Source organism: Oncorhynchus gorbuscha, linkage group LG15 (assembly GCF_021184085.1).
Source record: "Oncorhynchus gorbuscha isolate QuinsamMale2020 ecotype Even-year linkage group LG15, OgorEven_v1.0, whole genome shotgun sequence".
NCBI lineage: Eukaryota > Metazoa > Chordata > Actinopteri > Salmoniformes > Salmonidae > Oncorhynchus > Oncorhynchus gorbuscha.
Genome location: NC_060187.1, coordinates 11,213,871 through 11,358,049, shown reverse-complemented (window position 1 = coordinate 11,358,049; position 144,179 = coordinate 11,213,871). Strand labels below are relative to the sequence as shown.

The 144,179-nt window shown below is 44.4% G+C and overlaps 2 protein-coding genes across 2 annotated transcripts; both read right to left on the bottom strand.

Annotated features, from left to right (window-relative positions):
• Window positions 1-3,844: 3,844 nt before the first annotated feature.
• On the bottom strand, window positions 3,845-9,350 carry LOC123996462 (protein odr-4 homolog). Its single transcript, XM_046299831.1, has 14 exons — window positions 9,246-9,350; window positions 9,017-9,139; window positions 8,805-8,909; window positions 8,541-8,636; window positions 8,297-8,403; window positions 7,880-7,916; window positions 7,381-7,518; window positions 7,082-7,180; window positions 6,939-6,989; window positions 6,532-6,666; window positions 6,345-6,426; window positions 5,770-5,979; window positions 4,786-4,857; window positions 3,845-4,689 (listed from the first exon to the last, which is right to left on the bottom strand). The coding sequence occupies exons 2-14, from the start codon at window positions 9,122-9,124 to the stop codon at window positions 4,622-4,624; spliced, it is 1,308 nt and encodes a 435-aa protein (XP_046155787.1). The 5' UTR covers window positions 9,125-9,139; window positions 9,246-9,350; the 3' UTR covers window positions 3,845-4,621.
• A 35,712-nt stretch (window positions 9,351-45,062) lies between these two features.
• On the bottom strand, window positions 45,063-66,496 carry LOC123997529 (beta-1,3-galactosyltransferase 2-like). The gene is made up of 2 exons (XM_046301865.1): window positions 65,752-66,496; window positions 45,063-47,489 (listed from the first exon to the last, which is right to left on the bottom strand). Exon 2 carries the CDS (start codon window positions 47,090-47,092, stop codon window positions 45,791-45,793), a length of 1,302 nt encoding a protein of 433 aa, XP_046157821.1. The 5' UTR covers window positions 47,093-47,489; window positions 65,752-66,496; the 3' UTR covers window positions 45,063-45,790.
• Window positions 66,497-144,179: the final 77,683 nt, after the last annotated feature.

Below are 144,179 nucleotides of genomic sequence, written 5' to 3'. Positions count from 1 at the left end.
TGAAAAGTTCACTGCACAGAAATGACTCTGCTCTGACCCCAGCACAGATTGAAAAGTTCACGCATAGATATGAAAAAAAAAGAAAAACATAAAAGTTATTCATGCACCGACGTTCATTATTTACCCACAATTTGATATGTCATAAATTCAATTACGGTGCTTCCTACTCAGTGGAAACTGACAGAAGCACATGTGTGCACATGGAACTGCTGGAAGCGTGCTTCTGGTTGAACTGTGGTCTGAACTGTGGCTGAACCCAGAATTACGGGAACAAAAGAGGGGTTTACTATGATGAAGATAGAAGGTACTGGATTCTGATGTGCTGTGAGTGTAGAACAAGTTCATAACTAAGAAAGAAAACAAAAGCTCATTGGCCCTTTAATTGAGGTTGGCAGCAGTCTCCACATTCCAACCAGGGACTCAGATGTTCAACAGGTTTGCATGGTGCACCCTTTTCTGTTGAGGAGCCAATACTGTAGCATTTATTCTTATTCATGGAGGCCTAAGTTTTAACAGTCTGACCCCACTGTGTTAGGAAAACATATGCAGAAAATCTGTCACATCTGAATGCAGAAAATCTGTCACATCTGTCATGTAAAATCAACAATCAAAAACCTGACCTTGATCTTTTGATGTACCTCACACGAGGCTGCTGAGGGGAGGATGGCTCATAATAATGGTATCAAACACCTGGATACCATGGAAACCATGTGTTTGATGTATTTGATACCGTTCCACTGATACCGCTCCAGTCATTAGCACAAGCCTGTCCTCCCTAATGAAGGTGCCACCAACCTCCTGTGTGTCACAGCATGGTGACGAAACATACAGTCAGAACAATGCCAGACATTCCACATTCCAGAATATAATCCACAATGTTATGTTATGATGAGAGGGTCCGTGTGATCACAGTGATCTCTTCTAGCTGATCAGGCGTTCTAATCGTCTTATAGGATGAAGTCACAAGCCTCTGTGGCTGTTTGGCCTGGCTTCTCCTCTCTCTCTCTCTGGGCGCTGCTGCTAAAGGTGAGCTACAGGTACTCGAGACAATGATGATTGGTTGCGTCTAGCTAGCCTCCAATAAAAATAAAAATACATTTAGAGAGACGGGTCCAAATCAAGAGTATTTCCTTACAAACATGAAATTGCAAATACAGCGAACACAAATATAAACACAACATGTAAAATGTTGGTCCCATGTTTCATGAGCTGAAATAGTAGATCCCGGAAATGTTCCATATGCAAAAAAACAAGCTTATTTCTCTCAAATTCTGTGAACACATTTGTTTACATCCCTGTTAGTGAGCTTTTCTCCTTTACCAAGACAATCCATCCACCTGACAGGTGTGACATATCAAGAAGCTGATTAAATAGCATGATCATTACACAGGTGCACCTTGTGCTGGGAACAATAACTCTGAAACTCTGAAAATGGCCCGACAGAGATGGCCGCCTCGCTTGGCGTTCTCAGGAAACTATGCAGTATTTTGTTTTTCATGTATTATTTCTTACATTGTTACCCCAGGAAACCTTTAGTCTTATTACATACATCCCAGGCACCGGCCAGTGAGTGAGTGTTCGTCAGGCACCGGCCAGTGAGTGAGTGTTCGTCAGGCACCGGCCAGTGAGTGAGTGTTCGTCAGGCACCGGCCAGTGAGTGAGTGTTCGTCAGGCACCGGCCAGTGAGTGAGTGTTCGTCAGGCACCGGCCAGTGAGTGAGTGTTCGTCAGGCACCGGCCAGTGAGTGAGTGTTCGTCAGGCACCGGCCAGTGAGTGAGTGTTCGACAGGCACCGGCCAGTGAGTGAGTGTTCGTCAGGCACCGGCCAGTGAGTGAGTGTTCAACAGGCACCGGCCAGTGAGTGAGTGTTCGTCAGGCACCGGCCAGTGAGTGAGTGTTCGTCAGGCACCGGCCAGTGAGTGAGTGTTCAACAGGCACCGGCCAGTCAGGCAGTGCCAGTGAGTGAGTGTTCGTCAGGCACCGGCCAGTGAGTGAGTGTTCGTCAGGCACCGGCCAGTGAGTGAGTGTTCGTCAGGCACCGGCCAGTGAGTGAGTGTTCAACAGGCACCGGCCAGTGAGTGAGTGTTCGTCAGGCACCGGCCAGTGAGTGAGTGTTCAACAGGCACCGGCCAGTGAGTGAGTGTTCGTCAGGCACCGGCCAGTGAGTGAGTGTTCGTCAGGCACAGGCACCGGCCAGTGAGTGAGTGTTCGTCAGGCACCGGCCAGTGAGTGAGTGTTCGTCAGGCACCGGCCAGTGAGTGAGTGTTCGTCAGGCACCGGCCAGTGAGTGAGTGTTCGTCAGGCACCGGCCAGTGAGTGAGTGTTCGTCAGGCACCGGCCAGTGAGTGAGTGTTCCAGGCACCGGCCAGTGAGTGAGTGTTCGTCAGGCACCGGCCAGTGAGTGAGTGTTCGTCAGGCACCGGCACCAGCCAGTGAGTGTTCGTCAGGCACCGGCCAGTGAGTGAGTGTTCGTCAGGCACCGGCCAGTGAGTGAGTGTTCGTCAGGCACCGGCCAGTGAGTGAGTGTTCGTCAGGCACCGGCCAGTGAGTGAGTGTTCGTCAGGCACCGGCCAGTGAGTGAGTGTTCGTCAGGCACCGGCCAGTGAGTGAGTGTTCGTCAGGCACCGGCCATTGAGTGAGTGTTCGTCAGGCCAACAGCAGAATACTGTGAACTGTGACACACTGTCATATTTCCTCTTAGGTTTAAAATACAAGTGATCCTGTTACAGACTACACATGGCCCAGGGTAACCAGGGTAACATTTAAGGGAGACTGTCTTTCACGTCTCCACAACCAGTGGTGTGTCTAACCCCTATCACGCCTCACTGAAACCTCCCCCTGGAGCTTTCCTTTCATGCAACCTGGTGCTTCTCCTGCCCGTGGTTCCTTAAGCATGTAACAACACAGTCCCACCAGACTGACAACATCTTCTGCTCACTGCGGCGACCGTTGCATCGCATGGGTGGCGGCTGGGCCTAGTAGCAAAAATATCCTCTCTGTGTCTGTCTGGAGTCTGGACAGGCCTGTCACCACTTGCCCCATGCTCACAGTAACCACAGAGTTTCGGTATGTGATGTGGCCACAGACAGAATTTTACTGTAGCTGCAAGTCATATATACTGTATAATAGCCTACAGTAAGTGTTGTGTATCTGAGGTGGTTGTTGTTGATGTCAGGGTTCAGGAGTGCAGTGTAAGCCTGTGGCCTGTAGCAGTGTTGAGAGAAAACATCAAGTGCCTCATGGAAGGGCTAAGACAGATATTAGCCACAAACAAAATAAGATCTATAACGTCCATAAAGTCAACACAGTAGCGCTATACCAATTGCTACATTTTTGTTTAGACAGTGGGCAATGCATGAATTCCCATTATAGATCAGATCAAATCAAATGTATTGGTCACATACACATGGTTAGCAGATGTTATTGTGAGTATAATGAAATGCTTGTGCTTCTAGTTCTGACAGTGCAGCAATATCTAACAAGTAATATCTAACAATTCCACAGCATATACCTAATACACGCAAATCTAAGTAAAGGAATGGAATAAGAATATATAAATATATGGATGAGTAACGTCAGAGCGCATAGGCTATACAGTATATATATAGGAGATGAGTAATGCAACATATGTAAACATTATTAAAGTGACTAGTGTTCCATTTACGAAAGTGACCAATGATTTCAAGTCTGTATGTACTGGAGGCAGCAGCCTGTCTGTGATGGTGATGGCTGTTTAACAGTCTGATGGCCTTGAGATAGAAGCTGTTTTTCAGTCTCTCGGTCCCAGCTTTGACATACCTCTACTGACCTCGCCTTCTGTATGATAGCGTGGTTGTTCTCCTTGATGATCTTTTTGGCCTTCCTGTGACATTGGGTGCTGTAGGTGTCCTGGAGGGCAGGTAGTTTGCCCGTGGTGATGCGTTGTGCAAACCGCACCACCCTCAGAAGAGCCCTGCGTTTGTGGTCCGGTGCAATTGTCGTACCAGGCAGTGATATAGCCCAACAGGATGCTCTCAATTGTGCATCTGTAAAGGTTTGTGAGAGTTTTAGTTAACAAGCCAAATTTCTTCAGCCTCCTGAGTTTGAAGAGGCACTGTTGATTACCCGAGACTTCCGAGAATGAGATTAGTTAACACAAATATTTACCTACAGTAGTTATAATAAGCGCCCCCATCCCTCTCTCTCTGTTTATGGGGTAGGTTGTTTCTCAGTTGGCGCTGTGAGCTTTGATTCATGGCACCAGCTGCAACATTCTAGTTGACCCACACAAAACCCCACTAAGATGACGTCACATCATGAGGTATGGGGCATGACGCTCCCGTTAGAGTGTAAAACTATAGCAGCTGGTGGCTCTGATCTCACGTGAAAATAAATTGCTCCACGTGACTTTGCTGTCTCACACCGCAAATATGAATGGGCCCCTCTAACAATGAACCCAGGAAGTGTATTCCTAGACAAACTGTCATCTGTTACTGGAATGTGTTAATAGAAATGGAAAAAACACATCTTAACTTCCATGTCATTGCACAGGCCCCTTTAATTTATGGGAATCCCAGGGATGTTCTGATGCCCTTTGCATGCCAGATCCTGGGATTGAACCGCTCGACTCCGTGGGACACTCTTCACTCTTCTAGGAAGAGACTATAGATGAGACAGGCCACCAGGGAGACTCCTGAAGCCACTGCCACACCTACAACACAGAGGAGAGGAGTACTGACTAATATGGAGGTGAGGGGACAAGTAAACGGAAGGCGAGAGAGAGAGGGTATGCTGCATCACAACGTACCCATGGTGATTTTGCGCCTCTGCTGGATCTTGTACACCGGGACCCAGGTGCTGTCCATGCCTTCCTCTGAATCTCCAACCAGAATAAAAAGCCGTTAGACACCCAACTTACTCTGCTTCCTAACTTCTTCCTATCGGCTTCCTACCAGCTTCTTACTGGCTTCCTAACTGCTTCCTACCTGTGCCCTACCTGCAGCCTACCTGCTTCCTACCTGTTTCCTACCTGTGCCCTACCTGCAGCCTACCTGCTTCCTACCTGTGCCCTACCTGCTTCCTAAATGTGTCCTAAACTACAGGCAGAAAGGCTGCGAGGAACCACCTTCTCTATTGTAACACATATCTGATGCCTGGGGAGATCAATGACTTCAGCTATTTATTTTCTTCTGCTTGTCTTTTATATATGTATATATATAAAAAAAAAAAAAAATCCATACTGATGCTCAATCATCAGTAAACCACACAGATGAAACAGGTCACAACAAGATCGGAACAGACACTGTAACCATGTCACAAAGGGCACAGGTATCTTATTGAGAAGTATGCTATGGGTGGGACAGAAACTGAAACTCGGGAGGAACCTTATAACAGCAGGTAGACACGGGTAGTGGCAAAAGTAAAAAGAATAGAATAGAACAAGAATATAACTATTATCTATGAATATGAAGATTTGTTGATAGCCTGCCCTACGTGCATTTTAAAACATGACATCAAGAGGAATAAAGTTGATGACAGATTGACAGGCATGTAACGAGGAGGTAACAACATTTACTGCTGTGACATTATCTGACCTGTCTGTAGGCCTACTTAGAATAGTGATCAAGTCACATTTGACACTCACTTTCCAAAATGCAGCCAAGTATATCTTATCGCCCTCAAGGAACATCAAGACATCTATCTGACCAGCAGATTATCTTTTGGCAACTTTATGAGAATTTGGGTTCTATTTCAGACAGCATAGACGGAGCTGAACCAGTACCTAGCCTACCTTGGTGCCACTCCAACCTGCCCTGTACCAGCTGCTGGGTGATATGGAGCTGCCCATCAGGGATGGTGAAGCCTGCCCACTCCCTTACCCTCTCCTGGACAGCTGCCTCTGTCTCAGAGGAGAGTATGTAGTCACACAGAGAGATGCCAGTGTCGGGAACCAGGAAGAACACCCGCTTAGCCAAGGGCTGGGAGCCCATGAATGCCTTCGCTATAGAGACACACACACATAGACACATGCAAACACACACACATACACACACACACACACACATGCAACCATGCAAATATACACACACACAGAGACATATACATGGATATCTGCAGGGTCACACATGCACACAGATATATGCGTACCTGTTTTATATAAGAAGGTCAAAGATTGTTTTTACATATTTTACAATTACTCAAGAGCCTCTGTCATATCGTCATGAATGATGCTGGTTGAGTGTACAGTACAAGAAAAACTACAGTGCCTAACCATCGCCATCTAGTGGCATAGCTGCGGACTAATTATTGAATTTCAAGGCCATTTAAGACCTACTGCACTGGTAACTAACTATTCATGTATCCTACCTGAGTTTTCATCATTTATCAGATGTTCAAAGAAGTTTTTGGCACTGTTGTAGACGCTCCTGATGATGTCCCTCTTGATGTACTGTGAGTGACATGGACTCAAGGTCATCAAAAAGTCATCACAGAGATGCAGCTCAAGTGTTTGAAATACTGGTTGCCGGACCTATTGGTGCCCACAGTTGCCTACCATGGTGGTGGTCTTGGCAGTGGTCCTTGCAGGGTTCATGTACGCTCTGCACCCCAGACTCCCCTTCAGTCTCAGGATACAGCTGCATACCTGCACTGACGCAGTGGAAGGCCTCTCCCCCAGCTTGCCCCCTGCCTACAAGATAACCCAGAGAGAGAGAGAGAGAGAGAGAGAGAGAGAGAGAGAGAGAGAGAGAGAGAGAGAGAGAGAGAGAGAGAGAGAGAGAGAGAGAGAGAGAGAGAGAGAGAGAGAGAGAGAGAGAGAGGAGATTGCAACGTGGGTTCACCTGAACCTCTATATGGAGCAGATTTGAGCCCGTTACACTGATCCATTACAATGTAAGAAAAGTACAACAATCAGATTTTTGCAGTAATTTTTTTTTTCTCAATATTCATATTCTCACTTACCGTTGGGATGAAGATCTGACCTTGAATCTTTATCCTTTGTGAATTGTTCCTCTAAAGAACATACAGGACATAAACAGTTGTCATTCACAAGGATCGTCAGCAACGACATTGCAATATTCAGTTGCACACCACACCAAACTTGCCTTAGTTGGGGGGTTCAAATTTGTCTTAGCTGGTAGATTTTTGTTGTTGAGGAGACAAACACTGGCCTCAGTCTTCTTTGCCCACCTCATCATCCCATCCTAACACGGATAAGATGTATTGTCACTGTGTCAGTAGAAGTAGTGGTGGAAGACTGAATGTGTAATAAACATATAACAATAATAATGATTCAACTAGGCCTCTGTCCAAATGGCACCACATTCCCTATATAGTGCACTACTTTTGACTGGGGCCCTATTCCCTATATAGTGCACTACTTTTGACTGGGGCCCTAGGTTACCTTCATGGCCTGCATCAGACCGTGGCGGGTCTTGTCCTTGATAGGGAACATCAGGTCGATGTCCATGGGGCAGGCTGCAACAGGCCAGAACGCTGTCATCCACGGCTGGTAACTCCATGTCGCAGATTTAGAAGATTTCTGGAAGACATCACGCAGTAAGTTAACGTTTATCAACACTAACCAGGAACGAGAGTTCAGCCCTTTCTCTCCTTCTCTCCCGGTACCCCCCCCCCCCCATACAGCCTCGTTATTGTTATGTCATTTTATTGTGATACTGTTTAATTTTATTTTATACTTTAGTTAATTAAGTAAATATTTTCTTGAACTGCATTGTTGGTTAAGGGCTTGTAAGTAAGCATTTCCCTGTAATACCTGTTGTATTCGGCACATGTGACAAATACAATTTGATTTGATTTGCAGTGAATTGCGATGTTAGAAGATAATACACATGCAAATGAATGAATGATTAAAATGTTGAAAATCTCAACTTTGTACTCACACTAGGTTCTTTAATGTTCATAATCCAGCAAGTCACTCTGTGATGAAATTGCTAAGAAAGAGTGTGTTCTCTTTAGTCTTTGTGTTATGTGAATGTGTGTCAGTGTGTGTGTGTCTGCGTGTGTGTGTCTGCGTGTGTGTGTCTGCATATGTGGATGTGTGTGTGTGTGTCTGCGTGTGTGAATGTGTGTGTGTGTGTCTGCGTGTGTGTCTGCTTGTGTGTCTGTGTGTGTGGATGAGTGTGTGTGTCTGCGTGTGTGGATGAGTGTGCGGATGAGTGTGTGTGTCTGCGTGTGTGTCTGCGTGTGTGTCTGCGTGTGTGGATGAGTGTGTGTGTCTGCGTGTGTGGATGAGTGTGTGGATGAGTGTGTGGATGAGTGTGTGTGTCATCAGCAGTGGAGACTGAGTAAGAGGATACTTGTTGGTGTTGGAGCAGATATGAAGCATCACTCTGTCATTGGTGTCCTCCTCTGAGAAACCCCAAAGCCTGTCCTCGGATACACGATTCTCCACAGCAGCCATAGTCTAACAGAGAAAATGCAGACAGAATACAGACAAATGGATAAATCATCAGATAGACAATCAAACCAAAAACATCTAAAGAAAGAAAATTAAGAAAAACAAAAGCTTGAAATTTGACAAAGAAGAAATTCCTGCCTCACCCGCCTCATTTTCATATGGCTCTCTTTGGTCTGGTGGGACGGGGAGACCACAAACATGCCCATCACAGACAGTCCTCCAGGAACCATGCGGTTCAGCTTTAACAAAAGGAAAAATGCAGGAGTCATTAACCAAACCATAGACACTTGAATATCATAACACTATAACACCACAGTACAACAGAAGATCGTTTCTGAAAAAACAATCCTCCATATTTCCCAGGGATGTTCTCCAATAAATCTCACATGTTCTCCAATAAATCTCACATGTTCTGCGTGATCTAGGATGTAGTCTTTGTCATCCTCATTCATCAGGCCACCAGGATTGTCCTCCTTTAGTGGGGTCATCGCTGCATGCACCACAAACTCCCCCTGTAGCAAAACAAATGTTGATCAAATAAAATGATCTTGCATTGGATAGCCTAACATTAGAAAGACGGACCATGTCCCCTTACATACAGTAGGCCTAAATGTCTCACCTGTCCAACTAAAAGTCCAAGGATGTAAGATGTGCTTGCTTTCAGGTTAGCAAAGTATTTCTCCACTGCAGCATCAGCAATGATGCCTTTTCCCATTCCTTTCCCCATTTACACCAAGTTAATCTGCAATTACAAATGAAGATCAATGAGAACATTACAGTATAGGCCTATAGGCAGGCATTGTCAGTGTAATAGAAGAATGCAAGATTATATCATCAAAGAAACCTACGGGGATTTTGTTTCAATTTCAGACGTTTGGGATTCTGTTATCGTCCAGTAAACACCACTTGACGTCTCTTTTCACTTCGCTGACTTTCCACTACCTCATCTCCTGAACGGGTGATTCGAGAACATGTATGACGTCATAATGCAGCAATGCATTGTGACAGAAGGAAGTTCAAATGTCTTTTTTTTAGAACGTTATTCATCATAATTTATCAAAGCACAGTAGTCTATGCAGTGCATTTATAAACGCCTATTTACCATGTTCAATCAGACAAAACATGACCTTCATACAAAAAAAATCCCCACTTCGTCTCTTCCTCGCTTTTTCCCAAAAACATCGTTATTAACGTTGCACTTGAAAACGCTCGTAGTCTAATGCTTGCCTCAGACCACTCGTAGAATACATAATTGCGTCGTTAAATGCTATTTTGACCATCCGCTTCACGTTATATACAGGTTTCAGCTAAACATAGAATCAAATGGTTTATCCGTCTCTCTTTGGCCGCCGATAATTTCAGAACAAAGTTGACTCCAAATAGCCTACAAAGTCGCCAATGTCTTTGCATTTTATACAAACAAGTGATGTATAAACTTCTGCTTTATATTAAAACCTAGATGACTGCATTAAAATATAAACAGTAGGCTATAGGCCTAATTCAATCATATTGAAATACATTTCATGTTAATCAATTGAGTTCTATTTTGCTACTTGTAGGCTACTGTCTGTAATTTGTCTCAATATATTTCATGATGTGTAGACTGACATGTGCGCAATGATGTGCCAAATCTGTGATTTAGTGCATTTTTTTGTGGGTAAGCATTAGACTAAGATTCGTCAATATTTGCAGCCATATGTGGTAATAGGAGTTGATAAATCGTCAGTAGGCATTTGTGAAAGAATTCTAATGATTTTAATGGAGAAAGCTGATCCGAGAGCAGCACTCCCTTGCTTTCCAGCATATTAGTATCGACACATGCTCCGATGACCATTAATATCTGACTGGTGTTTTGGACACTGGAGAGGTTGAGCCAATTTTTACATTTTACATTCACTCCTTCAAGAGAAATATAGTATTATTCCTAACAAAGATATCTAGATATATTTCAGGATGATGTGTATCCCTGGAATTAATCCAAATTCATGTAAACACAACAGTTTTGAAAACATGTGGTCTCTTGAAAACAGGACAGGGTAAGTTGAGTCGCAGGGCAGGGTAGGTTGAGTCGCAGGGTAAGTTTAGTCGCAGGGCAGGGTAGGTTGAGTCGCAGGGTAAGTTGAGTTGCAGGACATGGTAAGTTGAGTCGCAGGACAGGGTAAGTTGAGTCGCAGGGTAAGTTGAGTTGCAGGGTAAGTTGAGTCGCAGGGCAGGGTAAGTTGAGTCGCAGGGTCAGTTGAGTCACAGGACAGGGTAGGTTGAGTCGCAGGGCAGGGTAGGTTGAGAAGCAGGACAGGGTAAGTTGAGTCGCAGGGTAAGTTGAGTCACAGGGTAAGTTGAGTCGCAGGGCAGGGTAAGTTGAGGGACAGGAAGTTGAGGCACAGGAAGTTGAGGCACAGGACAGGGTAAGTTGACTTGCAGGACAGGTTAAGTTGAGTTGCAGGACAGGGTAGGTTGAGGCACAGGAAGTTGAGGTGCAGGACAGGGTGGTTGAGTCGCAGGGCAGGGTAAGTTGAGGTGCAGGAAGTTGAGGTGCAGGACAGGGTAAGTTGTGTCGCAGGACAGGGTAAGTTCAGTCGCAGGAAGTTGAGGCACAGGACAGGGTAAGTTGAGTTGCAGGACAGGGTCGGTTGAGTTGCAGGACAGGGTAAGTTGAGGCACAGGAAGTTGAGGTGCAGGACAGGGTAAGTTGAGTCGCAGGACAGGGTAAGTTGAGTCGCAGGACAGGGTAAGTTGAGTCGCAGGACAGGGTAAGTTGTGTCGCAGGACAGGGTAAGTTGTGTCGCAGGATAGGGTAAGTTGAGTCGCAGGACAGGGTAAGTTCAGTCGCAGGAATTTGAGGCACAGGACAGGGTAAGTTCAGTTGCAGGACAGGGTAATTTGAGTTGCAGGAGTTTGAGGCGCAGGACAGGGTAAGTTGAGTCGCAGGACAGGGTAAGTTGAGTCGCAGGATAGGGTAAGTTGAGTAGCAGTAGGTTGAGGCACAGGACAGGGTAAGTTGAGTCGCAGGACAGGGTTAGTTGAGTCTCAGGAGGTTGAGGCACAGGACAGGGTAAGTTGAGTCGCAGGATAGGGTAAGTTGAGTCGCAGTAGGTTGAGGCACAGGACAGGGTAAGTTGAGCCGCAGGGCAGGGTAGGTTGAGTCGCAGGGTAAGTTGAGTTGCAGGACATGGTAAGTTGAGTCACAGGGTAAGTTGAGTCGCAGGACAGGGTAAGTTGAGTTGCAGGGTAAGTTGAGTTGCAGGGTAAGTTGAGTCGCAGGGTAAGTTGAGTCGCAGGGCAGGGTAAGTTGAGTCGCAGGGTCAGTTGAGTCACAGGTTAGGGTAGGTTGAGTCGCAGGGCAGGGTAAGTTGAGTCGCAGGGCAGGGTAAGTTGTGTCGCAGGACAGGGTAAGTTGTGTCGCAGGACAGGGTAAGTTGAGTCGCAGGACAGGGTAAGTTCAGTCGCAGGAATTTGAGGCACAGGACAGGGTAAGTTGAGGCACAGGACAGGGTAAGTTGAGTCGCAGGACAGGGCAGGGTAAGTTGAGTGCAGGACAGGGTAAGTTGAGTTGCAGGACATGGTAAGTTGAGTCACAGGGTAAGTTGAGTCGCAGGACAGGGTAAGTTGAGTCGCAGGGTAAGTTGAGTTGCAGGGTAAGTTGAGTCGCAGGGTAAGTTGAGTCGCAGGACAGGGTAAGTTGAGTCTCAGGAGGTTGAGGCGCAGGACAGGGTAGTTCAGTTGATTTGAAGCACATGACACAGTTGAGTTGCAGGACAGGGTAAGTTGAGGAGTCGCAGGAACAGGGTAAGTTGTGTCAGGCAGGACAGGGTAAGTTGAGTCGCAGGACAGGGTCGCAGGACAGGGGGTCAGGAGGTTGAGGCACAGGACAGGGTGTTGAGTCGCAGGACAGGGTAAGTTGAGTCGCAGGACAGGGTAAGTTGAGTCGCAGGGCAGGGTAAGTTGTGTCGCAGGAATTTGAGGCACAGGACAGGGTAAGTTGAGGCACAGGACAGGGTAAGTTGAGTCGCAGGGCAGGGTAGGTTGAGTCGCAGGGTAAGTTGAGTTGCAGGACATGGTAAGTTGAGTCACAGGGTAAGTTGAGTCGCAGGACAGGGTAAGTTGAGTCGCAGGGTAAGTTGAGTTGCAGGGTAAGTTGAGTCGCAGGGTAAGTTGAGTCGCAGGACAGGGTAAGTTGAGTCTCAGGAGGTTGAGGCGCAGGACAGGGTAAGTTGAGTCGCATGACAGGGTAAGTTGAGTCGCAGGACAGGGTAAGTTGAGTCGCAGGACAGGGTAAGTTGAGTCGCAGGACAGGGTAAGTTGAGTCGCAGGACAGGGTAAGTTGAGTCGCAGGACAGGGTAGGTTGTGTCGCAGGACAGGGTAAGTTGAGTCGCAGGACAGGGTAAGTTGAGTCGCAGTCGCAGGACAGGGTAAGTTGAGTCGCAGGGTAAGTTGAGTCGCAGGACAGGGTAAGTTGAGTCGCAGGACAGGGTAAGTTGAGTCGCAGGACAGGGTAAGTTGTGTCGCAGGGCAGGGTAAGTTGAGTCGCAGGACAGGGTAGGGTTGTGTCGCAGGACAGGGTAAGTTGAGTCGCAGGACAGGGTAAGTTGTGTCGCAGGACAGGGTAAGTTGAGTCGCAGGACAGGGTAAGTTGTGTCGCAGGACAGGGTACGTTGTGTCGCAGGACAGGGTAAGTTGTGTCGCAGGACAGGGTAAATTGTGTCGCAGGACAGGGTAAGTTGAGTCGCAGGACAGGGTAAATTGAGTCGCAGGAGGTTGAGGCGCAGGACAGGGTAAGTTGAGTCACAGGACAGGGTAAGTTGAGTCGCAGGAGGTTGAGGCGCAGGGCAGGGTGGGTTGAGTCGCAGGACAGGGTAAGTTGAGTCGCAGGAGGTTGAGGCGCAGGACAGGGTAAGTTGAGTCGCAGGACAGGGTAAGTTGAGTCGCAGGATAGGGTAAGTTGAGTCACAGTAGGTTGAGGCACAGGACAGGGTAAGTTGAGTCGCAGGACAGGGTAAGTTGAGTCTCAGGATGTTGAGGCGCAGGACAGGGTAAGTTGAGTCGCAGGACAGGGTAAGTTGAGTCGCAGGATAGGGTAAGTTGAGTCACAGTAGGTTGAGGCACAGGACAGGGTAAGTTGAGTCGCAGGACAGGTTAAGTTGAGTCGCAGGAAGTTGAGGCGCAGGACAGGGTAAGTTGAGCTAAATCAAATTTATTTGTCACATACACATGTTGAGTAGATGTTATTGAGGGTGTAGCTAAATGCATGTTTTTCTAGCTCCAACAGTGCAGAAACATCTAACAAGCAATATCTAAAAATTTCACAACAATACACACAAATCCAAAGTAAAAGAATGGAATTAGGAATATTTACACTACTGTTAAAAACTTTTTTTTATTTTTAAGAAAACCACATTTGTCCATTAAAAAAATATCAAATTGATCAGAAATACAGTGTAGACATTAATGTTGTAAATGACCATTGTAGCTGGAAACAGCTGATTTTTAATAGAATATCTACATAGGCAGACAGAGGCCCATTATCAGTAACCATCACTCCTGTGTTAGAATGGCACGTTGTGTTAGCAAATCCAAGTTTATAATTTTAAAAGGCTAAATGATCATTAGAAAACCCTTTTGCAATTATGTTAGCACAGCTGAAAACTGTTGTGCTTATTAAAGAAGCAATAAAACGGGCCTTATTTAGACTAGTTGAGTACCTGGTGTATCAGCATTTGCCTAGAAGGCATTTGCCTAGAACTCTGCCTAGAAGGACAGCACCCCGGAGTCGCCTCTTGACTGTTGACGTTGAGATTGGTGTATTTAGCAAAAAAAGATTGCTAAAAAATCTCCGGTGACTTTTCGAGAGCTTGGGACCCTAAGGTTCTATTTGCAAAAAGTGGATTCTGAGATAATTGACATTTAATGTTTCTGAACCATCATTGGTTTGAATGGTGTTAGTAATTCTTTGTTGTCTTGTATTCTTTTGAACTTAATAACATAAATGAGGGTATTTAGAGTATTATTTAGGTAGAGAACATTGAACAGATCAAGGTAATGTCAATAACTCAATAAATCAAAAACGCAGATAGAACGTTATAGCCCCAAGCTCTCTCTCCATTTGCTTGTTTCTTGAGATTTATGGTAGTGTGTGCATTTTTAATAGTCTCTTGTCAAATAGCAATTTTCCGAGGTCCCTCTTTGTGGCACCTGACCACACGACTGAACAGGTGCGACAAAACCAGGGCCTGTAGGACCTGCCTTGTTGATAGTGCTTTTAAGAAGGTAAAAACCAGGGCCTGTCGGACCTGCCTTGTTGATAGTGCTTTTAAGAAGGTAAAAACCAGGGCCTGTAGGACCTGCCTTGTTGATAGTGCTTTTAAGAAGGTAAAAATCAGGGCCTGTAGGACCTGCCTTGTTGATAGTGCTTTTAAGAAGGTAAAAAAACCAGGGCCTGTAGGACCTGCCTTGTTGATAGTGCTGTTAAGAAGGTAAAAACCAGGGCCTGTAGGACCTGCCTTGTTGATAGTTATAGTACTCATTATTATGGAAAGACTTCTTCCCATCTCATCTACTGTTGTATCAAAATGTGATGTTTCAGTTTTTTTTTCTATGTTTTTGTTCTGTCATTATGGGTTATTGTTTGTAGATTGATGAGGGAAAAAAACATTTAATCAGTTTTAGAATAAGGCTGTAACATAACAAAATGTGTAAAAAGTCAAGTGGTCTGAATACTTTCTGAATGCACTTTATGTGCATGTTCATGTCAAAAAGATTAAATGCATTTTTAATAGTCTCTTGTCCCTCCTCCCTCATCAAACATACATTTGGCAATCGTGTGTTGTATTTTCTCCTCTTTTTATTGCAGCTTTCCTGCACACTGGACCATGCAGGAGCTTTGCCTCTGATGCTGTAGCTGCATGTCTACCAGCGGGATGAAGAGAGGCAGCAGGGAACATGCTGTCAACTATATGAGGTGGGACTATAGGGCCACGTTGCTTAGCCAAACATTATCAAACGTCATCCCGGTTGCGTCTCCTTGGTTCCTAGTGAATGTACACCCCCAGGATATTACTCTGGGTCCTGTATTATTAGTTCAACTCTGATATTCAACCACATGAGGGCATACCATACCTGCCCATAACAATAAAAAAAACATCCGCACCACTGCCCTGTTCATTTAGTAGTTGCCCCCAGTCCAGAGATTGTCATAATGAGGAGTTATTGATCAATAGAGGTCATTGATCAAACTATTGATTAACATTGCATGTGCAGTGTTATGGCCATAAGTCTACAGAAATTATTATACGATAACATAAACCATGTTTTTTTTAAAACTGCTAAGTCAATTATTTATCAACTGAGAAAATGGCTTCGGTATTATTTGAGAATGGTATCATAGAGTATGATGTCACGTCAAGGTCACAGGTCATGAAAGGTGCATAATGAATCAAGTGTCCATAGTAATATTCATTGTAGCAATTTGAGAGTCCTTCTGGCTAAAATGACTTTGTAGAGAAAAAACAAACCACCAGGAAACTTAGGGGCATAACTTGCCAACCATAATGTACAAGGGCCAGGTTCTTTCCCAGCGTCCGAGTAACGGGAGAGAACATTTGATTATTTATTGATTACATATTTGAAAGATTAACGCACACAATTCATCCTCATTGATAACCTCAAAGAAAGAGACCAATAGGAAAGTCTCTTTCACTCTGTCTTGTTTATGAGGCATCTATCAACTTGGATGAACTTCTGTCCTTAAGCTGTTCGTGTCTATTAATGTTCTGTATTATGTCATGTTTTATGTTTTGTGTTGGACCCCAGGAAGAGTAGCTGCTGCTTTCGCAACAACTAATGGGGATCGTAATAAAATACCCCAAAAATACCAATACAACTTAGCTGCTCTATCTCTCTCTCTTCTTTGTCCCCCTTTCTCTCTTCCTCCATCCCCCTTCTCTCTCACTCTTGCGATCTCTCTCTCTTTCTTTCTCTCTATCTCCTGCTCGCAATCCCTCTCCCCACTCGTATGAGTGACTGTAATTGGCACTGTGTCTTTTTTAAATGGTGAGGTAACAACATACGTTGTCAATGGTCTTCACTGATCAAAACTATGCTCTCACTCCTCAATGTTGGTTTGGCTGCTGAGTGCTGGAGAGATTCTGTTATGTGGGCTGTTGGCGAAGTGCATAATCATTCATTATTAGCGATGTCTTCGATAAGCTAACACCTAAATCCATAGCTCTTACCACGCAGATAAGCCAAGCACGCATCACTGTGATCTACTTGGTCTTTTTTACCCATACTCCTTCAGTCATACATCAGGCTAGGCGTGGGTGTTGTACTTTTTTACCCATACTCCTTCAGTCATACGTCAGTCTAGGCGTGGGTGTTGTACTTTTTTACCCATACTCCTTCAGTCATACGTCAGTCTAGGCGTGGGTGTTGTACTTTTTTACCCATACTCCTTCAGTCACACGTCAGGCTAGGCGTGGGTGTTGTACTTTTTTACCCATACTCCTTCAGTCATACATCAGGCTAGGCGTGGGTGTTGTACTTTTTTACCCATACTCCTTCAGTCATACATCAGGCTAGGCGTGGGTGTTGTACTTTTTTACCCATACTCCTTCAGTCACACGTCAGGCTAGGCGTGGGTGTTGTACTTTTTTTTTTTTTTACTCTGCGGGACTGAGCCATTTGTTGACTGTTGTTTCCCAGAACAGACCTTAAGGCAGAGGAGGAACTTAGTGCAAATCAACAGATATTAGAGGGGCAATATATTTCTCTGCAGAATTTACGAGACCATCCAAATGAATCATTGCCACTGACAGCTAGATTGCCTAACTCATCCAGAAACCCCGGGAATGTTATCCCCACTGCCCCTCAAGTGTTTAGGTGTGAGCTGCAAACGTATTTTGCCCACGCCTGGGCCTCGCCGTTCGATGGCATGGCAATAAGCTATGTTGATTTAATATCCGTTTGCTGCATGCATTTGACTAGGCCGTGTAATCAGCCCACAAGGTGCTGCTGCACAGGATGCCCTCATTAATCACCCCCCCCCCCTGGTGGACAATCATGGTCCTCTCTCTCAGGAGTCACGGCGTGGCAGGCTCAGCACCTGGTCAAGGCCATGCTACTGCATGATTACTATAACTGCCGAGAGATAGTCGAGGCTACCTCATAAGGTGCACCTCTGCTCCAAGGGCTGGTTTCCCAGAGCCAAGCAAAGCCTATTCCTGGAAAGAATTTTTAATCCAGATTCTCCATTTTGCAAGCTTTTTAGTCCAAGAGTAGTCTCACTCTTGGTCTGGGAAACTGGTCTCTATGGTGAAGTTGTCACTGTGTTTTCCTGTTATTAATCTGGTTTGACCTAAGAAGGCAGCAAGGCAATGAAGTGGAAACAAGAAGGATTTGCTTTCGCCTCTCCTGTCCTTTCAGAGCAGTGCAGACGGAGAGAAGGAGACAAGGCGACACCAGCAATGAAATACAACCTTCAACATCCCCTATAAAATGCCTTCCCTCCTTTCTTCATCATGTTTGCTTGAGGGAGTAGGCTACATGTGATCATGGGACAGGGTGAGCAGTGTTGACATCCTAGGAATGAGGTTCCGGGGGGGGGGTTGGGGGGGGATTCGAAAAATACGTTTTAGGCATCTGAAATTAAACTGATAGATTCCCCTTCTCCTACTTTTTTGACATCTCTGTTAAAAGGTTGGACAGGACTCATTTTCACTGTGATGGGCGATGCTATCAATGGTGACATTTGTTTTAGAGGAAGGTTACTGCAATGTGCCACGTTAGTTTTCTCCTGACGGCTGTCAGTGCTTGTTGCTGTTTTTGGGAGTGAGTGGCGCAGTTGACACACACTGATAGGATTGGTACAATGTTGGGTCAGTGTTTAAAATCCTTAAGTTTACGCCTCTCAATCATTGGCAGTGTGGGGGTTCAGACTGAGAGGAGGGATGGGTTGTAATCTTGTCTGGTGTGGGTGTCTCCTTGTTATTCAAGATGGACGATGGGCGGTGTGTGCATGTGTTTGTGTGTTTTTGTGTGTGTGTGCGTCACTAGCAGAAAGGGCGGACAGACACCGGGTTGTTTGGGCGGTTTGAGGTCTCTGAAGATATTTCACAGCTCCTTGAGCAAAGTTATCGACGAGCCCTTGATACAAGTTGTCAAACAGAACGCTCTGTTGGAAGATGCTGAGGGGACTAGTTTACCGCCGCTGAGCTGTGTCATAGTTACATTTGGACATGCTCCGGCTTTTGTTCTGAAATGCTAGGTTATTTTCACAAGGTCAAAACAGGACATTTTAATTGATGGATGAATCGATCCCCACATCACTCTATTAGCTGTTCAGGTGTACGTCTTGTTTTTATTGATGATGCTTAGTATTGATGTGATAGGCTACATGTCCTCTTCTATTGGGCCAAACTGGTCCAATCAGTGATCAGCCACTAATGTTTGCATTATGTGTTGGACATAATGCCAACATTGTTCAGGGAAAAACAACACACTCCTCTGCCATTAACAGCTCATCAGTTCAGTTGCAACTAACCTACATGATTCATTTTTTATTCAATTCAGTGTCATACACCAATTTCTTGAAGTAGACTATATATACAAAATTATGTGGACACCCTTTGAAATGAGTGGATTGGCTGCCCCAGTCAACTGTAAGTGCTGTTTTTGTGAAGTGAAAACGTTTAGGAGCAACAACGGCTCAGCCACGAAGTGGTAGGCCACACAGGTTCACAGAACACTACCATTACATTACATTACATTTAAGTCATTTAGCAGACGCTCTTATCCAGAGCGACTTACTACCACCGAGTGCTGAAGTGCGTATCGCGTAAAAATGGTCTGTCCTCGGTTGCAACACCCACTACCGAGTTCCAAACTGCCTCTGGAAGCAACGTCATCGGGAGCTTCCATGACCATGATATTGGTTTCCATGGCCGAGCAGCTGCACTCAAGCCTAAGATCATCATGTGCAATGCCAAGTGTTGGCTGGAGTGGTATAAAGCTTGCCACCAATGGACTCTGGAGTAGTGGAAACGCATTTCACTCTGGAGTGATGAATCACGCTTCACCATCTGGGTTTGAATCTGGGTTTGGCGGATGCCAGGACAACGCTACCTGCCCGAATGCAAAGTGTCAAAGTAAAGTTTGGTGGAAGAGAAATAATAGTCTGGTGCTGTTTTTCTTAACGCTACAGCATACAATTACTTTCTAGACGATTCTGTGCTTCCAACTGTGGCAACAGTTTGGGGAAGGTCATTTCCTGTTTCAGCATAACAATGCCCCCTTGCACAAAGCGAGGTCCATACAGAAATAGTTTTTCGAGATCGGCGTGGAAGAACTTGACTGGCCTGCACAGAGCCCTGACCTCATTGAACACCTTTGGGATGAATTGGAACGCCAACTACAAGCCAGTCCTGATCGCCCAACATCAGTGCCCGAGATCTTACTAATGCTCTTTTGGCCAACTCAATATTAATGCCCATGATTTTGCAATGAAATGTTTGACGAGCAGGTGTCCTATAGTGTGTTGTGTGCACAAAACAAAATTCAATTTGACAGTTTACACGTATAATCAGGCCAAGTACAGCTACCATTTAGCCAGAATATACAAGCAATACATCTGTACAGTAGTTTAATCCTGTGTAATTTAGTTTCATATCTGAAGATGGCTGTCTGAAGAAACTGTACTTGTTACATTCTCAATTCAAGATGTGATTTTCTTTGCTACTATTAAATGACTCCCACATAGGTAGGATATCCCTCTCTCCCCATATGAATACCCCCCTCCCTCACCCCATGCAGTTTTATCAGTTGGTTTCAGAATGCCCAGGTGAGTGCCAGCAGGCCCATGTTCCTTTATCTCAAGCAGGAATTACGTTGACCTTGGAGCGATTTAAACTCTTTATCTGCACCTCAATAATCTGCTTCACAGGAAAGCACATCAGCTGAAAAATTACCAGCTGGTTCTCAGAGTGTCTCTGTGGGGTCTAGTTCAGATACAGAGGCTGCAGAGAGACAGGGCTGGAGCTGTAGGTCGCACACCAGGTAGCTATGCTCAGGCCAAGTGCACTGTTTTACCTGACAGACATGGATGGTAATGGAGCAATGCTGTTTGACATTAAGATACACTTCTTATTTCACCGAATTTATTCTAGTTGAATTACTTCTGCAGCTCTACAAAGCCATGCTAGTTCTCTTGTCATATTTACAGTCAATCTCATTCTCCCCACTACTGCCTTTCCCACTCACCCTCATCCCCACCGTCACTCTCCCTCACCACCACCCCCACCATCACTCTCCCTCACCCCCACCGTCACTCTCCCTCACCCCCACCGTCTCTCTCTCTCTCTCTCTCTTGTCCATACACAGCACAACTGTAGGCTTCAATGAGTGGTTGCCATGGAAATGAAATGGCCCAGTCACTCTTGTGCCTTGTGTGTATATGCTTGTGTGAGTGTCAGAGTCACTAGGCTGTACCTGCCTCTCCTCAGTCAAAGCAGTGAGACCTACATGTGTGATGCTGCCAGGCCATCCTACCTCACCATTCATCCTGTCAAACTGTTGTGACAGCTGGTCAGTCCTGATGCTCTCAAATGCCACACCTCTCTTCTCTCTGCTGTGGATGGAGAAATACAGCAAGGAATATGCAAACTATGTATTCATTCACTTATAACCCTTTCTCATTGAAATGGGTCTCTTATAAAATCCTCTATTTTCCACTTAATGTAGTATAAGGTTGAAAATACTGCATGTGCGTCATTTCTCATTCCTTTCGAAGTGAGCTTTTCACTGCAGAAATGCCATTCATTCATTTATTCATTAAAATTCTCTTTCTCTCCCTGTCATTCTCTCCCCCACCCCTCTCTTTTTCTACCCCCCTCCTCTCTTTCGCTCTCTCACGCCAGTGTTTTTCCCCAGAGTATTCATAAGGTTTATTTATGGGTTGATGACAGATGGGCTAATTATAATAAAGCAGGAATGATGGCGTGCATGGTGTTCTTCCTACTTCAAACAGTTTTTATTATACAAAGCATCTTTCAGGTAAATTAATAAACATTTGTAATTGCCATAGTGTTTCAGGAAGGTCTTGGTTATCCCGCGGTAATGGAGGGAGGGAGCCTGCCCTGAGGTAGAACAACATGATGCTCAGGTGAGAAGGATGAGGGAAGACAAAGCATTTCAGCGTGTTGAGAGGAAAGAAAACATTTGTCTGTCGAGGGGAATATGAAATCGTCAGTTTGGAATGACACCCTAATCATTTAAAATCTATTCATAACGTTTTAGTTTGGCAATGTTTTCTCTGTTCTTAAACCTTATCCTGATTCTGGTCCGACCACTAGTCAAATCCCTCCTGATTCTGGTCCGACCACTAGTCAAATCCCTCCTGATTCTGGTCCGACCACTAGTCAAATCCCTCCTGATTCTGGTCCGACCACTAGTCAAATCCCTCCTGATTCTGGTCCGAACTCTAGGCAAATCCCTCCTGATTCTGGTCCGACCACTTGTCAAATCCCTCCTGATTCTGGTCCGAACTCTAGGCAAATCCCTCCTGATTCTGGTCCGACCACTAGTCAAATCCCTCCTGATTCTGGTCCGACCACTAGTCAAATTCCTCCTGATTCTGGTCCGACCACTAGTCAAATCCCTCCTGATTCTGGTCCGAACTCTAGGCAAATCCCTCCTGATTCTGGTCCGACCACTTGTCAAATCCCTCCTGATTCTGGTCCGAACTCTAGGCAAATCCCTCCTGATTCTGGTCCGACCACTAGACAAATCCCTCCTGATTCTGGTCCGACCACTAGACAAATCCCTCCTGATTCTGGTCCGACCACTAGACAAATCCCTTCTGATTCTGGTCCGACCACTAGACAAATCCCTCCTGATTCTGGTCCGACCACTAGACAAATCCCTCCTGATTCTGATCCGACCACTAGACAAATCCCTCCTGATTCTGGTCCGACCACTAGACAAATCCCTCCTGATTCTGGTCCGACCACTAGACAAATCCCTCCTGATTCTGGCTCGACCACTAGACAAATCCCTCCTGATTCTGGTCTGATCACAAGGCAAATCCCTCCTGATTCTGTCTCGACCACTAGGCAAATCCCTCCTGATTCTGGCTCGACCACTAGACAAATCCCTCCTGAGTTCTTTCCTCCCCTCTCCTTGCTGAGGCCTTGAAAGAACTCCCTGACTACAGCAAGTCGGTGAGTCAGCGGGCAGACTTTACTTCTGCCAGACGGGAGAGAGAGATTGATACACCGGCTGTCCAGACTAGAGGGTATTATCGCTCAGGCCAGGAAGCAGCCAACCTTGAACCTCTGCATCAGCTCCCTCTGTGAAACGCACCAGTTCATAAACCGTTACGGTTACTGGGTCTCCACTGTTGAAGGAGAGAGCTGGCTGAATGAAAGTCTTGTGAGGTGCTACAGGATGCTTTATGATTCCTATTAAAACTCTCATCCACACATTGGATGAACACACTGGGTAGATGACGCTGGTTGAGCTGTCCGTCTCTCTGTCTGGGCTTTAGGCTACAGTTTGGGCTTTGGGAAGCAGTATTAGGCTACGTGTTGTTTGATGTTTTTCATTTAATCTTGCATACATCTTATGTGTAGTAATTCAGGGAATTTGTTTGGGAAGGATAGAAACAGTAGCACATCCAGTTGTTAGATGATAAAGACCGGCTGTATGTCGGCAGGTGGCCTAGTGGTTAGCATTGGGCCAGTAACCGAAAAGTTCAAATCCCTGAGCCGACAAGGTGAAAAACCTGTCATTGTGCCCTTTAGCAAGCTGGTTAACCCCACACAACAACTGCCAATGTGGCAGCCTCCCACATCAGTCCGATTCAGAGGGGTTGGGTTAATAAAAGCGGAAGGCAAGTTTCAGTTGGACCTTGTGTGCAAAAAATGTATGCAATCCTTTCATTTAATTTATGAATAGTAGCCAAAGTAGCCAACGCTCAGAAATAATACAATGAATATTCTGCATAGTGTGATCTACAGTATGCTCCCAACTTTGATTTACCATAGTGTGATCTACAGTATGCTCCCAACTTTGATTTACCATAGTGTGATCTACAGTATGCTCCCAACTTTGATTTACCATAGTGTGATCTACAGTATGCTCCCAACTTTGATTTACCATAGTGTGATCTACAGTATGCTCCCAACTTTGATTTACCATAGTGTGATCTACAGTATGCTCCCAACTTTGATTTACCATACTGTGATCTACAGTATGCTCCCAACTTTGATTTACCATAGTGTGATCTACAGTATGCTCCCAACTTTGATTTACCATAGTGTGATCTACAGTATGCTCCCAACTTTGATTTACCATAGTGTGATCTGCAGTATGCTCCCAACTTTGATTTACCATAGTGTGATTTACAGTATTTTGACGACACGTCAACCTTTAGCTCTTCATCATGTTTGAAATGTGTAAATTATTCCTTTCAGTTGGCAAGATGTGATTTACTTGTTAATCTAGTAGGATATTGGCTGTAAACACATTCAGAAGGTATTTACTCATTCTGTGGTTTACACAGCAGTGGTAAACAAAGCAGAATATTTAGATTTAATTGGGCCTATGAGTCAGCATTTGAGCAGTTGAGAATGCTTCATTACTGTGCTGTTGGTTTCCATGGAAAACACAGGCGGCTGCCTGGTCAATATCATTGTTTTTGTTCATCTTCAGCCCCATTATTCTGTTTCTTAGAAATGTCTATATAGACCCAGAATTCAAACATCAATTGTTGATAAATAACATGTTTGGATAAATAAGTAACACTTTGTCAGTGATCATACTCTGTCGTCAGTTGTCACGACATTTTAGGACATCATGTCATTATTACACTATCACTAAGAAGGTCTTATGAGACATATCTATTATGTCATTATTACACTGTTACTAAGTAGGTCTTATGAGACAAATCTGTTATGTCATTAATACACTGTCACTAAGTAGGTCTTATGAGACAAATTGGGTTCAAATAAAGTGTAACTGAATGGAGCACACCTTATAATGGCAGGCTGCACCAATCACATGACAAACAGCAGATGTTCACTGACTTTTAGAGGTCCGGTTGCAGTTACAATCCCAGTCCTTTTCTTCTATCTTCACTTTGTATGCAGAGATTAGATTACAAAGAACATATTCATTTCTGAGTGCACATGTACTGTAGCCATCAGGGTAAGCGTGTTAAGCACAGCCCAGTCTTGATAGCCCTAGCTACATGTGCATTCAGAGCATGCTGCTAGACACAGGTAACTGCCAAAATAAAGAAAACGTGAGTAAATGATGGATTACATTTTTATTGAAAGTATTTGCTTTCCTGAGTTAATTAAGCAATTAACATCCCATCATGCTTAAGGTCATGTATAAAAATACCCAGTTGCCCATTACATTGGCTACCATGGCTAGAGGAAGTCTTTGAAAGAGGGAATTTAGCATGAGGGGTTTTGTGTATGTGTGTGTGTGTTTGTCTCAGTCACCAGATCTCAACCCAACTGAATACTTATGGGAGATTCTGGAGTGGCTCCTGATACAACATTTTCCACCACCATCATTAAAACCCCAAATTATTGAATTTCTCTTGGAAGAATGGTGCTGCATCCATCATATAGAGTGACAGACACTTGTAGAATCTATGCCGAGGCGAATTGAAGTTGTTCTGACGGCTCGTGGGTGCCCAACTCCCTATTAAGACACTATGTTGGTGTTTCCTTTATTTTGGCAGTTACCTATATGTGCTATTCTAGAAGGCTCTGGTGACATGGAGAGCTGTGTTGAGTTGTCACGCCCTGGTCGTAATATATTGTGTTTGTCTTCATTTATTTGGTCAGGCCAGGGTGTGACATGGGTTTATTGTGGTGTGTTTTGTCTTGGGGTTTTGTGGGGTGTTGGGTGTGTGGCTTAGTGGGGTTATCTAGCAAAGTCTATGGCTGTCTGGAGTGGTTCTCAATCAGAGGCAGGTGTGTATCATTGTCTCTGATTGGGAACCATATTTAGGCAGCCATATTCTTTGAGTGTTTCGTGGGTGATTGTTCCTATCTCTGTGTTTGCACCAGATAGGACTGTTTCGGTTTTCGTTACGTTCATTTACATTCTTTGTTTTGTAGTGTTTGTATTGATTCGTGTTTTTACGTTTGTTTATTAAACATGGATCGCAATCTACACGCCGCATTTTGGTCCGACTCTCCTTCACCACAAGAGAACCGTTACAGAATCACCCACCACAACTGGACCAAGCGGCGTATCAACAGGCTGCGACAGCAGAAGCAGCGAAAGGAGGAACGGACATGGGAGGATGAATTGTTCGGAGAAGGACCCTGGGATCAGCCTGGAGAATATCGCCGCCCCAAAGAAGAACTGGAGGCGGGAAGAGCTGAGAGGCGCTGGTATGAGGAGAAGCAACAGCGGCAGCAGGAGCAACAATATCGGGACTACACTACTTGGGAGGAAATAGACAGGTGGGCGGTCGACCCAGAGAGAGTGCCCGAGCCCGCCTGGGATTCGCTGGAGCAGTGCGAAGCAGGTTATCGGAGAATGGAGTTGGCGAAGCAGGCATGGCAGCGCGGACGGAAGACAGAGAGTCAGCCCCAAAAATGTATTGGGGAGGGGGGGGGCTCAGGGAGAGTGTGGCAGAGTCAGGAGTCAGACCTGAGCCAACTCTCCCTGTTTATCGTGAGGAGCCAAGGAGGAGACCAGAACCAGAGCCGGTGTTAGAGGTGAGTGAAGCAGAGACTGTGAAGGAGTTAATGGGGAAATTGGAGGAGAGAGTAATGAGGGAGTTGCTAGGTTGGTGCTTTAGGTACGATATTCGCCCTACGTGTCGGGGATTTTATGGCACCTGGGTCAGCGCTCCATACTCGTCCTGAGGTGCGTGTTAGTCGGCTGGTGAAAATTGTGCCAGCCTCACGCACTAAACCTCCTGTGTACCTACCTAGCCTTGCACGTCCTTTGCCAGTCCTGCTCTCAGGCTCTCCAGTACGCCTTCATGGTCCGGTCCATCCTGTGCCACCTTCACACACCAGTCCTCAGGTGGCAGGTCCCCGCACCAGGCTTCCTGTGTGTGTCCTCGGTCCAGTACCACCAGTGCCAGCACCACGCACCATGCCTTCAGTGCGCCTCGCCTGTCTAGCGCTATCAGAGCCTTCCTCCTCTCCAGCGCTGTCGGAGTCTCCCGCCTGTTCAGCGCAGCCAGAGCCTTCCTCCTCTACAGCGCTGCTGGAGTCTCCCGCCTGTTTAGCGCAGCCAGAGCCTTCCTCCTCTCCAGCGCTGTCGGAGTCTCCCGCCTGTTTAGCACAGCCAGAGCCTTCCTCCTCTACAGCGCTGCCGGAGCCTCCCGCCTGTTCAGCGCAGCCAGAGCCTTCCTCCTCTCCTCTGCATGGAGCAGCCAGAGCTGCCAGTCTGCATGGAGCAGCCAGAGCTGCCAGTCTGCATGGAGCAGCCAGAGCTGCCAGTCTGCATGGAGCAGCCAGAGCTGCCAGTCTGCATGGAGCAGCCAGAGCTGCCAGTTTGCATGGAGCAGCCAGAGCTGCCAGTCTGCATAGAGCTGCCAGTCTGCATGGAGCAGCCAGAGCTGCCAGTCTGCATGGAGCTGCCAGTCTGCATGGAGCAGCCAGAGCTGCCAGTCTGCATGGAGCTGCCAGTCTGCATGGAGCAGCCAGAACTGCCAGTCTGCATGGAGCAGCTAGATCCGCCAGTCAGCCAGGATCCGCCAGTCAGCCATGATCTTCCAGATCCGCCAGTCAGCCATGATCTTCCAGATCCGCCAGGCAGCCAGGATCCGCCAGTCAACCAGACTCTTCCAGATCTGCCAGTCAACCAGACTCTTCCAGATCTGCCAGTCAACCAGACACTTCCAGATCCGCCAGTCAACCAGACACTTCCAGATCCGCCAGTCAACCAGACTCTTCCAGATCCGCCAGCCAGCCAGGATCTGCCGGAGCCAACTACCTGCCCGAGCTTCCTCTCAGTGCTGGGCTTCCTCTCAGTGCTGGGCTTCCTCTCAGTGCTGGGCTTCCTCTCAGTGCTGGGTTTCCTCTCAGTGCTGAGCTTCCCCTCAGTCCCGAGCTGCTTCAGTCCCGAGCTGCCCCTCAGTCCCGAGCTGCCCCTCAGTCCAGTGGGGTTCTGGGTGAGGACTACTAGGCCATGGTCGGCGGTGAGAGTGGACTATCCTAGGACGCGAGAGGGAGGGACTAAGACATTGATTGAGTGGAGTCCACGTCCCGCGCCGGAGCCGCCACCATGGACAGACGCCCACCCGGACCCTCCCCTATTGTCTTGCTGTGCGTCCGGGAGTCCGCACCTTAGGGGGGGGGGGGTTCTGTCACGCCCTGGTCGTAATATATTGTTTGTCTTCATTTATTTGGTCAGGCCAGGGTGTGACATGGGTTTATTGTGGTGTGTTTTGTCTTGGGGTTTTGTGGGGTGTTGGGTATGTGGCTTAGTGGGGTTATCTAGCAAAGTCTTTTACGTTTGTTTATTAAACATGGATCGCAATCTACACGCCACATTTTGGTCCGACTCTCCTTCACCACAAGAGAACCGTTACATGAGTGTGTAATGGACAGTTATCAGTATTTGTAATTATGTACACTGATGTGCTGACAGGCAGTTTCAAGAGAGAGGTTAGTATTGTAAAATGTAGGTATGACTCTTGCAGACTATTGCTCTCCTCCTTTCTCCATCTCTCTCTGTTTCTCTCTTTCTCCATCTCTCTCTGTTTCTCTCTTTCTCCATCTCTCTCTGTTTCTCTCTTTCTCCATCTCTCTCTGTTTCTCTCTTTCTCCATCTCTCTCTGTTTCTCTCTTTCTCCATCTCTCTCTGTTTCTCTCTTTCTCCATCTCTCTTTCTGTTTCTCTCTGTTTCTCTCTTTCTCCATCTCTCTGTTTCTCTCTTTCTCCATCTCTCTGTTTCTCTCTGTTTCTCTCTTTCTCCGTCTCTCTGTTTCTCTCTTTCTCCGTCTCTCTTTCTCCGTCTCTGTTTCTCTCTTTCTCTGTTTCTCTCTTTCTCCGTCTCTGTTTCTCTCTTTCTCCGTCTCTCTTTCTCTGTTTCTCTCTTTCTCCGTCTCTCTCTGTTTCTCTCTTTCTCTGTTTCTACATTTCTCTGTTTCTCTGTTTCTACATTTCTCTGTTTCTCTGTTTCTACATTTCTCTGTTTCTCTGTTTCTACATTTCTCCGTTTCTCTGTTTCTACATTTCTCCATTTCTACATTTCTCCATTTCTCTGTTTCTACATTTCTCTGTTTCTACATTTCTACATTTCTCTGTTTCTACATTTCTCTGTTTCTACATTTCTACATTTCTCTGTTTCTACATTTCTCTGTTTCTACATTTCTACATTTCTCTGTTTCTACATTTCTCTGTTTCTACATTTCTACATTTCTCTGTTTCTACATTTCTCTGTTTCTACATTTCTCCATTTCTCTGTTTCTACATTTCTCTGTTTCTACATTTCTCTGTTTCTACATTTCTCTGTTTCTACATTTCTCTGTTTCTACATTTCTACATTTCTCCATTTCTCTGTTTCTACATTTCTCTGTTTCTACATTTCTCTGTTTCTCATTTCTCTGTTTCTACATTTCTCCATTTCTCTGTTTCTACATTTCTCTGTTTCTACATTTCTCTGTTTCTCCATTTCTCTGTTTCTCCATTTCTCCATTTCTCTGTTTCTCCGTTTCTCTGTTTCTACATTTCTCCATCTCTCTCTCTCTGTTTCTACATTTCTCTCTCTCTCTCTCTCTCTCTCTGTTTCTACATTTCTCTCTCTCTCTCTCTCTCTGTTTCTACATTTCTCTCTCTCTCTCTCTCTCTGTTTCTACATTTCTCCATCTCTCTCTCTCTGTTTCTACATTTCTCCATCTCTCTCTCTCTGTTTCTACATTTCTCCATCTCTCTCTCTCTGTTTCTACATTTCTCCATCTCTCTCTCTCTCTCTGTTTCTACATTTCTCCATCTCTCTCTCTCTCTCTGTTTCTACATTTCTCCATCTCTCTCTCTCTCTCTGTTTCTACATTTCTCCATCTCTCTCTCTCTCTCTGTTTCTACATTTCTCCATCTCTCTCTCTCTCTCTGTTTCTACATTTCTCCATCTCTCTCTCTCTCTCTGTTTCTACATTTCTCCATCTCTCTCTCTCTCTCTGTTTCTACATTTCTCCATCTCTCTCTCTGTTTCTACATTTCTCCATCTCTCTCTTACTGTCACAAATATTACCGAAGGTGACTCCCCTTCTTGTTCGGGTGGCGGTCGTCGTCACCGGTCTACTAGCTATCATCAAGCCTTTGTTTTGTCTGATTGGTTTCACCTGTTTCTTGTTTGGTTGTTAGGGTGGGGTTATATACGTTTGTTCAGCCCGCTTCTGTTTCGTGCGGGCTTGTTCGTCTGTTTCGTGCGGGCTTGTTCGTCTGTTTCGTGCGGGCTTGTTCGTCTGTTTCGTGCGGGCTTGTTCGTCTGTTTCGTGCGGGCTTGTTCGTCTGTTTCTTGCGGGCTTGTTCGTCTGTTTCGTGCGGGCTTGTTCGTCTGTTTCTTGCGGGCTTGTTCGTCTGTTTTGTGTTAGAGTATTTTTGTTTGCATTTTCGGGTTTCGCGCTGTCCGTTATTATTTCTGATCATTTGTTTTCCTACTTTTGTTCATGTTATTTTTGCTGGACATTAAAGCGTGTTTTTCCCACATCCTTTTGCTCTCTGCGCCTGACTCCACACCTCTTCACTCATTAGTCGTAACACTTACTTTCTCTTGCTCTGTATCTCTCTTTCTCTCTGTATCTCTCTGCACTGTGTGACTTATCTCCTGGTGATGTAACCTGGGTAGCGAGAGGGACAGCAGGAAATGAGAGGAAGAGGTGGCTTCATATAGCACTGGAAACATATCTTCCAATTAGGCCATTAGAAAAGTAATTGAACTGCCTCTGCAGTAGTAAACATTGACAGTATATGCCCATTATGCTATGAAATACTAACTATATAGTGTGTTAATTTGAGTTGATTATCTACAGTTGGTTGGTCTTTTGACAACTAACAGAACTTTTAGGAAAATGTAGTTTAGTGCTTACCATTTAAACTCAGACGATGTAAAAGAGCCTTGGTTTTGGAATGCACTTCCCAAAGTACTACATGTACCAAGAAAAGGTAGCGTTTCAGATTGTGTGCATGAGAAATTACTATTTTGCCAAAAACTAAACTGATAAATCTTACAGATGCAAAAAGGGTGCCTGGTGGTGTCAGTTCAGAATATATTCGTTTTTTAGCTTTGAGCAACACAAATATGCTGATATCTGCACCAGCCCTTCCTTTCCTCCTTCCTTCCTTCATTGACTCATCATTCTCCTAGGACTTTCTGTTTTAATCAAAAAAATCCACCCCATAATTTATTCTATTTATATCTGGTGTATCTAATAGGCTTTGTGCCAGTGATGTTGTGTACATTTTTACATTACCGGAGATAGGCTGTCAATGATTGCTAATTGTGGCTAATCTGGCTCTGATGCTAATCATTGATGTGTTTGACTATGATAACGCTCCTTTCATGCTGATCAGTCATGCCTCTGTTGCTCTCTCTCACACTCTCTGTCTGTCTTTCTCTCCACAGTACAAACATGCTCACCAGTTTTCTGTATACAACTGAACACATTGTTGTAGGCCTTGGAGTTTATTTACATGCTGGATCTCCATTGGTGAGCTAAGACTGAGGGGACGGCCATGTTGTTATAGCTCTGCCCTCAGTAATCAGCTAAAGAATAATCAATCTACCATCTCACTGTCCCTGATTGGCCCTAATAGAATATGAGCTGTGGAACCATAGAATATAACTTTATTTGTACATGTGTATACTGGACATTCTGCTCCCAATTCTGCTGGTCCCAGAGAAACAGTGCCTTGCTATGGTGTCACATGCTGGAAAATGGAGATGATGAAAACAATAGCAAGTCTGTTCTGGGGGAGATTTCCTATTTTAGTTTTCCTATTTTGGGCAGCCAGAGAAAGTAAACAAACCCCATTCTGTTACAGCAGTCACTGACCTGTGGAGTGAGTGTAATTTTGGTTTTGGGCTTTCGAGTTTTGGGCTCCCGAAGTGGCGCAGCGGTCTGCATGTCAGAGGCACTGCATCTCAGGGCTAGAGGCGTCACTACAGAAACCTGGTTCGTTTCCAGGCTGTATCACAACCGACCGTGATTGGGTGTCCCATAGGGCAGTGCACAATTGACCCAGCGTCGTCTGGGGTAGGCCGTCTTTGTTAATAAGAATTTGTTTTTAACTGACTTACCTAGTTAAATGAAGGTTACATTAAAAAAATGTAACATTTGGTGCATCATGTACTAGTAACATTTGGTGCATCGTGTACTAGTAACATTTGGTGCATCGTGTACTAGTAACATTTGGTGCATCGTGTACTAGTAACATTTGGTGCATCGTGTACTAGTAACATTTGGTGCATCGTGTACTAGTAACATTTGGTGCATCGTGTACTAGTAACATTTGCCGCTAGAAGCGTGACACTGAATGCATTGTTTTACCCTGTATTTTGGCCACAAAGTTGATGCTGCGTTTCCCTTATGTATACTACAACTCCCTTTGTTTGGGAATTCTCTGAAGCCAAGGTTGGGTAACTTACTGATTTGTATTTTAATGTTTTATATGTCTGATAAGATGCCTAGCTGTAAAGAGTTGGTAAGACATTGTAGAAATGAGACATTTCAAGCACATTGCATTGGGCCTTGAAGCTCATAGATTGTTCAGCCGAGCACGTCCCCGTTCACATCGATGGGGCTGTAGTGGAGACCGTCAAGAGCTTCAAGTACCTCTGTGTCCACATCACTAAGGACATATCATGGTCCAAACACACCAACACAATTGTGAAGAGGACATGACAAAGCCTCTCACCCCCTCAGGAGGCTGAAAAGATTTGGCGTAGGCCCTCAGATCCTCAAAAAGTTCTGCAGCTGCACCATTGAGAGCATCTTGACTGGCTGCATCAATGCTTGGTATGGCAACTGCTCAGCAAGGCACTACAGAGGGAAGTGCGTACGGCCCCGTACATCACTGAGGCCGAACTCCCTGCCATCCAGGACCTATATACTAGGCGGTGTCAGAGGAAGGCACAAAAAATTGTCAAAGACTCCAGCCACCCACGTCACAGTCTGTTCTCTCTGCTGTGCACGGCAAGCGGTACCGGAGCTCCAAGTATCGGACCAAAAGGCTCCTGAACAACTATCCCAAAGCTATAAGACTCCTGAACAGTTAAACTGCTACCCAGACTTTCTGCTTTTCACCCCTGACCTTCAGTCAATCACCTAACCAAACATACATGTACATATTACCTCAATGAATCACCAACCCCAACTACCTCATACTCCAGTACACTGACTCGGTACCGGTACTCCATGTACATATTACCTCAGTACACTGACTCGGTACCGGTACTCCATGTACATATTACCTCAGTACACTGACTCGGTACCGGTACTCCATGTACATATTACCTCAGTACACTGACTCGGTACCGGTACTCCATGTACATATTACCTCATTACACTGACTCGGTACCGGTACTCCATGTACATATTACCTCAGTACACTGACTATACCGGTACTCCATGTACATATTACCTCAGTACACTGACTCGGTACCGGTACTCCATGTACATATTACCTCAGTACACTGACTCGGTACCGGTACTCCATGTACATATTACCTCAGTACACTGACTCGGTACCGGTACTCCATGTACATATTACCTCAGTACACTGACTCGGTACCGGTACTCCATGTACATATTACCTCAGTACACTGACTCGGTACCGGTACTCCATGTACATATTACCTCAGTACCGGTACTCCATGTACATATTACCTCAGTACCGGTACTCCATGTACATATTACCTCAGTACACTGACTCGGTACCGGTACTTCATGTACATATTACCTCATTACACTGACTCGGTACCGGTACTTCATGTACATATTACCTCATTACACTGACTCGGTACCGGTACTCCATGTACATATTACCTCATTACACTGACTCTGTACCGGTACTTCATGTACATATTACCTCATTACACTGACTCGGTACCGGTACTCCATGTACATATTACCTCATTACACTGACTCGGTACCGGTACTCCATGTACATATTACCTCAGTACACTGACTCGGTACCGGTACTCCATGTACATATTACCTCAGTACCGGTACTCCATGTACATATTACCTCAGTACTGGTACTCCATGTACATATTACCTCAGTACACTGACTCGGTACCGGTACTCCATGTACATATTACCTCATTACACTGACTCGGTACCGGTACTCCATGTACATATTACCTCAGTACACTGACTCGGTACCGGTACTCCATGTACATATTACCTCAGTACACTGACTCGGTACCGGTACTTCATGTACATATTACCTCATTACACTGACTCGGTACCGGTACTCCATGTACATATTACCTCATTACACTGACTCGGTACCGGTACTCCATGTACATATTACCTCATTACACTGACTGTACACTTCATGTACATATTACCTCATTACACTGACTCGGTACCGGTACTCCATGTACATATTACCTCATTACACTGACTCGGTACCGGTACTCCATGTACATATTACCTCATTACACTGACTCGGTACCGGTACTCCATGTACATATTACCTCATTACACACTCCATGTACATATTACCTCATTACACTGACTCGGTACCGGTACTCCATGTACATATTACCTCATTACACTGACTCGGTACCGGTACTCCATGTACATATTACCTCATTACACTGACTCGGTACCGGTACTCCATGTACATAGCCTCATTGTTGCTATTTTCTTTTGATCTATTTGTTGATGTTCATACTTTTTAACTGCATTGTTGGGAAAGGGCTCGTAAGTAAAGCATTTCTACACTAGTTGTATTCGGGGGATGTGACTAATAAAATGTAATTTTGATTTGATTGTGCTAATGGTCAGGATTCCTGTCCTTTCTCCTGACAATTGATAATACCAAAGTAATAATAATGGGAAACAATGGAGGTCACATAGGAATATGTGCATGTCTCAAAAGGTCTGTCAAAGGAACTAAGTGAAAACCAGGCTTTATATCTGTTCTAATTTCAGGCCTGTCACTTTGAGAACCAGGCTTGAAATCTGCTCTAATTTCAGGCCTGTCACTTTGAGAAGCAGGTTTACCTTCTGCTCTAATTTCAGTCCTGTCACTTTGAGAACCAGGCTTAACATCTGCTCTAATTTCAGGCCTGTCACTTTGAGAACCAGGCTGAACATCTGCTCTAATTTCAGGATTGTCACTTTGAGAACCAGGCTAAACATCTGCTCTAATTTCAGTCCTGTCTCTTTGAAAACCAGGCTTAACTTCTGCTCTAATTTCAGTCCTGTCACTTTGAGAACCAGGCTTAACATCTGCTCTAATTTCAGTCCTGTCACTTTGAGAACCAGGCTTAACATCGGCTCTAATTTCAGTCCTGTCACTTTGAGAACCAGGCTTAACATCTGCTCTAATTTCAGTCCTGTCACTTTGAGAACCAGGCTTAACATCTGCTCTAATTTCAGTCCTGTCACTTTGAGAACCAGGCTTAACATCGGCTCTAATTTCAGTCCTGTCACTTTGAGAACCAGGCTTAACATCTGCTCTAATTTCAGTCCTGTCACTTTGAGAACCAGGCTTAACATCGGCTCTAATTTCTCTCACTCCCTTTTTTGATTCCAGAATTTTGTTTTAATGAAACTTGGACATTACACGTTAGTCCACGACATCAATCGCTACTTTTAGACAAGGTGTGTGTGTGTGTGTGTGTGTGTGTAGGCACATTCAACATAACTTCAAAGCCCTGATGGTTAAGTGAAGACGCATACCAAACAAATTTATTATAATTGGAAGTCGACCCTCAATTTCCTTCGTGCGCGATGTTCAAAAACGCAGTTTTCGTGCGTTCCCCGACTTTTGATAATAATTACAATCCAAGTTATAATTGTTCTCTAGAGATTATATAATGTAATCCTGCCATTGATAAACATTTTCTCCTGTCTAGCGATATGGGAGAGTGGTGTAAGTTGATACCTTTTTTTACATTTATCATCACTCTGTCAAGGGAAATTATTATTTCTTTTGTTCTGAACAAAACAATTATTTTTTAAAGTCCGTTCCACTGTTCCCGACCGTCAAAATATGTATTTTTTTACATTTAACATTAAATGAAAATGACTGGTACTCAAATGTAATGTATAGAGCAGCTTCCTATTGAGTGGGCTAGCTATGGACATGCATTGGACAAATAAGTGTTGTGTATGGTGTGACATGTGACTGACATTTTGCGGGTGAGGAAAGTGCGAGGCATGAAGTGCTGTGTATCTTGTTGTTATGACATGGCATTATCTGAATTAGGTACACAGAATTATAACTACAGAGAAACGGCTTCTAGGAAGGAACTTTGAATCTCTTTGAACTTCAGAGAGTTGGCTTTACTAACGTTGGACCAGAGCTAGCCTTTGATCATGACTAGAGCTGTGCCGCTCATGAAATGTAGTTTATTGTCATGCAAAAGAAAGACTGCCTGTCTCACTGTAATTGACCATTAATTAACATAATTAAACACAGTGACATGCACAGAAGCCGCATACAAGCCACTGATGCACGCCTTTGGAACATCTATAATAAATCAATGTAATGTAAAGCATCACAATAAATACATGGTTTATTTTAGGCAGGTCTAAAGAAACATGATATGAAGAAAATGTATTTCGGAAGAACGGAATATGAGTTGACCTACTGTATGTCATCGGGCTATGCACCATGCCATAGGCTCTAGGATTATACATTTAGCTGACAAAATACAATATGCTTATAATCACCTTGCCATTTTTTTATATTATATAATTGTATAGTAAGAAGAACATAATTGAACTTAGCTGAATAAAATAGAAAGCGTGCCCATATGAAGTGGCTATGTTGAGCGTAAAAGTGAGGATTTGAAACAGGTCCTATGTGCTAGATTTAGAGTTATTTGGTAACTTTAGTAGTGTATGATACAAACCTTAGAATGCCTTAGAAATCAAAACATGTATGGGCTGCATGATGCGACTATAGGCTACTGATGATTTGAGAAAGTTGCTACAAAAGCTGGCGATGTGTTTCTGCACATGCTGTTCTCTCACCTAGTGATCATATGTTCACCCCTCAGACTATTCTCAATTTAACTTTGTCTTAACTAATATGTATACAAAAATCCAAAAGGCACTCGCACATCTGAGCAATCTAATTTGCAGGTGCATGGCAAGAATTGAACAGGATGAAGGAAAAAGGAAACCGCACACTACTCTTGATAGTATCACCGATCTTTAATAAGCTCATGGAGTACCGGTGGGCGATACGTAAGCTTATTAAAGATCGGTGATACTATCAGGAGCAGTGTGCGGTTTCCTTTTTTCTTCATCTTAACTAATATGTCAAATGAGTTTCCATTTAGAGTGCCCTGTTATCAAATGGGCAGGAACAGGGGCAAGACAAAACAGACATGTCATCTGTATGCACTGGAATAGAGGCTGGAGGATACTGGGGTTACTTCCTGTACGGTAGGCTACTGGGGTTACTTCCTGTCAGGTAGAATACTGGGCTTACTTCATGTTAGGTAGGATACTGGGGTTACTTCCTGTCAGGTAGAATACTGGGCTTACTTCATGTTAGGTAGGCTACTGGGGTTACTTCCTGTCAGGTAGAATACTGGGGTTACTTCATGTTAGGTAGGCTACTGGGGTTACTTCCTGTCAGGTAGAATACTGGGCTTACTTCATGTTAGGTAGGCTACTGGGGTTACTTCCTGTCAGGTAGAATACTGGGCTTACTTCATGTTAGGTAGGCTCATGTTAGGTAGGTAGGCTACTGGGGTTACTTCCTGTCAGGTAGAATACTGGGCTTACTTCATGTTAGGTAGGATACTGGGGTTACTTCCTGTCTACTGGGCACTTCATGTTAGGTAGGCTACTGGGGTTACTTCCTGTCAGGTAGAATACTGGGCTTACTTCAGGTTAGGTAGGCTACTGGGGTTACTACTTCCTTCATACTGGGCTTACTTCATGTTAGGTCCTACTTCATGTTAGGTCAGGTAGCATACTGGGCTTACTTCATATTAGGTAGGCTACTGGGGTTACTTCATGTTAGGTAGGCTACTGGGGTTACTTCCTGTACGGTAGGATACTGGGCTTACTTCATGTTAGGTAGGCTACTGGGGTTACTTCCTGTCAGGTAGAATACTGGGCTTACTTCCTGTACGGTAGGCTACTGGGCTTACTTCATGTTAGGTAGGCTACTGGGGTTACTTCCTGTCAGGTAGAATACTGGGCTTACTTCAGGTTAGGTAGGCTACTGGGGTTACTTCCTGTACGGTAGAATACTGGGCTTACTTCCTGTCAGGTAGGCTACTGGGCTTACTTCATGTTAGGTAGGCTACTGGGGTTACTTCCTGTACGGTAGAATACTGGGGTTACTTCCTGTCAGGTAGAATACTGGGGTTACTTCCTGTACGGTAGTCTACTGGGCTTACTTCATGTTAGGTAGGCTACTGGGGTTGCTTCCTGTCAGGTAGAATACAGGGGTTACTTCCTGTACGGTAGGCTACTGGGCTTACTTCATGTTAGGTAGGCTACTGGGGTTACTTCCTGTCAGGTAGAATACTGGGGTTACTTCATGTTAGGTAGGCTACTGGGGTTACTTCCTGTATGGTAGGCTACTGGGGGTTACTTCCTGTCCGGTAGACTACTGGGGTTACTTCCTGTCAGGTAGAATACTGGGGTTACTTCATGTTAGGTAGGCTACTGGGGTTACTCCCTGTCAGGTAGAATACTGGGCTTACTTCATGTTAGGTAGGCTACTGGGGTTACTTCCTGTCAGGTAGAATACTGGGCTTACTTCATGTTAGGTAGGCTACTGGGGTTACTTCATGTTAGGTAGGCTACTGGGGTTACTTCCTGTCAGGTAGAATACTGGGGTTACTTCCTGTACGGTAGGCTACTGGGCTTACTTCATGTTAGGTAGGCTACTGGGGTTACTTCCTGTCAGGTAGAATACTGGGGTTACTTCATGTTAGGTAGGCTACTGGGGTTACTTCCTGTCAGGTAGAATATTGGGCTTACTTCATGTACCGTAGGCTACTGGGCTTACTTCATGTTTTTATTTTATTTTATTTTTACAGGGACAGTGCACATTAATCAACGTTTCAGTAAAAGTGCCGGTTTTAGCCAGCCGGCTAATTTTCAACCGCAGTCCCTGGGCAGGTTATTAAAAACAATTACAATATAGACAATAGCACCATAGAACAAGCAAGACATAGCAACATAGGACAAGCAAGACATAGCATACAGACAGAGCAACATAGGACAAGCAAGACATAGCATACAGACAGAGCAACATAGAACAAAAAGCAGTAAAACAAAATTCATAAAAGCAACAAAGTGTTTCCACACCTCACAAGCTACAGACAACAGACAACATGGAAAGCAGCAACACACACCTAGGGACCATGTTCACAAATCTGTTAGGTAGGCTACTGGGGTTACTTCCTGTCAGGTAGAATACTGGGGTTACTTCCTGTCAGGTAGAATAGTGGGCTTACTTCATGTTAGGTAGGCTACTGGGGTTACTTCCTGTCAGGTAGAATACTGGGGTTACTTCATGTTAGGTAGGCTACTGGGGTTACTTCATGTTAGGTAGGCTACTGGGGTTACTTCATGTTAGGTAGGCTACTGGGGTTACTTCCTGTCAGGTAGAATACTGGGCTTACTTCATGTTAGGTAGGCTACTGGGGTTACTTCCTGTCAGGTAGAATACTGGGGTTACTTCATGTTAGGTAGGCTACTGGGGTTACTTCATGTTAGGTAGGCTACTGGGGTTACTTCCTGTCAGGTAGAATACTGGGGTTACTTCCTGTACGGTAGGCTACTGGGGTTACTTCCTGTCAGGTAGAATACTGGGGTTACTTCCTGTACGGTAGGCTACTGGGCTTACTTCATGTCAGGTAGGCTACTGGGGTTACTTCCTGTACGGTATGCTACTGGGCTTACTTCCTGTCAGGTAGAATACTGGGGTTACTTCCTGTACGGTAGGCTCCTGGGGTTACTTCCTGTCAGGTAGAATACTGGGGTTACTTCCTGTCAGGTAGGATACTGGGGTTACTTCCTGTCAGGTAGGATACTGGGGTTACTTCCTGTCAGGTAGGCTCCTGGGGTTACTTCCTGTCAGGTAGGCTCCTGGGGTTACTTCCTGTCAGGTAGGATACTGGGGTTACTTCCTGTCAGGTAGGCTCCTGGGGTTACTTCATATGAGGCATGAGATATGCTAGCACTTCACAGGGACTAGCAATACCTCATTGGGACTAGCACGTCACATAGACTAGCACCTCACAGGGACATGCACCACCTCATTGGGACTAGCACCTCACAGGGACTAGCACCTCACAGGGACTAGCACCTCACAGGGACCAGCACCTCACAGGGACCAGCACCTCACAGGTAATAGCACCTCACAGGGACTAGCACCTCACAGGGACTAGCACCTCACAGGGACTAGCATTTAATTGTCAGATTTCCAGACTTGCCTGCCATCTGCAAAGTGCTTTGTCACAATCCCTTGCCTTTGTCATATATCTGGATTGATGCAGATGGCTGCAACCCTCTCCATGGTGTTCCATACATCAATCAGTTTCCACCAGCAAGGCCTTGTAGGGCGTTTAGAGCCAATATTAAAGCTACAGGATGGGGTTGGAGAGAGAGAGGTGGAAAGAGAGAAAAAGTGTGAGGTACAGAGAGAGTGTGTATGTGTGTGAGAAATCAAATCAAATTATATTTACCGAATACTGGGGTTACTGGGGGACTTTAGAGTGAAATGCTTGCTTTTACGAACCTTTTCCAAAGATTCCGAGTTTAAAAATAACAATAGAAAATGTGTAGTAACTAACACAAGAGGAATAAAATAAAATACAAGAGAATGGAGCTATATACAGGGAGTACCGGTACAAGGATTTTGAGGTAGATACTGTATCTATTTTTATTTTTTTACCTTTATTTAACTAGGCAAGTCAGTTAAGAACAAATTCTTATTTTCAATGACGGCCTAGGAACAGTGGGTTAACTTCCTGTTCAGGGGTAGAACGTCAGATTTGTACCTTGTCAGCTCAGGGGTTTGAACTTGCAACCTTCCAGTTACTAGTCCAACACTCTAACCACTAGGCCACCCTGCCGCCCCAACATGAAGAAGAGTACATGAAGAGATAGAGAGATAAAGAGACTTGCTGTCAAAGAGATATACTGTTGATTTCCTTGCTGGGATGGAGGTCTTCAGAGGGAGGAAATAGCTATGAAATAACGTATGAGAGTCTTATATGTTGAGACGGAAGTGGTGTAACGGCGTTACGAACGTACTGTGAGATCACTCCACAGCTAGCCTAGGTGTCGTGGATGGAGCCATCCAACTGGTACCTTTTGGGGGGGCTCAACCGGTTGGAACGTTTGTCCAAGAGGGCGGTCACGTGTGTTAGTGAAGTAGAGATCCCGAGTTCCAGCCAGTTATGAGCTGAATCAGTGGGATGTGGTACCGGCTAAGCAAGCAATGTGGCGTCTGTAACAGTGGCATGGAAAATGCATTCATTATATTATTTTGACTGACCAAACTCACAGAAAGAGCATATTGCCTGGATAATCTCCCTTTGAACTGTCAATATTGAGAATAGTGCGATAGTGCGTTTAATCCCTGTGCTTTCTTTTACTTTAAATGGTAATCCCTGAGGTACCTTCCTCAGTGCTGTAAGAGACAGGGACATTGTTCCTTTTTCCAATTTGCGCAACATCTGTGACACCTCTGAGATTGTGCAGGATAAAGTGTTTTGTCAGGCTTGTATTTTACCAACATGTAATACAATCACTGTGCGCTAATGCACTCCTGGCCTGCAATTTGTCCTCGTTTGTCATGGCTGATGGTGGAACCGTAAACACCCCGCTGAAACGTGACTCTGGCGGAGAAGCTGTGTCGGTGTTGCACCCCACACTGCTCACCAAAGGAGGAAGTAGACAAACGTGGGAGAGGATAATTAGTACCCCAGGTATTGATTTTGAGAGGATTAATGTACTTTAAAAAAAGGTTTGCTGCTATTTCTGTTGACCCTGGATGGTGTAGCAGTACAATGGTCAAGATCTTTCAACCTATGTACTGCATGTGCACATGACTGTGGTCAAAGGCTATCTGGTCTATATATGATATACTATGGGGATGTTTTCTAACCCTCTTAGGCCTCACTCCCTCCTATCTGAGATATCTACTGCAGCCTTCATCCTCCACATACAGCACCCATTCTGCCAGTCACATTCTGTTAAAGGTCCCCAAAGCACACACATCTCTGGGTCGCTCCTCTTTTCAGTTCGCCTCAGTTAGCGACTTGAACGAGCTGCAACAAACACTCAAACTGGACAGTTTTATCTCAATCTCTTCATTCAAAAAAATGAAACTCTTACTGACAGTTGTGGCTGCTTTGTGTGATGTGTTGTTGTCTTTACCTTCTTGACGTTTGTGCTTTTGTCTGTGCCCAATAATGTTTGTACCATGTTTTGTGCTGCTATCATGTTGTTATGTTGTATTGTTACCATGCTGTGTTGTCATGTGTTGCTGCCTTGCTATGTTGTTGTCTTTAGGTCTCTCTTTAAGTTGTGTTGTTTCTCTTGTTGTGATGTGTGTTTTGTCCTATCTTTATATTGTATTTATTTATTTATTTTAATCCCAGGCCCCCGTCCCCGCAGGAGACCTTTTGGTAGGCCGTCATTGTAAATAAGAATTTGTTCTTAACTGACTTGCTTCGTTATATAAATAAAAATGTAAAATCAAATATCTGAAGAGCGTTATGTGCCTATTAATTAAACTGGTACAACTGCAGCCTACCAATGTTGAGTACCAGTGTTATAACAGTATTAGATGTTATATCATATACAGTAAATACAATATGATACGATACCTACAGCTCTTTGATTGGTTTTGTTTTCCACAAAATGGCTGACATCAACTCACCCTTGACTTATCTGGTACTCAACAACAAACCTCAGTTTGCCCCTACATGGCTGAAGAGAAGGGGAGTTGATAGTGTGGTAAAATGGGTTTATTTGAGAGCTGGCAGGTGGATGTCTAGCCGCTCCTCCTGTCCTGCATGGCCCATTCAGGATTTTTGTCACCCTCCAATTAGGTTTATAAATAGATTTTGTCTCGAAGCTGTCCCCTCCTCATCATTGAATACTTGAGGCTCGGTTGGAATCTACCATCTGTTAGAAGATGTTATTCAGCTCTGTGTCTCAGGACAGACAAGCTCAGGAAATTGACAACAAAAAAATGACAATTTATTAACAGACCGTTGCTGTCTTCTATATCATAAAAAAACCATGTTGCTGTTTAAAGACGTGGTATGCGTGTTACATGTAGATATATTCAATGAAATGATTACAACATAGGCCTAAATGACTGAGATGTAGCTATTGGCATGTTGATGTGAGAAACATTATCTGTTATAATGTCATGAGCTTCTAAAAACGAATTAAACTGTTGTTATAAAATGTACTGTGTTTTTATAGAGAACATACCATGAACAGGCTTAGTTGCAATTCATCTTAGTACATTTAGGCCTATCAGGGTGAGGTCTACTACAGCTCTGCCGGGTTAAGGTCAGGATATCTATCTCCTCCTCAAGTGTATTTTAGTTCTCTGGTTTGTGTGGTAGTGCTGAGCTGTGCTGGTAGATTCCAGGCTGAGTCCGTAGCCCCCACTTCATCATGGCCGACGTCTCAATCCGTTTCCCCGCTTCACTTTTACCACGTTTACAGCAGCACAGGTTTTCAATACCGATCAGTCACGGCCTCTTTCCTGTTCATTCATCACTAGCTCCTTCCTTCTATTCTTCTCTTTCCCCCTCTCTCCCTCTCCCTCCTCCTCTCCACCTCTCACCCTCCCCCTCTCTCCCTCTCCCTCCTCATCTCCCCCAACCGTTTCTGCCCTTTGTCCCTCCTCCTCTCCACCTCTCTCCCTCCTCCTCTCTCCCTCTCCCTCCTCATCTCCCCCAACCGTTTCTGCCCTCTCTCTTTCCCCCTCTCTCCCTCTCCCTCCTCATCTCCCCCAACCGTTTCTGCCCTCTCTCCTTCCTCCTCCCCCTCTCTCCCTCTCCCTCCTCATCTCCCCCAACCGTTTCTGCCCTTTGTCCCTCCTCGTCTCACCCTCTCCCTCCTCCTCTCACAGTCTCCCTCCTCATCTCCCCCAACCGTTTCTGCCCTCTCTCCTTCCTCCTCTCACCCTCCCCCTCTCTCCCTCTCCCTCCTCCTCTCCCCCAACCTTTTCTGCCCTCTCTCCTTCCTCCTCTAACCCTCTCCCTCCTCTCCACTTCTCTCCCTTCTCCTTTCCACCTCTATCCCACCTCCTCTCTCCCTCCTTCGCACCCCCAACGCCTTCTGCCCTTCCTCCCTCCTCCTCTCCCCATTTTCTCCTCTCATCCCTCTCTCCTCTCTCTACCCTTTTCTCTTCCCCTCCCCTCTTCTCTCTCTCCCTCTCTGCCTCTCATCATATTTTTCCGGAGGCACCGGATGCTGGTAATCTGGGCTGTGTGATTGCCAAGGCCACGGATGAATGGAAGCAGACCTGGGTCCCAATATCCTCTTGAGCCATGACTTTCATTCTCATTAATTGAGGCTGATGAATACTTTAGGCCAGTTGAGTGTTTAATGAATTGCACAGCGCTGGAATTACATTCTTTCTCAGACGAGGATGGTCTTTCTTGTCTCCTGTGCCGGCTTAAAGGACGGCTGCTTTAAATCGGTGGTACTTTCTTTACAACGGTATATCAGGTGATCAGAAGTCTGGTAGTATTAGTACATATAATTACAAATTATTGTTGTCCAAATGTGTGTTTTTTGTTTCAGTCAGTAAACATTGTCTGATTGATTGCATTTTATCAGCATAGATTTACGGATCAACTAATAAAAGGGGTTTAAAATATAATGTATCGTTATTACATTGCTTTGTGAACTTTGACCTTAGCACCATAAACAAAATTACTCAAAAATGTATGGCTGATTTAAAACCAGACAGACAGACAGATGTGCAATGAAGTCTGTCGATTAAATAGCTCCAGCTCGCTATGCATTCATTTAAGTAGATTATTGTGTTCGTATGGGAGCCATTCCAAGTCGTCAACCAATTCAACCAGTTATGTGTGCTCCTTTAACTGCTAACCCTGAGCAGTGGTGCATGTAGACATCTAATACATAGCCTAACTATTGCACGGTACAGAACATCTCTCAGTCCTGGCCCATCTGGAGTAAACACTATGAGTGTGTCTTCAGTACTAATAAAATGTAACTGTTTTGACTTGGACTTTTTCCTCCTTCTCTCGGGGTAAGAGAATGAGAGAATACAGTATGGCACTAATTTCTTTCTCCCTCATCAGTGTTTTCACACATCCCCCGTCAGATTCGGATCCTGGAGTGTTTTGACTCTGTCACAATGGATGGCGACTACGAAATGGTCAAATAAAGAGTTGTCGTATATTATTGAATGGAAGAGACAGCCTTAATTAACTACAGTGTTAGTTACCCAACAATAAACGCAAAAGAAACCTCAAGAATTGAATACATTTAATTGTTATTTAATTCATTGCACATTTACTGAAGTGCAGACTCCCCATATTTACTAATGTAAAGCTTTAGAAAATACAATCTCAGTCATTTCCGACAGTTCTGATTTTGAGTGCTTTCACCTTGGTTGTAAATACAAATATATGGCATATTGACAGGTAACCCCTTTTAATTCGTATTTGATGATCATTCTGTAAAGTAAACATTGACAAAAAGGGCAGCATCACATGTCCACATCATAAATATATTCATTATTCTTTTGTAGGTAGTGGTAGTAGTTATTAGTAATGTGATAGATTTCTGTCTTTCCCCCTTTCCCATCCCATGTAAATACTCTTTATGTCATTAATTAGGTCTTTGATAGATTTGGCCCAACAGTTAAAGTGAACTATCTGTTGCATAACAAAACCCCATCAACCACTAGCCTTCTCTCTTTCGCGTTGTGCATGCTTCATATTGCACATAAACACTTCACTGCCCTTTTTTAAAAAGAGTTTTCAACAGGTTTACAATACATAACATCTCTCTCAAATAAAAAAAAATAGTTTTAATCCACCGTACACAATACCAAAAACACAGTGCTCTTTCCCAGGTAGTGTATAGTGCTGAGCTCTCTTTTACATGCCCTTTCAAGACCCAGCCCTTCCTCTAGTCCACTTCCTTCCCATGTCCTCTTCCTGTCCATACCCTTTCCACATGAAGTAGAGGCATCCTCACTGAGGTCTCTCTGCGTGGTACTTCCTGTGTCTATACTTCCCATTCTTCTCCTTGGCCATGTTGATGCAGGCGTTGTGCTTGTTGCTCTGCAGGTGGTTCCAGTATTTCACCAGTTCGTTGGGCTGGAACTGGTGGGAGGTGATGAGGTGGCTGTACTTACAGCTGGAGTAGGACACCCTCCAGTGGTTGAAGAGGAACTCGTTGGGTGGCGGCGTGGGATCGATGCGCAGCTTGGCCAGGCAGATGCCAACGTAAACGTCCTCCAGGTGCAGCCTCCGTATGCTCAGAGATGCCTGGTAGATCCTCTCCGCCATGTCTCCGGAGAACACATACCCTGTCCCCGAGCAGAAGATGGGGTACCTCTCACTAGGGTACAGCTCAGGAGGCATGTACCACTTGCTGTCCTTGTTTCGGTTGGGCGCGTAGCCCCTCATCAGATAGCCAGTGAAGTAGCTCTGTCTGGGCGGGAGCTCTGGCTTCAGCAGCTTCTGGATGAGATACTCCGTGTTGACAAACATGTCACTGTCAGTCTTCATGACATAGCGCGCTTGGGGGCAGTGGCTGGCCACCCAGTTAATGCCCATCAGGGTTTTGATGGTGAGGTTGTAGTATGTGTCCTGGTAGTCCTGCTGAATGATGTCATTGTGGACCCGGTTCTCCTCCTCGATGGCTGTCTGGGTGTATGAGTCTGAGCTACGCCCCAAACCCAGCAGGAAGAGTCGGACGAAGGTCAGGCCCATGGCCACGCTCTCGTTGCCCCATGTCTGCCGGATGGCATTCCTGGCGTCTGCCTGGCCTGGCTCTGCAGCGATAAGCAGCACCAGGAATGGGGTTCTGTCTCTGCACTTGAAGGGCTGGTTGAGGATGTAGCGATAGGGCTGGGCATTGAGCCTCCCTCCCACGCCCATTTCCTGCTGTAAACTGTTGTTGGCACTCATTGAGTTCTCCAGTCCCGTCACGCCCATCATGGCTCCTCCACCACCTCCACCCTCAGACTGCTGGGAGCTGATGTTGAGATGGGGCTTGGGAGGCACGTAGCCTGTCTCCTTCCACAGACTCCGCAGACTCAGGCTCTGGTTTGCTTCGGCCCTGGCCGTGCGGAAGCCCCTGACGGTGTAGGCCAGGGGGTTGTCCCGGGGCCCGGTCCGGCCCGGCAGCCAGTCCTGGTGGCTGAAAAAAAGGAAGAGTGTGAAGAGGAGGGCCAGGGACAGGAGGCCCGCCACGTGGGTCCGGAAGAGTGAGCGCTTCACGGTCCAGGTCATCTTGATGGGGCAGTAGTGCCAACGTCTCCACTGCATGGTGAATCGGCAGGCGGAGGGAACAGGGGGCTGCTGCTGCTCTGGATGGCACGGCGGCGGTCACATTCGATCAAGTCAAACATGTGTTTGCCAATAGCCAGAGGGTTATCTGAGCTGGCAGACACGTGGGAGTGAACCTCCTGGCAGAGCTAGTACGGGATGTACTGTACAAGGCCTCCTGGCAGAGCTAGCAAGGGGATACTTGAGGCCCCTCGCGGAGCCAGTAGTGGGATGCTTGGGTCCCGTGGCAGAGCTAGGACAGTGCTGACTTTGTGGCCATGGAGGCAGGACCCAGGCTCTTCACTGACTCTGCAGACACACCCAGGATCATGCTCCAGGTCTGGGCTCCTTCAAATCAGAGATTGGAGTCACCTCCTCAGTGGATCACCTCTCTTATCTGGGAAGAAAGAACAGAGAAACAGGCTTGGCAAATGTTCAGAATTGTCAATTGTTTAAGTTGTAGAGATCTGACTATATTCCCATGAGGAAGAACAAAGCTCATTTAAAATCATTCAGCTTTGATGTTGTGTTGTATCTCTGCATTTTCCATCTATTCTTAGTGATGGATGATCAAAGTCATTCAGAATGACTTGTCTATTCAAATATAAAACACCTCTGCTGCACTGCATGAGTAATGTACAGTATAATGTTATGGCATTCACCATGGTAACTGCCTTGTGTGTTGTGTATTTCTGTAGATTCCTGAGCGCAACAAAACCTGACACTCACTTCCACATGGCTTGTCTGCATTCTAACCACCCTGCCTGGGGTAGTTTGTTAATGGATAGTGTGTTAAGACAGATTGAATAATGTGAGATCTTACGTACACAATAACTATGACGGAAGATACTTGTCAACATCCTATTTTTCTTGACTCAAACTATAACGATAACGTTAAATTTGAGGAGACGAGCATTTCAAGTGAAACTAATGGACATTTCATATGACGGTCCTTTTCATCTGTTTGGTCCAATCAGAAGCACGCAGAATCTCCCACACAGCTCCCAGGCGGTCACTTCAGTCACTCGTCAATCTTTTGAACTGATGCGAAGCCAGGAAACTTTACTTGTAGCTAACCTCAACTAGAAACAATGTTTACTCTTTCTCTTACTTTCATGTAGGAGATTTTTTCTTTGATCACATAAGAAGCTCTATATTCCTATGTGCGCTGTTATTCATTCATCTGTGTTGTTATTCATTCATCTGTGTTGTTATTCATTCATCTGTGTTGTTATTCATTCATCTGTGTTGTTATTCATTCATCTGTGTTGTTATTCATTCATCTGTGTTGTTATTCATTCATCTGTGTTGTTATTCATTCATCTGTGTTGTTATTCATTCATCTGTGTTGTTATTCATTCATCTGTGTTGTTATTCATTCATCTGTGTTGTTATTCATTCATCTGTGTTGTTATTCATTCATCTGTGTTGCCACTCTTGCCCTGCTGTCCACAAATGCGAGTTGGAGTTGCTTTTTTCCTCTGGGAAAAACGAATGCTATTTGTTAAATATTAGGAGTACAGTAATACTAATTCTCTCCTTTTCAAGGAAAACACTTATCTACCCCCTGGTTATGATAGGGAGAAAATCAGAGCTTGTATTTCCTGTAGCCAAGGCTTTACCTATATGGTTAATTATGTCTGGCATGGTTACAATCTGCCACTATATCAATGTTGTCAGCTAAGGTATATGAGGAGATAGTAGGCTTAGACGGACAAGGCTATCTGAATGTGTATGATGGAAGTTACAGGTAGCCTAAATATTATTTATTAATGCACTGTTATGTGACTAAAATGGCTATGACTAAAACTAGACCAAAATTGTCCACGAGTTTTAGTCGACTGATTTATTACTAAAATGTGACGAAGACTAAAAGGTATTTTAAGACAAAGTAAATCTAAAATAGATGCCAGGACGACTGCAATGGCCGATAGGGTGTAGATGCTAGTGGGGAAGACAGCCAGAGGGATGTGTGTGTGTGTGTGTGTGTGTGTGTGTGTGTGTGTGTGTGTGTGTGTGTGTGTGTGTGTGTGTGTGTGTGTGTGTGTGTGTGTGTGTGTGTGTGTGTGTGTGTGTGTGTGTGTGTGCGCGTACGTGTGAGTGTACGTGTGAGTGTGAGTGTACGCGTACGTGTGAGTGTGTGTGCCTGTGTGTTGTAACTGTTTATGGTACTGCATATGTGTAATAGGGAGTTGTATACAGTACGTGTTACTGTATACGTCTGGGTGCATGTCCGTGTGTAGGGTGTGGCTGTGTACTGGCAACCACCTTCTGATCATTTGAGTTGTGTTTTTCTTTACAGTCTCATACCCATAATTAAAATGGCAGTAAAACAGTAATTACTTAATAATGACCAGCTGTTTTCATTCTTTGTGAGTCATTTGAACAACCAGTGCCATGTTCCGTTCGACATCATTTGGTTCCCTATTTTGAGGAATTCTTTGAAGAACCAACTACATTGTTATTATGGTACATCATTTCTCAATATTTACCAACTAAACAACAGCTGGACTTTAAAATAAAGCCTAGCTATGTATGTATGAAAACTCCAGACAGCTAGACTGGTGAGGAGGGAAGGTGAATGCAGTCATAGGTGGTAGTGGGGCAAACATATCAACAGCCGAGTACCCATTGTCTCCGCGGACTGTTTCAGAGGCCTAAAAAGCAGGTAAACACTAGCTATAACAAGGCAGTAAAATGATCCATATGTCTGGTATGTAAACTCCTTAGGGCTTGTGGACTGGTGATGATGGAGGTTGAATGGGATGGTAGGATGGTAGGGGGGCCTCTTGCATCTCATCAGCCGGGTCTAATGCCAGAGGCGGAAGTATAAATTGCTGGTTTGCACAACATGATGCTGGCTAACACTACTCTGAGCCGCTCTGGTGAGCCTGTGCCATCAGCCCCCCACTGCTCTGCGCCTCGCCAGCCGGGGAGGAGACGCATCTGTCAAAATGAATTTTCAGGGTCCAGCAAGCAGTGCTGCTGGAGCCCCAGTCAGCCGCCGGCAATAACAGCCTTCACCCGCCATTCACCTTCCACCTCCAGCTTATCAATACCTCGCCTGCCTGCCTCTCTGCCTGCCTGGAGAGAGGCCTCCCTGCCAGCTCTCTCTCTCTCTTTGTGTACACACACATACAGTACACACACACACACACACGTTCTCCTGCACACACGTACACACTCAAATGTGCTGACAGATACTGGCAGGAGGCGGCATTTCTCTCCATACAATTGTGACACAAACAGATCCGTTTCTTTCTGTCTTCCATTCGGTTTGTTTATTAGTGGTTGTTGTGTTCCGCCACGTCGGGGAAACACTGTATTTTATTTTGTGTTATGATGTGTGATGCTGTGAGAGAGAGAAAGACAGAGAGAGACAGAGAGAGAAAACGCCAACCACACTCGTCCCAATTTTCATTTTCTTGGAGTGTTTGCCCATTCATCACGATGACTGGGTGGGATGGGTGCACGCTAACCTTTTCAGCAGAATGTGCTTACCCTGCGCAGGCAATTACAGCAGAATGAGTGGGGGCCATGGCTGGCTTTGCTTTAAAGGTTAACAGACTTTACATCAGAGCAAATCCAACGCTCCAAAGGTTTCTGTTGTCGCCTATGCATGGACCTAATTATCAGGAGGCTAATGCAGAGAGCACACACATGCTGGAACAAACACACCCAAATTCGGGAGTGTGCACGCACGCACGCACGCACGCACGCACGCACGCACGCACGCACGCACGCACGCACGCACGCACGCACACACACACACACACACACACACACACACACATATATGCGGGAGCGCACACACATGCACGCACACAGACTCTATCCATAGCAGAGATGTTGACTTGTTGTATGTGGTATGACTACACTGTTGTCTAATCCAGTGACAATTTCACATCACGGATCACACAGGCACACAGTGGCATCACACACATTTCACACACACTCCATTCACATTTATTTCCTTGCCTCCCATCCCAGTCATTCTGCTGGAGCGCACACACATGCATCCCAGTCACACAGACTCATTCATTCCATTAGGAGAGATGTTGATTTGTTGTATGTTTATGACATCCCAGTCACTGTTGTCTAATCCAGTGACAATTTCACATCTTCGGATCAGGCACCAGGCAGGCATCCCTTTGAGTGGCATCCCAGTCATTCTGCTGAATGTGCCACTCCATTCCATTCATTTCATTTATTTCCTTGCCACTCCATTCATTTCATTCATTTCATTTATTTCCTTGCCTCCCATCCCAGTCATTCTGCTGAACGTGCCACTCCATTCATTTCCTGCCTCATTTATTCTGCCTTGCATTTATTTCCTTGCCTCCCATCCCAGTCATTCTGCTGAACGTGCCACTCCATTCATTTCATTTATTTCCTTGCCTCCCATCCCAGTCATTCTGCTGAACGTGCCACTCCATTCATTTCATTTATTTCCTTGCCTCCCATCCCAGTCATTCTGCTGAACGTGCCACTCCATTCATTTCATTTATTTCCTTGCCTCCCATCCCAGTCATTCTGCTGAACGTGCCACTCCATTCATTTCATTTATTTCCTTGCCTCCCATCCCAGTCATTCTGCTGAACGTGCCACTCCATTCATTTCATTTATTTCCTTGCCTCCCATCCCAGTCACTTCCACGCTAGCCACTCCATTCATTTCATTTAGCCTCCCATACAGCTGGTGCCACTCCATTCATTTAATTGATTCTGCTGCCCATTCATTTGTTCCACTGCGTGCCACTCCATTCATTTCATTTATTTCCTTGCCTCCCATCCCAGTCAAAGACTGCATGAAAATATTAGAATCCAGCTAGTGACTGACGCACCTCAAATCTCACCGAGCCTAATGCTAATGCTAATGCTAGCCACCATTTAATGGTGATATGGAATTAAATACCACAGCCTACATGTCCAAATATTCTATATTTAGTTTTTATTTTCTTGGACAGCCAAACTGAGAGCAAAGATTAACATTGTACACAAGTCTTCCAACGTACCAAAGTTCATAGGTCAATATGTTGACCGTGACTTATTATCAGCAATCAGGCCCCTGAGGACTGGAGTTGGCCATCCCTGATGTATATACTGTATTCATAGCTCATCCTAATTTACCTACTACTGAACATACCATTTTCTGCCCAAATGATATGCAGTCTCAACACACCACGTATTTATATTGTGGATTCTGACACATGTTCACTGTCATGTATCTACTGAGGGTTGTTATTTCCTGATTTCTTGCCATGATCATTTTTTGTGTGTATTTCTACTGTATTTGCAAGACATTCTACTGTACTGTTGGAGCTAGTAACACAAGACATTCTACTGTACTGTTGGAGCTAGTAACACAATACATTATACTGTACTGTTGGAGCGAGTAACACAAGACATTCTACTGTACTGTTGGAGCTAGTAACACAAGACATTATACTGTACTGTTGGAGCTAGTAACACAAGACATTCTACTGTACTGTTGGAGCTAGTAACACAAGACATTCTACTGTACTGTTGGAGCTAGTAACACAAGACATTCTACTGTACTGTTGGAGCTAGTAACACAATACATTATACTGTACTGTTGGAGCTAGTAACACAAGACATTCTACTGTACTGTTGGAGCTAGTAACACAAGACATTCTACTGTACTGTTGGAGCTAGTAACACAAGACATTCTACTGTACTGTTGGAGCTAGTAACACAAGACATTCTACTGTACTGTTGGAGCTAGTAACACAAGACATTCTACTGTACTGTTGGAGCTAGTAACACAAGACATTCTACTGTACTGTTGGAGCTAGTAACACAAGACATTCTACTGTACTGTTGGAGCTAGTAACACAAGACATTCTACTGTACTGTTGGAGCTAGTAACACAAGACATTCTACTGTACTGTTGGAGCTAGTAACACAATACATTCTACTGTACTGTTGGAGCTAGTAACACAAGACATTCTACTGTACTGGTGGAGCTAGTAACACAAGACATTTTACTGTACTGGTGGAGCTAGTAACACAAGACATTCTACTGTACTGTTGGAGCTAGTAACACAAGACATTCTACTGTACTGGTGGAGCTAGTAACACAAGACATTCTACTGTACTGTTGGAGCTAGTAACACAAGACATTCTACTGTACTGTTGGAGCTAGTAACACAAGACATTCTACTGTACTGTTGGAGCTAGTAACACAAGACATTCTACTGTACTGTTGGAGCTGGTAACACAAGACATTCTACTGTTGGAGCGAGTAACACAAGACATTCTACTGTACTGTTGGAGCTAGTAACACAAGACATTATACTGTACTGTTGGAGTTAGTAACACAAGACATTATACTGTACTGTTGGAGCTAGTAACACAAAACATTATACTGTACTGTTGGAGCTAGTAACACAAGACATTCTACTGTACTGTTGGAGCTAGTAACACAAGACATTATACTGTACTGTTGGAGCTAGTAACACAAGACATTATACTGTACTGTTGGAGCTAGTAACACAAAACATTATACTGTACTGTTGGAGCTAGTAACACAAGACATTCTACTGTACTGTTGGAGCTAGTAACACAAGACATTCTACTGTACTGTTGGAGCTAGTAACACAAGACATTCTACTGTACTGTTGGAGCTATTAACACAATACATTCTACTGTACTGTTGGAGCTAGTAATATAATAATATAATAATAATAATAATAATAATATATGCCATTTAACACAAGACATTCTACTGTACTGTTACAGTCATGTAACACAATACATTCTACGTATGGGTGGTCCCCAGGATTGAACCCACTACCAAGGCGTTACAAGCACCATGCTCTACCAACTGAGCTACAGGACTACATTCTACTGTACTGTTGGTGCTATTAACACAATACATTCTACTGTACTGTTGGAGCTAGTAACACAATACATTCTACTGTACTGTTGGAGCTAGTAACACAAGACATTATACTGTACTGTTGGAGCTAGTAACACAAGACATTATACTATACTATTGGAGCTATTAACACAAGACATTATACTGTACTGTTGGAGCTAGTAACACAAGACATTATACTGTACTGTTGGAGCTAGTAACACAAGACATTCTACTGTACTGTTGGAGCTAGTAACACAAGACATTCTACTGTACTGTTGGAGCTAGTAACACAAGACATTCTACTGTACTGTTGGAGCTAGTAACACAAGACATTCTACTGTACTGTTGGAGTTAGTAACACACTACATTCTACTGTACTGTTGGAGCTAGTAACACACTACATTCTACTGTACTGCTGGAGCTAGTAACACAAGACATTCTACTGTACTGTTGGAGCTAGTAACACACTACATTCTACTGTACTGCTGGAGCTAGTAACACAATACATTCTACTGTACTGTTGGAGCTAGTAACACACTACATTCTACTGTACTGCTGGAGCTAGTAACACAAGACATTCTACTGTACTGTTGGAACTAGTAACACACTACATTCTACTGTACTGCTGGAGCTAGTAACACAATACATTATACTGTACTGTTGGAGCTAGTAACACAAGACATTCTACTGTACTGTTGGAGCTAGTAACACACTACATTCTACTGTACTGCTGGAGCTAGTAACACACTACATTCTACTGTACTGCTGGAGCTAGTAACACAATACATCATACTGTTTTTGTTTTATTATTTTATTTCACCTTTATTTAACCAGGTAGGCTAGTTGAGAACAAGTTCTCATTTGCAACTGCGACCTGGCCAAGATAAAGCATAGCAGTGTGAACAGACAACACAGAGTTACACATGGAGTAAACAATTAACAAGTCAATAACACAGTAGAAAAAAGGGGAGTCTATATACAATGTGTGCAAAAGGCATGAGGAGGTAGGTAAATAATTACAATTTTGCAGATTAACACTGGAGTGATAAATGATCAGATGGTCATGTACAGGTAGAGATATTGGTGTGGAAAAGAGCAGAAAAGTAAATAAATAAAAACAGTGTGGGGATGAGGTAGGTGAAAATGGGTGGGCTATTTACCAATAGACTATGTACAGCTGCAGCGATCGGTTAGCTGCTCAGATAGCTGATGTTTGAAGTTGGTGAGGGAGATAAAAGTCTCCAACTTCAGTGATTTTTTCAATTCATTCCAGTCACAGGCAGCAGAGTACAGGAACGAAAGGCGGCCAAATGAGGTGTTGGCTTCAGGGATGATCAGTGAGATACACCTGCTGGAGTGCGTGCTACGGATGGGTGTTGCCATCGTGACCAGTGAACTGAGATAAGGCGGAGCTTTACCTAGCATGGACTTGTAGATGACCTGGAGTCTGGCGACGAATATGTAGCGAGGGCCAGCCGACTAGAGCATAGTGACAAAACGGCTTTAGTGACAAAACGGATGGCACTGTGATAAACTGCATCCAGTTTGCTGAGTAGAGTGTTGGAAGCAATTTTGTAGATGACAATCGACGAAGTCGAGGATCGGTAGGATAGTCCGTTTTACTAGGTTAAGCTTGGCAGCGTGAGTGAAGGAGGCTTTGTTGCGGAATAGAAAGCCGACTCTTGATTTGATTTTCGATTGGAGATGTTTGATATGAGTCTGGAAGGAGAGTTTGCAGTCTAGCCAGACACCTAGGTACTTATAGATGTCCACATATTCAAGGTCGGAACCATCCAGGGTGGTAATGCTAGTCGGGCATGCGGGTGCAGGCAGCGATCGGTTGAAAAGCATGCATTTGGTTTTACTAGCGTTTAAGAGCAGTTGGAGGCCACGGAAGGAGTGTTGTATGGCATTGAAGCTTGTTTGGAGGTTAGATAGCACAGTGTCCAATGACGGGCCGAAAGTATATAGAATGGTGTCGTCTGCGTAGAGGTGGATCAGGGAATCACCCGCAGCAAGAGCAACATCATTGATATATACAGAGAAAAGAGTCGGCCCGAGAATTGAACCCTGTGGCACCCCCATAGAGACTGCCAGAGGACCGGACAGCATGCCCTCCGATTTGACATACTGAACTCTGTCTGCAAAGTAATTGGTGAACCAGGCAAGGCAGTCATCCGAAAAACCGAGGCTACTGAGTCTGCCGATAAGAATATGGTGATTGACAGAGTCGAAAGCCTTGGCAAGGTCGATGAAGACGGCTGCACAGTACTGTCTTTTATCGATGGCGGTTATGATATTGTTTAGTACCTTGAGTGTGGCTGAGGTGCACCCGTGACCGGCTCGGAAACCAGATTGCACAGCGGAGAAGGTACGGTGGGATTCGAGATGGTCAGTGACCTGTTTGTTGACTTGGCTTTCGAAGACCTTAGATAGGCAGGGCAGGATGGATATAGGTCTGTAACAGTTTGGGTCCAGGGTGTCTCCCCCTTTGAAAGGGGGATGACTGCGGCAGCTTTCCAATCCTTGGGGATCTCAGACGATATGAAGGAGAGGTTGAACAGGCTGGTAATAGGGGTTGCGACAATGGCGGCGGATGGTTTCAGAAATAGAGGGTCCAGATTGTCAAGCCCAGCTGATTTATACGGGTCCAGGTTTTGCAGCTCTTTCAGAACATCTGCTATCTGGATTTGGGTAAAGGAGAACCTGGAGAGGCTTGGGCGAGGAGCTGCGGGGAGGGGGGGGGGCTGTTGGCCGAGGTCGGAGTAGCCAGGCGGAAGGCATGGCCAGCCGTTGAGAAATGCTTGTTGAAGTTTTCAATAATCATGGATTTATCGGTGGTGACCGTGTTACCTAGCCTCAGTGCAGTGGGCAGCTGGGAGGAGGTGCTCTTGTTCTCCATGGACTTCACAGTGTCCCAGAACTTTTTGGAGTTGGAGCTACAGGATGCAAACTTCTGCCTGAAGAAGCTGGCCTTAGCTTTCCTGACTGACTGCGTGTATTGGTTCCTGACTTCCCTGAACAGTTGCATATCGCGGGGACTATTCGATGCTATTGCAGTCCGCCACAGGATGTTTTTGTGCTGGTCGAGGGCAGTCAGGTCTGGAGTGAACCAAGGGCTGTATCTGTTCTTAGTTCTGCATTTTTTGAACAGAGCATGCTTATCTAAAATGGTGAGGAAGTTACTTTTAAAGAATGACCAGGCATCCTCAACTGACGGGATGAGGTCAATGTCCTTCCAGGATACCCAGGCCAGGTCGATTAGAAAGGCCTGCTCACAGAAGTGTTTTAGGGAGCGTTTGACAGTGATGAGGGGTGGTCGTTTGACTGCGGCTCCGTAGCGGATACAGGCAATGAGGCAGTGATCGCTGAGATCCTGGTTGAAGACAGCGGAGGTGTATTTGGAGAGCCAGTTGGTCAGGATGACGTCTATGAGGGTACCCTTGCTTACAGAGTTAGGGTTGTACCTGGTGGGTTCCTTGATGATTTGTGTGAGATTGAGGGCATCTAGCTTAGATTGTAGGACTGCTGGGGTGTTAAGCATATCCCAGTTTAGGTCACCTAACAGAACAAACTCTGAAGCGAGATGGGGGGCGATCAATTCACAAATGGTGTCCAGGGCACAGCTGGGAGCTGAGGGGGTTTGGTAGCAGGCGGCAACAGTGAGAGACTTATTTCTGGAGAGAGTAATTTTCAAAATTAGTAGTTCGAACTGTTTGGGTATGGACCTGGAAAGTATGACATTACTTTGCAGGCTATCTCTGCAGTAGACTGCAACTCCTCCCCCTTTGGCAGTTCTATCTTGACGGAAGATGTTATAGTTGGGTATGGAAATCTCTGAATTTTTGGTGGCCTTCCTGAGCCAGGGTTCAGACACGGCAAGGACATCAGGGTTAGCAGAGTGTGCTAAAGCAGTGAGTAAAACAAACTTAGGGAGGAGGCTTCTGATGTTGACATGCATGAAACCAATGCTTTTTCGATCACAGAAGTTAACAAATGAGGGTGCCTGGGGACATGCAGGGCCTGGGTTTACCTCCACATCACCCGCGGAACAGAGAAGGAGTAGTATGAGGGTGCGGCTAAAGGCTATCAAAACTGGTCGCCTCGAGCGTTGGGGACAGAGAATAAGAGGAGCAGGTTTCTGGGCATGGTAGAATATATTCAGGGCATAATGCGCAGACAGGGGTATGGTGAGGTGCGGGTACAGCGGAGGTAAGCCCAGGCACTGGGTGATGATGAGAGAGGTTGTATCTCTGGATGCTGGTCATCTCTCATGCTGGTTGTAATGGGTGAGGTCACCGCATGTGTGGGAGTTGGGACAAAGGAGGTATCAGGGGTATGAAGAGTGGAACTAGGGGCTCCATTCTGAACTAAAACAATGATAACTAACCTGAGCAACAGTATACAAGGCATATTGACATTTGAGAGAGACATACAGCGAGGCATACAGTAATCACAGGTGTTGAATTGGGAAAGCTAGCTAAAACAGTAGGTGAGACAACAACAGCTAATCAGCTAGCACAACAACAGCAGGTAAAATGGCGTTGACTAGGCAACGGGGCCGACAGATAAAACAAACAAGTAGAATGGAGTACCGTGATTAATGGACAGTCCAGATTGCATCAGCTATGTAGCCAAGTGATCAGTGTCCAGGGGGCAGTGGTGGATGGGGCAGGGAAGCTGGACTGGCGAGTGTTATCCAGGTTAAAAAACTAACAATGACTAAATAGCTTGTAGCTAGTTAGCTGGTTAGCTTCTGGAGGTTCTTGAGGGTGATCTAAAAATTTAAAATAATAGCGATTCCGTATCACATTGGGTGAGGCAGGTTTCCGGAAGGTATAAACAAATTAAAAATCGGAAAGAGATAGAAAGTACATATGGGTCCAGTGAGTGTTTGGGACGCGGCGATGCAGACCGTTAGCAGGCCTGTGCTAACAAGCTAACAGTTAGCAGGCCGGGGTAAACAAGGTAGCAGTTAGCGGACCAGGGCTAAACAAGCTAGCAGTTAGCAGGCCGAATTAGCAAGCAAGGAGATAGCAAGGGCTAGAGAGTTAGCCTTTGGGGGACGTCGCGATGGGGTGAGTCTGTTTATTCCTCTTCATGCGGTGACATCGATAGACCGGTCGTGGGCCCGGGTATTGCAGCCCAGGAGTATGCTACGGTGGTAAGCACAGGTGCTCTGGCCGGGCTAGCTTCAAGCTAAGTGGGTGGAAACACTAGCCAGGAGTAATCATCCGGCGTTGCGGTTTAGCTAGATAGCTAGTTGTCAAGATCCAGCTGAAAAATGTTCCGTTTGCGGTGGGAATCCGGGGATAAAAAAATAAATAGGTCCGTTATGCTCTGGTTAGCGTCGCGTTGTTCGAACTGGCGAGAGCTTTCCGAGCTAAAGGTTAGCTGATGACCGGTTAGCTGAAGACCGCTAGCATAGCTGGTGGTTAACTGGCAAGCTTCAGTTGAGGGTTCCGGTTCCGAAGTAAATATAAATACTTTAGGAAAAAGTAGCTACATTGGGTGAGGCGGGTTGCAGGAGATTATTTGGAAGCTTAGGTTTAGCAAAATGTTGTTAAAGATATGCGAAGAAAAATATGTAAAAACGAAAAAGAAACGATATATACAAGGGACACGATACGACAGGACGACTTACTGCTACGCCATCTTGTTGGAGTTAGTAACACAAGACATTCTACTGTACTGTTGGAGCTAGTAACACAAGACATTCTACTGTACTGTTGGAGCTAGTAACACAAGACATTCTACTGTACTGTTGGAGCTAGTAACACAAGACATTCTACTGTACTGTTGGAGTTAGTAACACAAGACATTCTACTGTACTGTTGGAGTTAGTAACACAAGACATTATACTGTACTGTTGGAGCTAGTAACACAAGACATTCTACTGTACTGTTGGAGCTAGTAACACAAGACATTCTACTGTACTGTTGGAGTTAGTAACACAAGACATTATACTGTACTGTTGGAGCTAGTAACACAAGACATTCTACTGTACTGTTGGTAACACAATACATTCTACTGTACTGTTGGAGCTAGTAACACAATACATTATACTGTACTGTTGGCATTCTAGCTAGTAACACAAGACATTCTACTGTACTGGTGGAGCAAGTAACACAATACATTATAATGTACTGTTGGAGCTAGTAACACACTACATTCTACTGTACTGTTGGAGCTAGTAACATAATACATATTTCTTGTCTTGTTGGAGTTAATAACACAAGACATTCTACTGTACTGTTGGAGGTAACACAAGGCAATATACTGTACTGTTGGAGCTAGTAACACAAGACATTATACTGTACTGTTGGAGCTAGTAACACAAGGCAATATACTGTACTGTTGGAGCTAGTAACACAAGACATTCTACTGTACTGTTGGAGCTAGTAACACAATACATTATACTGTACTGTTGGAGCTAGTAACACAAGACATTCTACTGTACTGTTGGAGCTAGTAACACAATACATTCTACTGTACTGTTGGAGCTAGTAACACAATACATTCTACTGTACTGTTGGATTTACATTGTCTTGTTGGAGCTAGTAACACAAGACATTCTACTGTACTGTTGGAGCTGGTAACACAAGGCAATATACTGTACTGTTGGAGCTAGTAACACAATACATTATACTGTACTGTTGGAGCTAGTAACACAAGACATTCTACTGTACTGTTGGAGCTAGTAACACAAGACATTATACTGTACTGTTGGAGCTAGTAACACAAGACATTCTACTGTACTGTTGGAGCTAGTAACACAATACATTCTACTGTACTGTTGGAGCTAGTAACACAATACATTCTACTGTACTGTTGGAGCTAGTAACACAAGACATTATACTGTACTGTTGGAGCTAGTAACACAAGACATTATACTGTACTGTTGGAGCTAGTAACACAATACATTATACTGTACTGTTGGAGCTAGTAACACAAGCATTTCACTGCACCTGCTATAACACTTTCAAATCTGTATACGTGACCAATAAACATTGATTTGATAACTGCAAGCCTCGACAGAGTATCGATCGCTCTTTGTTTCATAGTTGTCATTGGCACTCTTTCAAAGGCCTTATGATATTTAATATGGAGCTCCGTGCTGTTTGTATATAGAGGCCAAAACAAAGATGTTGGCAAAACAAAGGTCTCTGGACGGTAATGTATTATTTGACTGTATACCAGACAGATACATACTGCTGACACCCGCCCAGCTGATCATTCAACTAGACTTGTTTTTAAGACACAAATCCTACTATTCGCAGGTACATAAACCATTACTGGGATATGTGTTTTGATAAAGCGTTCTCACGAATCTCCAATATGTGTACACGTTAAGGCCTAGATGAAATCAGATCAGAAGTTAACCGGCGATAGCCGACACCCGCATTGCTGATGTCTGGGCGGTGTTGGAGCTGTCAAATCCTGTGGGCTCCCGAGTGGTGTAGCGGTCTAAGGCACTGCATCTCAGTGCAAGAGGCATCACTACAGTCCCTGGTTTGAATCCAGGCTGTATCACATACGGCCGTGATTGGGAGTCTCATAGGGAGGCACACAATTGCCCCAGCGACGTCAGGGTTTGTCCGGGGGTAGACCGTCATTGTAAATAAGAATTTGTTCTCAACTGACTTGCCTAGTTAAATAAAAATAAAATCCAACAAGATCTAATAGTTTCCTTTTCAAAATCCTATCCTAGTCTATTTTTGATGCATTAATTCAGCGTTGTTACAGTGTTAAATGTTAACCATTTAGGTATTCATTCTGAGTAGTTAAGGTTAGGACTTTGGTTCGCCCAGTGCTGGCCAATCATTGTTCTTATTTTTTATATCTACGTTCTCAGGACCTTTTCAAACATCTGGAATTCAAAAGTCTCTTTCTAGTGATCAGGCTGGTCAAATCGGATTACATCTCACATTCCAGTGTTCCAACTTGTAAACGAGGCTGCGTGGAATTTCTGTTCATGCGACTCCGTGCAGCCAATCGCAATGTCCACTTTAGGTATAATGCCAGGAGCCTCTTCTGGATTTGACAGCTCTAACACAGTTCCACCTCCGACACCACCAAAACAACTGCTATGCGGATGTCGGCTAAAGCGGATCTGATTTAATAGAACCATAAGACTGTAACACAATGCTATGGCTGCATGCCCCAACTGTTACATCTAGACTCATTCAGAGTCAGTCTGAGGCAAAAGCATTGAGCAGTTAACAAAGTTAACACAGTTAACACTAAACTTTAACACACGCTTAGGAACATGCCGTTGTTCCTAAGAATAGCTTTAATGGTCTTTCCATCCGGTGCTGGCTTCTAACAGAAATAACTAAACTACCATCGAAAGTCTTCATCTCCCTCCTCCGTGTGTGTGTGTGTGTGTGTGTGTGTGTGTGTGTGTGTGTGTGTGTGTGTGTGTGTGTGTGTGTGTGTGTGTGTGTGTGTGTGTGTGTGTGTGTGTGTGTGTGTGTGTGTGTGTGTGTGTGTGTGTGTGTGTGTGTGTGTGTGTGTGTGTGTGTGTGTGTGTGTGTGTGTGGCTGCTCCAGAACGGGTCTAAAGGAATTAGTGAAATCTCATGCTGTACCCTCAGACTCCTTCGCTCTCACATATAATGGCTTTGATTTGAATCTGTTGTCATGGTTATAAATAACTTAGTGGCTTGTTATTACCATCATCCTTTTAGAGTGGAACTACCTTTACAGCCACGTTCAAGTATTGTAGGTCTATTGTAAGCACTGGGCACAGACGTCAATTTAATGTTTATTCCATGTCATTTCATTGAAATGACGTGGAAATTACGTTGATTCTACCAGTGTGCCCAGTGGGGTGTATTTGAGAATGATTGAATTTACTCTTCCTTTGTAGTTTTCCATTCTGTCCTCTGTCAGTTGAGTTCTCAGGTTCCTATTAAGATATTCAATTTTTTTTAAACATAAGGAATGTCCTGGGAATTGCAGACTATGCTTCCTTCAGAGTGAGGATTCTTTTAATATGAGGTGCTGGTAAATGTACACCTTCACTCTCTTTCACCACTCAATGGACCTGGAGGATCTGGTGAAGACCTCTCTCTCTCTCTCCGGTTAGACCGGGTTGTGAATGGGTTAATGTTACTGGGTAGACAGGGTTGTGAATGGGTTAATGTTACTGGATAGACAGGGTTGTGAATGGGTTAATGTTACTGGTTAGACCGGGTTGTGAATGGGTTAATGTTACTGGATAGACCGGGTTGTGAATGGGTTAATGTTACTGGATAGACAGGGTTGTGAATGGGTTAATGTTACTAAGATAGACAGGGTTGTGAATGGGTTAATGTTACTGGAAAGACAGGATTGTGAATAGGTTAATGTTACTGGATAGACAGGGTTGTGATTGGGTTAATGTTACTAAGATAGACAGGGTTGTGAATGGGTTAATGTTACTAAGATAGACAGGGTTGTGAATGGGTTAATGTTACTGGAAAGACAGGGTTGTGAATAGGTTAATGTTACTGGATAGACAGGGTTGTGATTGGGTTAATGTTACTAAGATAGACAGGGTTGTGAATGGGTTAATGTTACTGGGTAGACAGGGTTGTGAATGGGTTAGTGTTACTGTGTAGACAGGGTTGTGAATGGGTTAATGGTACTGGATAGACAGGGTTGTGAATGGGTTAATGTTACTGCATAGACAGGGTTGTGAATGGGTTAATGTTACTGGGTAGACAGGGTTGTGAATGGGTTAGTGTTACTGTGTAGACAGGGTTGTGAATGGGTTAATGGTACTGGATAGACAGGGTTGTGAATGGGTTAATGTTACTGCATAGACAGGGTTGTGAATGGGTTAATGTTACTGGGTAGACAGGGTTGTGAATGGGTTAGTGTTACTGTGTAGACAGGGTTGTGAATGGGTTAATGGTACTGGATAGACAGGGTTGTGAATGGGTTAATGTTACTGGATAGACAGGGTGTTTCTACACTTCATGGCCGAGGCGCTGGTCAAATCTAGGCCAGGCCACCCGAGCCTCCCTGCACACAAATCCTTATCTAATGTACTCACCGTCATATCGGATGCCTGCTTATCAAATCATATTCAGAACGTAGCAACTCGGAGGGATTTTGTGATATTGTGATACTGTAATACTGTCTCATCAGTTAAACTGCTGTGTTGGGATGTGTGTGCGTGTCTCATCTGTTAAACTGCTGTGTTGGGCTGTGTGTGTGTCTCATCAGTTAAACTGCTGTGTTGGGATGTGTGTGCGTGTCTCATCTGTTAAACTGCTGTGTTGGGCTGTGTGTGTGTGTCTCATCAGTTAAACTGCCATGTTGGGCTGTGTGTGTGTCTCATCAGTTAAACTGCCATGTTGGGCTGTGTGTGTGTCTCATCAGTTAAACTGCTGTGTTGGGCTGTGTGTGTGTCTCATCAGTTAAACTGCTGTGTTGGGCTGTGTGTGTGTGTCTCATCAGTTAAACTGCCATGTTGGGCTGTGTGTGTGTCTCATCAGTTAAACTGCCATGTTGGGCTGTGTGTGTGTCTCATCAGTTAAACTGCTGTGTTGGGCTGTGTGTGTGTGTCTCATCAGTTAAACTGCCATGTTGGGCTGTGTGTGTGTGTCTCATCAGTTAAACTGCTGTGTTGGGCTGTGTGTGTGTGTCTCATCAGTTAAACTGCCATGTTGGGCTGTCTGTGTGTGTCTCATCAGTTAAACTACTGTGTTGGGATGTGTGTGTGTGTCTCATCAGTTAAACTGCTGTGTTGGGATGTGTGTGCGTGTCTCATCTGTTAAACTGCTGTGTTGGGATGTGTGTGTGTGTCTCATCAGTTAAACTGCCATGTTGGGCTGTGTGTGTGTCTCATCAGTTAAACTGCTGTGTTGGGATGTGTGTGCGTGTCTCATCAGTTAAACTGCTGTGTTGGGATGTGTGTGCGTGTCTCATCTGTTAAACTGCTGTGTTGGGATGTGTGTGTGTGTCTCATCAGTTAAACTGCCATGTTGGGCTGTGTGTGTGTCTCATCAGTTAAACTACTGTGTTGGGCTGTGTGTGTGTGTGTGTGTCTTTTTCACGATGTGCTTTAAAAAGGAGATCCTATCAAAGTTTCATAGTCCAGGGGACCGCCCCATGAAGAGCCAAACCCCATGCATTTTAAATATCCACCTCAGCAATTAGCTTTCCCGATGCATCTGGGCTGGTGTGCCAACTTCCCAGTCAGTGGGATGGACATGATGCATGGGGTTAGAGACAGTGTTAATTGAATTGGATCAATGAGATCTGCCCGGCGTGCCAGCATCAATCATTGGATCAGCCAGGTAATGTTTTTGAGAGGTCTGGAAACAACAGAGCTGTAAGCCTGGCTTTGTTGAGGGAAGAGGATGGATGTGAGAGAGAGAGGGGAGGATGGATAGATGGATGTGAGAGAGAGGGGAGGATGGATAGATGGATGTGAGAGAGAGAGAGAGAGAGAGAGAGAGAGAGAGAGAGAGAGAGAGAGAGAGAGAGAGAGAGAGAGAGAGAGAGAGAGAGAGAGAGAGAGAGAGAGAGAGAGAGAGAGAGAGAGAGAGGGGAGGATGGATAGATGGATGTGTGAGAGAGAGAGAGAGAGAGAGAGAGAGAGAGAGAGAGAGAGAGAGAGAGAGAGAGAGAGAGAGAGAGAGAGAGAGAGGATGGATGGATGGATAGATGGATGTGTGAGAGAGAGGGGAGGATGGGACAGAGACAGGAGGATGATAGAAAGAGAAGACTGGATAGGGGGAGGTTGAGTGCCAGAGCCGATGAAACATGTAGTACTGTACATACCTCCTCCTGCAGCTGGCAGACGGACTGTGTGATTGCTGGTGCCGTCTGTCGGCACACTCGGTACGCCATCACTGTTCCTCTTCTCTGGAATCTGGGGTAATGTACTCTTCCACCCTGTCTGCCTAATGGATTATTGTTGGCGTAACATCCGTCCATCTGTCACAGTGCATTCCAGAGGGTCCGTCATCTCCTCTCTTCCTCTGCGTCACCAAGCCTTTTGGGTTTAGGGCTCTTTCTCTCCTCTATTCCTCCTCCCCTTTCCTCTTCTTGATCCTTGGTCTCAGTTATGCACTACAGCCCCCCTCTCTTTTTTCCTATGTCTCCAATGGTCTCTCTCTTCTCTCTCGCTCTGTCTCTCTTCCTCTCCCCACTTCCCTTTTGCAATGTGTCCGAAAATAAAAGGGAATCCTTCACCTTGCCTTGTGTTTTCCGTTCTCTGCTCTGGTGTGCATGTCTTCTTCTCAGGATGCTCCGCTAAAAGAAAGCAGTAAGAGACAGCAGAGCTGTGTTGATAGTGCTGTGGCTAGTCCCGCATGTTGCTAGGCAGTCTGACGGAGAGAGACAGAGAGGGAGGGAGCACTCATGGTTTCTGAAAATGGCTGCAGAAGAACATGATCCTGAGTCTAGAGGAAGAAAACATTCCTCCCTCTCTCTTCCTTTCACTTTCTCTCTCCCTCTCTCTGTCCAGCTCCTGTCCTCTCCTCTCGGCTCTGCTTCGTTGTTTTGCAGCAGGAGGAGAATCAGCCGCTGTAGTATGGAGGCAGAGGAGGGGGGGGGCATCCCACGTGACCCACTTAGAATTCACTCTCCCCTTCTGTCCGTCCTCCCCGTACCAACCCATCCCCCTTTCTCTGAGTGAAAAAAAGCGATTGAACTGTGCGGGCTTGGTGGATGGAGAGAGTGAGAAAGAGAGCTAGAGAGAAGCGCCAGTGGTTTCTGGTTTTATGATTACAGATGTGATGTTCAGTGTTGTGCAACCTTTGAGGATCTTTTTAAATATGAAAGAAAAACAGGAACAGGGTACGCTGTGTTAATTACTAGTCAATGAATAATGAACTCTTTGTTTGGTTTGTTTGTTATATTTCCATATATCCGTATGTTTCAGATGACACAGACCTAAGGGATTCAGAAAGTTCCATATGTTTATGCATAGTACATGAGGCAAGAAACATCAGGCTAGAATGCTGGGACTGTGCTGCTGCTCCAGTTTCAACTGTTCTGCCTTATTATTATTTGACCATGCTGGTCATTTATGAACATTTGAACATCTTGGTCATGTTCTGTTATAATCTCTACCCGGCACAGCCAGAAGAGGACTGGCCACCCCACATAGCCCGGTTCCTCTCTAGGTTTCTTCCTAGGTTTTGGCCTTTCTAGGGAGTTTTTCCTAGCCACCGTGCTTTTACACCTGCATTGTTTGCTGTTTGGGGTTTTAGGCTGGGTTTCTGTACAGCACTTTGAGATATCAGCTGATGTACGAAGGGCTATATAAATAAATTTGATTTGATTTGATTTGATTTGATTTGGGATACAAAGGGTGTTCCTGTACTGTGTGATGGACTGTTGTTCTGAGAAAGGGAGTTCCTGTACTATGAGATGGACTGTTGTTCTGAGAAAGGGAGTTCCTGTACTGTGTGATGGACTGTTGTTCTGAGAAAGGGAGTTCCTGTACTGTGAGATGGACTGTTGTTCTGAGAAAGGGAGTTCCTGTACTGTGTGATGGACTGTTGTTCTGAGAAAGGGAGTTCCTGTGCTATGTGATGGACTGTTGCTCTGAGAAAGGGAGTTCCTGTACTGTGAGATGGACTGTTGTTCTGAGAAAGGGAGTTCCTGTACTGTGAGATGGACTGTTGTTCTGAGAAAGGGAGTTCCTGTACTATGTGATGGACTGTTGTTCTGGGAAAGGGAGTTCCCCTGCTGTGAGATGGACTGTTGTTCTGAGAAAGGGAGTTCCTGTACTGTGAGATGGACTGTTGTTCTGAGAAAGGGAGTTCCTGTACTGTGTGATGGACTGTTGTTCTGAGAAAGGGAGTTCCTGTACTGTGTGATGGACTGTTGTTCTGAGAAAGGGAGTTCCTGTACTGTGAGATGGACTGTTGTTCTGAGAAAGGGAGTTCCTGTACTGTGAGATGGACTGTTGTTCTGAGAAAGGGAGTTCTGTGTGATGGACTGTTGTTCTGAGAAAGGGAGTTCCTGTACTGTTCTGAAAGGGAAAGATGGAGTTTGAGAAAGGGAGTTCCCCTGCTGTGAGATGGACTGTTGTTCTGAGAAAGGGAGTTCCTGTACTGTGTGATGGACTGTTGTTCTGAGAATGGGAGTTCCTGTACTGTGTGATGGACTGTTGTTCTGAGAATGGGAGTTCCTGTACTGTGTGATGGACTGTTGTTCTGAGAAAGGGAGTTCCTGTACTGTGTGATGGACTGTTGTTCTGAGAATGGGAGTTCCTGTACTGTGTGATGGACTGTTGCTCTGCTATCATCACCTTTGTCTCTTTCTTTTATTTTATTTTCTTTGTCACCTCTCTTCTCCTCTCTCTCTTTACTCCATCAAACACCCCTGAATCCAGGAAGACAGACAACCACACCATATCAACTTCATGCAGCACCTCAATTAAGCACAAACAATCTTATCAACACTACTGTTCATGAATAAGTCAAAATCGAACACATCTTTGTTTCCTCACACACATTTTACCACTTGACAACCTAGTGAACCGTCGTTGTCTGATTCTTCACATACAGTAACTCTGTGGTGCAGTAAAGTAGTCTACTGGTCTACAGGAGAGCGGTGTGATGCAGATGGGTTCCTCTCCATGTAAAGTGAGTGAGCCACAAGGAGCAGGTTTCTGCAGTGGCACTGGGCCAAAGGAACACTGGAAATATTGTAAGGTATCTCCGCGGCATGGTGGAGGGACTAAATTATTAATAGGAGGCCTCTGGTTGACAGCACTGCTTTGGAGATCATTAACTGCAGGTTGACGTTTTTTGTCATGAATCTTGTCCTGGAGGCAGAATTGAGTGATTTCCATTAGATGGGCCAGCTGCAAATTCAAAATTGACTCTTTGGTAAAACATTTATGAAAACAAAAATAATATTTTTAAGGTTAGGGACAGGCATTAGGGTTACCAGTGTGGTTAAGGTTAGGGTTAGGTTTTATGACTTTGTTGCTGTGACTGCTCTGCAATATTCATGACAAAAAACACCAACCTGCCCAGTAGTCCTGCTACCTGGCCAGGGAGAGAGTATTTATCAGAAGAAAGCAATGCTGTGTGGGTGATTGATTGCTCCTTAGCTGCTAGGTTACAGGCAGTGCCTCGGTGCATTAATATCATGTGGCATCTATTAGATAGGTGACTTCCTGGATGCGTCTGGCTTGGCTGGCCAATGAAAACAGCTAGCTTATCAAAATTTTAAATTGTCATCATTAACTGTCTGCACTCGGGCATTACACTCTCACACAGGTGCTCTCACACTTTCGTTATAGCTTGTTTCTTTCACATAAATGCTCACATAGGCTGTTGTACATTAGAAGACGTACCGACACACCAGCTTGCTGAGCAGTCACGTTCTGGTCATTTATTTGATTTGATTGATCTGATTTGGTCATTACACATGAAGCTGCCTCAGTTGCAACTCAACATTAGGCTACATATTTAAATGTGCATTATACAGTATCTTCAATTAGCAACAGTTAATCTAGATTGAACCAAAAATATATATTTATGGAGTTGAAATCTGGACTCCCCCCACTAGCATATCTGAGGCATTGTATGAAAAAACGTAGCTACAACAGCTTTTCTTTTTTTAGTGTCTTCTTCCTCTGGAGCTCTAATCCACCTGTTTGAGCCTTGTGTCTTCCTGGGTAGAAGCAGTAATACAGTGTTTACTAACATAAGGTCAGAGGAGGTATGGCTCAGACAATAAGGCTACACGCTGTCAAAAAACAACAACAACTAGTGCCAGGGACCAAATGTTATAGCTAGTTCATAGACCGATCTCAATATAGACTAAATCTGTTTTTTTGAATGGTGAGTCTAAGTCATGACCATTCATTTTCTCTGCAAAGCAATAAGTTAAAATACAAATGGCCCTAAAATTTACAATCATAACAATCTGAAAACACCTTTTCATTTGAATAAATTCCAATTTCTATGCTTTCTGTCATGGCAATTTCTCTATATTGGCCAAGGCTGAAAAGAACTGTCCAATGAAACAGCAAACAATGATGTTATTCTATCTACTTTTTAAACATTTAAACATCAACATTTTCCCCAAATGTTTATACTTCAATTGTTGGCTTTGTTCTAATTCTCTACAAAGTGCTTTATTTTTATGGGTTTCTTTAGTAGACTTCACATCCATTCAGTTTGTTTCTCTCTCTGACATTACCTGAGGACCAAAGACCGTTAACTTGACTTCCTGTAAAGGCGTTAAGGTGGTGCAGTTGCAGATGAAATGCGATGTGTTATTACTTCCCTTTAAGAGTGCAGATTCAATATCCTGTAGCACAGCCTCAAGTATGGTGTGGTCTCAGAATCTCTGTGTCCTCAGACTTGTACTGTAGATGTCTCAGAATCTCTGTGTTCTCAGACTTATGCTGTAGATGTCTCAGAATCTCTGTGTCCTCAGACTTATACTGTAGATGTCTCAGAATCTCTGTGTCCTCAGACTTATACTGTAGATGTCTCAGAATCTCTGTGTTCTCAGACTTATACTGTAGATGTTTCAGAATCTCTGTGTTCTCAGACTTATACTGTAGATGTCTCAGAATTGCTGTGTCCTCATACTTATACTGTAGATGTCTCAGAATCTCTGTGTTATGAGACTTATACTGTAGATGTTTCAGAATCTCTGTGTCAGCCTTAGATTCTTCATCAGAGACACAAATTGAGCACTGCCAGGCAACACAAAACAAAACAAAAAATGTGTGTGCAAATTGGATTCATTTAATCAATACATCAATGTTTATTCTGTGAAATAGTACTGTGAATACAGTAATTTAGTCTTGTTAACATGTTTCTGATAGTTGCTCAATTAAATTCTTAGAAAAAATTACAGTTTCAGTCTTAAACTATGCAGAAACACCTTTCTCAAGCATAATCATAGAATAACTGACTAGAGATTCCAAGCTCCCAGGTGTAGCCTGTGTGTACTCGGGAGCAGGGTTCTTTGTTGAAATTCAATTGATCTATGTTATCGTAGGAAAAACTAGAATGATTTCTACTGTAAGTCTAGCTTCAGAACCTATCAAACTGTTACTCTTGTCTGGGTTTTTATTTCCAATATATACGGTACTTTAAGATGTGTATCTCTATAGCAAGTGTGGAAAAACAAATTGGATCAATCTGCTGTTAATTATATGAAGTACATTCAGATTTTATTCCCCTCCTCTAGCTGCCTCTCAGTCTCTGTCACATGGGACTTTTTAACATCAAGAGAAGAGAGGAAAGAAGACAGACTTTATTATGCTAATAGAAGGACATGTAGGACAGAGCAAAGCATCTCATATTGTCAGCAGGCTGCAACAATAACAAGCTCAGAACACTATTGTATGGTGGCCTCAATGTGACAAGCCTTTTTCTCATTTTTATCAAACCTTTGACTATATCCCGGAGGAAGTGAATTTGTTGATAGGAATATATGAATGGTATGTTTCGTTATTATAGACTTTCTCCTTGTCATAATGTAACATGCATATTTTCCATATTTAAAATCATACAAATCCCTAAATATCTGTCAGAACCTTTCCGTACTTTTTTCCCCCGTATGATCCGTTTCTTCACTTCCTGTTTAGAGGAATCACAGACTCAAGCTTAATCATACCGCAGTCCCCATTGCTCATTATGTTCCTGAAAAACAATATCATGGGAAAGGTACACAATGTATTACTGTATAAGTTACACTTGTCATAACACTTACTATGGCCTCACAAGTTATATTGTCAGTTCCTGTCTTCACCAGTTACCAAACACTTCAGCCCAGTCCATCTCGCTCTCTCCCATTTCTCTGTGAGACGATGAAGGAAATCCATTTCATTAGTAATTGACTTGAGAAGAAGTGCAGTGGGGGAGAACGGAGAAACGGAGCAGTGGTCTGGTTGTTTGACTAACGGAGCCCTCTCAGTGGGTGTGATGGTGGCGTGATGGGTAAAACTCAGAAGTCAGCTATCACTTTAAAACATGCTGGTCCTTATCTCTGTCACAGGGCCTAATAGAGTAATGAATCAACATAACGCCTGGGCCTCTCCTAAACGGACCGTTGCAACAGCATAGCCGTAGTCCCACCAACGCTGCCTTAGTAAGCATGTTGTCTGGGTGGGTTTGGGGATTTGGGGAGTTCACCTACCCGAGTTGTGGCTGTAGTAGTTGTCCACGTATGGCTAGACGGAATCTGACCCAGCATTTATGAAATGGATCCACATTTGTGCCTTAAGAGTAAAAAGCTTTATTTCAATGTTGAGTAATGATGATGAAGAGATGCTCGCTGTATGGATATTAAGCAGAGGCTGGCATTGACAAGAGAACTCGCCAAACGAGTCTGCGAGGTACCCACCAATGACAAATGAAGAATTAGTCTGGTCGATGTATTCAAGTGGCAGACAGACAGCGGCTGCATTGTGCTGGGCTTATTGGGTGTTGAAAGATACCAATGGAAGCTATTTGGCCTTCAGTAGTTTGAAAATGTCATTTTTTTCCACATGGTGTATTAGAGTGACTATGTTTCACAATGAAGTTATTCATTCAACCATAACAATAATCCTTTGCTACATGTAGGTCAACTGTACATCAATCGATTACTTCACTCAATGTGAAAATACACAATGGCCTACTCTTTTAAACTGGACATTTTTGGACATCTTTCAATAGCTCTTCCTTTTTAAAAAGCTGAAGAACATGTGCACGTCTAGGTACATTTTGCAGGTGCTAGAGTCAATGTTATATTACAGTTGAAGTTGGAAGTTTACATACACTTAGGTTTGAGTCATTAAAACTCGTTTTTCAACCACTCCACAAATTTCTTGTTAACAAACTATAGTTTTGGCAAGTTATTTAGGACATCTACTTTGTGCATGACACAAGCCATTTTCCCAACAATTGTTTACAGACAGATTTTTCATTGAATCACAATTCTAATGGGTAAGACGTTTACATACACTAAGTTGACTGTGCCTTTAAACAGCTTCAGAAATTCCTAGAAAATGATGTCATGGCTTTAGAACATTCTGATAGGCTAATTGACATCATTTGAGTCAATTGGAGGTGTACCTGTGGTGTATTTCAAGGCCTACTTTCAAACGCAGTGCCTCTTTGCTTGACATCATTGGAAAATCAAAATAAATCAGCTAAAAAATCGTAGACCTCCACAAGTCTGGTTCATCCTTGGGAGCAATTTCCAAACACCTGAACGTACCACATTCATCTGTACAAACAACAGTACGCAAGTATAAACACCATAGGACCACGCAGCCGTCATATCGCTCAGGAAGGAGACACAATCTGTCTCCTAGAGATTAATGTACTTTGATGAAAAAGGTGCAAATCAATCCCAGAACAACAAATCAAATCAAATGTATTTATTTGTATAGCCCTACATCAGCTGATATCTCAAAGTGCTGTACAAAAATCCAACTTAAAACCCCAAACAGCAAGCAATGCAGGTGTAGAAGCACAGTGGATAGGAAAAACTCCCTAGAAAGGAACCAGGCTATGAGGGGTGGCCAGTCCTCTTCTGGCTGTGCCGGGTGGAGATTATAACAGAACATGGCCAAGATGTTCAAATGTTCATAAATGACCAGCATGGTCAAATAATAATAATCACAGTAGTTGTCGAGGGTGCAGCAAGTCAGCACTTCAGGAGTAAATGTCAGTTGGCTTTTCATAGCCGATCATTAAGAGTATCTCTACCGCTCCTGCTGTCTCTATAAATTTTAAAACAGCAGGTCTGGGACAGATAGCACTTCCGGTGAACAGGTCAGGGTTCCATAACCGCAGGCAGAACCGTTGAAACTGGAGCAGCAGCATGGCCAGGTGGACTGGGGACAGCAAGGAGTCATCATTCCAGGTAGTCTTGAGGCATGGTCCTAGGGCTCAGGTCCTCCGAGAGAAAGAAAGAAAGAGAGAATTAGAGAGAGCATACTTAAATTCACACAGGTGATAATACAGGTGAAGTACTCCAGATATAACAAACTGACCCTAGCCCCCCGACACATAAACTACTGCAGCATAAATACTGGAGGCTGAGACAGGAGGGGTCAGGATACATTGTGGCCCCATCCGATGATACCCCCGGACAGGGCCAAACAGGAAAGATCTAACCCCACCCACTTTTCCAAAGCACAGCCCCCACACCACTAGAGGGAAATCTTCAACCACCATCCTGAGACAAGGCCGAGTATAGCCCACAAAGATCTCCGCCACGGCACAACCCAAGGGGGGGCGCCAACCCAGACAGGAAGATCACGTCAGTGACTCAACCCACTCAAGTGACGCACCCCTCCTAGGGACGGCATGAAAGAGCACCAGTAAGCCAGTGACTCAGACCCTGTAATAGGGTTAGAGGCAGAGAATCCCAGTGGAGAGAGGGGAACCGGCCAGGCAGAGAGAGCAAGGGTGGTTCGTTGCTCCAGAGCCTTTCCGTTCACCTTCACACTCCTGGGCCAGACTACACTCAATCATATGACCCACTGAAGAGATGAGTCTTCTGTAAAGATTTAAAGGTTGAGACCGAGTCTGCGTCTCTCACATAGGTAGGCAGACCATTCCATAAAAATGGAGCTCTATAGGAGAAAGTTCTGCCTTCAACTGATTGCTTAGAAATTCTAGGGACAATTAGGAGGCCTGCGTCTTGTGACCGTAGCATATGTGTAGGTATGTACGGCAGGATCAAATCAGAAAGATAGGTAGGAGCAAGACCATGTAATGCTTTGTAGGTTAGCAGTAAAACCTTGAAATCAGCCCTTGTCTTAACAGGAAGCCAGTGTAGGGAGGCTAGCACTGGAGTAATATGATAAAATATTTTGGTTCTAGTCAGGATTCTAGCAGCCGTATTTAGCACTAACTGAAGTTTATTTAGTGCTTTATCCAGGTAGCCTGAAAGTAAAGCATTGCAGTAGTCTAACCTAGAAGTAACAAAAGCATGGATTCATGTTTCTGCATCATTTTTGGACAGAAAGTTTCTGATTTTTGCAATGTTACGTAGATGGAAAAAAGCTGTCCTTGAAACAGTCTTGATATGTTCGTCAAAAGAAAGATTAGGGTCCAGACTATCGCCATGGTCCTTCAGTTTTATTTGAGATGACTGTACAACCATCAAGATGAATTGTCAGATTCAACAGAAGATCTCTTTGTTTCTTGGGACCTAAAACAAGCACCTCTGTTTTTTCTGAGTTTAAAAGTAGAACATTTGCAGCCATCCACCTCCTTATGTCTGAAACACAGGCTTCTAGTGAGGGCAATTTTGGGGCTTCACCATGTTTCATTGAAATGTACAGCTGTGTGTCATCTGCATAGCAGTGAAAGTTAACATTATGTTTTCGAATGACATCCCCAAGAGGTAAAATATATAGTGAAAACAATAGTGGTCCTAAAACGGAACCTTGAGGAACACCACAATTTACAGTTGATTTGTCAGAGTCAAACCATTCACAGAGACAAACTGATATCTTTCCGACAGATAAGATCTAAACCAGGCCAGAACATGACCGTGTAGACCAATTTGGGTTTCCAATCTCTCCAAAAGAATGTGGTGATCTATGGTATCAAAAGCAGCACTGAGGTATAGCAGCACGAGGACAGATGCAGAGCATCGGTCTGACGCCATTAAAAGGTCATTTACCACCTTCACAAGTGCAGTCTCAGTACTATGATGGGGTCTAAAACCAGACTGAAACATTTAGTATACATTGTTTTGTCTTCAGGAAGGCAGTGAGTTTTTTCTACAATTTTTGAGAGATATTTTGTTTTGAGAGATATGGAAGATTCGATATAGGCCGATAGTTTTTAATATTTTCTGGGTCAAGGTTTGGATTTTTCAAGAGAGGCTTTATTACTGCCAATTTGATTGAGTTTGGTACACATCCGATAGAAAGCTGTTCGATACTGCACGGTGCTGTCTTTCCAAGCTAGTCTGAAGATTTCCAGTTTGGTGTGGCGCCATTTCCGGTCCAATTTTCTGGAAGCTTGCTTCAGAGCTCGGGTATTTTCTGTATACCATAGTTTCTTATGACAAATAGTTTTAGTTTTTAGGGGTGCAACTGCATCTAGGGTATTGCGCAAGGTTAAATTGAGTTCCTCAGTTAGGTGGTTAACTGATTTTGGTCCTCTGACGTCCTTGGGTAGGCAGAGGGAGTCTGGAGGGGCATCATCATATCAAGATTATGATCAGTGATTAGTTCATTGACTATAACTGCTTTAGAAGTGAGGGATCTAACATTAAGTTGTCCTATTTTGAGATGTGAGGTATCACAATCTCTTTCAATAATGGCAGGAATGGAGGAGGTCTTTATCCTAGTGAGATTGCTAAGGCGAACACCGCCATGTTTAGTTTTACCCAACCTAGGTTGAGGCACAGACACGGTCTCAATGGGGATAGCTGAGCTGACTACATTGACTGTGCTAGTGGCAGACTCCACTAAGATGGCAGGCTGGCTAACAGCCTGCTGCCTGGCCTGCACCCTATTTCATTGTGGAGCTAGAGGAGTTAGAGCCCTGTCCATGTTGGTAGATAAGATTAGAGCACCCCTCCAGCTAGGATGGAGTATGTCACTCCTCAGCAGGCCAGGCTTGGTCCTGTTTGTGGGTGAGTCCCAGAAAGAGGGCCAATTATCTACCATTTCGATATTTGGGGGGGGGTCAAAAAACAGTTTTCAACCAGCGATTGAGTTGTTTTACTCTGCTGTAGAGCTCATCACTCCCCCTAACAGCAAAGGACCTTGTGAAGATGCTGGAGGAAACAGGTACAAAAGTATCTATATCCACAGTAAAATGAGTCCTATATCGACATAACCTGAAAGGCCGCTCAGCAAGGAAGAAGCCACTGCTCCAAAACCGCCATAAAAAAGCCAGCCTACAGTATGCAACTGCACATTGGGACAAATATCGTTCTTTTTAGAGAAATGTCCTCTGGTCTGATGAAAAAAAAAACTGTTTGGCCATAATGACCATCGTTATGTTTGGAGGAAAAAGGGGGAGAATTGCCAGCCGAAGAACACCATCCCAACCGTGAAGTACGGGGTTGGCAGCATCATGTTGTTGGGGTGCTTTGCTGCAGGAGGGACTGGTGCACTTCACAAAATAGATGGCTTCATCAGGGAGGAAATTTACGTGGATATAATGAAGCAACATCTCAAGACATCAGTCAGAAAGTTAAAGCTTGGTCACAAATGGCTCTTCCAAATGAACAATGACCCCAAGCATACTTCCAATGTTGTGGCAAAAAGGACAACAAAGTCAAGTTATTGGAGTGGCCATCACAAAACCCTGACCTCAATCCTATAGAAAATGTGTGGGCAGAACTGAAAAAGCATGTGCGAGCAAGGAGACCTAGATACCTGACTCAGTTACACCAGCTCTGTCAGGAGGAATGGGCCAAAATTCACCCAACTTATTGTGGGAAGCTTGTGGAAGGCTACCTGAAACATTTGACTCAAGTTAAACAATTTAAAGGCAACGCTACCAAATACTAAGTGAGTGTATGTAAACTTCTGACCACTGGGAATGTGAATAAATAAATAAAAGCTGAAATAAATAATTCTATCTACTATTATTCTGACATTTCACATTCTCAAAATAAAGTGGTGATCCTATCTGACAGGTGATTTGAACTAGGATTAAATGTCAGCAATTGTGAAAAACTGAGTTTAAATGTATTTGGCTAAGGTGTATGTAAACCTCCGACTTCAACTGTATATAGTTATAGTTATATTATATATTTATATTATATAGTCATTGTTATATTATATTTTATAGTTTTAGTTATATTATATAAATTAGTTAGTTACGGTTATAATAAATTACACAAGTTGCCTAGTGGTTAGACTAGTAACCGAAAGCGTTGGACTAGTAACCGAAAGGTTAAAAATATGTCTTTCTGCCCCTGAACAAGCCAGTCAACCCACTGTTCCCCTGAACAAGCCAGTCAACCCACTGTTCCCCTGAACAAGCCAGTCAACCCACTGTTCCCCTGAACAAGCCAGTCAACCCACTGTTCCCCTGAACAAGCCAGTCAACCCACTGTTCCCCTGAACAAGCCAGTCAACCCACTGTTCCCCTGAACAAGCCAGTCAACCCACTGTTCCCCTGAACAAGCCAGTCAACCCACTGTTCCCCTGAACAAGCCAGTCAACCCAATGTTCCCCTGAACAAGCCAGTCAACCCACTGTTCCCCTGAACAAGCCAGTCAACCCACTGTTCCCCTGAACAAGCCAGTCAACCCACTGTTCCCTGGTATGCCGTCATTGTAAATAATAATTTGTTCTTAAATGGCTTGCCTCTTTAAATAAAGGTGAAATAATTATAGAGTTATTTTTATATTGTATTATATGTTTATATTAGAGTTATTTATAGTTACATTATGCGGTTATACTTATAATATATGCGTATATTATGTTATATAGTTATATTATTTACATTTACATTTAAGTCATTTAGCAGACGCTCTTATCCAGAGCGACTTACAAATTGGTGCATTCACCTTATGACATCCAGTGGAACAGTCACTTTACAATAGTGCATCTAAATCTTTTAAGGGGGGGGGGGGTAGAAGGATGACTTTATCCTATCCTAGGTATTCCTTAAAGAGGTGGGGTTTCAGGTGTCTCCGGAAGGTGGTGATTGACTCCGCTGTCCTGGCAGGTGCTACAGTAGCTGGCTCTATTGGATATTATTTTATATAGTTATAGGCAAACGTTTTTGTCGTAAAACGTATGAATAAAATGACCTGGGAGCATGAACAGCAGTGTGCAGCGTTTTGTTTTGTATTTGTCATAAGCTCTTTCTTTTTCCAATGCGATTCTGCTTTCCTTTTTTCTGGCTCACAGCATATCTCATTGTCTATTCAGTATCTGTACTTTGCCACCAAGTGTTTGGATATTTTTTCAAAGTGAAAATGAATATGTATGAGAACACAAATCAGTCTCACACTTACCAGAAATGGTTCATTCATAGGATAACCTTTACATTTGCACAGAAATGGTTCTGAACATGCTGTTCTGTAGAAATCTTCTCCTGAGATACTAACATTCTGACAGGAGTATATCTGTCTCCACTTGCAGCTCTGTACTTCATGTTCTCAGCTCATTCTCAAACCATGTTTAATGTTGTCACAGGGATTATGCAAACCTTTCATATCCATCCCTTCCATTCAATCTGCATGAATTCATGACTGGGCTCTTTACAGTAGCGTAGCTGGCTAGGCTTGTGTTCAAATCTAGCTCTTGGTTTAAATAGACACTGTTTAATTCTGACCTTCAAAGATAATAAATACATCCAGCAATTTCCAATGGCTTTGAAATGCAGGTTCTCTGTGTGAATTCTTCTGGAGCTAGAGAGGGACGGAGACAATGTACTAAATTGTTCAATATTAAAGGGAATGGGTCCCTTGGTTGTTCGATGTATCTGGCCCTCATCCCTGGAGGATGAAACAGTCGTACAGTCGTATTGCATACACACAGCACAGCCTCCTGGTCAATTCTCAGTCAGTCAGCATCCACTACTGAGCCTGTTAGTGTTTCACAGGATACCATCTGAAAACTATTTTTCACTCCCCGACAGAGAATGTTGAGAAAAAGAAACTCACTAACATATTGCCATTTTTGTACACTAAAAAAAAGAAGTATATATATTTTGATCGATAGACCTTCATCAGGGTTTGCAGAAAGGTGTGACTGCAAACATACACGTGTACCCCCCCCCCCCCCCCAAATAACAGGACTTCTGCTCTGTTGTTACGGACAGTCAGCATCCACTGCTGAGCTAGTGTCTCAGAGGGTGTAGCACCTGCCTGATCTCTGTATCAGTCTCTCAACACAGAGGATGTACTGTAGCACCTGCCTGATCTCTGTATCAGTCTCTCAACACAGAGGATGTACTGTAGCACCTGCCTGATCTCTGTATCATACACTCTACACAGAGGATGTACTGTAGCACCTGCCTGATCTCTGTTTCAGTCTGAAATCCAATAGAGCCAGCTACTGTAGCACCTGCCTGATCTCTGTTTCAGTCTGAAATTCAATAGAGCCAGCTACTGTAGCACCTGCCTGATCTCTGTTTCAGTCTGAAATTCAATAGAGCCAGCTACTGTAGCACCTGCCTGATCTCTGTTTCAGTCTGAAATCCAATAGAGCCAGCTACTGTAGCACCTGCCTGATCTCTGTTTCAGTCTGAAATTCAATAGAGCCAGCTACTGTAGCACCTGCCTGATCTCTGTTTCAGTCTGAAATCCAATAGAGCCAGCTACTGTAGCACCTGACTGATCTCTGTTTCAGTCTCAAATCCAATAGAGCCAGCTACTGTAGCACCTGCCTGATCTCTGTTTCAGTCTCAAATCCAATAGAGCCAGCTACTGTAGCACCTGCCTGATCTTTGTTTCAGTCTCAAATCCAATAGACCCAGCTACTGTAGCACCTGCCTGATCTCTGTTTCAGTCTCAAATCCAATAGAGCCAGCTACTGTAGAACACAGAAGGATAGGAAGCACTACTAAACCAAAGAGTCACTCAATTCTCCTTTTGACACTCTACTGTGCATTCACAGGGTCGAGTCAAAGAGAAAAAATGAGGTCGAAACCAACGCTTCACGTACAGTAAGCAGGATACAAATCCGAGTTAACAGATTTAAAAAACAGATACATTTTAACGCATTGACCATTGTCTGGGAGTATACGGCCATCAGAGTTTCTAGACCTGGACAGAGTTGTCTGTTGTGGAGATGTATTATACCACAGGACGATGGTGTCCGCAGTATCTGATCCTCTCATATCTACCAGGAGTGTTTAGGAGTAGGGGCGAAGAGGATAACTTCTGACAGGGATATACCAGGAGTGTTTAGGAGTAGGGGCTAAGAGGATAACTTCTGACAGGGATATACCAGGAGTGTTTAGGAGTAGGGGCAAAGAGGATAACTTCTGACAGGGATATACCAGGAGTGTTTAGGAGTAGGGGCAAAGAGGATAACTTCTGACAGGGATATACCAGGAGTGTTTAGGAGTAGGGGCTAAGGGGATAACTTCTGACAGGGATATACCAGGAGTGTTTAGGAGTAGGGGCGAAGAGGATAACTTCTGACAGGGACATACCAGGAGTGTTTAGGAGTTGGGGCTAAGAGGATAACTTCTGACAGGGATATACCAGGAGTGTTTAGGAGTAGGGGCTAAGAGGATAACTTCTGACAGGGACATACCAGGAGTGTTTAGGAGTAGGGGCTAAGAGGATAACTTCTGACAGGGACATAGCAGGAGTGTTTAGGAGTAGGGGCTAAGAGGATAACTTCTGACAGGGACATACCAGGAGTGTTTAGGAGTAGGGGCTAAGAGGATAACCTCTGACAGGGACATACCAGGAGTGTTTAGGAGTAGGGGCTAAGAGGATAACTTCTGACAGGGATATACCAGGAGTGTTTAGGAGTAGGGGCTAAGAGGATAACTTCTGACAGGGACATACCAGGAGTGTTTAGGAGTAGGGGCTAAGAGGATAACTTCTGACAGGGACATACCAGGAGTGTTTAGGAGTAGGGGCTAAGAGGATAACTTCTGACAGGGACATACCAGGAGTGTTTAGGAGTAGGGGCTAAGAGGATAACTTCTGACAGGAATATACCAGGAGTGTTTAGGAGTAGGGGCTAAGAGGATAACTTCTGACAGGGATATACCAGGAGTGTTTAGGAGTAGGGGCTAAGAGGATAACTTCTGACAGGGATATACCAGAAGTGTTTAGGAGTAGGGGCTAAGAGGATAACTTCTGACGGGGATATACCAGGAGTGTTTAGGAGTAGGGGCTAAGAGGATAACTTCTGACAGGGATATACCAGGAGTGTTTAGGAGTAGGGGCTAAGAGAATAACTTCTGACAGGGATATACCAGGAGTGTTTAGGAGTAGGGGCTAAGGGGATAACTTCTGACAGGGATATACCAGGAGTGTTTAGGAGTAGGGGCTAAGAGGATAACTTCTGACAGGGATATACCAGAAGTGTTTAGGAGTAGGGGCTAAGAGGATAACAGGAGTGTTTTCTGACGGGGATATACCAGGAGTGTTTAGGAGTAGGGGCTAAGAGGATAACTTCTGACAGGGATATACCAGGAGTGTTTAGGAGTAGGGGCTAAGAGGATAACTTCTGACAGGGATATACCAGGAGTGTTTAGGAGTAGGGGCTAAGGGGATAACTTCTGACAGGGATATACCAGGAGTGTTTAGGAGTAGGGGCGAAGAGGATAACTTCTGACAGGGACAGGCTATACAACTTTATATGACCCTAAAATGGAGCCAGTTATACGAAGAAAAAAAAGACTGAAGGTGTAACAGCTCTTTTTCCAGTTTACAGTGAGCATGAAGAATATAGCACTGTGTGTGTGACACTTCACTGACATTTAAATGTCTCCCAGTCTTTTGGCTGCCGCGTATGTGTGTGAGAAGGGTTACGGTACGATTTCCTTTACAGGAGGCTGCTTACAGCGGTGGCACTTAGGTATTCTCAGACTCTGCATGCCTCTGAGAGACGAATATAATGGTTCCCATTTTATCATTTTGTTTTGCTTCTGTGTCTGACTCGGGGGAGGGCTGCGGCTTGACATGTCGATGCATTGGCTTCCCTCCGTGGAGCAGACCTCTAAATCCTTTTACTCACAACCCTCCCTGGCTAACACCCCACTGGGAAGGCTTTGCATCCGAAATGTTCAATTAGTTATTCCTGTTCGCTTTGAATTAAACGTTTTCCAGCTGCCTCACTCTCTAACAACATCAGGCCTCTGGGCAAGGTGTTGTTGAGAATGGGTGGTGCACCCTTTATTTAGTCTCATCTCCTCTTTATTATGTTTTTCCTTTTCTCCTCCCCCTCCTCCACTATCCTGAGATTCACTGGAGAGATGATGTGCTAGAATCTATTACCTCTGGAGGGGAGTTGAGGTTGGAGTTCAGATTAGTTTCCGTTCATGTTTTGTTGTGTCAGCCGAGTGCAGCGGAAGCTCGCCCATTAGGGCTTTAGGGACAGAGCCCTACTTGTGAATGGTTAACAAAATAAAAAGTTAATTAAACACTTCTGTTTTTCAAAAAAGATGCATAAATATAATGCATGGATTATGTTTTAAATGCTCATAAAAGTTCAGTAAATGTGTACATTTTCCTGTTTTCAAAAATATATTGTTCAAAACAAGCTGTTCAGTTACTTAATACTCTGCCCCGTCAGTGACTGCCAGCAGCCCCCGACTCATAGGTTGTGCGATCATTGCTTGAATTGTTTTGCCAGCTATTTGCTATTAGGGAGCACTGCCCCAATGAATTCACAGGATTTCACAGCATACATTTTACAGCACAAAGCAAATGGACTGTCCCGGTCAAATGTGTGTCCGTTCATTCACAACTTCTGGGTCTGATCTAGTCTCCATCCCAATTAGTCTATTTGACAGACGGCTTTCTTCCGCACGTGACACTAACGTTAAATCCGAAAATGTGGTCGGAGGCTCCGTATGCAATTGCAGAGCCACTGGAAACACGCAGAGGCCAAATTGAGCTCTGTACCGCATCACCGTGCACCTCCCAAATGTTGTAACAATGTGGAGGGCTCTGTATAGCTCCGCGTTGACATTATTGGTTGATGGTAGGTGGGGGCAGGAGGTCCTGTACAAACACAAAATCACTTTCTTGCCAACTTCATTCACAACCGTTCTGCACTGCTCCGTGAAGCACAAGCAGTATGAATGCCCAGACTTCTGCAGAGGACGTATCACTGTAAATACTGCACGGCCAATGCAGATGTCAGATTGACCATGCAGCGCCTTAGGTTTGAAATCACATTTTAAGAGGATTTATAAAAATAAAAAAATAGACAGGCTTTATGATTTTGTAGCTGTGGTAACTAGTGACGACTCGTTTGTTCGTGATCTGGCTGCTTGTTCTAAACACTGGCATCATGTGCAGCAGTGGTCATTCGGTTTTTGACATGCAAAAGTGAAATAGGTGTATTTATGCTGTTAAAATACACAGATCGCTTTATATATCTTCTCAAAGAAAATACCGGTATTTCGGAAACTTGGCATCATATTTCTGTAATGCTACTTTGTTGACAACTCCAACCATCTCGCGCCCTGGGTATTCAGCCAATCAGCGACCGCCGCTGGCAGAGTGTTTGTCTGGCACAAACAAGCTCTGTGAACGGAAGTCCGGGTTGAGGAAGTTGAAGGCTGAACTGGGGTACTTTAATGACCAGGCCTTGACGTGCTGTAGAGCCAGCTGTTTGGCAGAGCCAGGGCTCTGGGTTGCAGGACGCCAGCAGAAAGCTGTTTGTAGTACCTGCCTCAGGCACTGACCCCTGCAGTCCCCCTTGCTGGGTGTAATCTACAAAGACAATACTGGCAGAGTAGCCCGGCAACAAGGCTGCTAGCAAGGCTTTTCATCTCGCTAAGTGTTCCACTGGCAAATGGAATGCTTTTTTTTCCCTCCCCTGTGAAAGATTAAATCTAACTCTGCTAAAGAGGCTGAAATTGAATTAATTTTAGCCCTGAATTTGGAGTTTACTGACTTGGCAATTACCTTGTCCTGCATCAACTATTGACAATAGCTAGATGTAGTTCTGATCAACATTACCTTGTCATCATCCTCACCATCATAAGGGCTTGCAAGTAAGTATTTCACTGTATACCTGTTGTATTCAGCGGATGTGACAAATAAAATTTGATCATAAATATAATCTATATATATCACCACCTTTATCATCATTACATCTGTGCAAGGCAATGTATTACATGTAAAATGTAACTGTGTAGAAACATGCCCAATTCAGTCCCAAAACTGTTGCATTCCAAACCCCCTTTATGAGATGTTTGCCACAGAGATTAGACTCCTTGATGGGTAAAGGGAGTAATTACAATTTAGCATTAACACTGGAGTGATAGATGTGCAGAAGATGATGTGCAAGTAGAGATACTGGGGTGCAAAAGAGCAAAAAGATAAATAACAATATGGGGATGAGGTAGTTGGTTGGGCTATTTACAGATACATTTTGACAATGCATGGCAGCTCTATTTCACACTAGCACAATGTCACACTAAACATCACCACATTAGTACTGTATTGTTAACGTAGTGTGAGCCTCCATGAAAAGTACACACACTTTTCCCACTTTTTCAACTCACTGTTGGAATTGCTCCATAGTCCTTTTAATTTCCACCTTTTAATTTCTCCCCAATCTTCACATCACAAAAGAATGGGTTCGATCCCCGGGACCACCCATACGTAGAATGTACGCACACATGACTGTAAGTCGCTTTCGATAAAATCGTCTGCTAAATGGCATATATTAATGTGCTGTTAAAACTAGTGTCAACTGAGCTGCCACCACCTTAAGGAGGTGAAATGGTAACTTTGCTGGAGTTTTGAAACACATGGTTGTGAAGGTCTAGGGCAGTGGTTCTTAACCTTGTTGGAGGTACTGAACCCCACCAGTTTCATATGCGCATTCACCGAACCCTTAATTGGAAAAATAAATTATGATTTTTTCAAATTCAAAACATAGGTATATATTTTACTGGTGCACAAAATGAACCGTGCGTCAACATCACTGTATTCAAAGAACAAAATCATCAAAACATGATGTTCACACAAAAACAAAAACATAATAATGAATATTTACTGCAAATCAGTGTGACTTCTGCTGTTGCCTTTCAGAGACCAGTTCAGTAATGCGTGGCTTCACCTTGGCAAGTGCCACTCTCATGTCCTTTTCGCAACAAAGTCTGTTCCTTTTCTTCGTTTATGTCCAGCATCCTCAAAGGATTGCTTGCAAAGATATGTTGTAACAAACGTTATGAAAATCTCAGGAGCTTTCTTAGCAATAACAGGGTACGTTACCATTTGTTGACACCAAAATGTTGAAAGCGTTGTTGTTCTAAAGAGTTGCTGTTGAACCTGGCTCTGCTGAATTTCAATGATTTCATCGAGGTATTCATCATTGACATCTGTTGTCTCAACACTAAACGTGAACGGCTGTCTCACCCATGCTGGATATGACTCTCTTGTAGGGAAGTATCCGTCGAGAGACTTTGGAAGCTCATCTAAGTGTGTGACCATTGCTTGCTTCAGTTCCGCAGGTACAGAAATGTCTCCGATTCCAGATACATCTTTGATCTTACTTACACAGTCGTCCAGCAGGGGAAAGTTTGCGAAGTTATCGTTCTCTGTTCGTCGTTTCCATAACGGTAGCTTTTTTTGAAAAGCCTTCAGGTTTTCCTCCACTTCGATGATGTTGACGCCACCGCCCTGCATCTTTTGATTGAGATGATTGAGAGCTGCGAAGATATCAGCCATGTACGCTAAAATGAGAATGAACTCATTTTTGTAGCAATCTGCATGACAATGTTGGTGCTTTTGCAAAAACAGGGCTAATTCCACACGCAAGGCAAAAACACGATTCTGCACCTGTCCCCGGGACACCACCGAACATTACAATGGTACAGAAGTACCTCGAATTCAGAGCCCATTTCTTTACACAGCTCACTGAAGATGCGGTGCCTCAGAGCACTAGTTGGCACATAGTTCACACATTCCAATACAATATTTAATACTTCTGCCAGTTTTGGAGGCAAGGTTTTTGTTGCCAACGCATGCCTGTGCTGAAAACAATGCGTAACAATGATGTGTGGTACATCGGCTTTCACTAGCGCACCAAAACCAGACTTTCTTCCCAGCATTATTGGAGCTCCGTCCAAACAAACTGCAGAAACCCACGAAAGATTGTTGTCTTTGAAGAAGTCATCCACAAGTTTCTTCACATCGGCTGCCTTAGTTGTTGTTGTAAGAGGCAAAATAAACAAAATCTTCCTTTATCACGTCGTCTTTCACATAGTGCACGAATAGAGCAAGCTGGCTTAGATTGGAAACGTCTGTGGTCTCGTCGAGTTGAAGGCAGAAATCAGATCTGCAACTACTTGAGCCAAGATGTCTTTGCTCATGTCCTCTATTCTGTCGCTGATGGTGTCATTTGAAAGAGGAATTTGGGATAACTTAACTTCAGCCTCTTTTCTCAGCATGATGTATTCACCATTTTCAACACAGCTGGTTTTATGAGTGTTTCACCAATGGTGTGTGGTTTGCCCTGCTTTGCGATCAGGTAAGCAACTTCGTACGATGCTGTCAGTTTATTGATGGGTACAAAGCCGAGAACAGGCAGAGTAGCTTTTACATCGAATCTGGCTCTCTTCACCTTGAATTCAGCGAGCGTTGTGTTCTTGTATTTTCCATCTCCATGCAGCTTAAGGAAGCGTTCTTAGTTTTGCTGGTCCTAGACTAGAATTACTCAACTTGGCATTGCAAATCAAGCAGTTAGGACGCTGACTCCCATCACATTCCGTTATACATGTGAATCCATATTGTACATATTCGTCTGACCACTTTATTTTTTTGCTCGACATAGTAAGTATTAAGGGATTAAAATATTAAGAAAGAAATCACAAGACATACCATCACGACAGTCACAAGTAGACTACTGGGCACACCAAATTCCCTGCAGCACAGATAGGCCAAGCGTTGTAGCGTGATCACCTGCAGCCAATGATGGCCAAGCAGGGCGTGTCATCACAAATCATATGAGTCGGATGTGTGTCTTGACCTCCGCCGAACCCCTGAGACTGACTCACCGAACCCCTGGGGTTCGATCGAACCCAGGTTAAGAACCACTGGTCTAGGGACATATTTAAAGTGTACTGAAACATTCATCCTGAGGTGTTCTGAAACATGGTGTGTTATAACACCACTTAATCAAGAGTTGTGCAACACCTTTGCCAGAGACTGGGAGCACTAAACCCAGACAAGATTGAACACACTTATGGTGTTTTGAGTCCTATGTACAGTGCAGAATTAGATCCCTTCTCTGTGGGTGTTGTTTCAACTCTCTGAAGCTCATAAACACTATGATGCTGTTTCCATTGGGCCAGTAACCGAAAGGTTGCTGGATCGAATCCCCAAGCTGACAATGTACAAATCTCTCATTCTGCCCCTGAGCAAGGCAGTTACACTGTTCCCCAGTCGCCGAAGACGTGGATGTTGATTAAGGCAGACCTCCGCACCTCTCTGATTCAGAGGGGTTGGGTTAAATGCGGAAGACACATTTCAGTTGAAGGCATTCAGTTGTACAACTGACTAGGTTTCCCTATTCCCCAATCCAGTCTAGTGCAGAATTAGATCTCTTCTTCTGGACTTTCCAAATAAAATAAATGGGAATCTCTCCTCTTATTGTGTATTTCCTGCTCTTATATGGTGTGCTGATGAACTCATTGATATTTTCAAAAGGTTATATACACTATTATGCAAAATTACTTAAAGACAAAATTACTTAAAGACATTATGCAAAATTACTTGAAGACATTATTTTTAAGCTTCAAATGTTTTCTCTTTTCTTGGCAAATATTAATTTAACAAAATAGGTCTTTCACATTTTTCTATTGATAAAAACAGTTCAAAGATCTGTAAGGCATTCATCTTTAATATTCTTCCAAATCAAGGGAAACATGGCGTTATCATTTACAGGAATGGAAAACAAATACAGGCAATGACTGCTAATGTTAGCAGTAGCATTCATACAACACTTCAGCCCAGGGCTCAATGCGATCCACCAGTCAGACATTATGCTAAACTTTATATTTAGATGGTACATGGAAGGTTGTTCAGATTAATAAAATCACAGTACAGTTAGACAATTTGATTGACAGTTGACAGTTCAGTTGGCATTAGTCTGTGATCCTGGTATTGATTAGCTCTGTATAGGATTGGCTAGCCGGTGGGTAATGTATGTTTGTCTGCAGGAAGACAGAAATAGCAAATAATAACAAGCAATAATGACACTACATGAATGCATAACAAATTCTATAATAATAATATATTGTGATATGAATATACAATTATTCAACAAAATACATATGAGCTATGCAAATAGCTCATATGCAAATATAGCAACAAGATAACAATATGAACGTCAAAAGTGGGACAATAGCATGTGGTGTGGTAAGCCAAAGCAGGCTAAAATTGCAGTGGCTATTTAATGTAGCATTTAGCAAACAACAGCTAAAACTCAAAGTTAGTAGGCAAACCTGTCAGCAGTATTAACTAAAAAGACGGCATTTGTTTGCATAAAAAAACAGATGCAAACAAGGTGGTGTCAATTAACAACTACAGGTACACCAGTGGCATTTGGTGCCGTTTAAGAGGAGGGAGGAGAATTGTATTTTTATGAACATGGCCTTATTTCTATTACAGCATATTGGATGATTGTCATTCATATTCCATTCACCCATCTCAATTTAACATTGCTAGGTTTAGGCTATGTGAGAGAAAAATTGCAAGATTATGTTATAACACTTTTCATTGCATGAAATAGTTGTTTTATGCAAAAGAATAAAGGGTTGTTAGAAAGCTCATCTCTGTGTGTTCTACTGAGGATTGTCCTCTGGAAGATGTATGATGTCTTTGGGGATACCACATTTCAGAGCATGAGTTAGTGTTTCTGTTCTATATGGTACCAGGGAGAGATGACCCCAGGGCCAGACCCTGGTCTCTACACAAAGATAACTGTTTTTCCAGCAGATACTGTCTGCTGTGAATTATAAGTATCTTTCATACAAATCTTAACATTGTGACCCATTCCATGCATCTGTTGTTTGTCAGGTAGACTGAAAGGTGTGTATCTTGGCTATAAAATACCTTTGTACTTTTGTCTCGGGGCTCTCAACAAATCATCTGAGGGTGATTCATCGACCAGCCATCATTAAGGTAGAGCACTCAATCGATTCACTTTATATGTGTGTTGTATTGACCTGCTCCCTTATTAATAAGTGAATAAAGATTTAGTTTGAGAATCACTTGTGTGATAAGTCTGTCTCTCCTCATTTGATAATAAAGAAATGAACCACCACAGCTACTAGATGATACTAAAATCTCCTTGTACCCATCATGATGTCATTACATCCTAGCCTATAAATGACAGTTTACAATGTAGGTGCACACAGGTCGAGATAACTTTGAGGAATCAAGGTGACAGACATTAACACATTCAATACAGCCATTCACACTATTGCCTGCATCTAGCTGATCTAGGGTGTAATCATTAGTCCAAAAGTTGCAGCCGGGCTGTGACCGGGAGACCCATGGGGCAGAGCACAATTGGCCCAGCGTCGCCCGGGTTAGCGGAGGATTTTGTCGGCAGGGATGTCCTTGTCCCATCGTGCACCAGCGTGGGTTAAGTGATCATTGTGTCAAGAAGCGGCTTGGATGGGGTGTGTTTCGGAGGATGCATGGCTCTCGATGTTCGCCTCTACCGAGTCCATACGCAGCGATTTTTACATTTTATTTTTGACCTTTATTTAACCAGGTTGGCTGAGTTGTGAAGAAGTTATCATTTACAACTGCGACCTGGCCAAGATAAAGCAAAACAGTGCGACACAAACAACAACACAGAGTTAAACAAACATACAGTCAATAACATAATATAAAAAACGTTTATATACAGTGTTTGCAAATGTGTGCAAATAGGCCATAGTGGCGAAATAATTACAATTTAGCAATTCAACACTGGAGTGATAGATGTGCAGAAGATGAATGTGCAAGTAGAGATACTGGGGTGCAAAGGAGCAAAAAAATGATTAACAGTATGGGGATGAGGTAGTTGGATGGGCTACTTCCAGATGGGCTATGTACAGGTTCAGTGATCTGTGAGCTGCTCTGACAGCTAGTGCTTAAAGTTAGTGAGGGAGATATGAGTCTCCAACCTCAGTGATTTTTGCAATTCGTTCCAGTCATTGGTAGCAGAGAACTGGAAGGAAAGCAGGAATTGGCTTTGGGGGTGACCGGTGAAATATACCTGCTGGAGCGTGTGCTATGGGGGGTGGGTTCTGCTATGGTGACCAGTGAGCTGAGATAAGGCAGGGTTTTACCTAGCAAAGACTTATTGATGACCTGGCGCCAGTGGGTTTGGCGACGAATATGAAGCAAGGGCCAGCCAACGAGAGCATACAGGTCGCAGTGGTGGGTAGAATGTGGGGCTTTGTTGAAAAAACTGATGGCACTGTGATGGACTGCATACAATTTGCTGAGTAGAGTGTTGGAGGCTATTTTGTAAATTACATCGCCGAAGTCAAGGATTAGTAGGATAGTCAAATTTACGAGGGCATGTTTGGCAGCATGAGTGAAGGATGCTTTGTTGTGAAATAGGAAGCCAATTTTAAATTTAATTTTGGATTGGAGATGCTTAATGTGAGTCTGGAAGGAGAGTTTACAGTCTAACCAGACACCTAGGTATTTGTAGATGTCCACATGTTCTAAGTTAGAACCATCCAGAGTGGTGATGCTGGACGGGCGGGCAGGTGCTGGTAGCAATCGGTTGAAGAGCATGCATTTGGTTTTACTTGTATTTAAGAGCAGTTGGAGGCCACGGATGAAGAGTTGTATGGCGTTGAAGCTCATCTGGAGGTTAGTTAACACAGTGTCCAGAGAAGATCCAGAATATACAGAATGGTATCGTCTGCTTCTACGAAAGAGAGGTTGAACATGCTAGTAATAGGGGTTACAACAATTTCGGCTGATAATTTTGAAAAGAGAGGGTCCAGATTGTCTAGCCCTGCTGATTTGTAGGGGTCTAGATTTGACAATGCTGTAACTACCAATTGGATACCATGAAATTGGGGAGAATTAAGGGTAAAAAAATAATAATACAAAAAATCAACTATCAGGGGAATGTATACACCCCAGCAAACACAGTTCATTTTCATAGCAGCCACATAAATAAATGCATGGTCGTTGTATATATAATTCCTTCCCTCAACTATCTACGCGCTCTCCTCCTCTCACCTTTTCCCTTCACTTGTGGACTTTAGTGCACAACACATCAGCTGTCTGTGACCAGAACAAAAAACCTTGCCAAGCCAAACCTCCATATCATGACTGCTAACCGCTACACACAGCCTATATCATTGTCACCTCATAGTCAACATAGCTAATACAACTAACACATTAGTAAACCCGCTACAATCATGCTGTACAGTCTACAACCAGAAAGAAATTTAGCAGTTATACTGGCGGGCCACTGTGGCAATAAATTCATACATCCACAAGCTTACCTTGACTTGTAAGAGTTCCAGTGTTGAATAGCCACAGCCAGTTAGCTAACATGGCATCCCTATCTGTTTGAGCCAGGTGTTTGAGTAGGCTAAACTAGCTAGCTGCATTCGCTAGCTAAGTGAAAGTTTAAAAAAATACAACCAAATATAGCTAGCTCTCTCATGCTTCTCCTTGTTAAAATTTGGTCTTTCTCTCTTTTTGAGTCAACTACTCACCACATTGTATGTATTGCAGTCCTAGGTAGCTGTAGCTTATGCTTTCAGTACTAGATTCATTCTCTGACCCTTTGATGGGTGGACAACTGGACAACATGTTAGTTCATACTACAATAGCTCTGAAAGGTTGGAGGACGTCCTCCGGAAGTTGTCATAATGACTGTGTAAGTCAATGGAAGGGGGTGAGAAATATGCACCTCCTAGGTTTTGTATTGAAGTTAATTTACCAAGAGGAGGACAGAAGCTAGCTGTCCTCCGGCTACACCATGGTGATACCAAAGATTTTTTTACTAAACCAAGATAGACTGCAGCCTGTCGTTTCCAACAAATGAGCCATAGTGGCAGGACACACAAGGAGGGGGGTAGAGCCAAGCATGAGCTAGTGAGATCCTATTTGTGCATTCTAGCATTATCTGCATATTTCTGTTACGGAACGCCTACTCTGTGAAGTGCGCGTGTGCAATACCTAAATTTGCCTTTGCACTCCTTCTAAACAACTTGATTTTTAAAACTTTTGCAAAGGGTAAAATGTACAAACCTTAGTCCACTCTGTTCATAACATATTTTTAGTTTTGGACAGAAAACTGTACAGTCGTGGCCAAAAGTTTTGAGAATGACACAAATATACATTTTCACAAAGTCTGCTGCCTCAGTTTGTATGATGGCAATTTGCTTATACTCCAGAATGTTAAGAAGAGTGATCAGATTAATTGAAATTAATTGCAAAGTCCCTCTTTGCCATTCAAATGAACTGAATCCCCCCAAAACATCTCCACTGCATTTCAGCCCTGCCACAAAAGGACCAGCTGACATCGTGTCAGTGATTCGCTCGTTAACACAGGTGTGAGTGTTGACGAGGACAAGGCTGGAGATCACTCTGTCATGCCGATTGAGTTCGAATAACAGACTGGAAGCTTCAAAATGAGGGTGGTGCTTGGAATCATTGTTCTTCCTCTGTCAGCCATGATTACCTGCAAGGAAACACGTGCCTTCATCATTGCTTTGCACAAAAAGGGCTTCACAGGCAAGGATGTTGTTGCCAGTAAGATTGCACCTAAATGAACCATTTATCGGATCATCAAGAACATCAAGGAAAGCGGTTCAATTGTTGTGAAGAAGGCTTCAGGGTGCCCAAGAAAGTCCAGCAAGCACCATGACCGTCTCCTAAAGTTGATTCAGCTGCGGGATCGGGGCACCACCAGTACAGAGCTTGCTCAGGAATGGCAGCAGGCAGGTGTGAGTGCATCTGCACGCACAGTGAGGTGAAGACTTTTGGAGGCCTGGTGTGGCCTGGTGGCCTGGTGTCAAGAAGGGCAGCAAAGAAGCCCCTTCTCTCCAAGAAAAACATTAGGGACAGACTGATATTCTTCAAAAGGTACAGGGAATGGACTGCTGAGGAATGGGATGAAGTCATTTTCTCTGATGAATCCCCTTTTCGATTGTTTGGGGCATCCGGAAAAAAGCTTGTCCGGAGAAGACAAGGTGAGCGCTACCATCAGTCCTGTGTCGTGCAAACAGTACAGCATCCTGAGACCATTTATGTGTGGGGTTGCTTCTTAGCCAAGGGAGTGGGCTCACTCACAATTTTGCCTAAGAACACAGCCATGAATAAAGAATGGTACCAACACATCCTCCGAGAACAACTTCTCCCAACCATTCAAGAACAGTTTGTTGACGAAAAATGCCTTTTCCAGCATGATGGAGCACCTTGCCATAAGGCAAATGTGATAACTAAGTGGCTCAGGGAACAAAACATCAATATTTTTGGTCTGGTGGTAGACCCAAAAGATCGATGTTTTGTTCCCCGAGACACTTAGTTATCACATTTGCCTTATGGCAAGGTGCTCCATCATGCTGGAAAAGGCATTGTTCGTCAACAAACTGGCAAATTGAACCGCTCATGCCAAGAAACTCCCCAGACCTTAATCCCATTGAGAACTTGTGGTCAATCCTCAAGAGGCGGGTGGACAAACAAAACCCCACAAATTCTGACAAACTCTAAGCATTGATTATGCAAAAATGGGCTGCCCATCAGTCAGGATGTGGCCCAGAAGTTAATTGACAGCAGGGTCAACACTGCAAATATTGACTCTTTGCATCAACTTCATGTAATTGTCAATAAAAGCCTTTGACACTTATGAAATTATTGTAATTATACTTCAGTATTCCATAGTAACATCTGACAATATCTAAAGACACTGAAGCAGCAAACATTGTGGAAATTAATATTTGTGTCATTCTGAAAACTTTTGGCCACGACTGAATTGAGATCAAATGTTTCATCGATGAGAAAATTTGCAGGATGTCGGCCAAAATCTATCTTGTTCCATCTTCTCCGACTGACCGCCAGTGGGCTTCCTCTCGCTACCATATTTGGTAGTGAGTGGAAATGCCAAGCGGATGCTTCACATTTATACATCCAGTGAAAAATCTGTCTCGTTGTTCTGTCTTTGGTGCTACCACACAAAGTGCTGCTGAGGCTTAATGTAGATCTTCATTGCAAAACCGTGTGTTTTAATCATTTATTTGGTGACGTGAATATACAGTTGAAGTCGGAAGTTTACATACACCTAGGCCAAATACATTCAAACTCAGTTTTTCACAATTCCTGACATTTAATCCTAGTAAAAAAGTCCCTGTCTTAGGTCAGTTAGTATCACCACTTTATTTTAAGAATGTGAAATGTCAGAAAAATAGTAAAGTGATTTATTTCAGCTTTCTTTTCTTTCATCACATGCCCAGTGGGTCAGAAGTTTACATACACTCAATTAGTATTTGGTAGCATTGCCTAGAAATTGTTTCATTTGTGTGAAACGTTTCGGGTAGCCTTCCACAAACTTCCCACAATAAGTTGGGTGAATTTTGGCCCATTCCTCCTGGCAGAGCTGGTGTAACTGAGTCAGGTTTGTAGGCCTCCTTGCTTGCACATGCTTTTTCAGTTCTGCCCACAAGTTTTCTATAGGATTGAGGTCAGGGCTTTGTGATGGCCACTCCAATACATTGACTTTGTTGTCCTTAAGCCATTTTGCCACAAATTTGGAAGTATGCCTGGGGTTACTGTCCATTTGGAAGACACATTTGCGACCAAGCTTTATCTTCCTGACTGATGTCTTGAGATGTTGCTTCAATATATCCACATTATTTTCCCCCCTGATGATGCCATCTATTTTGTGAACTGCACCAGTTCCTCCTGCAGCAATGCACCCCCACAACATGATGCTTCCACCTCCTTGCTTCACGGTTGGGATGGTGTTTTTCGGCTTGCAAGACTCCCCCTTTTTCCTCCAAACATAACGATTGTCATTATGGAAAAACAGTTATATTTTTGTTTCGTCAGACCAGAGGACATTTCTCCAAAAAGTACAATTTTTGTCCCAATGTGCAGTTGCAAACCATAGTCTGGCTTTTTTATGGCGGTTGTGGAGCAGTGGCTTCTTCCTTGCTGAGCGGCCTTTCAGATTATATCGATATATGCACTCGTTTAACTGTGGATATAGATGTTTTTGTACCTGTTTCCTCCAGCATCTTCACAAGGTCCTTTGCTGTTGTTCTGGGATTGATTCCCACTTTTTGCACCAAAGTACGTTCATCTCTAGGAGACAGAATGCATTTACTTCCTGAGCGGTATGACAGCTGTGTGGTCCCATGGTGGTGTTTATACTTGCGTACTATTGTTTCTACTAATGAACATGGTACCGTCAGGCATTTGGAAATTGCTCCCAAGGATGAACCAGACTTGTGGAGGTAAAAAAAAAATAATTCTGAGGTCTTGGCTGATTTCTTTAGATTTTTCCATGATGTCAAGCAAAGCGGCAGTGAGTTTGAAGGGAGGCCTTGAAATACATCCACACGTACACCACCAATTGACTCAAATGATGTCAATTAGCCTATCAGAAGCTTCCAGACATCCTTTTCTGGAAATTTCCAAGCTGTTCAAAGGCACAGTCAACTTAGTGTATGCTAACTTCTGACCCACTGGAATTGATACAGTGAATTATAAGTGAAATTATATGTCTGTGAACAATTTTTTGAAAAATGACTTGTGTCATGCACAAAGTAGATTTCCTAATCGACTTGCCAGAACTATAATATGTTAACAAGTCATGTGTGGAGTGGTTGATAGAGTTTTGATGACTGCAAACTAAGTATGTAAACTTCCGACTTTTTATAGTTTTATCTAAAAAGCATAATTTATTTTTATGTTACGCTATTTTTTATTAAATTCACTGAGGAGGATGTCCTCCCTTTCTTCTGAGGAGGAGCCTCCACTGATGTACACTCTTTAAAAAAAAGAGTTCCAAAAGGATTCTACTGCTGTCCCCATAGGAGAACCCTTCTGGGTTCCAGGTAGACCCCTCTGTGTAAGGCACTGGTGTCAAACTCATTCCACGGAGGGCCGAGTGTCTGTGGGATTTCGCTGCTCTCTTGTAGTTGATTAATTAAGGTCACTAATTAGTAAGGAACTCCCCACACCTAGTTGTCTAGGGCTTAATTGATAGGGCAAAAAAACAATTAGCAGACACTAGGCCCTCCATGGATTGAGTTTGACAAAGGGTTCTACATTGAATTAAAAAGGGGTTTTACTTGGAACCACAAGGGGTTCTACCTGGAATCAAAAAGCGTTCATCAAAGGGTTTTCCAATGGACATAGCCGAAGAACCCTTTTAGGTTCTACATAGCACCTTTTTTTCCTAACAGTGTTGCATCAAGAAAATGTATACATTTGTCAAAAGTGCTATTTGACTTGGACAATTATCATCACCCGAAATGCTCCACAAAACAATTGTTCTTTATTGAGTGAATTTCTTTTGTTTCTTTCTTCAATGTGATAACATTTTGTACTCATGTTTTCATTTACGCATACTCTTTTTACCTGAGTGTTTGGTGCGCTCTCACCTGTCTGAGTTGTTGAACAACCCGAATACAGGGAAGGTGCTCACAAACATGCCTGTTTTTATACTTGACCATAGAGTTTGCTAGAGGGCACACATGACACGAAGACCCTCTCTACTGTATACCTCCATGCCCCTGACTGGGGGAATTCTGAAAAGTACGGCAGCACAATGTTTGAAGTTCACATTTAGCCTTTAATCTAAACATTTGTCTTCTGATATGAGGGCCCAGTTTCCTCACACATGGCTCTGTGGTTGATTGGGTCGGAGGTTAACATCCCGCTTCCACCTGACCAACTTCACTCCTTCTCTGTTTAACCCTAACCCACAGAGAAAATAATGGTGGAATTTCACACAAATTCTCCTTTAACCTTATTCAGTCTTGAGATAAGTTGATTTAACATGGACGTTTACAATTTTGGGGACTTAATTAAGTCCATGTTTTATTGATTCCATGTTAAGTCTACTTATCTCAAGACTGAATTGTGCCCAATGTGCTCAGTGTAAGAAGAGTGGTTCAGCACAGCAGTTTATTCCTGAAGACTGGCTGAGAGGACAAAGGCAGTGTTTTGACAGGCAAAAGACCAGGGTTCACATCCACCTCCTCACATGAAGGTTCATGACTGGACCACATGCTACTTCTACTATTGTCAGGACCCGGTTACAAACCCGGGTCTCCGGAGTGAGAAACAGTCACTTAACCAACTGAGCCACGAATAGTCGGCAGAACCCAGAAGATGAGGGAGACACAGCAGTACTTGAGACGGTGTATTTAATGAAGTAAAAAGTGAAGTTCTTCAGGAAAACATGTAACTCCACAACCTCAAAAGGAATTCCACGAGATCAAAGGTAATCCTCCAAGACAAAAAGGTAAATCCACAAGGTGGAAGGTATAGCATAAAAAGCCTCAAAAGATACTCAAAAATAAATAAACAAGAACAAAAAACAGAATTCCACAAGAGAGTCCACCAGGATCAACAAGAGTACACAGAATACTAGGGCTGGGTGCTAACATACAAACACAGAGCAAAGAACAGAGGAAAACTAAGGGTTTAAATACAATCAGGGGAAAGGAGGCACAGGTGCAAATAATAATGGGGATCAAGGGAAAACAAAAGGTCAAAAAGCACAATGGGGGCATCTAGTGACCAAAAACCGGAACAACCCTGGCCAAATCCTGACAACTATACATAGCTCTAGACATCTTGATCGTAACAACATTTATAATCTTACAATGGGCCTGGCAACTGTAGCCTGTAATTAATGGCATTGTCAACCCTAGGAAAAGTGTTCAATTTCCCATGTCTAATCAAAATCATCATCAATCAATATTTATACTATACATCATACATCATTTGCAATGTAAAACCATTTGATTGTATGAGAGACACAGTCTGCCCAACATGATTTGTTTGTGTTTTGATGCTGCCTTTTACATGCACTGAAACACCAACATGTGTTTTCACAACACTTTCTTGATACAATTATTCAGATTGAAGAACCACTTTGGGTGTTTCAGAGTACTTCTGATCCGTTTTGAAATCTATTCAGTGTATCAGAACACTGACATTGGGTTTACATCCAAACACCAGATCTCAGCTTAGGTGAGGTACTTCTCATGGTAATACTACACGATGATGGTGTCTTTCTATTTTAACAGTGTGGAAGTAATCACCCGTGCATTACAGGGTTGACTCTATGGCATGTGCTCACATTTCCTCAAGGATACTGACTCATAAATGTCCATATGGCCTCTTATCCAAACACATAAGGAGGGAGATGGAGCTATTTAGGTGAAAAGGCCAGAGAACAGTTTATATGTGATTATGTGTTTATGGTGGCAGGCAGACTAACTGTTAAGCGCGTTGGGCCAGTAACTGGAAGGTCACTGCTTTGAGTCCCCGAGCCGACTAGGTGCAAAATCTGTCGATGTGCCCTTGAGCAAGTCACTTAACCCTAATTGCTGCTGTAAGTTGCTCTGGATAAGAGTGTCTGTTAAGTAACTAAACTGTTAAAAAACATTTTATCAAAATGCCACAATAGGTCTAGACTCAAATAATACATCCAGCTGTTTCACTTTCAATTGCTGTCTTCAGATCAGACAATGTGGGGATGACTGACTGAGCAGCTCATATGAAACATTATTGAATCTTACCCAAAGACCCAGACTGCTGCGATTGAAATTTGATACAGCTGAGCATAGCCCAGCCTGGCTACGGTTGTGAAAGAAATGCCTCAAATGTTTCTAATCTTTGTATGGAAATGAATCTTGTTTTATCTAGTCACCCAATCATTTATTAGCCTATTAGGGAAACATTCATGAAAACAGAGCTTCACTGAGGATCTGAGAGCTTCAAGACTGTCACGATCGTCATGGGAAGAAATGGACCAAAGAGCAGAGTGGTACGTGTTCATTCTATTTATTATTTAAAGAACACCAACAACAACAAAGCAAAATACGAATGGGACGTTCTGCAGGGCAAAATAACAACCAATGCAAAAATAAGAACCCACAAATGAAAGAGAGAAAAAGGACTGCCTAAGTATGATTCCCAATCAGAGACAACGATAGACAGCTGCCTCTGATTGGGAACCACACTGATTGGGAACAAAGAAATAGAAAACATAGAAATAAAGAAACTAGAATGCCCACCCTAGTCACACCCTGGCCTAACCAAAATAGAGAATAAAAACCTCTCTATGGCCAGGGCGTGACAAAGACCCCCTCCCAAAGGTGCGGACTCCGGCCGCAAAACCTGACTCTAAAGGGTCAGGGTGGACATCCCTTACGGCGGCGACTCCGGGGCGGGATGTAGACCACCCTCCGCCCGCAGATCCTTTCGCTTTGGTGGTGGCCCTGGTGCATGGACCTTCACTGAAGGAACCGGGCCGCAGATCATCGCCGGAGGAACCAGACCACCGATCATCGCTGGAGGCCCCGAACTGGGGGCTGTCGCTGGAGGCCTCGGACTGGGGACTGTCGCTGGAGGTCTGGGGCTTAGAACTAGCAAACCCCTCCTGGCTGACACCACTTTAGCCCGGCACGTTCTAGGCGCTGACACAGGACGTACTGGGCTGTGCAGGCGCACTGGAGACAGCTTGCTCAGAGCCGCAGGATATCCCGGTCCGAGGAGGCGCACTGGAGACCAGGAGCGCTGAGCCGGCACCACCCTTCCTGGCTGGACACCCCTCTTTACGCGGCAGGTACGGAGATAGTACGCACTGGGCTGTGACTGTACACTGAAGGCACGGTGCGTAAAACCGGAAAACATGGCACTGGAACCGTGACCAACTCCGCTCGCCAACCCATGTGGCCACCCCCCCATTTTTGGTCATGGGAATAAGTGGACCAAAGCGCAGCGTGGTACGTGTTCATTCTATTTATTATTTAAAAAACACCAACAACAAACTACGAACGTGACGTTCTGCAGGGCAAAATAACAAACAACCAATGCAAAAATAAGAATCCACAAATGAAAGAGAGAAAAAGGACTGCCTAAGTATGATTCCCAATCAGAGACAACAATAGACAGCTGCCTCTGATTGGGAACCACACTTAGCCAAAAACAAAGAAATAGAAAACATAGAAATAAAGAAACTAGAATGCCCACCTAGTCACGTGAACGTGAAGCACAAACTCTATACGAAACAGCATGAATATACTGCATCTCTCAAATGGCTTTGAATCTATGTGGAAACATATGACATAAAAGTCTTTGTCACGCCCTGGCCTAACCAAAATAGAGAATAAAAACCTCTCTATGGCCAGGGCGTGACAAAGACTTTTATGTCATGTGTTTCCACATAGATTCAAAGCCATTTGAGAGATGCAGTATATTCATGCTGTTTCGTATAGAGTTTGTGCTTCACGTTGTGGTTCATATCTATGGTTGGGAGTCATTTAAAGCTGTAGTGTTGCCAGAGCTGCATTCTGCACTACCGACAGTGCGCCTTTTAAGTGCAATTTCCCAGACGTTCATAGTGCAATGTGCTCGTCGACAACACACCTTTGATTGAATCCCGGGTTATGGATGTTTCTTGTGCAGAACAGGTTTGTTTTGCCTGTCTGTTGACAGAAGAATAGGCACCCAAGGTCAGTGTTAGACCTGTCTGAAGGTTTCTGCCATAGACAGGTCTGTGTAACCCACTCCCCTGGTTGTCATGTTATAATCCAGCTCCAATGGACCAGTCCTCTGATCTGTAAATGTCCCTATATGGTGAGCCAAGACATGGGAAAATTCAAACACCTTTCCTACAGTTGCTCCTGGATGTGAGGGAAAGGAAGGGAGAGAAAGAGAGAAGGATAATTATAATTGGTCTTAACTTGAAAGGGTACAGGCTCTGAAGCTGGCACACACGTCACGTTAATGAATTAGAGTTGAAAACAGCATATATTTTCAAAGACACACTCTTTAATTGGAGCTCAGAGGAATCCTCATGCAGTCCCCTCTACTCGTCCTGATTATTCCACCTAAAGATGTCAATATGACTTGTTGGAAAGAGTCAACAGTGTCTTCAAATTCAGTTACAATATGTGAAAATTGTTATCTTGTTGTGGTCTACCGTTGGTCATCCACACTGAGCACAGATACAGTAGCCTATGACTTCCCTCATGTAGGTGTCAGAGTTCAAGACAGTGCTCAGTGGAGTATGAGATGATGACTGCATTTTATTGCGTTCTCTCACTAATCTGTAATTGTAAAAGCTATTATGAAGGAAAAAACTACTTTTTTGTTGAAAAGGTCAAAGGTAAATGCATATTTTAAAAGACCACCAGAGGCAGGGTTATTCAAATCTTACCCTACAAGCTATGCACTGCTGCTGGTTTCCTGTTCTACCTGATAATGAATTACACCCACCTGGTGTCCCAGGTCTAAATCAGTCCCTGATTACGGGGGAGAATAAAAAAACAAACATTGGAACTGGTTTCGAGATCCAGATTTCAATTTGAGGGATATAAAGTAATCCGGAGTCTATATGTTTGTTTTGTTACATTTATTTCATTCTCTACTATGTTAATATATTATGAAAGAATTGGCTAATAATACTATATATGCTATGCTTTTATCAGTTATTACAATGCTTCCACAACATATTGGCTAAGCAGGCAAAGCAAAATACTGTTAGAGCGTATAATTGTCCACTCAGGGGACTTTTATGACAGAGTAAGAGCTAGCTGGAGTTGAAATACTTTCATCAGACGGAAATGGAGTGTGATCTTCCTCTCCTTTATGGCCTGAGATGAATGTATTCCTGAATGCTACCCGTGCTTGAGCGAAGGTGGAGATGGAGGAAAAGTGCCTTTGCATTTTTACACTGAGTGTCTTTTTATGTGTATGTCATGACATCCATTAATACACCAAATTTAAATTGATCTGAATAGAACTGCTTCTTGAGATCCGTCTCGACTAGTGGTTGTAGTTGGCCTGTGCTGACCGCTATCGAGAACCGGAATCTCAAATGTTTTACCTCTTGAGTACCAGGAGCTCTTATAGAACAGGTCAAAGACTTGTTTGGTTGTTATTTTCGTTTGATTAGTAGCATATACGATTACATTTTTTAAAATAACATAGCTATGGTTACCATGGTACCTGTACGTGATGTCAGCACAAATCTCTAGATGGATTTTCAGTCTCCACAGTACAGCATATAGAGAGGAAATGTTAGATGGCTGCAAACAGCAAGCATCGAACATAAAAAAAACACATGTTGAGACAATAAATCCAGTGGCGAGCACCGTGCTACTAATCTGTCTGTTGTCAGGGTGACGTATGTTCCCAGAGCTGGAGATGAGGTCGCGGGTGCTAGCAAAGCACATTCTGCTGGCGTCGCCCCATTTATGTTCCTGACGGATTGACATGGAGGTGTGCGTCAAGTTCTGCTTGGGCTGGAGCAGGGGTGGGTGTTGATGTTGAAAGAATGGCTCTGCATTGGATGGCTTTTGTTTAATGGGCTCCTGGCCAGTTCTGCTGTTTTGTTTTCTGGCATCGTTTCCTATGACCGAAAAGAGCTTCTGGACATCAGAACACCGGTCACTAACCACGATTAAGATGCAGATTTCTACTTCAACGAGTCAGCGGTGCAGGTCATACTTCTCACCACGGATCAGGCCCTAATCCCCGATACTCGGAAAAGGAAGGAAAAGCGTAAGAGAGGCCGACGTGTGGGCATCTTGTCGAAACTACGTCGGGGAGTAAATAATCCGCCTCTGCCCTTCCACTGGAAACCCTTCGTCTTGTTTTAGGTGATAGGAGCCCTGTGTGGTCACTGCTGCCCGTCCATGACAAGGACTGACGAGTTGTGCTCTCTGAGATGCCGTTCTGCAGTACGACACTGTTGTACTGTGCCATTATTTGCATGTTTGTGACCCGCCTGTTAGCTGTTACAGTTCTTGCCATTCTCCTTCGACCTCTCATCAACAAACTGTTTTAGTCCACAGGACTGCCACTGACTGGATCTTTTTTCTTTTCTGCACCAAAGGCGGTGGCGGTCATGACATTTTGTCAGACGGTAATTGTAATGCAAATGGCTGCCGGTCTCACAGTAGTTGGCCGTTTATTAACATAAACATGTTTACGAAGTATCTACACTGAAAAACTGAAAAGTGGAATAAATCAGTTTAATATAGTCATCACCATAAAATCCATGATTTATTCAGTTGTGATAGACCTATAAACCTGGGAATCTCTTAGAAATCAAAACATAAAGGCTGCATTGTGCCAACTCAAAATGGATGATTTGGAAGAAGTTGCAATAAAAGGCATGTCTTCTGATCCTTACACTTCCAGTGGAGAGCGAGAGAAAATTGCATTGCTGCACCCCCCACCCACCCAATTGAGATAACGCGTGTGACTAACAAATTTCAGTTTGTTAGTTATCGTGTGTGACCACAGATTATCCATTATGTTGACCAGATGCTCAAGTGGCCAGTGCTCAAGTGGAATGGACAGACATCGATCCACAGTCCCCTCCCCAATTTCGTTTGATTTAAGAGTTTGTCTTGTTACCCAGCATGCTTTGAAGTGTTCATTTTTACATTTATATTTTGGTCATTTAGCAGACGCTTTTATCCAGAGCAACTTTAGTCAGTGTCTTCAACAAAGGTATATTAAATAAATACATGTAAAAAGTTAAATGTTTCTGTACCCGTTGCTGAGAAGTGGTCTATTGGTTGGGTAAATGTTTCTGTACCCGTTGCTGAGAAGTGGTCTATTGGTTGGGTAAATGTTTCTGTACCTGTTGCTGAGAAGTGGTCTATTGGTTGGGTAAATGTTTCTGTTCCTGTTGCTGAGAAGTGGTCTATTGGTTGGGTAAATGTTTCTGTTCCTGTTGCTGAGAAGTGGTCTATTGGTTGGGTAAATGTTTCTTAACTACTGCGCATCCCCGAAGCTACTGAAAAGGTTCACATAAGTGCTAGAGACAGATGGAAGCATGAATGTTCCCTACTGAAATCACCTTCATGCGTTGGGAACAAAACTTTTAAATATGACATCGTGTTCCCTTCATCAAATTGAACAAATGGCTAGGACTGACACCATTGATTACATTTAAGAGGTATTTGTTCCCGTTGTGTTGAAACATGATCACATGAATACATTTAGTCAATCAGACATAATACTTTCTTATTATAATTTCTATAATCCAATAACATTTGAATAACATATACATTAATACATCTGTAATAATAATTTAATGTAAAAATAACCTGTTTCCATTTGGTCTTGCCATTGTCCAAAATGTAATAATACACTGGAACTATGACACACCCCACACCATTTTGATCCATTGTGCAATTTTCTGTAAACCCCTTTAGTTGTGTAGCTCTGAGAGTGGAAACCTGACTTGTGATGATGATTATATGATTCTGTGGGTATAATTATGCTAGTGTCTCCTGGCTATCTGGCATATATCAATAGTTAACACTCTGGATCCTTAGTGAGCGGCCCACAGACGTCAGTTCAACGTCTAGCCTGCTACTGATATTAGCATGACTGAGTTGTTAATTAACAGGAGCTCAATGTGGAACAAATTAAGCCTGAAACATGAAACCTGATGTTGACTTATTGTTGATTATTTTATTTTGTGGGTAATCAAAATTGTTTTCCCACTTTAATACAATATGGACAAAACTATGCTGAGACAATATTGATTCAATGTGTTTGAGACCAGTGGGATCAGGGCTCAGGGTGTTGTGTGTGTTAATCCTCTCTCTCTCTGCTCTTCTGCATCAGAGGCTTCTCATCTCTTACCCTCCCCCCTCCCATCTTATCCCTTCTCCTCTGCATCAGAGGCTTCTCATCTCTTACCCTTCCCCCCTCCCATCTTATCCCTTCTCCTCTGCATCAGAGGCTTCTCATCTCTTACCCTTCCCCCCTCCCATCATATCCCTTCTCCTCTGAATCAGAGGCTTCTCATTTCTTACCCTTCCCTCCCTCCCATCTTATCCCTTCTCCTCTGCATCAGAGGCTTCTCATCTCTTACCCTTCCCTCCCTCCCATCCTATCCCTTCTCCTCTGCATCAGAGGCTTCTCATTTCTTACCCTTCCCTCCCTCCCATCTTATCCCTTCTCCTCTGCATCAGAGGCTTCTCATCTCTTACCCTTCCCCCTCCCATCTTATCCCTTCTCCTCTGCATCAGAGGCTTCTCATTTCTTACCCTTCCCTCCCTCCCATCTTATCCCTTCTCCTCTGCATCAGAGGCTTCTCATCTCTTACCCTTCCCCCCTCCCATCTTATCCCTTCTCCTCTGCATCAGAGGCTTCTCATTTCTTACCCTTCCCTCCCTCCCATCTTATCCCTTCTCCTCTGCATCAGAGGCTTCTCATCTCTTACCCTTCCCTCCCTCCCATCTTATCCCTTCTCCTCTGCATCAGAGGCTTCTCATTTCTTACCCTTCCCTCCCTCCCATCTTATCCCTTCTCCTCTGCATCAGAGGCTTCTCATCTCTTACCCTTCCCCCCCTCCCATCTTATCCCTTCTCCTCTGCATCAGAGGCTTCTCATCTCTTACCTGTCCCTCCCTCACATCTTATCCCTTCTCCTCTGCATCAGAGGCTTCTCATCTCTTACCCTTCCCCCCCTCCCATATTATCCCTTCTCCTCTGCATCAGAGGCTTCTCATCTCTTACCCTTCCCCCCTCCCATCTTATCCCTTCTCCTCTGCATCAGAGGCTTCTCATCTCTTACCCTTCCCTCCCTCCCATCTTATCCCTTCTCCTCTCCTTATCATCTCCTGTCCTCCCTCTTCCCTTCTTCCCCTTCTCCTTTATTTTCCTCTGCTCCATTTACTTCCCTCTACTCTTCTCCCCCCATTTCCTCTATACTTCCTAATCTCTCCCCTCCTCCCCTATTTCCTCCTCTACCGTCCCTTCTTGTAGCCCCTCCTCCCTCCTCTCCTCTCCTGTCTTCTCCACTCCTCACCATCTCCTCCCTCCCCTGCCCCATCTTCCCTCCTGTCCTCCCTCCTCTCCTCTCCTGTCTTCTCCACTCCTCACCATCTCCTCCCTCCCCTGCCCCATCTTCCCTCCTGTCCTCCCCATCTCCTCTCCTCTCCTGTCTTCTCCACTCCTCACCATCTCCTCCCTCCCCTGCCCCATCTTCCCTCCTGTCCTCCCCATCTCCTCTCCTCTCCTGTCTTCTCCACTCCTCACCATCTCCTCCCTCCCCTGCCCCATCTTCCCTCCTGTCCTCCCCATCTCCTCTCCTCTCCTGTCTTCTCCACTCCTCACCATCTCCTCCCTCCCCTGCCCCATCTTCCCTCCTGTCCTCCCCATCTCCTCTCCTCTCCTGTCTTCTCCACTCCTCACCATCTCCTCCCTCCCCTGCCCCATCTTCCCTCCTGTCCTCCCCATCTCCTCTCCTCTCCTGTCTTCTCCACTCCTCACCATCTCCTCCCTCCCCTGCCCCATCTTCCCTCCTGTCCTCCCCATCTCCTCTCCTCTCCTGTCTTCTCCACTCCTCACCATCTCCTCCCTCCCCTGCCCCATCTTCCCTCCTGTCCTCCCCATCTCCTCTCCTCTCCTGTCTTCTCCACTCCTCACCATCTCCTCCCTCCCCTGCCCCATCTTCCCTCCTGTCCTCCCCATCTCCTCTCCTCTCCTGTCTTCTCCACTCCTCACCATCTCCTCCCTCCCCTGCCCCATCTTCCCTCCTGTCCTCCCCATCTCCTCTCCTCTCCTGTCTTCTCCACTCCTCACCATCTCCTCCCTCCCCTGCCCCATCTTCCCTCCTGTCCTCCCCATCTCCTCTCCTCTCCTGTCTTCTCCACTCCTCACCATCTCCTCCCTCCCCTGCCCCATCTTCCCTCCTGTCCTCCCTCCTCTCCTCTCCTGTCTTCTCCACTCCTCACCATCTCCTCCCTCCCCTGCCCCATCTTCCCTCCTGTCCTCCCTCCTCTCCTCTCCTGTCTTCTCCACTCCTCACCATCTCCTCCCTCCCCTGCCCCATCTTCCCTCCTGTCCTCACCATCTCCTCCCTCCCCTGCCCCATCTTCCCTCCTGTCCTCCCCATCTCCTCTCCTGTCTTCTCCACTCCTCACCATCTCCTCCCTCCCCTGCCCCATCTTCCCTCCTGTCCTCCCTCCCCTGCCCCATCTTCCCTCCTGTCCTCCCCATCTCCTCTCCTGTCTTCTCCACTCCTCACCATCTCCTCCCTCCCCTGCCCCATCTTCCCTCCTGTCCTCCCCATCTCCTCTCCTCTCCTGTCTTCTCCACTCCTCACCATCTCCTCCCTCCCCTGCCCCATCTTCCCTCCTGTCCTCCCCATCTCCTCTCCTGTCTTCTCCACTCCTCACCATCTCCTCCCTCCCCTGCCCCATCTTCCCTCCTGTCCTCCCCATCTCCTCTCCTCTCCTGTCTTCTCCACTCCTCACCATCTCCTCCCTCCCCTGCTGCCCCCCATCTTCCCTCCTGTCCTCCCTCCTCTCCTCTCCTGTCTTCTCCACTCCTCACCATCTCCTCCCTCCCCTGCCCCATCTTCCCTCCTGTCCTCCCCATCTCCTCTCCTCTCCTGTCTTCTCCACTCCTCACCATCTCCTCCCTCCCCTGCCCCATCTTCCCTCCTGTCCTCCCCATCTCCTCTCCTCTCCTGTCTTCTCCACTCCTCACCATCTCCTCCCTCCCCTGCCCCATCTTCCCTCCTGTCCTCCCCATCTCCTCTCCTCTCCTGTCTTCTCCACTCCTCACCATCTCCTCCCTCCCCTGCCCCATCTTCCCTCCTGTCCTCCCCATCTCCTCTCCTCTCCTGTCTTCTCCACTCCTCACCATCTCCTCCCTCCCCTGCCCCATCTTCCCTCCTGTCCTCCCCATCTCCTCTCCTCTCCTGTCTTCTCCACTCCTCACCATCTCCTCCCTCCCCTGCCCCATCTTCCCTCCTGTCCTCCCTCCTCTCCTCTCCTGTCTTCTCCACTCCTCACCATCTCCTCCCTCCCCTGCCCCATCTTCCCTCCTGTCCTCCCTCCTCTCCTCTCCTGTCTTCTCCACTCCTCACCATCTCCTCCCTCCCCTGCCCCATCTTCCCTCCTGTCCTCACCATCTCCTCCCTCCCCTGCCCCATCTTCCCTCCTGTCCTCCCCATCTCCTCTCCTCTCCTGTCTTCTCCACTCCTCACCATCTCCTCCCTCCCCTGCCCCATCTTCCCTCCTGTCCTCCCTCCTCTCCTCTCCTGTCTTCTCCACTCCTCACCATCTCCTCCCTCCCCTGCCCCATCTTCCCTCCTGTCCTCCCTCCTCTCCTCTCCTGTCTTCTCCACTCCTCACCATCTCCTCCCTCCCCTGCCCCATCTTCCCTCCTGTCCTCCCTCCTCTCCTCTCCTGTCTTCTCCACTCCTCACCATCTCCTCCCTCCCCTGCCCCATCTTCCCTCCTGTCCTCACCATCTCCTCCCTCCCCTGCCCCATCTTCCCTCCTGTCCTCCCCATCTCCTCTCCATGTTTACCGTTCTGCTGCTGGACAGTATGCTAAACTGTAGTATATACAGCTCTCTTCTGACTGTGTAACCTGCTACTAGCTCCAGGTCTTACCCTCTCTCTAAACTCTGTAACCACATGAACCATACAAGCCTGCCACGGTCACTGCATCTGCTACTATACTCTAGTTGTCAATGTTATACTTTTTGCTACAGTTTACTCTGTATACAAAACATTAGGAGCATGGTACATGATAGCATGATTACTCATATCATTGCGATGATACAATGATATCTTGAAATGACAAACCTTGCATTTTGCATTTTGCAGCAGTTTGCATTTAGGAAGTGCATGATCAAAGCTACACCCAGGTCAAAGTTTAGAGGGGGTCAGGTCCATCTGCCTGGCTTACTGGCTGTGTAACTGGGCTGGTCTAGTTCCCTTCCTATTGACATGACCCAAAGTGACAGCCACGGGATTTCCTGCTTGGCTAACAGGAAGATTGACTGTTCTAACAGGTAACACTTTCACCAGAATTTGTCCAAGATTGTGAGGCTGCCTCCATTTTGTTGAGCATTTATACCTGGCATTATGTTGTCACTTTGCTTCAGAAAAATATAGTATTACATCTGAATGACACTTGTGACGTTTACAAAATGTTTAGCTTGTAAACATACACTACTGTTCAAAAGTTTGGGGACACTTAGAAATGTCTTTATTTTTTAAATAAAAGCAAAAAAAAATTGTCCATTAAAATTACATCAAATTGATCAGAAATACAGAGTAGACATTTGTTATTGTTGTAAATGACTATTGTAGCTATAAACGGCAGGTTTTCTATGGAATATCTATATAGGCGGACAGAGGCTCAATATCAGCAACCATCACTCCTGCGTTCAAATGGCACGTTGTGTTAGCTAATCCAAATAAATTGTGTGTGAGAACAGCTTGTAAACATGTGTGAGAATAGCTTGTAAACATGTGAGAACAGCTTGTAAACATGTGTGAGAACAGCTTGTAAACATGTGTGAGAATAGCTTGTAAACATGTGAGAACAGCTTGTAAACATGTGTGAGAACAGCTTGTAAACATGTGTGAGAATAGCTAGTAAACATGTGAGAACAGCTTGTAAACATGTGTGAGAACAGCTTGTAAACATGTGTGAGAACAGCTTGTAAACATGTGAGAACAGCTTGTAAACATGTGAAAACAGCTTGTAAACACGTGTGAGAGTAGCTTGTAAACATGTGAGAACAGCTTGTAAACATGTGTGAGAACAGCTTGTAAACATGTGAGAACAGCTTGTAAACATGTGAGAACAGCTTGTAAACATGTGAGAACAGCTTGTAAACATGTGTGAGAACAGCTTGTAAACATGTGAGAACAGCTTGTAAACATGTGAGAACAGCTTGTAAACATGTGTGAGAATAGCTTGTAAACATGTGAGAACAGCTTGTAAACATGTGTGAGAACAGCTTGTAAATGTGTGAGAACAGCTTGTAAACATGTGAGAACATCTTGTAAACATGTGAGAACAGCTTGTAAACATGTGAGAACAGCTTGTAAACATGTGAAGCTTGTAAACATGTGAGAACAGCTTGTAAACATGTGAGAACAGCTTGTAAATGTGTGAGAATAGCTTGTAAATGTGTGAGAATAGCTTGTAAACATACGTGTTGGTAATAGCTCGTAAACATACATATGTAAAATGCGTGTGAGAACAGCTGGTAAACATACGTGTCAGAATAGCTCGTAAACATACATATGTAAATTGCGTGTGAGAACAGCTGGTAAACATACGTGTGAGAACAGCTCATAAACATACATATGTAAATTGCTTGTGAGAACAGCTTGTAAACATACATGTGAGAACAGCTCATAAACATACATATGTGAGAACAGCTCATAAACATACATATGTGAGAACAGCTCATAAACATACGTGTGTGAGAACAGCTCATAAACATACATATGTGAGAACAGCTCATAAACATACATATGTGAGAACAGCTCATAAACATACATATGTGAGAACAGCTCATAAACATACATATGTGAGAACAGCTCATAAACATACATATGTGAGAACAGCTCATAAACATACATATGTGAGAACAGCTCATAAACATACATGTGAGAACAGCTCATAAACATACATATGTGAGAACAGCTCATAAACATACATATGTGAGAACAGCTCATAAACATACATATGTGAGAACAGCTCATAAACATACATGTGAGAACAGCTCATAAACATACATATGTGAGAACAGCTCATAAACATACATATGTGAGAACAGCTCATAAACATATGTGTGTGAGAACAGCTCATAAACATACGTGTGTGAGAACAGCTCATAAACATACATGTGAGAACAGCTCATAAACATACATATGTAAATTGCTTGTGAGAACAGCTTGTAAACATACATGTGAGAACAGCTCATAAACATACGTGTGTGAGAACAGCTCATAAACATACATATGTAAAATGCGTGTGAGAACAGCTGGTAAACATACGTGTCAGAATAGCTCGTAAACATACATATGTAAAATGCGTGTGAGAACAGCTGGTAAACATACGTGTCAGAATAGCTCGTAAACATACATATGTAAATTGCGTGTGAGAACAGCTGGTAAACATACGTGTGAGAACAGCTCATAAACATACATATGTAAATTGCTTGTGAGAACAGCTTGTAAACATACATGTGAGAACAGCTCATAAACATACATATGTGAGAACAGCTCATAAACATACATATGTGAGAACAGCTCATAAACATACGTGTGTGAGAACAGCTCATAAACATACATGTGAGAACAGCTCATAAACATACATATGTGAGAACAGCTCATAAACATACATATGTGAGAACAGCTCATAAACATACATGTGAGAACAGCTCATAAACATACATATGTGAGAACAGCTCATAAACATACATGTGAGAACAGCTCATAAACATACATATGTGAGAACAGCTCATAAACATACATATGTGAGAACAGCTCATAAACATACATGTGAGAACAGCTCATAAACATACATATGTGAGAACAGCTCATAAACATACATATGTGAGAACAGCTCATAAACATACATATGTGAGAACAGCTCATAAACATACATGTGAGAACAGCTCATAAACATACATATGTGAGAACAGCTCATAAACATACGTGTGTGAGAACAGCTCATAAACATACGTGTGTGAGAACAGCTCATAAACATACGTGTGTGAGAACAGCTCATAAACATACATGTGAGAACAGCTCATAAACATACATGTGAGAACAGCTCATAAACATACGTGTGTGAGAACAGCTCATAAACATACGTGTGTGAGAACAGCTCATAAACATACATGTGAGAACAGCTCATAAACATACATATGTGAGAACAGCTCATAAACATACATATGTGAGAACAGCTCATAAACATACATATGTGAGAACAGCTCATAAACATACATGTGAGAACAGCTCATAAACATACATATGTGAGAACAGCTCATAAACATACGTGTGTGAGAACAGCTCATAAACATACGTGTGTGAGAACAGCTCATAAACATACGTGTGTGAGAACAGCTCATAAACATACGTGTGTGAGAACAGCTCATAAACATACATGTGAGAACAGCTCATAAACATACATATGTAAATTGCTTGTGAGAACAGCTTGTAAACATACATGTGAGAACAGCTCATAAACATACATATGTAAATTGCTTGTGAGAACAGCTTGTAAACATACATGTGAGAACAGCTCATAAACATACATATGTAAATTGCTTGTGAGAACAGCTTGTAAACATACATGTGAGAACAGCTCATAAACATACGTGTGTGAGAACAGCTCATAAACATACATATGTAAAATGCGTGTGAGAACAGCTGGTAAACATACGTGTCAGAATAGCTCGTAAACATACATATGTAAATTGCGTGTGAGAACAGCTGGTAAACATACGTGTGAGAACAGCTCATAAACATACATATGTAAATTGCTTGTGAGAACAGCTTGTAAACATACATGTGAGAACAGCTCATAAACATACATATGTGAGAACAGCTCATAAACATACATATGTGAGAACAGCTCATAAACATACGTGTGTGAGAACAGCTCATAAACATACGTGTGTGAGAACAGCTCATAAACATACATGTGAGAACAGCTCATAAACATACATGTGAGAACAGCTCATAAACATACATATGTAAATTGCTTGTGAGAACAGCTCATAAACATACATATGTGAGAACAGCTCATAAACATACGTGTGTGAGAACAGCTCATAAACATACGTGTGTGAGAACAGCTCATAAACATACGTGTGTGAGAACAGCTCATAAACATACATGTGAGAACAGCTCATAAACATACATGTGAGAACAGCTCATAAACATACATATGTAAATTGCTTGTGAGAACAGCTCATAAACATACATGTGAGAACAGCTCATAAACATACATATGTAAATTGCTTGTGAGAACAGCTCATAAACATACGTGTGTGAGAACAGCTTGTAAACATACATGTGAGAACAGCTCATAAACATACATGTGAGAACAGCTCATAAACATACGTGTGTGAGAACAGCTTGTAAACATACATGTGAGAACAGCTTGTAAACATACATGTGAGAACAGCTCATAAACATACATATGTAAATTGAGTGTGAGAACAGCTTGTAAACATACGTGTGAGAACAGCTCATAAACATACATGTGAGAACAGCTTGTAAACATACATGTGAGAACAGCTTGTAAACATACATGTGAGAACAGCTCATAAACATACATATGTAAATTGAGTGTGAGAACAGCTTGTAAACATACGTGTGAGAACAGCTCATAAACATACATGTGTAAATTGCGTGTGAGAACAGCTTGTAAACATACGTGTGTAAATTGCGTGTGAGAACAGCTCATAAACATACATGTGTAAATTGCGTGTGAGAACAGCTCATAAACATACATGTGTAAATTGCATGTGAGAACAGCTCATAAACATACATGTGTAAATTGCGTGTGAGAACAGCTCATAAACATACATGTGTAAATTGCATGTGAGAACAGCTCATAAACATACATGTGTAAATTGCGTGTGAGAACAGCTTGTAAACATACGTGTGAGAACAGCTTGTAAACATACGTGTGTAAATTGCGTGTGAGAACAGCTCATAAACATACATGTGTAAATTGCGTGTGAGAACAGCTTGTAAACATACATGTGTAAATTGCATGTGAGAACAGCTCATAAACATACATGTGTAAATTGCGTGTGAGAACAGCTCATAAACATACATGTGTCAATTGCGTGTGAGAACAGCTCATAAACATACGTGTGAGAACAGCTCATAAACATACATGTGTCAATTGCGTGTGAGAACAGCTTGTAAACATACGTGTGAGAACAGCTCATAAACATACATGTGTAAATTGCATGTGAGAACAGCTTGTAAACATACGTGTGTGAGAACAGCTCGTAAACATACGTGTGAGAACAGATATTGTTTTTCTTTCATAGGAAATGAAACTATTTATACACAATGTGTTCAAAATAGATTGTATTGCTCTTCTCAATTGTCAATGAGAACGTGGACAAAACATAAGTACTTTCCTGTCACTTCGTATTGAGGAAGTTACTTTGAAGCCAATGCCCATTCAATGACCTCTCAAAAATCATAATATTATTCAAAAGTGATTGCTGAAGCTTGCAAAGTCGAACAGGTTTGTCCAAACAAATTCGTCATACAATTGTTGATTTCCCTTTCTTTTTGTTGCATAACTCTGCAGTGCCAACCGAGCTTCCCTTTTGCATCTGTCTCCTTCTTGTCCTCCATATGTTAGTTTTCTCGTTCTCTCCATCAGAGGGGCGTGCTGGAGACTGGAGTGGAGAAGTGAGCGACTTCTCTTGGGCAGTGGTGAGTGAAATGTCCTTCACCACTCACTCTGACAAGCTGCTGGTCTCTCTGGGAGCTCATGAGAGATGGTGAGAGGCATAAGACGTGCCGATCTGGAAGCTGTCCAGAGATGGAGATGGTGAAGATTCCCCCGTAAAGTGATGGGTTGGGGTGGAGGGAGGGCAGGCGGGAATGAGGTAGGAAGGGAAGGAGAGAGAACATTGTAGCTGTGTTCACTCACTGCAAACACCAATTCCTTAGAGTGCCAATGAAGTACCATAGTACAGAATGAAGTACCATAGCACAGAATGAAGTACCATAGTACAGAATGAAGTACCATAGTACAGAATGAAGTACCATAGCACAGAATGAAGTACCATAGTACAGAATGAAGTACCATAGTACAGAATGAAGTACCATAGCACAGAATGAAGTACCATAGTACAGAATGAAGTACCATAGTACAGAATGAAGTACCATTGTTATGCAGGTGAATGAGGACCCAAAAGCGACTTGGCGAAAACAGAGTTTTTAATCCAGTAAAGTTACTTTACAAACAAAAGGCATAATACTACTCGTAATGACGAGAACAGACTGGAGACTTGATCAAGAACTGCAGGTTGCCTCGGGAAGGCACTTGAACGTAGCAGACTCAGACACCTGCTCACCACGCAGCATCTGAGGGAAACACGACACGACAGGGCAATACATAGACACAGCACGGTGAATAATAGACAAGGATCCGACAGGACAGGAACGGAAAACAAGGGAAGAAATAGGGACTCTAATCAGGGGAAAAGATAAGGAACAGGTGTGGGAAGACTAAATGATTGATTAGGGGAATAGGAACAGCTGGGAGCAGGAACGGAACGATAGAGAGAAGAGAGAGCGAGAGAGTGAGAGAGGGAGGGGGAGAGAGAGAGGGATAGAAAGAGGGAAAGAACCTAATAAGACCAGCAGAGGAAAACGAATAGAAGGGGAAGCACAGGGACAAGACATGATAATCAATGACAAAACATGACAGTACCCCCCCACTCACCGAGCGCCTCCTGGCGCACTCGAGGAGGAATCCTGGCGGCAACGGAGGAAATCATCAATAAGTGAACGGTCCAGCACGTCCCGAGACGGAACCCAACTCCTCTCCTCAGGACCGTAACCCTCCCAATCCACTAAGTATTGGTGACCCCGTCCCCGAGAACGCATGTCCATGATCTTACGTACCTTGTAAATAGGTGCGCTCTCGACAAGGACGGGAGGGGGAGGGAAGACGAACGGGGGTGCGAAGAAAGGGCTTGACACAGGAGACATGGAAGACAGGATGGACGCGACGAAGATGTCGCGGAAGAAGCAGTCGCACAGCGACAGGATTGACGACCTGGGAGACACGGAACGGACCAATGAACCGCGGAGTCAATTTACGAGAAGCTGTCGTAAGAGGAAGGTTGCGAGTGGAAAGCCACACTCTCTGGCCGCAACAATACCTTGGACTCTTAATCCTGCGTTTATTGGCGGCTCTCACAGTCTGTGCCCTGTAACGGCAAAGTGCAGACCTCACCCTCCTCCAGGTGCGCTCACAACGTTGGACAAACGCTTGAGCGGAGGGAACGCTGGACTCGGCAAGCTGGGATGAGAACAGAGGAGGCTGGTAACCCAGACTACTCTGAAACGGAGATAACCCGGTAGCAGACGAAGGAAGCGAGTTGTGAGCGTATTCTGCCCAGGGGAGCTGTTCTGCCCAAGACGCAGGGTTTCTGAAAGAAAGGCTGCGTAGTATGCGACCAATCGTCTGATTGGCCCTCTCTGCTTGACCGTTAGACTGGGGATGAAACCCGGAAGAGAGACTGACGGACGCACCAATCAAACGACAGAACTCCCTCCAAAACTGTGACGTGAATTGCGGGCCTCTGTCTGAAACGGCGTCTAACGGGAGGCCATGAATTCTGAACACATTCTCGATAATGATTTGTGCCGTCTCCTTAGCGGAAGGAAGTTTAGCGAGGGGAATGAAATGTGCCGCCTTAGAGAACCTATCGACAACCGTAAGAATCACAGTCTTCCCCGCAGACAAAGGCAGACCGGTAATGAAGTCTAGGGCGATGTGAGACCATGGTCGAGAAGGAATGGGGAGCGGTCTGAGACGACCGGCAGGAGGAGAGTTACCCGACTTAGTCTGCGCGCAGTCCGAACAAGCAGCCACGAAACGGCGCGTGTCACGCTCCTGAGTCGGCCACCAAAAGCGCTGGCGAATAGACGCAAGAGTGCCTCGAACACCGGGATGACCAGCTAACTTGGCAGAGTGAGCCCACTGAAGAACAGCCAGACGAGTGGAAACAGGAACGAAAAGGAGGTTACTAGGACAAGCGCGGCGACGCAGTGTGCGTGAGTGCTTGCTTAACCTGTCTTTCAATTCCCCAGACTGTCAACCCGACAACACGCCCATAAGGAAGAATCCCCTCGGGATCAGTAGAAGCCACAGAAGAACTAAACAGACGGGATAAGGCATCAGGCTTGGTGTTTTTGCTACCCGGACGGTAAGAAATCACAAACTCGAAACGAGCGAAAAACAACGCCCAACGAGCTTGACGGGCATTAAGTCGTTTGGCAGAACGGATGTACTCAAGGTTCTTATGGTCTGTCCAAACGACAAAAGGAACGGTCGCCCCCTCCAACCACTGTCGCCATTCGCCTAGGGCTAAGCGGATGGCGAGCAGTTCACGGTTACCCACATCATAGTTGCACTCAGATGGCGACAGGCGATGAGAAAAATAAGCGCAAGGATGAACCTTATCGTCAGACTGGAAGCGCTGGGATAGAATGGCTCCCACGCCTACCTCTGAAGCGTCAACCTCGACAATGAATTGTCTAGTGACGTCAGGAGTAACGAGGATAGGAGCGGACGTAAAACGTTCTTTTAGAAGATCAAAAGCTCCCTGGGCGGAACCGGACCACTTAAAACACGTCTTGACAGAAGTAAGAGCTGTGAGAGGGGCAGCAACTTGACCGAAATTACGAATGAAACGCCGATAGAAATTAGCGAAACCTAAAAAGCGCTGCAACTCGACACGTGACCTTGGAACGGGCCAATCACTGACAGCTTGGATCTTAGCGGAATCCATCTGAATGCCTTCAGCGGAAATAACGGAACCGAGAAAAGTAACGGAGGAGACATGAAAAGAGCACTTCTCAGCCTTTACGTAGAGAATTCTCTAAAAGGCGCTGTAGAACACGTCGAACGTGCTGAACATGAATCTCGAGTGACGGTGAAAAAATCAGGATATCGTCAAGATAGACAAAAACAAAGATGTTCAGCATGTCTCTCAGAACATCATTAACTAATGCCTGAAAAACAGCTGGCGCATTGGCGAGACCAAACGGCAGAACCCGGTACTCAAAATGCCCTAACGGAGTGTTAAACGCCGTTTTCCACTCGTCCCCCTCTCTGATGCGCACGAGATGGTAAGCGTTACGAAGGTCCAACTTAGTAAAGCACCTGGCTCCCTGCAGAATCTCGAAGGCTGATGACATAAGGGGAAGCGGATAACGATTCTTAACCGTTATGTCATTCAGCCCTCGATAATCCACGCAGGGGCGCAGAGTACCGTCCTTCTTCTTAACAAAAAGAACCCCGCCCGGCCGGAGAGGAAGAAGGCACTATGGTACCGGCGTCAAGAGACACAGATAAATAATCCTCGAGAGCCTTACGTTCGGGAGCCGACAGAGAGTATAGTCTACCCCGAGGAGGAGTGGTCCCCGGAAGGAGATCAATACTACAATCATACGACCGGTGAGGAGGAAGGGAGTTGGCTCGGGACCGACTGAAGACCGTGCGCAGATCATGATATTCCTCCGGCACTCCTGTCAAATCGCCAGGTTCCTCCTGAGAAGTGGGGACAGAAGAAATGGGAGGGATGGCAGACATTAAACACTTCACATGACAAGAAACGTTCCAGGATAGGATAGAATTACTAGACCAATTAATAGAAGGATTATGACATACTAGCCAGGGATGACCCAAAACAACAGGTGTAAAAGGTGAACGAAAAATCAAAAAAGAAATAGTCTCACTGTGGTTACCAGATACTGTGAGAGTTAAAGGTAGTGTCTCAAATCTGATACTGGGAAGATGACTACCATCTAAGGCAAACATGGGCGTAGGCTTGTCTAACTGTCTGAAAGGAATGTCATGTTTCCGAGCCCATGCTTCGTCCATGAAACAACCCTCAGCCCCAGAGTCAATCAAGGCACTGCATGTAGCACCCGAACCGGTCCAGCGTAGATGGACCGACATAGTAGTACAGGATCTAGATGAAGAGACCTGAGTAGTAGCGCTCACCAGTAGCCCTCCGCTTACTGATGAGCTCTGGCCTTTACTGGACATGAATTGACAAAATGTCCATCAAATCCGCAATAGAGGCACAGGCGGTTGGTGATCCTCCGTTCCCTCTCCTTGGTCGAGATGCGAATACCTCCCAGCTGCATGGGCTCAGTCTCTGAGCCAGAGGAGGGAGATGGTTGCGATGCGGAGCAGGGAAACACCGTTGACGCGAGCTCTCTTCCACGAGCTTGGTGACGAAGAGATCTACCCGTCGTTCTATGCGGATGGCGAGAGCAATCAAAGAGTCCACACTGGAAGGAACCTCCCGAGAGAGAATCTCATCTTTGACCACTGCGTGGAGTCCCTCCAGAAAACGAGCGAGCAGCGCCGGCTCGTTCCAGTCACTAGAGGCAGCAAGAGTGCGAAACTCTATAGAGTAATCCGTTATGGATCGATCACCTTGGCATAGGGAAGCCAGGGCCCTAGAAGCCTCCCTACCAAAAACTGAACGGTCAAAAACCCGAATCATCTCCTCTTTAAAGTTCTGGTAATTGTTAGAACAATCAGCCCTTGCCTCCCAGATAGCTGTGCCCCACTCTCGAGCCCGGCCAGTAAGGAGTGAAATGACGTAAGCAACCCGAGCTCTCTCGCTAGAGTATGTGTTGGGTTGGAGAGAGAACACAATATCACACTGGGTGAGAAAGGAGCGGCACTCCGTGGGCTGCCCGGAGTAGCAAGGTGGGTTATTAACCCTAGGTTCCGGAGGCTCGGCAGGCCAGGAAGTAACAGGTGGCACGAGACGAAGACTCTGGAACTGTCCAGAGAGGTCGGAAACCTGAGCGGCCAGGTTCTCCACGGCATGGCGAGCAGCAGACAATTCCTGCTCGTGTCTGCCGAGCATGGCTCCTTGGATCTCGACGGCAGTGTTACGAGCATCTGTAGTCGCTGGGTCCATTCCTTGGTCGGATCCTTCTGTTATGCAGGTGAATGAGGACCCAAAAGCGACTTGGCGAAAACAGAGTTTTTAATCCAGTAAAGTTACTTTACAAACAAAAGGCATAATACTACTCGTAATGACGAGAACAGACTGGAGACTTGATCAAGAACTGCAGGTTGCCTCGGGAAGGCACTTGAACGTAGCAGACTCAGACACCTGCTCACCACGCAGCATCTGAGGGAAACACGACACGACAGGGCAATACATAGACACAGCACGGTGAATAATAGACAAGGATCCGACAGGACAGGAACGGAAAACAAGGGAAGAAATAGGGACTCTAATCAGGGGAAAAGATAAGGAACAGGTGTGGGAAGACTAAATGATTGATTAGGGGAATAGGAACAGCTGGGAGCAGGAACGGAACGATAGAGAGAAGAGAGAGCGAGAGAGTGAGAGAGGGAGGGGGAGAGAGAGAGGGATAGAAAGAGGGAAAGAACCTAATAAGACCAGCAGAGGAAAACGAATAGAAGGGGAAGCACAGGGACAAGACATGATAATCAATGACAAAACATGACAACCATAGCACAGAATGAAGTACCATAGTACAGAATGAAGTACCATAGCACAGAATGAAGTACCATAGTACAGAATGAAGTACCATAGTACAGAATGAAGTACCATAGCACAGAATGAAGTACCATAGTACAGAATGAAGTACCATAGCACAGAATGAAGTACCATAGTACAGCATGAAGTACCATAGCACAGAATGAAGTACCATAGCACAGAATGAAGTACCATAGCACAGAATGAAGTACCATAGTACAGAATGAAGTACCATAGTACAGAATGAAATTCTGAAAGGAAAAAGTCAGAAAGAAGAACTATAAGAGGACATTTCCTCATCTGTTTTATTTACAGTGTTCCACAGTTAATCCCATTATTTACAGTGTTCTACAGTTAATCCCATTATTTACAGTGTTCCACAGTTAATCCCATTATTTACAGTGTTCTACAGTTAATCCCATTATTTACAGTCTTATACAGTTAATACCATTATTTACAGTGTTCTACAGTTAATCCCATTATTTACAGTGTTCCACAGTTAATCACATAATTTACAGTGTTCCACAGTTAATCCCATTATTTGCAGTGTTCCACAGTTAATCCCGTTATTTAAAATGTTCCACAGTTAATCAAAGTGTTCCACAGTTAATCCCATGATTTACAGTGTTCTACAGTTAATCCCATTATTTACAGTGTTCCACAGTTAATCACATAATTTACAGAGTGTTACGCAGTTTACATTTTTTAGTAATTTAGAAGAGGCTCTTATCCAGAGCAATTTACAGTAGAGTGTATACATTTTCATACTGGTCCCCCGCAGGAATCAAACCCACAACCCTGGCATTGAAAGCGCCATGCTCTACCAACCGAGTCATAAGGGACTACAGCTAATCACATTGTTTCACACACCAGTTTTGACATATTAATATGTGGTAGGAAATAGAACACCTATCCCCAAAGGAAATATAGTGAACTGTTAGAATCGGGGTAACTGTAATTGTCTCTCCATAAAGTAACTAACGTACACTACATAACTAAAAGTATGTGGACACCTGCTTGTCTAACATCTCATTACAAAATCATGTCCATGAATATGGAGTTGGTCCCCCTTTGCTGTTATAGCAGCCACCACAAACCATTTCTGTGTGGACCTCGCTTGGTGCATGGTGGCATTGTCATGCTGAAACAGGAAAGGGCCTTTCCCAAATTGTTGCCACAAAGTTGGAAGCACAAAATTGCCGATAATTTCATTGTATGCTGTAGCGTTAAGATTTCCCTTCACTGGAACTAAGGGGCCTAACCCGAACTATGAAAACCAGCTCCAGATAATATGTTGTGTCTTTACTATCATTAAATGAAGACTTTTAGTTTTTATCAAAGATTCTCTGTAATTAGTATTACGCGATTAAACTGATTAACCATGTAACTGTAATAAAATATTCAGATTACAAAGTTATAATTTCCTAAAATAACTTTTCAGATATTTTATATCTGATCAATTAGTCTTCGAATGAATGAATTATTTACTTTACCTTTCGTTAGTCTCATTCCAAACGTCGTTGGTTATCTGCACAAACCCAGTCTTCACTATGAGTCACCCATACACCAATTGTCTTAAATAATTGATATACTAACTAAGTAATTCACAGAAATGCATAAACAAACAAAGTAAAAATGATTAAAGAAATGAGGGGAATGTGCCCTAGTGGGCTGAACCGGCATGGTGGTTTGTTGGACAAAAGGGGAGTGGGGGTCAGATGAGAAGTCACTACAGAGTGATAATTATAACAATTGAAATGCTAATCCTTTGCACATGAACGCTCACTCATTCGCGAACAATTGCAATCAATATATATATTTACGGTCAGTGTGTCGTCGGGATCTCTGCTGAAAAGGTAGTTTCTGTTGGAGAGTTTCCGTCCTCTCTCTCTCTTTCTGTCGTGGATAGAGTGGATAGTTCAGAGTGACATTCATTCATTTCATTATAGATGTTTCGGCGGTCTTCGTTCTTCGCGTTCAATGATACCGAATTCTTAGCTGCAGACAAGTAATTAATATCAAAGACTTGTTCTTACTCTGTCGTTATCGATAGTCTAAGAGTTTAACCACGTGGTATGGTTAAAAGATTCAGCAATCGTCTCAAACCTTGGCCCTCTCTTTATCGAGGTAAGCTGGTCTGCAACCTTTGTCCTCTCGTGGTTGAGAGAAAACATGGTCTGGTGATAGAAAACCCGAGTGGGGGTTTTATCCGGAAGGGCAAAAAAGGGCCTGTCCCAGGATGCTGACCATAACTGTGCTCATGGGCGGTCCTCTAATTTAGTTAAACTCAAAAGGGAATTGGATTTTCCTTCATTAAACAGTCCAGAATCACATTACTCAATTTTACAAACAGTATCATCCTCACTCATTCATGTTATACAACAGTTAGATGTAAACCTCATATCTGAGGCTATTATATAAACAGCTTTATGGTAATGTGGCCGCACCGTCTCTAATGAGTTTTACAAACTCGTAACGAACGGACCAGTTCGTAGCTGGATTCTTCTTCGGACCTGTTGTTCGGACCTCAAGTGAGGTGGAAGAAATTCCTTTGTTCTCTATGAAACTTCACTCTGTCTCTATACTGTGTGGCCCTTAGGCAGGATCTTCCCTAGGAATTTACGACCTCTCTGAACACAGCAGCCTGGTTGTAGGAGACAGAGAGAGGGGGATGGTGCTCGCTGTACCCAAAGAGGCCAACGTCATGACACATTGTTCGTATATAGACTTGTTTATACTGTATTATTGACTGTATGTTTGTTTTCCTCCATGTGTAACTCTGTGTAGTTGTATGTGTCGAACTGCTTTGCTTTATCTTGGCCAGGTCGCAATTGAAAATGAGAACTTGTTCTCAACTTGCCTACCTGGTTAAATAAAGGTGAAAAAAATACAAATAAATCCTCCTCCACCAAACCTTACAGTTTGCACTATGCATTGGGGCAGGTAGCGTTGACCTGGCATCCGCCAAGCCCAGTTTCATCCGTCGGACTGCCAGATGGTAAGGCGTGATTCGTCACTCCAGAGAACGTGTTTCCACTGCTCCAGAGTCCAATGGAGGCAAGCTTTATACCACTCTAGCCGACGCTTGGCATTGTGCACGGTGATCTCAGGCTTGAGTGTGACTCCTCGGCCATGGAAACCCATTTCATGAAGCTCCTGACAAACAGTTATTGTGCTGATGTTGCTTCCAGAGTAAGTTTGGTAGTGAGTGTTGCAACCCAGGACAGACAATCCTGTTCTGTGAGCTTGTGTGGCCTACCAAATCAAATCAAAGTTTATTTGTCATGTGTGCCGAATACAACAGGTGTAGTAGACCTTACAGTGAAATGCTTACTTACAGGCTCTTACCAATAATGCAAAAAAGGTGTTAGGTAACCAATAGGTAAGTAAAGAAATAAAACAACAATAAAAAGACAGGCTATATACAGTAGCGAGGCTATAAAAGTAGCGAGAATATATACAGACACCGGTTAGTCAGGCTGATTGAGGTAGTATGTACATGTAGATATGGTTAAAGTGGCTATGTATATATGATAAACAGAGAGTAGCAGTAGTGTGAAAGAGGGGTTGGCGGGACACACAATGCAAATAGTCCAGGTAGCCATTTGATTACCTGTTCAGGAGTCTTTTCAGCCGCGGCTTTTGTGGAGCGATGGGTAACGATGCTTCGAGGGTGACTGTTATTGATGTGTGCAGAGGGTCCCTGGTTCGCGCCTGGGTATGGGCGAGGGGATGGTCTAAAGTTATACTGTTACATTGATGCTGTTGACCCGGATCACTGGTTGCTGCGGAAAAGGAGGAGGTCAAAAGGGGGTGAGTGTAACGGATGTGAAACGGCTAGCTTAGTTAGCGGTACGCGCTAAATAGTGTTTCAATCAGTGACGTCACTTGCTCTGAGACCTTGAAGTAGTAGTTCCCCTTGCTCTGCATTTATATACATTTTTTTAAATGTATATTAATTTATTTAGCCATTTGATTTCCTGTTCAGGAGTCTTATGGCTTGGGGGTAAAAACTGTTGAGAAGCCTTTTTGTTCTACACTTGGCACTCCGGTACTGCTTTGCATGCGGTAGTAGAGAGAACAGTCTATGACTGGGGTGGCTGGGGTCTTTGACAATTTTTATTGCCTTCCTCTGACACCGCCTGGTGTAGAGGTCCTGGACGGCAGGCAGCTTAGCCCCAGTGATGTACTGGGCCGTACGCACTACTCTCTGTAGTGCCTTGCGGACAGAGGCTGAGAAATTTCAGTACGAGGCAGTGATGCTCTCGATGTTGCAGCTGTAGAACCTTTTGAGGATCTCAGGACCCATGCCAAATCTTTTTAGTTTCCTGAGGGGGAATAGGCTTTGTTGTGCCCTCTTCATGTATGTCTTGGTGTGTTTGGACCATTCTAGTTTGTTGTTGATGTGGACACCAAGGAACTTGAAGCTCTCAACCTGCTCAACTACAGCCCCGTCGATGAGAATGGGGGCATGCTCGGTTCTCCTTTTCCTGTAGTCCACAATCATCTCCTTAGTCTTGGTTACGTTGTTATAGGTTGTTATTCTGGCACCACCAGAATGCCAGAATGGTGTTTAATGATGCTGTTGAAGTCGTGCCTGGCCATGCAGTCGTGGGTGAACAGGGAGTACAGGAGGGGACTGAGCACGCACCCCTGGGGAGCTCCAGTGTTGAGGATCAGCGTGGCAGATGTGTTGCTACCTACCCTCACCACCTGGGGGAGGCCCATCCAGAAGTCCAGGATCCAGTTGCAGAGGGAGGTGTTTAGTCCCAGGATCCTTAGCTTAGTGATGAGCTTTGAGGGTACTATGGTGTTGAACGCCGAGCTGTAGTCAATGAATAGCATTCTCACATAAATGTTCCTTTTGTCCAGGTGGGAAAGGGCAGTGTGGTGTGCAATAGAGATTGCATCATCTGTGGATCTGTTTGGGCAGTATGCAAATTGTTGTGGGTCTAGGGTTTCTGGGATAGTGGTGTTGATGTGAGCCATGAACAACCTTTCAAAGCACTTCATGGCTATGGACGTGAGTGCTCCGGCTCTCTAGTCAGTTAGGCAGGTTGCCTTTGTGTTCTTGGGCACAGGGACTATGGTGGTCAGCATGAAACATGTTGGTATTACAGACTCAATCAGGGACATGTTGAAAATGTCAGTGAAGACACCTGCCAGTTGGTCAGCACATGCCCGGAGCACACGTCCTGGTAATCTGTCTAGCCCAACAGCCTTGTGAATATTGACCTGTTTAAAGGTCTTACTCACGTCGGCTACGGAGAGCGTGATCACACAGTCATCCGGAACAGCTGATGCTCACATGCATGCCTCAGTGTTGCTTGCCTCGAAGCGAGCATAGAAGTGATTTAGCTCGCCTGGTAGGCTCGTGTCAATGGGCAGCTCGCAGCAGTGCTTCCCTTTGTAGTCCGTGATCATTTGCGAGCCCTGCCACAAAAGATGAGCGTCGGAGCCGGTGTAGTATGATTCAATCTTAGCCCTGTATTGACGCTTTAACTGTTTCATGGTTCGTCGCAGGGCATAGCAGGATTTCTTGTAAGAGTCCGGGTTAAATTCCTTCACCTTGAAAGCGGCAGCTCTACCCTTTAGCTCAGTGCGAATTTTGCCTGTAATCCATGGCTTCTGGTTGCGATATGTACGGACAGTCACTGTGGGGACGACGTCCTCGATGCACTTATTGATAAAGCCAGTGACTGATGTGGTGTACTCCTCAGTGCCACTGGAGGAATCACAGAACATGTTCCAGTCTGTGATAGCCACTTCACAGTTGAGCCGTTGTTGCTCCTAGACATGTCCACTTCACATTAACAGCACTTACAGTTGACCAGGGCAGCTCTAGCATGGCAAAAATGTGATTTACTAACTTGTTGGAAAGGTGCCATTCTATGACGGTGCCACATTGAAATTCACCGAGTTCTTCAGCAAAGTCATTCTACTGCAAATGATTGTATGTGGAGATTGCATGGCTTTGTGCTCTATTTTATTCACCTGTCAGCAACGGTTTGGCTGAAATTGCCAAATCCACTGATTTGAAGGGGTGTCCACTTTCTTTCTTTTGTACGAATAGTGTATATGTAGTGTGTATATGGTGTGTATAGTGTATGTTCAAGTTGAAACAGATCTAGTAGGGACTTGCCTGCTAATGGAGGCTTCAACATGAAGTGTGTAATTCACATTGTAAGTGTCGAGGTGAACCCTTTGGGTAATGCACCCTACTGTCAAGAAGATTAAACTCTGTTCAGTCAAATCTAAAAGCACTTCTGAGGCTTTCTGAACAGTTGGCACGTCAGTCGACTTGGTTTCATCATTGCAGAGGAGTCAGAATCAGGGCAAAGTCTTTCCTGAGCCTTTGTTTAAGAGTGCATATTGCATTGTCTCTCTAAGGCTAGTTCACTTATGGTGTTCCTCTCCTCTATTCAGAGAACTCTCAGTGGTGTTGGAGTTTGGAATGCTGCTGACATGAAAGAATGTTCTGTTGTGTTCTGGATAGAATTAGACACTAGCACAGACAGGAGTCAACCTGTGCCTTTTTCCATACAGTTTGTTGTTGTTGTTCTGAACCCATTGCCCATAAGTCGTTGAAAGGTTTGCCACCCTCCACCCCACCCCGTCCGTTGAATGCGCCTGTTGGTCTGCCCTGTACAGAGCTTGAGCACGACAGGTTATGCCTTTTCTCAGTCTACCCTGTACTGAGATTGTACGGGTCTGTTATCCAAACATGCATGGCTTGAGATAGTCACTGGTAAGGTGTGTGTAGCTAACTACAGCAGCATACTATTTGATTAACTCTTGATGAAGCTTGATTTACATCATCAATATTCGGTCTGGTTGGCTGATACGCTTAGCAGAGAGAGGCAGAAATACAAAGCTGATTGCGGGGTTCCATTTTTTTCAGTTTGGGCACCTGCCACCTGAAAGACAGAATGGACAGAATATATAGAATATTATAGCTGCAGTCCGTATTCCAAATGATGAATGATGGCCAATGGGAGAAATGAAAAGTACGAAATGAAGCTGACCATGAAGCAGTATTGAGAGTTCTCATGAGAGAAGGCAGAACAGAAAATATAAATACTTAACTGTAGTGGATTGGGTTGTAGGTAGAGTAGGAAAGCTGAGACATCCTATCCTCCTGCTGTGTTAAATGATGATTGTTGAGTGTTTTAGGAGGGAACAGAGAGGGACTATTCTCAAAATTAGATCCTGTTACGTGAGTAAAGCTCCAGAACACCTGACTCAATTCACTATTGGGACTGGTCACTTGCTAGCAACCAACATAGCAACCAGGCCCTCTCTGGAGACCAGAAAAAGAGAGCAGCAAAACACGTGAGATTGTTTGTTTTCTACTTGGTATTTGCAATTTCACATAATATCATATGGTGTTAGGAAACATACTGTATGTGTTTATAAGGACACAAATATTTACCCACAAAGATTTTAATGCTTTTAACAGATCAGCAAAGCCCAAAACAGCAAAGCCTCTAAATGAGCTTAGCATATGATGTAGCTAAGTGATAATAAACCCATAATGGTGTTTGGGTTAGTGGCTCCCTGCTTACATCAGTAATACTCCAAACAAGTGGTGAACTAGACTGGGAAGTGGCCATGTCTGCAGCTTTAAGACACTAAATCCATATTTATGGAGATTTATCCTTCAGCTGTGTAGACTAATGGCCAGGGCAGTTTCTAGTTTTATAGCCTGTACCATTGTGTGTTTGCCAAACAAAAAGGGCTGGGGTATGTAGAAAAAGTGAATATTTGATTTGCTAAGCATTTGAATACTGGCAGCAAACGGAGAGTTATTAATCATCCATACAAGCTGTTTTATGTGGCTAGTCTTGTGTGGTCCAGCTGTAACAGTGTAGCTAGCTCTTTGTTTGTGGCCAGCGGAATTCATTGGATCTGTTTCAATTTGAAAGGTCATAATGCAGCTATCCACCCTTAACACCCCACTTCTCTCTTCAGATGGGTCTCATAGACTCGACGTAATATAGTAATGGTTAATCCGGCACTGAAATTAGTATGATATGTTACGTTTGACATGATTAAATAAAATGGGTTTGGTCAACTTTAGCATTTTAGCTCATTTGCAACTTTGCAACTACGTACTACTTTTTAGCTACTGCTGCTACTTAGCCTGTTAGCTAACCCTAACCCTAACCTCAACCCTTTAACCTAACCTTAACCCTAAACTGAATCCCTAATGCCTAGCGTTGCTAACGCTTGCCAGCTACCTATAATATAATAATAATATAATAATAATATATGCCATTTAGCAGACGCTTTTATCCAAAGCGACTTACAGTCATGTGTGCATACATTCTACGTATGGGTGACGTATACCTAACATTAGCATTAGCCACCGAGCCACCTAGATAACGTTAGCCCGTTTTTTTGTTTACAGACATATTATTTCACTGTATCCCAAATCCAGTGGGTCAGAAGTTTACATACACTAAGTTGACTGTGCCTTTAAACAGCTTGGAAAACACAGGTGTACCTGTGGATGTATTTCAAGGTCTACCTTCAAACTCAGTGCCTCTTTGCTTGACATCATGGGCAAATCAAAAGAAATCAGCCAAAAAATATTGTAGACCACCACAAGTTTGGTTCATCCTTAGGAATAATTTCCAAACACCTGAAGGTGGCACGTTCATCTATACAAACAATAGTATGCAAATATAAACACCATGGGACCACACAGCCGTCATAACGCATTCTGTCTCCTAGAGATGAACGTACTTTGGTGTGAAAAGTGCAAATCAATCCCAGAACAACAGCAAATAACCTTTTGAAGAGGCTGTAGGAAACAGGTACAAAAGTATATATATCCACAGTAAAATGAGTCCTATATCGACATAACCTGAAAGGCCGCTCAGCAAGGAAGAAGCCACTGCTCCAAAACCGCCATAAAAAAGCCAGACTACGGTTTGCAACTGCCCATGGGGACAAAGATCATACTTTTTGGAGAAATGTCCTCTGGTCTGATGAAACAAAAATAGAACTGTTTGGCCATAATGACAATTGTTATGCTTGAAGGAAAAAGGGGGAGTCTTGCAAGTCGAAGAACACCATCCCAACCGTGAAGCACATGGGTGGCAGCATCATGTTGTGGGGGTGCTTTACTGCAGGAGAGACTGGGGCACTTCACAAAATAGATGGCATCATGAGGGAGGGAAATTATGTTGATATATTGAAGCAACATCTCAACACATCAGTCAGGAAGTTAAAGCTTTGTCGCAAATGGGTCTTCCAAATGGACAATGACCCCAAGCATACTTCCAAAGTTGTGGCAAAATGGCTTAAGGACAACAAAGTCAAGGTATTGGAGTGGTCATCACAAAGCCCTGACCTCGATCCTATAGAAAATGTGTGGGCAGAACTGAAAAAGCTTGTGCGAGCAAGGAGGCCTACAAACCTGACTCAGTTACACCAGCTCTGTCAGGAGGAATGGTCCAAAATTCACCTATCTTTTTGTGGGAAGCTTGTGGAAGGCTTCCTGAAACGTTTGACCCAAGTTAAACTATTTAAAGGCAATGCTACCAAATACTAATTGAGTGTATGTAAACTTCTGACCCACTGGGAATGTGACGAAAGAAATAAAAGCTGAAATAAATCATTCTCTCTACTATTATTCTGACATTTCACATTCTTAAAATAAAGTGGTGATCCTAACCGACCTAAAACAGGGACTTTTTACTAGGATTAAATGTCAGGAATTGTGAAAAGCTGAATTTAAATGTATTTGGCTATGGTGTATGTAAACTTCCGACTTCAACTGTACATACGATACGAAATGGAACACTTAATTTTAAATGGGGTGTCTCTGATTTATTTATAGAATAATACGAAATGCTCTGAGGCCGGTTTGCTATTATAGCTAGTAATTCTGGCCACCCTATCTGCTGTAGAATATTTTCATCATCATTTCCCCATAGCAAGATGAATAGCTTTTGCCCCAGCCTATTTCCGTGAAAGAGATCATCCCATGACTGCGAAACCTGGTCAATCCGATTTATAGTAATTTTATGATAATAAAAATGACATTTATTTCAGTCAGTTTTTTTTGTGGTTTCAGAGTCTGATAACAACCTCTCAAATTTCAGCAGTGATATTAGTAGAATAATTCTGGAATCCTATCTTTCCATGACTGTTTTTTTAGGTTCTCACTGACCATACAGTTCAAATCTGAGGCTGAAATGACACCCTATTCCCTAATTAGTGCACTGCTTTTAACCAGAGCCCTTTGGGCCCTCTGGGCCCAAGTCAAAAGTGATGCACTATATAGGGGATAGGCTGCCATTTCAGATACAGTCTCTTTTCATTCCTTAGACCTGACAGCACCTGTTGACATTTCTACTAAAGACACAGCAAGCCCTAACCTGAATGTGTCTTCATCAGATCTCTCCCAGAATGAAGTGCAGGCCCCCTCCTCTCTCTGCTCTGTAATTCACCACACAATTGAGATGTCAGGGAAGTGTATTTTAGTTCTTCGGAGAAGGGAGAATGGACAGGCTCCAAATTGATTTTTCGTTGTTGTTGTTGTTCCACAAAAGCGTTTAAGGTAGAATATCTAGGGTATACTTGTCATTCATTGTTCTCAAAGTCATCTGAGCGTGTTGAGGCTTCATTCATGGTGGACATGTATACACATCAACCCAGGAGCAGAAAGAAACACAATGAAAGTCTAAAGGCTTACAGTATACTTAATCAAATACAATAGACATAGAAAGACCTTTAAACCTCTACAGGATTGGTGGGTCCCCCTCGGGACGGTTGAGCTAACGTAGGCTAATGCGATTAGCATGAGGTTGTAAGTAACAAGAACATTTCCCAGGACATAGACATATCTGATATTGGCAGAATGCTTAAATTCTTGTTAATCTAACTGGACTGTCCAATTTACAGTAGCTATTACAGTGAAATAATACCATGCTATTGTTTGAGGACAGTGCACAGTTATGAACTTGAAAAGTTATTAATAAACCAATTAGGCATATATGGGCAGTCTTGATACAACATTTTGAACAGACATGCAATGGTTCATTGGATCAGTCTAAACCGTTGCACATACACTGTTGCCATCTAGTGGCCAACATCTAAATTGCGCATGGAATGGAATAATACATTATGGCTTTGCATTTCAAAGATGATGGTACGCATATCCTTGCTTTAGATTTGGATATGTCATTTTAGGTGAAAATTGAAAAAAAGTGTCCGATCCTTAAGAGTTAAATTAAATCCAGTATGTCAATGTGATGCACTGCAGAGTGTCAAAAGGATTCTCCCTTGTCATGCTGCACACTGTACCTTCACAACCCACTCTTTTTCCACTCTTTATCCACCCTTTACCCACTCTTTATCCACTCTTTGCCCACTCTTTATCCACCCTTTACCCACTCTTTATCCACTCTTTGCCCACTCTTTATCCACTCTTCATCCACTCTTTACCAGTAGAGACTCAGGTTGAACCAGACATAGATGTCACTATGAAGCGTAATGCACCGGCATCACCACAGGACCAACATTGTTCAAGTAGAAATGGTTTTCCATATCTACAGAAAAGATCCACCAAAAAATATTCCACCCGAGGAATACTCCGAAAGAAAAAAAATCCAATGTGAAATCAATTGCGGATCACTGCCTTTGTGTTTGCTTGACTGGGCTTTGCATCTGAAATACAACTCAGCCTTCCAGGCGGAAGTGGGACACAGGGACACCGAGGCGGATCTGGAGCCCAGCCACCAAAACTTCCACCTGGGTGGACCCGCAGCCCAGCATCCCTCGGGAATCCTCCATCCTTCATTCTCCCTTGACTGGCTCGCTTTAACCAGGGCGGGGCCTGTAACCACACACACACGCACACAGACACACAAGCATGTGCACATGCACACACGTTCCCTGGGCATCTGCAGAAGGATGTTAATAACCTGTTATTAACACTCTGTGTCCTCCTCCTCAGCCGTGTGACTCATCCTGTTAGTAAGCACTAAGGAAAGGACAGCCCAGAGCTCAACTCCTAAACACACAGTCTGCCAGTATGGGGGACAGACGGACGGACGGACAGACTAATGCCACTGTCACTGCTCCTCTCGCTGTCTATTCCTGTCTCTATCTCTGTCCTCATCCCTCTCTTGCTCACACCCTCCCTCTAAATTAAATTCTGTTCATTCTCTCTCATGTCTGTCCATTCTGTCTGCTCCATTGTCTCCCTGTCCTCACCAAACAGGCAGATGACAGTGCCTAAGGCAGAAACAATGATTCTCTGTCTCTGTCTCCCAAGACGAGACTGGAGCCTGAGGAAATGTAAACCGAACAACCTCCTCTACACTGGGGTTTACCCCTGCTACCTGCTGACCGCCTCTGCGCAGACTCTTTCACCTTTGCCTCGCTCACAAATAAACAGGTGGACACAGATCCCACTTAAGATTCTGAGCCCGGGCTGCCACTTAGTTTCCAGAGGACTGGATCAAGAAGGGCCAAGGACTGTTGTCTGAGAGGGCCCATAGCATTCAACCTGCTTCCCCGCCAGACAGAAACAACACCTCATACTCACAAAACCAACTTGGGGCTCGATTAAATCCGTAGCTCTGAAGATCTGTGGTATAGCGCAATGGAACATTTTAAAGGTAATTTCAGATTAAGCCGAGATATGCAGCATTTACAATGAATGCAGTCTCCGCGAACCCGGGAACATTAACATTACATTTCTATGGCGCTGTAATGTGGGTCTTCAGCGCTACGGCTTGAATCAAGCCCTAACTGTATTGCTCCTGATATGGGGGTTGAAAGAAAACATTTAGGTCAGTGATCACCAACTCTGGCCCTGGTGTGCAGGTGTTTGCAGAGTTTTAAATGAAATATTAATGGTGCTTATATTTATCCCATGTCAAGTGTGTATTACTGTTGTACGAATTTAAAATTAATATTTCTTTGCATAGCCTAACCCTCTCTGAGACATAGAAGGCTAAAGACTGGTCTAGGTAGCTCCTGTATATAGCAATAACTTATTATTGTAATAATAGACGTATTATTAATATTTACTGTATGTATTTTTTTTTATGTTTCTTTGTCACATACAGGTGCACTGAAATGTGTTGTTTTCCAGGGTCAGTCATAGTAGTACGACAGGTGCACTGAAATGTGTTGTTTTCCAGGGTCAGTCATAGTAGTACGACAGGTGCACTGAAATGTGTTGTTTTCCAGGGTCAGTCATAGTAGTATGATAGGTGTTGTTTTCCAGGGTCAGTCATAGCAGTATGATAGGTGTTGTTTTTCAGGGTCAGTCATAGTAGTATGATAGGTGTTGTTTTCCAGGGTCAGTCATAGTAGTATGATAGGTGCACTGAAATGTGTTGTTTTAATGATAGGTGTTGTTTTCCAGGGTCAGTCATAGTAGTATGATAGGGGTTGTTTTTCAGGGTCAGTCATAGTAGTATGATAGGTGTTGTTTTCCAGGGTCAGTCATAGTAGTATGATAGGTGTTGTTTTCCAGGGTCAGTCGTAGTAGTACGACAGGTGTTGTTTTCCAGGGTCAGTCATAGTAGTATGACAGGTGCACTGAAATGTGTTGTTTTCCAGGGTCAGCCATAGTAGTATGACAGGTGCACTGAAATGTGTTGTTTTCCAGGGTCAGTCATAGTAGTAAGATAGTTGCACTGAAATGTGTTGTTTTCCAGGGTCAGTCATAGTAGTATGATAGGTGTTGTTTTCCAGGGTCAGTCATAGTAGTATGATAGGTGTTGTTTTCCAGGGTCAGTCATAGTAGTATGATAGGGGTTGTTTTTCAGGGTCAGTCATAGTAGTATGATAGGTGTTGTTTTCCAGGGTCAGTCATAGTAGTATGATAGGTGCACTGGAATGTGTTGTTTTAATGATAGGTGTTGTTTTCCAGGGTCAGTCATAGTAGTATGATAGGGGTTGTTTTTCAGGGTCAGTCATAGTAGTATGATAGGTGTTGTTTTCCAGGGTCAGCCATAGCAGTACGGCATCTCCGGAGCAAATTAAGCTTACAAAATATTACTGTAATAGGCATATCATGTAATTATAGACATTTTAATTAGATGAGGGACGTTTTATACAAAGCCTCTTATTCCTGATGGTACTGTAATTTACTGTTATATTAAATCAACGAAAATAATTCTAAATCTAATTTCTGATGAGTTCATAAGAGACCGATGGAAATGAAACAATGTTTACTCGTCATTTCAGAAAGAGTCTTTTGCACCCCTCTGTTATGGTTCATTGTGTCCTTCTTTATCAGTCTCATATGACATTAGTGAGGCTAAAGCCACCCACTGAAGTTGTGATGTCACTGACCTCCATGTCTACCAAGTGAGAAGCCAATAGACTTACATGACCAGTGTGAGTCATAACCGTTTCTTTATTTAGCTTGAATGTCCATTGGTAGCTAGTTATCTTTCTCTCTTTCACCAACCTTCCACTCCATTACCAAACCCACATTATTGCATTAACTTGTATGTATGTCCTTGTCCTTCCCAGTGCAGAGTGTATCTCCAGTCTCTACAAAACAAGTTGTGTTTTACTAGGTCAGTGCAATCATACATCACTACTCCAGTTGGTTTCGTCTTTAACCACCCTCTACAATTGCCCTCTAGGGAAATCTATAGCGAGGCCTTATTAAGCTAAATCCTCAATGAAGCTGGGTGCTTCAGGAGCGCCGTCCCACTCCTGCTGACTCGTAAAAATGATGTAAGAGCCCTGTTGTGATGATTGCTGACATCGGCCGAATATAATTCTATTAGAGCAACCAATGTGTTGCTAGGTTCTCATTGCAATCCAATGTGTTGCTAGGTTCTCATTGCAATCCAATGTGTTGCTAGGTTCTCATTGCAATCCAATGTGTTGCTAGGTTCTCATTGCAATCCAATGTGTTGCTAGGTTCTCATTGCAATCCAATGTCTTGCTAGGTTCTCATTGCAATCCAATGTGTTGCTAGGTTCTCATTGCAATCCAATGTGTTGCTAGGTTCTCATTGCAATCCAATGTCTTGCTAGGTTCTCATTGCAATCCAATGTGTTGCTAGGTTATCATTGCAATCCAATGTGTTGCTAGGTTCTCATTGCAACCAATGTGTTGCTAGGTTCTCATTGCAATCCAATGTGTTGCTAGGTTCTCATTGCAATCCAATGTGTTTCTAGGTTCTCATTGCAATCCAATGTGTTGCTAGGTTCTCATTGCAATCCAATGTGTTGCTAGGTTCTCATTGCAATCCAATGTGTTGCTAGGTTCTCATTGCGGCATTCAGAGTTCTAAATGATCTCACATTTATCAGCCTGGACTCATAGTGTCATGTTTTATCATATATTGTCATGTCTTGTCTTTGTGCTTTCCCTTCTGTTCGTTTCCCCCTGCTGGTCTTATTAGGTTCGTTCCCTCTTTCTATCCCTCTCTCTCCCCCTCCCTCTCTCTCTCTCTCTCTATCGTTCCGTTCCTGCTCCCAGCTGTTCCTCATTCTCCTAACTCACTCATTTAGTCTTTTCACACCTGTCCCCTATTTTGCCCTCTGATTAGAGTCCCTATTTCTCCCCTTGTTTTCCGCTTCTGTCCTTGACGGATCCTTGTATGATGTTCGCTGTTCTGTGTCCTTGTTTCGCCCTGTCGTGATTTACCCTTCTTCAGATGCTGCGTGTAAGCAGGTGTCAGTGACAGCTACGACCGGTGCCTTCCCGAAGCAACCTGCAGTCTGTGGTCGAGTCTCCAGTCTGTCCTCGCTACTACGAGTGGATTTTAGTTTTTCCTGTTTTGTTTGATCCTTGATTTTTCCAGGAGTATTACTTTTGTCCTATACTGGAATAAAGACTCTGTTTTCGTTAAGTCGCTTTTGGGTCCTCATTCACCAGCATAACACATAGACTAGACATAGCATAATAAATGTAAATCCGGGACACTCAAATTAGTATGACATATAACGTTTGGTGTGGTTACATATAATGCTGACGAGACCGGCCCGCATGTTGATTTTGCCCATCCACACCAGACGTGATCAGGACAAGCAGGTTGAAATATTAAAGCGAACTCTGAACCAAATATATTCATTTGGGGACAGGGCGAAACATTGATGGACCTTTAGCTAGCTAGATTGCTTGTTGCTTGCTTATTTGTCCTGGGATATAAACATTGGGTTATTTTACCTGAAATGCACAAGGTCATTTTTTTCTAGATATTTGTAGAATTTTGACCCATTTTCAGTCGCTACTCCAACAACTAATCCACAAATAAAAGGCGAAACCCAGTTAGTTTGATTTGAAACGACTAGTGTGGGATGTTAAGTGGGATGTTATGACTACCCCTGAGTCCACGTTACATTTTGTAATGAACACGATGGGAGACAGAGAGCTGGTTTCAAGCGCAGGGCCACAGGAAGAGGCAGGTAAGCTGGGTCCAGGGGCAGTCAGAAGGTCATACACAGGGGGTCCAAAAAGGCAACATCACAGGCAGGGAAAAGGCTAGTAACGTCATCTGGGAGATCAGGCAAGAGGTTAATAACAGGAAATCCGATAGGCTAAAGTACAGGTAGGGAATAGGCAAAAACTATCATACGCAGGAGGATTAAATTACAGTCAACCCAGCGCTCCAAATATACAGTAAGTGTTTCACAAAACAAACAACACCACACAATGATGGGGTACAAACAACTGAACTAAATGGTGTGTGATCATGACATACAGGTGTGTGAACAGGTGATCAGAATCCAGATGATTGGGATCTGGAGAGTGAGCTGCACTCAGGGGATCTATGTGTTTGAGAGTGTGAGCTGGAAAGTGGGCTGGAGAGTGAGCTGCACTCAGGGGATCTGTGTGTTTGAGAGTGTGAGCTGGAAAGTGGGCTGGAGAGTGAGCTGCACTCAGGGGATCTATGTGTTTGAGAGTGTGAGCTGGAAAGTGGGCTGGAGAGTGAACTGCATTCAGGGGATCTATGTGTTTGAGAGTGTGAGCTGGAAAGTGGGCTGGAGAGTGAGCTGCACTCAGGGGATCTGTGTGTTTGAGAGTGTGAGCTGGAAAGTGGGCTGGAGAGTGAACTGCACTCAGGGGATCTATGTGTTTGAGAGTGTGAGCTGGAAAGTGGGCTGGAGAGTGAGCTGCAGTCAGGGGATCTATGTGTTTGAGAGTGTGAGCTGGAAAGTGGGCTGGAGAGTGAGCTTCACTCAGGGGATCTATGTGTTTGAGAGTGTGAGCTGGAAAGTGGGCTGGAGAGTGAGCTGCACTCAGGGGATCTTTGTGTTATAATATTAATAATATTAAGTCCCAGGAAACAACCCTTCACACAGTTTCCTGGCGTACCTCTTTCTAAAACAGCCCACTGATGCCATGTACATTCATGCTAACTTTAGCCTAGTTATTTCTATGTGACTGTGCTGTTTTACCTGGCTGCCTTTATGGTGTTGTCACTGCCTTTCCTCCTGCCACCTGCTTTCTGCCAGCCCAGGACTCTGAAAACACACACACACTCCTCTCGCTCTCTCTATCTGGCCTCATAAAAATCTCTCCTTCCTAATCTTAACCGGAGGGCCCTGACAGGGATGCAGTGTCAACGTAGATAAAATCCTTTACTCCTCTCCTCTTCTCCATCACCCAGGGAGAAATGATCCCCCCTTCTCTCCTCTTCTCCATCACCCAGAGAGAAATTATCCCCCCTTCTCTCCTCTCCTCCATCACCCAGGGAGAAATTACCCCCCTTCTCTCCTCTTCTCCATCACCCAGGGATAAATTACCCCCCCCCCCTTCACTTCTCTCCTCTCTTCCTTCACCCAGGGAGAAGTTATCCCCCTTCACTTCTCTTCTCTCCTCCATCACCCAGGGAGAAATTACCCCCCTTCTCTCCTCTTCTCCATCACCCAGGGATAAATTACCCCCCTTCACTTCTCTCCTCTCTTCCTTCACCCAGGGAGAAGTTATCCCCCCTTCACTTCTCTTCTCTCTTCCTTCACCCAGGGATAAATTATCCCCCTTCACTTCTCTTCTCTCCTCCATCACCCAGGGATAAATTATCCCCCTTCACTTCTCTTCTCTCCTCCATCACCCAGGGGAAAAATGATCCCCCTTCACTTCTCTTCTCTCTTCCTTCACCCAGGGAGAAGTTATCCCCCCTTCTCTTCTCTCCTCCTTCACCCAGGGAGAAGTTATCCCCCCTTCTCTTCTCTCCTCCTTCACCCAGGGAGAAGTTATCCCCCCTTCTCTTCACTCGTGTGTGTGTGTGTGTGTGTGCCATCAGTATGCATGTGTGTGTGTTATGTGTGTGTGTCCTGTTTGTTCCTGACTTGGTGCACTAGCAAAGAAAACAGTCTATGGCTTGGGTGGCTGGAGTCTTTGGCATCGGGGCCTTCTTCTGACTCAGCCTGGTATAGACGGCCTGGATGGCAGGGGGCTCGGCCCCAGTGATGTACTGAGTCGTACTCACCGCCCTCTGTAACGCCAAACGGTGATGCAGCTAATCAAGATGCTCTCAATGTTGCAGCTGTAGAACAGTTTGAGGATCTGAGGGGGAAGAGGCGCTGTCATTCCGTCTTCATGACTGTGTGGGTGTGTGTGGACCATGTTAATTCTTTGATGATGTGGACGCCAAGGACTTGAAGCTGTAGACCCGCTCCACTACAGCCCCCTCTTCTCTTCTCTGACAGGCAGGGAGAAATGCTCCCCCTTCTCTCCTCTTCTCTTCTCTGACAGACAGGGAGAAATGCTCCCCCTTCTCTCCTCTTCTCTTCTCTGACAGGCAGGGAGAAATGCTCCCCCTTCTCTCCTCTCCTCTTCTCTGACAGGCAGGGAGAAATGCTCCCCCTTCTCTCCTCTTCTCTTCTCTGACAGGCAGGGAGAAATGCTCCCCCTTCTCTCCTCTCCTCTTCTCTGACAGGCAGGGAGAAATGCTCCCCCTTCTCTCCTCTTCTCTGACAGGCAGGGAGAAATGCTCCCCCTTCTCTCCTCTTCTCTGACAGGCAGGGAGAAATGCTCCCCCTTCTCTCCTCTTCTCTGACAGGCAGGGAGAAATGCTCCCCCTTCTCTCCTCTTCTCTGACAGGCAGGGAGAAATGCTCCCCCTTCTCTCCTCTTCTCTGACAGGCAGGGAGAAATGCTCCACTACCAGGGCCTGCTGTGTCTTCTATCTTGCCTTTCAGACTATGTCTTGTTTTTCTTCGTAAGGCTGAAGGTCAGCAAATGAAAGCTATGGCCTCCTCCAATTCCCTGTCCACTTCCTCCTACTCTCTCTCTATCTCTCTAACAGGATCCATCCTGTTGATTATATGTCATGGTCGAGTGTAAAGGAAAATATATGAGGGGGATGTTCTCAGTAAGAGAAGATCAGACCGGGGTTAAGATTTTCCCAGTAGTAATCCTTCGGACAATACCACAAAGTAATGTCGACATAGATTTATCCCCACCCCCACCCCCAAAGCATCAGTATAAACCTTATCCAGGTTACATCTTCAAGAAATACTTGTATATGAAACGATACAGGTGCAGATGGTAGAAATGTGAACTCTTATTTTATTCTCATCCCCATGATGCCCAGGAGAAAACAGAGGCCAGATAGCATAAAAAAGGTCAGATAACATAACAATGTATACTTCACAGAGGACAGTCCTCCCCACTGTCGACAGACCTGGACAGTCCAGTCAGATATTCCTCCCTACTGTCGACAGACCTGGACAGTCCAGTCAGATAGTCCTCCCTACTGTCTACAGACCTGGACAGTCCAGTCAGATAGTCCTCCCTACTGTCTACAGACCTGGACAGTCCAGTCAGATAGTCCTCCCTACTGTCTACAGACCTGGACAGTCCAGTCAGATAGTCCTCCCTACTGTCTACAGGCCTGGACAGTCCAGTCAGATAGTCCTCCCTACTGTCTACAGACCTGGACAGTCCAGTCAGATAGTCCTCCCTACTGTCTACAGACCTGGACAGTCCAGTCAGATAGTCCTCCCTACTGTCTACAGGCCTGGACAGTCCAGTCAGATAGTCCTCCCTACTGTCTACAGACCTGGACAGTCCAGTCAGATAGTCCTCCCTACTGTCTACAGACCTGGACAGTCCAGTCAGATAGTCCTCCCTACTGTCTACAGACCTGGACAGTCCAGTCAGATAGTCCTCCCTACTGTCTACAGACCTGGACAGTCCAGTCAGATAGTCCTCCCTACTGTCTACAGGCCTGGACAGTCCAGTCAGATAGTCCTCCCTACTGTCTACAGACCTGGACAATCCAGTCAGATAGTCCTCCCTACTGTCGACAGACCTGGACAGTCCAGTCAGATAGTCCTCCCTACTGTCTACAGACCTGGACAGTCCAGTCAGATAGTCCTCCCTACTGTCTACAGACCTGGACAGTCCAGTCAGATAGTCCTCCCTACTGTCTACAGACCTGGACAATCCAGTCAGATAGTCCTCCCTACTGTCTACAGACCTGGACAGTCCAGTCAGATAGTCCTCCCTACTGTCTACAGACCTGGACAGTCCAGTCAGATAGTCCTCCCTACTGTCTACAGGCCTGGACAGTCCAGTCAGATAGTCCTCCCTACTGTCTACAGACCTGGACAGTCCAGTCAGATAGTCCTCCCTACTGTCTACAGACCTGGACAGTCCAGTCAGATAGTCCTCCCTACTGTCTACAGGCCTGGACAGTCCAGTCAGATAGTCCTCCCTACTGTCTACAGACCTGGACAATCCAGTCAGATAGTCCTCCCTACTGTCTACAGACCTGGACAGTCCAGTCAGATAGTCCTCCCTACTGTCTACAGCCCTGGACAGTCCAGTCAGATAGTCCTCCCTACTGTCTACAGACCTGGACAATCCAGTCAGATAGTCCTCCCTACTGTCTACAGACCTGGACAGTCCAGTCAGATATTCCTCCCTACTGTCTACAGACCTGGACAGTCCAGTCAGATAGTCCTCCCTACTGTCTACAGACCTGGACAGTCCAGTCAGATAGTCCTCCCTACTGTCTACAGACCTGGACAGTCCAGTCAGATAGTCCTCCCTACTGTCTACAGACCTGGACAGTCCAGTCAGATAGTCCTCCCTACTGTCTACAGACCTGGACAATCCAGTCAGATAGTCCTCCCTACTGTCTTCAGACCTGGACAGTCCAGTCAGATAGTCCTCCCTACTGTCTACAGACCTGGACAGTCCAGTCAGATAGTCCTCCCTATTGTCTACAGACCTGGACAATCCAGTCAGATAGTCCTCCCTACTGTCTACAGGCCTGGACAGTCCAGTCAGATAGTCCTCCCTACTGTCTACAGACCTGGACAATCCAGTCAGATAGTCCTCCCTACTGTCTACAGACCTGGACAGTCCAGTCAGATAGTCCTCCCTACTGTCTACAGACCTGGACAGTCCAGTCAGATAGTCCTCCCTACTGTCTACAGACCTGGACAGTCCAGTCAGATAGTCCTCCCTACTGTCTACAGACCTGGACAATCCAGTCAGATAGTCCTCCCTACTGTCTACAGGCCTGGACAGTCCAGTCAGATAGTCCTCCCTACTGTCTACAGACCTGGACAATCCAGTCAGATAGTCCTCCCTACTGTCTACAGACCTGGACAGTCCAGTCAGATAGTCCTCCCTACTGTCGACAGACCTGGACAATCCAGTCAGATAGTCCTCCCTACTCTCTACAGACCTGGACAGTCCAGTCAGATAGTCCTCCCTACTGTCTACAGGCCTGGACAGTCCAGTCAGATAGTCCTCCCTACTGTCTACAGACCTGGACAATCCAGTCAGATAGTCCTCCCTACTGTCGACAGACCTGGACAGTCCAGTCAGATAGTCCTCCCTACTGTCTACAGACCTGGACAGTCCAGTCAGATAGTCCTCCCTACTGTCTACAGACCTGGACAGTCCAGTCAGATAGTCCTCCCTACTGTCTACATACCTGGACAATCCAGTCAGATAGTCCTCCCTACTGTCTACATACCTGGACAATCCAGTCAGATAGTCCTCCCTACTGTCTACAGACCTGGACAGTCCAGTCAGATAGTCCTCCCTACTGTCTACAGACCTGGACAGTCCAGTCAGATAGTCCTCCCTACTGTCTACAGGCCTGGACAGTCCAGTCAGATAGTCCTCCCTACTGTCTACAGACCTGGACAGTCCAGTCAGATAGTCCTCCCTACTGTCTACAGACCTGGACAGTCCAGTCAGATAGTCCTCCCTACTGTCTACAGACCTGGACAGTCCAGTCAGATAGTCCTCCCTACTGTCTACAGCCCTGGACAATCCAGTCAGATAGTCCTCCCTACTGTCTACAGGCCTGGACAGTCCAGTCAGATAGTCCTCCCTACTGTCTACAGACCTGGACAATCCAGTCAGATAGTCCTCCCTACTGTCTACAGACCTGGACAGTCCAGTCAGATAGTCCTCCCTACTGTCTACAGACCTGGACAGTCCAGTCAGATAGTCCTCCCTACTGTCTACAGACCTGGACAGTCCAGTCAGATAGTCCTCCCTACTGTCTACAGACCTGGACAATCCAGTCAGATAGTCCTCCCTACTGTCTACAGACCTGGACAGTCCAGTCAGATAGTCCTCCCTACTGTCTACAGACCTGGACAGTCCAGTCAGATAGTCCTCCCTACTGTCTACAGACCTGGACAATCCAGTCAGATAGTCCTCCCTACTGTCTACAGGCCTGGACAGTCCAGTCAGATAGTCCTCCCTACTGTCTACAGACCTGGACAATCCAGTCAGATAGTCCTCCCTACTGTCTACAGACCTGGACAGTCCAGTCAGATAGTCCTCCCTACTGTCTACAGACCTGGACAGTCCAATCAGATAGTCCTCCCTACTGTCTACAGACCTGGACAGTCCAGTCAGATAGTCCTCCCTACTGTCTACAGACCTGGACAATCCAGTCAGATAGTCCTCCCTACTGTCTACAGGCCTAGACAGTCCAGTCAGATAGTCCTCCCTACTGTCTACAGACCTGGACAATCCAGTCAGATAGTCCTCCCTACTGTCTACAGACCTGGACAGTCCAGTCAGATAGTCCTCCCTACTGTCGACAGACCTGGACAATCCAATTTTATCTGTAACTGTCTCTGTCATGACTGTATTCATTTGCACACCACGTTTTACGCAAATATTGATTCTGATGCTAGTTAGCTAAGCAGGGGAGGGATTATATATTCTGACTGCTCTGCTGTGTCTCCTCTCTTCTTCTCCTACTCAACTCTATCTCTCTCTTGTCTCTGTCCATCTCTCTGCATTTATTTTCTCTCACTCTGTTTTTCTCTATCTTCTCTCTTTCTCACTCTCTCTTATTCTCTCATGTTTCTGCTATCTATTCCTCTCATCCACTCTCTCTCTCTCTCTCT

Excerpts from the sequence above, each read along its gene's own strand:
- LOC123996462 (XM_046299831.1), bottom strand. The coding sequence starts at position 9,124 with ATGGGGAAAGGAATGGGAAAAGGCATCATTGCTGATGCTGCAGTGGAG. Across the intron at positions 7,917-8,296 it reads ATCTGCTCCAACACCAACAA|AGTGACTTGCTGGATTATGA; the intron begins GTATCCTCTTAC and ends ATTTCATCACAG. Across the intron at positions 7,519-7,879 it reads TGAACATTAAAGAACCTAGT|AAATCTTCTAAATCTGCGAC; the intron begins GTGAGTACAAAG and ends GATGTCTTCCAG.
- LOC123997529 (XM_046301865.1), bottom strand. The coding sequence starts at position 47,092 with ATGCAGTGGAGACGTTGGCACTACTGCCCCATCAAGATGACCTGGACC.